The 144179-nt window shown below is 46.9% G+C and overlaps 1 protein-coding gene across 4 annotated transcripts; it reads left to right on the forward strand.

Annotated features, from left to right (window-relative positions):
- The first annotated feature begins 27001 nt into the window (after nucleotides 1–27001).
- LOC142579917 (phagosome assembly factor 1) lies at nucleotides 27002–107690 on the forward strand. 4 transcript variants are annotated; one of them, XM_075690589.1, is made up of 14 exons: nucleotides 27002–27294; nucleotides 33409–33491; nucleotides 38807–38890; nucleotides 39962–40005; nucleotides 42081–42160; nucleotides 46185–46258; nucleotides 51409–51521; nucleotides 55258–55458; nucleotides 61835–61947; nucleotides 62900–62976; nucleotides 75118–75258; nucleotides 76808–77011; nucleotides 87112–87243; nucleotides 98163–107690. In XM_075690589.1, exons 1-14 carry the CDS (start codon nucleotides 27231–27233, stop codon nucleotides 98244–98246), a joined length of 1494 nt encoding a protein of 497 aa, XP_075546704.1. In that variant the 5' UTR covers nucleotides 27002–27230; the 3' UTR covers nucleotides 98247–107690. The 4 variants fall into 4 exon arrangements, with proteins under 4 accessions (XP_075546704.1, XP_075546706.1, XP_075546702.1 ...); XM_075690587.1 differs by lacking the exon at nucleotides 27002–27294 and adding an exon at nucleotides 27963–28612; XM_075690591.1 differs by lacking the exon at nucleotides 55258–55458 and having other exon boundaries at nucleotides 27004–27294.
- The last annotated feature ends 36489 nt before the right edge of the window (nucleotides 107691–144179 follow it).

Here is a 144179-nt window from a genome sequence, read left to right on the forward strand (position 1 = left end):
CCATTATGGCCATTGCAAGAGCGCGGAACAGTAACCGAGACGACAGCGGAGAACCACGAGCGTCATCCTGCAACTGAAGTTCATTGTGATATGCAGATGCACTGACGGAGAAAACGTGATAACGCCAGGTAATTTATTTATCTAACAACCTCCCTTTTTCAAAAGCGAAACTTTTGTCTGCGAGCCTCGTCAGGCTTTCGTGGCCATGAGTGCTGAGACGGGGGTGTTCTCTGGCCGGATAGGCCAACCAATCAGAGCAGAAGACGCGCGCGCCCGACGTCACCGCTGGTAGGTTCCTTGCCCAACCACTGGATGGCGCGAGGCTTCGTGACTCTTTAGAGGGAAAAAAATGAAAATCAGGAAAGAAACAATTTATGATAACTCAGAGGGGAACTCCTTACTTTTCGAAGTGAGATCAGGATGCCTTATAACACGTACTTATAACACAACAATGAAGAAGAAGCATGCGCTTGCTGCGGGAAAGTTAGGTAAACGATGGAACATGTTTTATTAGAATGTGAAGACGTCTGCCCAGTGGTCGATTTAGGCACCACTGGCCTCCTTGGAGCCCTTGGGTTAGGCGAGAGCAGGGGGAAAGTAAACATGTCCGCAATAGTGATTAGTAAGATGCGATTGGAAGATTGGTGGAACAAAACTAGGGAAAAGACAAGCGACGGATGCGCACAAAAAGAAAGTTCACAATAGGGGTTTAGATATTTTGGTTATGGGAATTCATCGTGGTTTTTTTTTCTTTTCTTTTTTTCTTTTTTTGACATACGTAGGACATTAGGCATGTAATAACAAGAGCTTGGTGGCGCAACCCACCACTATTTTCCAAGAGGGACGCTAATTGCATCCATCCATCTATCCATCCATCCACCCTGCATTAGCAAATGCGGTTGTTTGCTTGAAATCAGAGATACAATTAGCATTCAGTGGTACCCAAAAGTCAGTGAGACGCCTCGCATTTGGTGCTCACGGGAAGACTACAAATGAAGCTGTGCAGAGTGATACGGGCGGGACAAGTATTGAAGGGAGGGAAGCTCACAGTAAAACTGTTTATGAATAACAACTGAGGACTATGGAAGAAACTAAATGGCCTGGGAAAGTGTTGAGGTATCTGTACAGGAAAAAACATTGATTCACAGTGGAGAAAAAGAACTAGGAAGCTTACAAACAAGTATGCGGCCCGTAGGGTGGGCAACAAAGCAACAAAGAACGTCAAGCGGAAAGTCAGAGAGGCTGAGCTAATCTCATGGGAGGCGGCAAAAGAAAATAAACCTGCCATGAGTAACTACTTAAGAGGAACAAACGAAAGCAGGAAAGGAACAACCCATGATAGCTCAAAGGGAAGCGCATTACTTTTGCAAGCGAGATCAGGATGCCTTAGAATGCGCACCTATAAGACGAGATATAAGAAGGAAGAAGCATGTGCTTGCCGCGATAAAGCTATAGGGAAACGATGGAGCATGTTTTATTACAAAGTGAAGATATCTGTCCAGCGGCCGATTTAGGCACCTCTGGCCTACTTGGATCCCTTTGGTTCAGCGAGAGCAGGGGAAAGTAAACATGTCCGCAATAAAGACTAGTATGAGGCGATTGGAATATTACTGGAATGAAAGTAGGGTAGTGAAATAATAATATTGTGGGTTTTACGTGCCAAAACCACTTTCTGATTATGAGGCACGCCGTAGTGGAGGACTCCGGAAATTTTGACCACCTGGGGTTCTTTAACGTGCACCTAAATCTAAGCACACGGGTGTTTTCGCATTTCGCCCCCATCGAAATGCGGCCGCCGTGGCCAGGATTCGATCCCGCGACCTCGTGCTCAGCAGCCCAACACCATAGCCACTGAGCAACCACGGCGGGTGGGGTAGTGAAAAACAATGGGGGTGTAGAAAAACAAAGTTCACAATAGGGGTTCAGAAACTTTGGTTATAGAAATTCATCGTAGGTTTTTTTTTTTCGTTTCTTCTTTTTTTATTTTTTAACACAGGTAAGACAGCAGACAATATGAGAAGAGCTTGGTGGCCCAACCAACCGTCCCGGGACGCTCATAGCATTCTGCCATCTAGATGCGTCACTATCTCGAGTGATGCCGATGATTACGAAGGGAACACATGTGCCGACAGGACGTGCTTTCTCAGCGCAGCAGGAGCAGCGCGCCAAGGCGATAAGCTTTTCTTATTTGAGTTTTCGCTCATTTGATTGTTAGAAGTGTTACGTTAAACAATGTACAGATATTATTTTTGGTGCTTTCCAGTTTCCTGGCCTTTTTGGTTAGATATCAGTATGTAACATATAACTGTATTTCTTTGTAAATTTTTCCACACATGGGGTTACTTTTATACTACAAAATGATAGTCAGTACAAGTAGGAATCCAGACATGCGCTGTTCTTAGCGCGTGCGTTACTGCGCGCTGCAGGAAAGGCGGTTTGGGTCACTACACGAAGCAAACGGGGCAGTTTTTACCTGCAGGATCCGTGTGTTATGGTCGCGACTACACCATTTAGAGCTGAAGGATAGGCTAGCTAAGCGGGTTGGGAAGCTAGAACAAGAAATCAAGAGCGAGCAGAAGCAGACGCAGATGGTACAGAATACAAGCTAGCCAATGTAGAAATGAAGTTGAGGGCCACCATTCTGAAAATCAATGGTGAATATTTCGATGCGAGCACCGCGAACGGGGATGACTCCGAAGCGAGACCGGTAAGGAAGCCGAAACCACCACGTTGGAAGGCAGTGGTGAGCCCTAAAGCCCCTCCATACACGTTTCCGGCGACCAGAAAGCGGCGGTGGCGCGTGGATGGAGGGGCTTTAGTGAGCACGACAGTGATTGGCGCGAAGGGGGTCACCTCTGACGTGCCGGCCACGGAAGAAGGCAACAATGCGAAGGGTGACGATAAGACAGAAGGGAAGGCATCGCGCCCTCAGGTGCAGCTTTCAGCGGCGAGAAGGACGATAGGCGTTCAGTTGTCTTTGTTGGGGATTCAAACTTACGTAAAGCAGAACCAATGATAATAAAGAGTGTCGGTAAAGGCGAGCAAGTCCAGATTAACCCGCTTCCGGAAAAGCCGATTAGGAATGTGTTAGCGAAAGCCAAGGAACACATGTGGGACGCAATGGAGGAGGGGCACCTAGTGGTGATAATAGGCGGAGTGATTGACGTACTGCAAGGACGGGGGAACAGGGATCGCGAATCAAATAGCCAAAGGGGCTACCGATTTGCGGTATGTTTCAAGGAAGTGTAAGTCGCAGTGTGCACGGTGCCTGGGGTTGAACGGCAGGGGTATGCAATTGAAAGGGCAGTGCTTGCAATAAACAGGGCAATTTGGGCGCTAGCTAAGGCAATAAATCAACTGAGAAGTGCACCGAGCAGGCCGCGAAAGCGCTTTTGTGCGCGGCGGGATACGTTTTAGCGATAGTGTAGCAACACCAGCTGGGCGTCGATTTGGACGTCGAGCTGGATTCGCGGCACGGGCACTATAGCTTTTTTAGAGGGGCCCCAGGTTCTCGGGAACGAAGATTAATTAGGTACTGAATGCAGCGACCCCACAGCAAGGAGCAGAATTAGATCACAGAGTTAAGCCGCACAAAGGATAAATATAGAGACGGGAAATTTTACGTAAACATGAAGGGTGACCGCGAGCGGGAAAAGCGGCTGGAAATTGAAACACAGCTGAATGACAAAGCTATTACCGTGTACGGCTTGACCACGGTGGAAGTGTGCTTGACTGAAATGCGTCTACGAGATTCTGAGCAGCCGTCTCCTGTTACCAATTGTGTATGGGATGGGTGCAACAGAATGACTACGTCAAGGAAAGGCGTAGGCATGTTAATTAGGCGAGGTATGAAGTGGAAAGGTTACAAGAGATAGGTAAGCAACTTTTATGGATTAGTGGCACGTGGGACGGCAGAACGATATGGCTTGGAGTTGCTTACCTGCGGACGGGTAGTGATAGCAGAGATATAAATATACAAATGATTTGTTGCATTAGAAGCGACGTTCATGTGTTTAAAAATCTGGCCAGGTGGCCTTAGTAGGAAAAATTGGGGCTCTCTAAGGCTGTCCAGGCCGGTAGCCTTAAATGGCCCCAATTACATTTTCTTGTGCAACATGTGCATTGCCATCTTGTCACGTAGAAAAATTCAGGGCGCATCCCCGTGTATCTCATTAATAAATAAGCTACATGCAGTCATGAGCAAATCTTAGTGAAGTTTGCAAGTACCTGTTAAAAAAACTTCGAAGCCCTTTCACAGTGTTTGTTTGCTCTGGATCACTACCGACCAATTTTCTTGGTTAACAATTTCCAAGAACAGCGAGTTTAAAGCCGAAACTTCCCTTCAGTAGTCTGTTGCAGTCGGGTACAGCTTATTAAGACAGGAGAGGCCCCTTCCAAATGACCGAAGTGCGGCAGGAGATTGCCTCTGTGGCTAAAGAAATAGCCCCGCTGACGCATCACGGCCACCGTGGTCTCCGCCCAGTTCAAAGAGCGGGCTGCCATATTCTCCGTCGGCGGGGTCACTGGATGTCCGGCTCATGACGTCAAACTAGAGTGCGCGCCCATTGGTGGAGGATCGTGTGCGTCAGCCTTTGAGGGGCAAATGCCGCCGCCTTCTAAACTTGTGCACGTCTATAGTTTCCATTAGTTAACTTCGTTTTGAGCAGGCGATGAACGACTTCGCTTATCTTCATTTCTCCCGAGGAGTCGGCGCATCAGCTACTGTCACGTGACTCTGGGAGGCACGAGCGCGATGGACAGCTTGTGAAGCGCGTTCTGTCAGCCCTGCGTTACGACGTTTTCGATGCGAAACGAAATCCGCGTCGCCAAAAAGGATAACCAGAACTGGTGCCTCGTACAGCCAGTGAGTCTAATGAGTGTCTCACACTTTCGCCGACGCCGCACCGCAAGCGACGAACGCCTCAAACCCCTAAATTAGAAAGTAAACGACTTCCTGTGAACTTTGCTACTTTCTCTCACGCCTGCCACACATCCGGAGAGTCGACCCTCCTATTGGTCGAAGCGCCGTCCTCATGTGCTAGCGCGTGCTTTTTTTGGTCCGTAGGGCTTTAGTCCATAGCAGACGCCGGCGCCATTCCCGGGTATCGAAATCGCGCTTCGGAGGATTTCTGGCGGCGGAGTTTTTTTTTGTTTTTTTCTTTTCGGGAAGCGTTTCGTTAGCGCTGGCGCTGTTTACGTATTGCGGCGTTGCGTAGCCTATGTTGTGCTTATGGGTGCAGCAACCGAGGAGGCTTTTCGTTATTCCATCCGGAAGAAGCAGCGCGGCTCGTCGAAAGGTTGGGCTGCACAGGATTGGCCGGACAAACTTTGAAAATGCGCGGGAGCCGCGCCTTTGTGTGGAAAGTGGCCGTTCATCGGAAGGTGATCACTCGTATCTTTTCGGACGATTTGGTGAGAAGCGCGATTGTTTGCATCCTTTCTGCGCACTAAATAACGTTCGGCATGGTTGTAGTCGGAAACGTTCACTCACTGCACGAAAGCCGTGTTTCACGTTGTCTGAGCCGCGCCGTCCACGCTTCTGGTTCGGCAGGCTTCATTATTATGTTGCGCACATTGCATATGGCGCACTCGTTTCGTTGTAGTTGAAACCGTTGCTGGACTCAGGCACGAAAGTTGCGCTTCGAGTGTTCGTTCGACCCGCCGTTCAGGGACGCGTATTGCATACTGAAGTGACGCGCATTGCTAAACGTACCTTTTCTTATTGGACTCCGCTGACGAATTCGAGACTAAAACGGCGGTTCTCATTGTTTGAGTCCCCGCTGTTCCTGCTACTCGCGGTGCTGGTCTAGCTTTTATGTAACGCGCCTTGGTGCATGTATTTGTTTTGCGGGGTTGTTACCAAAGTCGGCAGTTACTGTGCCGAGGCACAGCAACGGCAGCTATATCTTGAGAACGCCATATCTGCGCCATAATAAACCAGAATGCAGACATCCACTAAACACAGCCGAAATTATATTAGGTTCAAAGATGTCGTGCAAATCAAAGCTGAATGAAACATTTTTGACGCGAATAGGTCCGGTAAAAGAAACCTCTAACGAAGGGGCGCCCATTGACCAAGACCGTTTTCAACGTTCCACGTTGATAAAGTTGTTATGGCCACATACCACGACGGGCTGACATATCAATAGTTCTTATCTTCAAAATTATTTGTGAAATGTCAGGGTGTATATTTTCTTCCGTGCCTTGTATCATTTCTCAAAAAGTTGTGCCATACCAAATCTTAATTTATTCATGTTGGGATATCACTTCGCCGAAGACCAACTTGAAAGCCAAATCCTTCGAAATCACGGCATCAAGAAATTAAGGTCCGATGCATTACCAAGCCTTTTTGTAGTACGAGCAAACACGCCTTTGACAGAGTATGTTATGGAAGTAGTACACCACCATCGGTCTGTGTTTTCAAAAGTAATTATCCACATACAAAGCGCATGTTGTTCCAATTTCTCTTGGCGGCGTTGAAGTTCAAATGAAGCTTATCAAATGGCGCCGTTCGAGAAAAAACACTCCGTTAGCTCGCTTGAGCATACCACCTCCACCATTGACACCGCAGTCGAGGTGATCTCATTGGAAGGATCTCATTGGAAAGACCCCGGCAGTTATTGCAGTAACTCATTTATGAGTCTCTCCTGCCACAAACGCAACAACCAAATCCTCCAGGCGCGCAGTGCACAGCACGCCAAACAAGCGAATGCTGGGAGCATCTGCTACTGTACCCGGCCTAGATGCCGCCACTGTCGGCGCCCGGGAAGAACCGAGAGAAGTAGAACTGGCATGGGAGGAGGAGAGAAGAGATGTCGTTGCTCTTAGATCATTTAGGGGTTTTATGAACGCCAGCGAACGATGGCGGTCACGGTAGCAAGCGTATGGCTGTTCCAGTAGGAGGGGAGGGGGAGGGAAGGATGCTTTGCAGGTCAGTCCAAAAACCTCTCCCTGCCTCCGTCTGTATGTCTCTATGCTGCTTTCTTTTCTATCTGCTAATTATGTTAATAAATAATGGTAGATACAGAGCATTCCTAAACTAACGAATCAGAATCAGGCGATGTTCTAGTTAACTATTGGTGGCGAGGAGTTACGGAGTCGCCATCTGCCGGAAGCGCCTCCCTTGCGTAGTATGAGGGATCACGCGGCGCGCTCCTCATAGGTTTCGCTTACTGCGCTCAATGCAAATACCACGCGGCAGCCCTCCTGGACATTTATGTAGGTACTCTCAAAATGAGGGAAGTTTTTGACTGTCGATATAATAATCTTGGGCGAACTGAAAGCACAGAATCATTTACAGACGCTATGCTATCTCTTTACCGAATACGTACAGTGAACGCCACTGCGCGCGGTCGCCGTGATGGAGTCACCTGAACCGGCTTCTTGCGCGAAAGGTAGGCAAACGCTGTAAGTAAACTATGTGAAATATGTTCTTATAGTAGGCTGTCTGTATAAATAAATGGGGCATGACAGAATGAAGCCTCAATCGCCCGGATCGCACGGGTCCGCAGCGACCGACTGCGCGTCTGCATACATGTCCGCGCGCAATGTTTTGCTTTCGCTGTGAGCGCGTTTTCGCACACTGCCGTGAGCTTTAGGCCGCAGCATATGAGCATTTGACAGCACACTAGCAACCATTGTTGCGTCAACGCTATCAGATCTCTTTAAAAATAATTTCGTTATAGAGACTTCGACGCCTACGGCGACTGCGATGTGCCGTCGCGACGATTCAATCTTTTTTGTCTTCTAAATTCTTGGAGATCTCAATATTATTTCTCAAGTTGCGTCGCACTGAATGTTTATCGGTCTTCTCAGCGTGCGATTTCCCACTGCTTCTTTTCCTTAATCCAGTGCATTAATTCATAACAAAAATATGACCATATGCAAAGCCTTTCTTTAATGTGCGTCTTACCGCTCCCCTTCCGTTCCAGTGAACTTGCCAGTATCGGCCCTCTCTGCAGAGGGGGTAGCCATCTCCTTCCACTGGCTGCCTTCCCACGTAGGGATCTCTGGAAACGAGGAGGCGGATGTCCTTGCTAAGGCCGCCCACCACCCAACCGTTCCACTCACCAGAGCAGTCGCAGCATCGGACTCCTCCAGGCAGCGACTCAAACAGCTGCTCACTTCCAGCCATCTGTATAGCAGGGTAGCTACCAACCGAGCCCCAAAACTCCTCCCTGAGAACGGTCTCTCGCGACGGGACCGTTCCACACTCCTTCGTCTGTGCACGGGCTCCGTGTGGACGGCAGCTAGGCTTCATGCCAAGGGACGCATCGCCTCGCCGGCCTGCAGAAGGTGCGGTGACGCCGAGACCCTCGAGCACCTACTCTGCACCTGTCCTGCATTAGCCCAGGAGCGCGCTCCAGTCACTGCCACCTACCGACGGTATGGACTCCCGGCTACCTCAGAAACACACCTACTCTTCCCGGCCCGCTACCACCTTCCAGCACTGACAAGCCTGCTTGAATATGTGTACTCAAACGGGCTCCTAGATCGCCAATAGACTTCGGCCTCCCATGGCCTCTGCCTCGCGCGCCGGCCATCGCCCCTGGATGATACTGACTTATGCTGCCTGAAACCTACTCTCCCTTTCCCCTCTATCCCCTCATCTTTCATCCCCCGCCCCCATCCCCAGTACGCTGCGCCGTGCTCCCATATGGGCTGCAGAATTGAGCGTACTTTCCCTCTCCCAAATCACGAAGGAGCAGCAACAAGCTCATAGACTAAACCGTTATGACATTAGCCGAGCAGCGGGCGCGGGAGAGCGTCTCAGTGCGCGTTTTCTGCTAAATCACCGTACATCGCGCAGTCCCGGCGACGTAACAGAAATCTTCCTCGCGTCTGTGCTGCTGCATACACGAGTGGTGGCTTTGGTTGTAGCCGAAGGCTGTCTGCCGGTTCTAAGTTTCGCCAGCCAAGCTTCACGTAGCTCCTTGCCCTGCGGCTACGTGTGAATAAGGCCAAAGCCACCTAGAAGGCTGACACCGGGCTCCGTTGCGTACGTCCGGCACTGCGGCACCGAGCCGTAGCCTACCATGCTGCACGCCTCCAAAGGAGTCACTACCTATTATAGTGCTTTCAAATGCTGTCAAGCCGATACCCTAGGCGGGAAAACCTCATCACTTAATCAGAACCGCGTCGTAGGTGGGACATTAAACTTTCATTTTCAGCTCGCTTCGGCGCTTTCGAAGCAGCCGACGCAGCCGCTGTGTCCACGTGATCCCTCATGCCACGCCAGCTTTGCTAGTGTTGGAGCTCGCCCCCAATACCTTTTGTGTATCGACAGTGCCACAGGTCTCTAACACTCAAAATGGGCACCTACATTATGAAGAAGCCACGGCCATCCGCTGAGGAATCTTCCATACCTCGTAGCACGACAGATGCCTCTGGCGGCACTTGATCTAGCATAGGCGATACGTGCTCTCCGTTGGTGGTCGGCATAATTCCAGGGATGCTGCTCTCTGAACTCCGCATTTGGGAACTGGCGGTGGGGGACTAGCCGTGACGGCCACGGAATCAACGCGCCAACCAAACGCTCATTATCAGAATGAGCAGAACCGGCCGGCACCCGCTAAAAAAAATTAAGAATAAACTTCATTAATTTAATTTAATTTAAAAATAAATTTAAGAATAAATAAAGATCTCGCCCAGAGACCTGGGCAAGGTTTCTTTATGAATTTCAGTTTCACCTACAAATGTAGTCCCTACAATGCCGAGGCCGGTGAAGTGCTACGTGTGTACAATCCGTCAGCGACAACCAGTTGCCCCTCCGACGCATCATCATCATCATCAGCCTAGTTACGCCCACTGCAGGGCAAAGGCCTCTCCCATACTTCTCCAACTACCCCGGTCATGTATTAATTGTGGCCATGTTGTCCCTGCAAACGTCTTAATGTCATCCGCCCACCTAACTTTCCGCCGCCCCCTGCTACGCATCCCTTCCCTTGCAATCCAGTCCGTAACCCTTAGTGACCATCGGTTATCTTCCCTCCTCATTACATGTCCGGCCCATGCCCATTTCTTTTTCTTGATTTCAACTAAGATGTCGTTTACCCGCGTTTGTTGCCTCACCCAATCTGCTCTTTTCTTATCCCTTAATGTCACACCCATCATTCTTCATTCCATAGCTCGTTGCGTCGTCCTCAATTTCAGCAGAACCCTTTTCGTAAGTCTCCAGGTTTCTGCCCCATATGTGAGTACTGGTAACACACAGCTGTTATACACTTTCCTTTTGAGGGATAGTGGCATCCTGCTGTTCATGATTTGAGAATGCCTGCCAAACGCACCCCAGCCCATTCTTATTCTTCTGGTTATTTCAGTCTCATGATCCGGATCCGTGGTCACTACCTGCCCTAAGTAGATGTAGTCCCTTACCACTTCCAGTGCTTCGCTACCTATCGTAAACTGCTGTTCTCTTCCGAGCCTGTTAAACATTACTTTAGTTTTCTGCAGATTAATTTTCAGACCCACCCTTCTGCTTTGCCTCTCCAGGTCAGTGAGCATGCATTGCAATTGGTCTCCTGAGTTACTAAGCAAGGCAATATCATCAGCGAATCGCAAGTTGCTAAGGTATTCTCCATCAACTTTTATCCCCAATTCTTCCCACTCCAGGCCTCTGAATACCTCCTGTAAACATGCTGTGAATAGCATTGGAGATATCGTATCTCCCTGTCTGACGCCTTTCTTTATAGGGATTTTGTTGCTTTCTTTGTGGAGGACTACGGTGGCTGTGGAGCCGCTATAGATATCTTCCAGTATCTTTACATATGGCTCATCTACACCCTGATTCCGTAATGCCTCCATGACTGCTGAGGTTTCGACTGAATCAAACGCTTTCTCGTAATCAATGAAAGCTATATATAACGGTTGGTTATATTCTGCACATTTCTCTATCACTTGATTGATAGTGTGAATATGGTCTATTGTTGAGTAGCCTTTACGGAATCCTGCCTGGTCCTTTGGTTGACAGAAGTCTGAGGTGTTCCTGATTCTATTTGCGATTACCTTAGTAAATACTTTGTAGGCAACGGACAGTAAGCTGATCGGTCTATAATTTTTCAAGTCTTTGGCGTCCCCTTTCTTATGGATTAGGATTATGTTAGCGTTCTTCCAAGATTCCGGTACGCTCGAGGTTATGAGGCATTGCGTATACAGGGTGGCCAGTTTCTCTAGAACAATCTGACCACCATCCTTCAACAAATCTGCTGTTACCTGATCCTCCCCAGCTGCCTTCCCCCTTTGCATAGCTCCTAAGGCTTTCTTTACTTCTTCTGGCGTTACCTGTGGGATTTCGAATTCCTCTAGGCTATTCTCTCTTCCACTATCGTCGTGGGTGCCACTGGTACTATATAAATCTCTATAGAACTCCTCAGCCACTTGAACTATCTCATCCATATTAGTAACGATATTGCCGGCTTTGTCTCTTAACGCACACATCTGATTCTTGCCTATTCCTAGTTTCTTCTTCACTGTTTTTAGGCTTCCTCCGTTCCTGAGAGCCTGTTCAATTCTATCCATATTATAGTTCCTGATGTCCGCTGTCTTACGCTTGTTGATTAACTTAGAAAGTTCTGCCAGTTCTATTCTAGCTGTAGGGTTAGAGGCTTTCATACATTGGCGTTTCTTGATCAGATCTTTCGTCTCCTGCGATAGCTTACTGGTTTCCTGTCTAACGGAGTTACCACCGACTTCTATTGCGCACTCCTTAATGGTTCCCATGAGATAGTCGTTCATTGCTTCAACACTAAGGTCCTCTTCCTGAGTTAAAGCCGAATACCTGTTGTGTAGCTTGATCCGGAATTCCTCTAGTTTCCCTCTTACCGCTAACTCATTGATTGGCTTCTTGTGTACCAGTTTCTTCCGTTCCCTCCTCAAGTCTAGGCTAATTCGAGTTCTTACCATCCTATGGTCACTGCAGCGTACCTTGCCGAGTACGTCTACATCTTGTATGATGCCAGGGTTCGCGCAGAGTATGAAGTCGATTTCATTTCTAGTCTCACCATTCGGGCTCCTCCACGTCCACTTTCGACTAACCCGCTTGCGGAAAAAGGTGTTCATTATCCGCATATTATTCTGTTCTGCAAACTCTACTAATAATTCTCCTCTGCTATTCCTAGAGCCTATGCCATATTCCCCCACTGACTTGTCTCCAGCCTGCTTCTTGCCTACCCTGGCATTGAAGTCGCCCATCAGTATAGTGTATTTTGTTTTGACTTTACCCATCGCCGATTCCACGTCTTCATAAAAGCTTTCGACTTCCTGGTCATCATGACTGCATGTAGGGGCATAGACTTGTACCACCTTCAATTTGTACCTCTTATTAAGTTTCACAACAAGACCTGCCACCCTCTCGTTAATGCTATAGAATTCCTGTATGTTCCCAGCTATTTCCTTATTAATCAGGAATCCGACTCCTAGTTCTCGTCTCTCCGCTAAGCCCCTGTAACACAGTACATGCCCGCTTTTTAGCACTGTATATGCTTCTTTTGTCCTCCTAACCTCACTGAGCCCTATTATATCCCATTTACTACCCTCTAATTCCTCCAATAACACTGCTAGACTCGCCTCACTAGATAGCGTTCTAACGTTAAACGTTGCCAGGTTCAGATTCCAATGGCAGCCTGTCCGGAGCCAGGTATTCTTAGCACCTTCTGCAGCGTTACAGATCTGACCGCCGCCGTGGTCAGTTGCTTCGCGGCTGCTGGGGACTGAGGGCCGGGGTTTGATTGTTGTATTCATATAGGAGGTTGTGGCCAAGTACTGCACCAGGGTGGCCAATCCTGCTCTGGTGAGAGAGTGCGTTACCGGTTCTGGTCACCGGGATCAGGCCGCACTCCAGGCCTGTTTGTGCAATTTTCTCAACACACGGTTTTTTTTTTGTATTTCCCGGTGGAGAATTGCGCGGCACCGGGATTTGAATCACGGTCCTCTTGCACTGGAGACGGATACTCTACCGTCCCCGCAGGAGTTAAATTAAAAATTGAATTATGGTGTTTTGTGTGACAAAACCACTTTCTGATTATGCACGCCGTAGTGGAGGACTCCGAAAATTTAGACCACCTGGGGTTCTTTAACGTGCACCTAATTCTAAGTACACGGGTGTTTTCGCATTTCGCCCCCATCGAAATGCGGCCGCCGTGGCCGGGGTCCGATCCCGCGACCTCGTGCTCAGCAGTCTAACACCATGACCACTGAGCAACCACGGCGGATCCCGCAGGAGTTGTACGCCTCATTTAACCTACAGTGGTGCCCTATTTGATCAATCAAGGTGGACCAATCTGAGCTCGGTTATACCGCATGGATGGCACGCGGCTAGAGAACCTGGTATTTATGACCTGCACATGTGTTGCCACACATAATTGAGAATATATAATTTTTTTTTTAGGAGGGTTTCCGTACAGTGATAAAAGGAAGGAAAATACATTAAAAGAAAAAGAAAAAAAAGGAAGAAAAAAGGAACATAACATGTGATTTGAACTCGTGATCCTTGAATGTTGCCCGGAAAGGTAGCTCAGTCGGTTGGTTCGTCAAGCCAACGGTTACTTTCAAGCGCCAAAGCTCCTGCTCCGAGCCTCATACTTATGTGGAAAGGGACTGATGTTGTCCGCGGCAGCCGATTTTTGCTGATTCTGATTTTTGCTGATTCTGATTCTGAGATTTTTGCTGATTCGACGCACATTGGGACACAAAGACTCGTACTGTGCTTTCACTGAATGTGGCTTCCTACACTGCAAAAACATCAGTACGGAGATTTAGAAGAGATAAATTCAGCAATTTATCGTTACAGCTGCAAGCGCTGGAATGAACGTGGGCTATGTGCCGTAGACTACAAGATCTTCATGAAAATTCTGGCTAAAAGACTCCAAGCCGTGATGCAAGAATTAGTGGGACCACATCAGACCTGTGGTATCAAAGGTCGCACCATATATACCAACATACACACAGCCCGGTCCGTGCTCGAGTGTTGCGACGCTTTGCATGAAAGCATCGCAATGCTCCAGCTCGATCTAGAGAAAGCCTTCGACAGGGTGACGCATGACCTCTTGTTCTCTGTTTTAGAGCACGTTAATGTCGGATCAGTCATCTGCCAAGGCGTAGCCATGGCGTACAGAGGATGCACGACGCGGTTGTTAGTAAATAAGGGGGTGGGAGCGCGCATCCAAGTGCAACGCTCTGTGCGTCAGGGTTGCCCCCTGTCACCATTGCTTTTTTGTTTGTATATTGAACCTTTTTGTTTGAGCGTTATTGAAAGCAACAGCGTTCATGGTTTTCGTTTGCATGCGGCGGAGGTCCGCATTCTCGCGTATGCTGATGACATTGCCGTATTCTGTGCTGACTACGAAAGCGTTCGTGTTGTGGTTCAAATTGTGAAAGACTTTTGTTCTGTGAGCGGGAGTGCTGTGAACTGGGCTAAGTGTTTGGGGTTCTGGCACGGCGACTGGCCCTTAACCCCAACGAATTTCGCAAACATGACTTGGACAGCAACCCCAGTAAAATATTTAGGAGTGCCGCTGGAGAATTATCGCGACAGTGAGCCATATTGGAAATGCCAAGTTGCTGAAATGCGTGAGAAGGCCGACAGGCTCAAAGGCTTCAGCTGGTCTATTTTCGCGCGTGCCACAATTTGTAACCTTTTTTTTGTAACCAAGCTGTGGTATGTCTTGCAAGCAATTCATTGTTCTCGCGTCAATGTGCAGAAGCTGCACCGTGTATTTGCGGTTTTTGTGTGGGGAAGCACTTGGGAGCGGACACGACGCACCAATCTGTTTCACCGCGTCCGCTCTGGAGGACTAGGTTTGGCCCATCTATATCTGCGCCAGTTGGTTAACCGATTTATGTTTTTTCGTGACACGAATGACCCCTTTTTGCGAACTGTGTGTCAGGTTAGGTTGGGCAGGGTTTTGCCAAATTTGGTTGTTAGTTCGGAGAGTATGCAAGGGAGCATTTTTGGCTTCCTTAAAGAGGTGTACATGGCATGTCGCGTCTTGCAAGTGCGATTTTCGTTTGAATATTTGTCAGTGGTGTCGCGAAAGAAACTTTATAAGGACCTGTGTGAGGTCTTTCTTCCGGTACCGTTGTACAGGTCGTTGTACTGTGCAGGTCCATGGCAGTCAGTTCTAAAACGTGTGAAAAGAATGACTGTACCAGGCGGAGTTAAAAGTTTCTTCTTTAAGCTCCATACGAACACTCTTGAAGTCAAGACGTATTTGGAAGCGAAGGGTTTCTTTGTGCCTTGGGGAAATCATTGTTTCATATGCCGGAAGCCGGAAACTATCGAACATGTTTTCTTAGATTGTTGGGAAGCCCTTTTCTTTTGGGACATTCTCCAACGCACGATTAAAAAAGACTTACCGGTGGATGCTTTCGGAATTAGATTTCTGCCCGTCGAGAGTGAAGACGGGGTTCCTTTTGACATGATTATGATATTGGGCCTGTACAGTATTTGGCGATCCAGGATGGCGGTCAGCCACGCAGACATTGATGCCAGGCCGATAAGACAGTATTTTTGTGAATCTGTTAGCAGAGCTATTGAAGGATACAAGATACAAGACCCAGTGCCTGAGTGGCTTCCAAGAATGGAAGCTTTGCTACACATGCGTGAATTTTAATCTCATCACGTAACCCCAAGTGAGGGTGACGTATTTTTAGCATACGTGTTGTGTTCTTCGCGCGGACTGATTTTGTAAACTGACGTGTTGAAGTCGGCAATAAAGAAAAAAAAAAGAAAAAAAAAGAAAGGTAGCTCAGTCGGTTGGTTCGTCAAGCCAACGGTTACTTTCAAGCGCCAAAGCTCCTGCTCCGAGCCTCATACTTATGTGGAAAGGGACTGATGTTGTCCGCGGCAGTCGATTTTTGCTGATTCTGATTCTGATTCTGAGATTTTGGCTGATTCGACGCACATTGGGACACAAAGACTCGTACTGTGCTTTCACTGAATGTGGCTTCCTACACTGCAAAAACATCAGTACGGAGATTTAGAAGAGATAAATTCAGCAATTTATCGTTACAGCTGCAAGCGCTGGAATGAACGTGGGCTATGTGCCGTCAGACTCGAAACTTCAAGGAGTACTGACACAAAAAAATCCACGTGGTTTTTTCTGCTTTAATAAGTAGTTAATGACTCAGTAATCACGGCACGAAACCTCATTTACTTCAGAGCGCGACAGGTAATTATGTGCACTCTTTTTTTGTAGCGACCATTCGAAGTTTCGCTTCCAGAGAGCAATGAGACGGGAGAAACGGGAATGTAAACAAAGTGGTCACGTGTTCGCAAAAAGTCATGACCTATGCTCTGACGCGCAGCCAGCGTGCGCGACCAACTTGCTGAATATTGTCGTGGGACTGCCGCATCGGTCGGACGACCGCAGCCAATGACAGCGCCGGTAGCGTGAACGTGATGGCGACGTGTAGACCCGGCGGGGCGGGGCCGGCGAGCGGGCGCCTCGCCGCTCTGATAATCATGTCTGCTTTCTTTCTCTCTCTGGTCGAAACGCGGGCCTCTTTCGCCGCTGAAGGCGGCACATAAATCGGCTACAATTTGTTTCTGACACGAAATAACTTATAGAATAAAGTGACCTCGAAAGAGTGCGAGTTATAAAGCGTTGCGCGAAATAGTAAACGTTGGCGTGATTTCTACTCGGACGCGGTAAGCGCAGACGCGCCAGCAATCGTCTGTATACGAAGCGGCTCGCCTGACTGGCGTGTTTACTCATCGCTACTAACGGCACCCGGAAAACTAACCGTATTTTCACTTAAGAGAAACATAAATGTTCAGGCATTGCTTGTGCTGATGAATTTAGGCGCTTTGATACGAGCTGCGGACGCATCGCAAGAACCCTCGGCCCCGGATAGACGGCCGGCGAGCTAGGCCTACATCGTCTCCCAGCGATCGCAACCTCGCCTGGCATGCTCGTTCGCTTCTGTCGGCGCCAATGAAATCAAATGTGCTGCAATTTAAGCGTGACATAACTGTGTACACGTTGTGCCGACTAACATAGGCGCTTCGTCATGCGAGCTGCAAGCGATCGTGTCGCAAGCGCAACCGGTGTCGGATTCGATGGCCCAGCGAGCTGTGCCTGCCGGCTCCTGGCCATCGGCGGCTGTCAACCTAGTCGAAAAAAACAATTGAAACCATTTGGAAATATCAATGGGTCCAACTGGAAACGGCAATTTCCAATTGGAACAAGTGTTTTCTCCAACAGGACCATTTGGACAAGTTAGAACGGCCAATTGGTTCATATGGAAACCCTCCCTTCCAATTGGGCCAGATGGAGTCTCCAGCAGGACCATTTGGGTAAATCCGAATTGCCACATGGTCCAATTGGAGTGATCAAAACCATTTGGATAAAATTTAAGTGAGAAAATGTTAATGTCTCTTGTGTACAAAATTTGCAGATTTCTCTTTTCATTTTGAGATTTCTCTTTTGAGATTTGGACGCGAGATTCGAGATTGGATTCGTGAGATTGGAAGACACTATTTGGCATTTGGAGGGCAAGTAAATGGGGAACAACCGTAAAAAAAAGTGGTCGCGATGTATTGATCATATGTTAAACAGTAAAAAAAAAAAACTTGCACTTCTTTATGTATTTCTTAAACACACGACTCAAACAACTTTTAGGCATAATGCAATTTGTAATTTAGCAATATTGTTTAAATTTTATATTTCATATCTCTGAAATAATTCTTCCTTGGAATTAAATTTTGTCTCAGCGTCATTTTTTCCTTGGTGACCGAACGGGACAGCATAATCGACATCAACATTAGCAACATGTGCTCGTGTGTGCAGCAACCATGGCAGCAACAAAAACAGTCGTGCATGCGTGCTGCACTACATTCTGCCCTTTGTCCTGATCGCCTTGCGTGCTCGTGCGGCACGAAATCGACAAACATTTGGCAATTGTGCCAGTGACAGACATAAAGAACTTCAAGCCTGACGACGACTTTTCGGCGGGTTTTTATATGGTGAAGTGGACAAACGCGGCCGGCACGTGTGCCCACTACCTTGCCAGAATTTTGCAGATCGGAGGTAAGTTTCCGCGTTTCCAAAGCTCTTGTAATTAATTTGCATTACTGCACTACACGAGTGCACGGGTCACGCACACTCGTTTGAGTTAAATGATTGCACAGATATATGTATACGCTTTTGTGTAATGTAGCAAATATGCATGATGCACTGAACTAATTTCGACAAAAATGCTTCAAGTGTATTGCATGAGCGTTTCTTTAAAAGCAAGGTTTCCCCGAGAGCGTCGTGACAGCACTGGTGAAACGTATGAATCACTACGTGGGGGAGAACATTGCTGACATTGACAGAACAGCGAAAAATATATACTGATTAGAACAATTTTCTTGCATTTGCTGCTTGAACCTTAGCTACATAAACCGCAAATTGTGACTCTCTTCAACCTGGTTGGATTGCTGGATATTAAAATTGAGGTGCCTTTTTATCTAATATCAGCTTGCCTGTCGTGCCAGCTTTTGAGGGCAACAGGTTTTTCAGGATTCCATACACAATGCTGTCTTTCTTTTTTATCCATTTCTGCAGGTTGTGGCGCGACTAGACCAGAAAAGGACCGTGAACAGTATCCCGAATTGCATTTTTCTCAGTAATAAAGCTTTAAATCCTACTTTTCACTTGTTGCCTCATTGTCACATATAGTTATCATCTTAAGGAAGTAGTGGCTCCTTGTGTGATATGATGTGAAGCAAGAAAAGCATGGGGAAGAGTATTAATGAAGAGATTCTCTTTCTGTGCTGTTCGTATTGTATTGCATCATATTAGATCACAATATATATGAACCAACTAGCCGAGCAACACGTAATAATGTGGTTCCTTATTGCTGTGCTAGTTTGCCAGATTCACACAGCGCAGGCAGGCGGTGCACAGTCGAAACCATTTGACCCGTCGAGCAGCTCCATTTGCACCATTTGGTTCCATGCCAATTGGCCCAATTGGTTCTATGCCAACTGCACCATGTGACCCAATTGGCAACAACCAATTGGTTTTATGCCAACTGCACCATTTGAGCCAAATGGTATACAACCAATTGGTTTTATGCCAACTGCACCATTTGAGCCAGATGGTATACAACCAATTGGCCCAATTGTTCCAAGTGGCCCAATTGGGTACTAATACACAAATGGGACCAATTGGAAACAAGTGGAAATTTTCCAATTGGGTCCAATTGTTTTTTTCAACTGGGAACGGATCCGATACTGCTAACGCGGCCTTGCGAAAGCACGTCTACAGGGCTCGCATAGACGTGTTTATATTGTCATCGTTTGTTTCAAACAAGATAGCTGCGCAAACACGGTTGCGTTGACTTTCTGTTCGAAGTTAACGCAGCATTCCGAACTTCCACGCAGGGGCGCCGGTTCTGGGCGGAGCTACCCGCCGCTCGCTCATTCGTACCATGTGTCGGGAATCGCCGCATGCGGCAAGTCGCACACGACGCGCCGTACGACAGATCGCACGGTAAATCGCGCCATGTGTCCCGCGCTTTAGACGTGGCCAATCACTTAGCGACTCAGATATTGCGGCCGGCGATGGCGAGGACGAACCTCAACAAAACCCTCGCGTCGGCCACGATAAATGGTAAGACACAAAAAATCGGCGTTGAACGTTGTGGCAGCGCAGTCAAGCTGATAGTGTGGGAAATGTCCCGATGGACACGACAAAAACTGCAGTTGCAGCGACACGCAGAGCGTCCCACTAAAACAGCTAGAACAAGCAACAACAGAGAAGAAGAGCACATGTAAGCCGCATGGCAGGCAACGAAAATTCGTGACGTAGCCACATGACGTAGCATTTTCTTGGCTATTTACAATCCCGGTTGATGTCAATGTCGCGAGGGGCTCCGTTTTGCGGTTGGCTGCGCGCACGTACATTAAAATTGATTTTAAATATGTTCTAAGCGATATTCGCCGCTGATATTTTATAGACGATGTGTGTGCGACCGACTAAATCGATCTCACAAGTTATCTCGACTTCAAATTTTTGTGTCAGTACGCCTTTAATCAAATGAAGGAAAGTCGCAGAGAATTGTTGGTGATATTATCCTCCGTTCGCTTTTTGGCGTGCCACGGTCTGGCTCTTCGCAGTCATGATGACGACGGGGGTAATTTGAAACAGCTTTTACTTGAGACAGCTTTTGCTGTTGCGCAAGACCGACATACCCGGGCTAGGGACACAGTTAAACAGAGAAGGCAATGAATGGATATCATCACAGAGGCGGAATGAGATGCTCGAGCTAATGACGCACAGCGTACTTCGCTTCCTTATGAATGAAGTTACCGAGGCGATGTTCTACGCCGCAATGCCGATTAAACTTCAGACATAACTGTGCAAGAACAGTTAGTATTCTGCCTTAGGTACGTAAAAGAAGACCTGAAAGCGGAAGAGATATTTGTTAGATTCTATGTCAGGGCGGACACCATCGCATGTACCCTTTTTCCTATCGTGAAGGATGTGCTTTGCAGGCTCAAACTTAAAATCGAAAACTATCGGGAGCACTGTTGTGACGGCTGTGACAATGTTTCTGGCGAGGCAAAGGGTTTCAAGCTTTAATGAATGACATTAAACCAAGTAAGTGCATTGCCCTGAACATACACTGAACCTTATGTTAGAAGAATTGTGCATGAAAATTGACGAGTGTCGATGTTTCTGTGTTTTTTCAGAGATCCAGTCAATTTTATCAAAACATCACGAAAGCGGTTCGGCTGGTTCCAGCAATTAAAAGGGAACGTGCACCTGATCTAGGGCAGTCTTGCGAAACTAGATCGACGCTAAAGCAGGACACACGGTACGATTCGGCCTCCGATCCGACGTGCAGCGCCGGCCGCATGCTCCGGCATGCGGAATACAACGATTCGGGGCACACGCGGTGCGTGCATCCGAAAGATTGAGCGGCGCGTAAGCTCCGCCCAGATCCAGCCCCCCAGCTTAACTTCATAGCCCCACGTCGAGAAACTCAATATAATCTCAGCACAACACAGCTTCGCTTTACGTGAACAATATAATAAAATTATGCCTCTGCGAGTGACAGACACTTCACCTCGGCGCGTTGTCCACTGACGACTCCGCTAACAGCCAGCGATAGGGCCGGTAGGCCTAGATAGGCAGACGCCGCGGCCGACGGCGCTTACGATCCCACCCGAGCTCGTCGAAGAGCGCTTATGTTTGCCAAAACAATAAACACTGTACGCTTAGGTCACTTGTAATTAAATACAATTGGTTTACTCGACGCAGTCGTTGCGAAGGGCAAACGTGCAAGCGAAGCGAGCAGCCTCGCTCAGACTGTCGGTGTGTGATGTCTGCCCGCGAAATGCCCTCGCGTCGCGGCTCCCGATCTCGCCAGTAGCTTAGTGCTAGTGTACTAGGCGCTGTTTTGCATAACAGGCACACGTTCGAGATAATTTTACTGAACTGGCAACTATATCGTGTCGGAAACAAAATGCAGCAGGCAAAGAAAAAAAAAACACTGCGAGAAACCGGCCAGCCAGCGCCGCCTCCGTGAGAGGACGTCAGAGAGTGTCACATGCCAGCCGCGCTGTCATTGGCTGCAGCCAGACGACGGTGCGGTTGTCGGACGCATCCGACGACGAAAATCTGCCCGGTTTGTCGCACGCCGGACAATAGAGGAGGCTATGGCCGGACGTCCTATCCCGCGCTTCGACACGGCAAAACACCTCGATTCCGGCTGCCAATCCGGCACGTTGGACGCCAGATCGGACATCGAATCGGACCGTGTGTCTCCCGTTTAAAGGTGTCTTCACTGTGTTCCGTGTCCAATAATTACTCTGAGCTGGTGCAATTGTTCTTTGTGCTTTCTTTCAACGACAAGGATGAAGCAGACGCTAAGGCAAGTGACTACAAAAAGACACTCCGAAAGTTTGATGCCTACATATTTCATGCTGAGGCTTATGGTCTTTGTGTTTGAAAGGCTGTAAAGTGTTACTAGAGCACTGTAGTACCACTCTCCAGAAGAAGAGCCTGTAGTTTAGCCACGCAAAACTAATAGTGAAGGCGGTTAGAAAGAGTATCAGTCAACTTCGCAATGGCTTCCCTACTTTATGCGGTGGTGTGACAACTAATGCGGGGGCAGCTGAGGTTGGAGATGCGAGCTTTCGAAAGAGACAGCGGAAAGTATATATATACTAAGGCGTTAGGCGGAGAACAGCATGAGCATGAGTTCAACTCCATACATTTTTACATGAAACGGTTCTACCTCGTCGTCAACATGGCGGATGATTCCCTGAACACGCCCTTCCTGTCAGAAATGTGGGATCGCATGACGCAAGTGGAAAAGTTTCTGACGGGTGAAGTCGACAGCACCTATTTGTGCATGGCTTCAGGGAGTCCGTGATGGCGTCAGGTAGGAGACCGGTGCACGCCACCTCTACAGGCTGGATCGTCTCCTCTACCGTCCCAAATTGCGAACATTCTGTCTCTAAATTAGCCGCGAATCTCGCGCGCCACACCTGCGTCCTGAGGCCACCGCAGCGCGCCTCGGCCAGTAGCCTGCTTCCTAAAGAGTTATCATGTCTTCTTTTTCCATGGACTGCTTCTTCGTAATATATATCTCCAGCGTCGTCTTTTTCTTGGCCGTTAGACCCCACTACGCAGTCTCTGCGAGCCACACCATGTCGCGAACCTTCAGACCTGAGTGCCCGCTGAGCGATCCCTTTGCCGTCAGGTTGACAGTCGGGAGGCCGTACCGGTCACTCGGGCTCCGTGTTCTTTTCTCCCAACGGGTGGAGCAGCTGACATAGATGGCATGCGTCCACACCTAGCGGGCAAGGTGGGCCTCCGGTAACCGAGAGAGCCTCAGTTCAAATAGAAATTTGGCCCAACCTCTCTCGCTACGAAAGTAGACCATCCCAGTTCACCCTGGATGGCTTCCACCGCTACGTGCTTCTGCACACCCAAGGCAAGCCTGCCATCACGTTGACGCCTCTCGAGGAACTCCCTCGTTCCGGAGGAGAATCACAGCGCCGCGTTGACATAAGTGAGTCCCGGAACGGCCACCATCTTCCCAAGGCCTCTCACCACTTCTTACCTATTGAACGACCAGAGAGCCTGTTTACCCAAGACCGCTGTGCAGCGCACCGCCTTCGCCTTTATCTGCTTCTCGTGCTGGAGGAGTTAGGGACCGCACTAAGGTAGACGTCTAGGTATTTCGTCGCGTCCGTCAAGGGCACACTGCTGCCTTACAGAAACCACTCTGCCACGATCGGTTGCTCCAGACCCCATGCCGTCACCCCATGCCATCACCCCACGCTGTGCCTGGTTAAATTTTAGGCCCAGATAATTCATCGCATCGCCGCATACACCAAGTAGCCTCTGCAGATTTTCCGCACTGCCCGCTAGCAGAGCGATGCCATCAGCATACATCGGTATCTGCTGGACCACCTGCTGCCCCTGTATCCTGTGTTGCAGTGTGAAACCGCACTGCGAAACCTCGAGCCTTTGGGTGACACCCACCAGGTAAACCATAAACAGGAGTGGGGACAGTGGACTCCCTTGCGAAGTGCACGTTTAATGGAGAGGGGATCTGTTGTGATACCGCCCCATTCCGCCCTTGCCGTCAAACCAGTGTACATGGCCTCAAGCAGCTGCCTATCTGCTACACTGAGGCCCATTTCCCGCAGTATCTTCCACAGGATGGGCGTGTGCACGCTATCATATGCATTCTTAAGGTCCAGAAATGCCGAACGGGCTTCGGGTGAGCTCAGCGCTTTCAATGCACTGCACTTACAGTCTGCACTTGCATGCACTTACGAACAGATTGTCTTCTATACGCCACCGAGTGCGAAAACCCATCTGGAGCTCTCCCGGGACCCCTTTCCGCTCAGCTCAGCTCTGTAGTCTTTGTCGTACTGCTTGGGCGCACATTCGATAAAGGACTTGTGTGACTGCAATTGGTCTATAGTTAATCAAGTCTCTTCTTTCTCCCGCCGCTTTATACAGTAGTATCACCTGGGTCATTTTTCACAGTTCTGGGATTCGTGCGTCCATCATCACCTGCTCGAGGAGGTCGACCAATCTCTGGCGTACCTGCTTGCCCAAAACTTTGACTTGACGCATCTGAACTCCGTCGCATCCAGATTTCGTTTCAGCGCTCACCCGTGATGACGCCCGTTCCCATCCCCGGGCTGTTGGTGCTCTCCGAATGTCCGCTTCGATGTGTTGATCTCCAGCATCAAGTACGGATTCGTGAGCATCTTCCAACAGGACCCTGCTGGTTTCGATCGCCTGTGGTTTATATAACCCGCTGGCTGCTTATGGTTCATTGGGCTGTGGAGGGCCTTGCAGAGCCCGTAACCATGGCTCCAAAGGAGGTGCGCAGTCTTTCCCTGTAACTGCATCCACCTCAGGGGCCGCCCTCAGTGATCGCTGCAATGACTGCCCGTTCCCAGCCTTGATTCGCCTCTAGAACTTCTATGGTGCCTCTCTACCTATTGTCTTAATCTCTGCCATGAAATACTCATTGAGTTGTCGAATCTTGGACGGCATGAGCGCTGCTGCTTCTTGTTTGCATGCGGTATACCTAGTCCACGCCTGCTCTGTAGCATCCAAGTCTCCCCTTCTACACGTGGCCATGTACACGGCTGGCCTCTCGCCTCTGACGAATTGCTGTGGTTATCTCAGGGCACCACCATGCCTTCAACCAGTGACGACCTTGTGTCCTGGTTGCCTGCGTTTTCAGAACCGCCATCAATGTTGTGATCAAAGATTCATAAGTGCCCATTGTAGCGGAATGTAATTCCAGCTGAGTGGCCAACTCGTCCAACATCTTCTCGCTCAAGAAGCGTACAGTGGTCACCCGCTTCTGGGCAACTAGCTTGGTACCTCTGCCAAACATGCATAGAAAACGGTTGTGATAACTTCCCAGGTTCCCACTGCCATCCTCGTCAATGATCATGGATGTGCACGAGCTCACTGTATAACCATTCTCACATCAAACAGTAATCGATGCACGACTGCTTACTCGAACCAATGACTCGAGCCACCACTGCTGAATACCCGTTGCCTTTCTGGCCATGTCGAGTGACGAACCCTGTCGTTGTTATCCCAGGTCTTGACAAACTCCCCAGGCCTGACATACTCCGCGCACGAGCTCATTCCACCGCTGACAATTCCGCTGTACCATTTGGTCTGATTGGGGAGCTTCCGCTATGCCAAACACCAGGTAAAAGTGCCGTGGGAATTCCTCGACCCACTGTTGCAGCTGCTCTCTGATGTACTGGACCTCAGCCTCCGGTTCCGCCCCATCCAGGAGCTCCACGAGTCCAGCGTGAACCACCAAACTTTATTTTTCCTGCTGTACGTGTATCTCTTGCTGCAGCTTCCCGGCTGCCTCCTCGAACGTCGCACTCTTGTTTGTATGAAAACCGACACGGTTGTCCTCATTCGTTATCTGGCGTACTGTGGGCTTGAGTCGGAAGGAATTCGCATCTCCTGTCACTATCACTGTACGAGAGCATTATGCCCTGCTGTCACCGTCTTCTTTACGTCCCGACCATGTGCTGTTTTTCTGGGAGTGCTGCGCTTCGCCGTCTGAGCCAGCAACGAAAGCTCCGGTCGAGATTGGGCTTGTGTGTACAGACCCGCCGTCATCGGCCGCAGATTCTGTCGAAGTGCATGCTCCACCCAAAGAAACCGCCTGACTTAGTCACCCGCGGTGTTAACCCGTTGCTCCTCAACCAGCGTATGACCAGTATTTCTGGCCGGCGTCCTCTCACATTGTACGTCTAGTGTCATATGTTTAGACAGGCCGTCCTCAGCTCCGTAACCTTTTTCTGGAGGGCCTCTCGGAGGCTGCGTTCCTCTCGTAGCGTCTTTTCAATCGCTTCTCTTGCAGATATCCCTGCGTCCAAAAGGGTGCTCAAATTAGCAACGGCGAGCTGCCACTCCTCCGTCACCGTCTCCTTCTGATGTGCGAGCTCCGACCGAAGGCTGTCAAACCGCCCACACGCTTTCCAAGCAAAGGCCGTCAACGCATCAGCCTGGGTAACCGACTCAAAGGGGGCATCCATTGGGGTATCGCTCAGCATGACCACAGTCCTTCCATGGAAGGACTCTGGCATGACCCATGATTTGCAGGTCGTGTTTATTTGGACAGTGTTGCCACCGCAATAATGGATTCTGGAGTTGCCAAAAGAATTTCGTTTTTGCTACATATGCTTCGAATCCATAATTCCGTCAAGGAGAATCACGTAATATTTAGGTTTAGCATGCTTCAGGATTGCATGAGCTCTTTCTGAGCGTTGGTGGCACTATTCCTTAAAAACGCTTCGTATGGTGTTTCTTTAACCGTACCATCTTTGGCATATATATATGGAGGAAGAAAAAGTATTTTTTCTTTCCTCCATGATCTTTAGCAGATGCGATGTCATTCATGGCTTACACCCGCGTTTTGATTTTTTAACGTCATTATACGGACAGTTATTTGTATACGGAGCAGCATTTTCACTATAAAACGTTGATATGCTTCATTAGCTGATATGCACAAAAACTTGTCGTTCCACTTTGTCAAAAAATATTTCATTTTTAAACTGTGCAAGTGCCTTCTGAGAAATATCTTGAAAAACATTCTTCTAGTTTGCTTGCACATGTGGGTATAGGTTTTGAATGATTTTCGTGCGTGTGTTCCCTGGTGCTCAAACCGCGCTACAGGGCCTTGCCAATGTAAGCATGCTTCAAATTCAGCTGTTTGAATCGCATGTCGATTCGCGCCTCGTTTTGATGCAGATGGAAAGACCGAGACACTCCAGCCTCTGAGATTGCATTTCGAAAAGTCCTTGCCTGCGCTGTCCGTCGGGTTACAAAGTCCAGCAACTGCGTCGAACCGGTAGTCTCAGAGGACACCATATGAAGCAACCCGATGCAGAGACGCAACGCTGTTGCCCCCTGGTGACGCGCTATCAAAGGAGCGGAAATAAACCAGCTATCCAGCGACGACGCTTGCCGCAGCAGCTGAGCGAGCCAGGTCCAGCCAGCTGACAAGCTTTTCCAAAAGACAACAACAAAAGGCGGGCCAACATGGCGACCCATAGCGCGGACAAAGAGTGAACGGCTGCGGAATCGCTGCTTTGTTTTCAGTTCTCTCACCCCTTCACTTCTGAACTCGTCGTCGCGTTACCGCAGCTGATGCGGTACTAGAGGAGTCGTGCGTGCACCTCGCAGCAGCAGCAGCACGCGTGAAAAAGCCTTCAAGGCGCCTTCATCATGCTCGAGCTCGACGTCGTTCCCGAGAAGTCGCTAGGCAATGAAAGCTGGGAGCTGGTTCTCGGTGAGTATGTACCAACTGCGCCCGTCGTGAGATCGACTCCGTGCTTTCGTCTCCATTCCTTTCTTGCTGCGTTTTGGCTCGTCCGTGTGTGCTTGTGTGTGATGTGTACGACAATCGATTCAAAGTGCACCGTTTCCTCCGTCGTCTGCTGTTTCTCCGTGCGATTTTGCATGTGTGTGGAACTGAAACCCCCCTCTTCGCGCAACAGTCTACGGCGTAGTGAGTATGTGGTAAGCGTGGTCACCTTGTCTTTCGATTCCGGTTGACGATGCTGGACGAGTGATCAACGGGAACTATTCGAAAATAGAATCGAGCGGCCTAGATCTGAGCAAATTTCAGTGCGTCGTAGGGCTCAGGCGCTGCGCTCGCGAGTCGTCTTTGCGGTCCTCGTCTGCAAATCCCAGCTGATCGCTGCAAGCTCGCTGGCATCGCGACGTTCACGCCCAGATGAATCGCTCGCGGTCGACCGTGCGAGCGAGAAAACGTGTTGCGTGGTGTGTGCGTGTGTGTGTTTTTTTTTTTTTTTTTCAATGCTTGCCCTTCATCTAGCCGGAGGGGGCCCCCTTTTTTCACCGGAGAAATCGGCCGTCGGTGAGCGAGTGGTCGACCTTGCGTGCTTTTTCGCCTAGCGTTGTGAGCCAGCTGGCTTCTTTCTCCTTTTTAATTTCTTTTTCCCTCGCAAGCAATATGCCTGGGCGCGGCTTTAAAAGAGAGTCAGCTGACTGCGATAACCTCGGCAACTTTTGCTTCGCGAAGCGCGAGAGGTCAGTACGGAGGCGAACGTTTGGGATGTCGCGTCGCTGTCGAGACCTGCCCGAGACGAAACCCTGCGGGCGGTCCACTGTTCGTGGTGGAGTCCGTGGGATGGTGCAGCAACAAGTCCGCGTAGTACGCGGAATTACGTCACGAGGCCGATAGCGAGCTGTTGCTGCTGGTATACAGCTTAGCTGTCGTTCGACATTGGATACGCGCGAGGGAGTCGCGGAAAAACAGCTGTTCGCCGCGGAACACGTCACCTTACGCGCGGAGAGGGGGAAAAAAAGAAGGGGAGGCGAGCGAAACAGCTGCCTGCCGTTGACCCGCGGGCGAGCAGTAACTGTGGAGCCCATCGATGTCTCGGAAGACGACGTCCGCGCAGCAGCGGCAGTATCAGCAGACGACGCCTCTGTTTCCGTCTGCCTATGCCAGCGCACGCAGTCGCCAGCCAGTGCCTGCTTCGCCCCTTTCCGCAGCAGGAGCGTCGTCGAAGCGATGCTGTCGCCCACAGAGCCCGTCCTTGCCAAGGCAGTCGGAGTGCCGAGCGGAACGCTGCATATGGGTGCTGTCGTCATTCTCTAAGTCGTGTTTTTTTTTCTACCCCCCCCCCCCCCCCCCGCTTATCTACGCCGTCACGTGCGTGCCCAGTCCTTATCACTGTTTTGGGTTTCCCGTGTTCACGGCGTGGTGAAAGTCTGTGTGTGCAACTCCCTTGTATCGCGTGTTGACAGTTGTGCATGAATTGTGTTGTCGTTCTTGCCTTTGTCTCTTGACGCTTCATAATTGCGAGAAGATGTTGTTTCAGTGGTGGCTCACTTTGACATAGTGTTTCTGCAGTGTCCTATGCATGAAAAATTGTCCTTGCATTTGCTATGCTAGTGTGTCAAGCTGTTATGTTAAAAAAAAGGACTTGAGTCCATACTTGTTGCAAAATGCCTTAATGAAAAGAGAGCGTGCAGTCATATTGTTTCTGTCTGTTTTCATTTGACATATTGTTGCAACATGCACTAGGAATACAGTGAGAGAATCTTCAAGGCTGCTGATTACAAGTTCAGATGGCTGTACCAAAAGTGGGGCAGAGTCGAAATAATGAAGGCTGAAACATGACAGTTAAAAGTGCCCCTGTCACATTTTGGAACGATCTAGAGAAAAGAAACAAAGAATACAAGCAAGATCGCTTGCTTGCAGTTGCTTTACAGGAGCAAAGTCGTGTCATTTCACCTTCCTTCTGCTCCTTTCTGATAGCACGGTGCTCAAACAATTGGTCTGCTGCTTGGTTCTATCATTTTCTTATTCAGATTCCTTTTGGTCAGGTACTTCTTTATTGATTTGAAATGTCTTTATAAAGATTGCCTGATGATGGAGTAATCTTGCCGTGGGCACCTGCTTTTCTGCTGCGTTTGAATTCTTGTTACAAGGCATGCATCGTAAAAATTTGCACCCCTGACTGTTGCTTAAATGCGTGATAACGGAAGCTAGGCGTGTTATCTTTTTTGCTTTACCAGGGAGCCAAGGGAGGCAAAAGAAACATAACACTAAGCTAAACTGATAAGGCTGTTGAGTGCTAAGAAAAATTTTAATGTAGGAAAGAAATTGTAATTGCATGCAGCAATGCATTTCTTCAATTCAATAAATTGTTTCTAAATAGAGGGGTTGATCCCTTTGATGCTCTATTCTTTGCTGCCTGACTATGGCCTTGGAGATTTTTGGCATGGCCAAAGGCATGGAGCTTCATACAAAGAATATTGGAGGTAAATGTGACTCTAGCATCTACATATGCTGCCAGTATGGCTTTCCCTGGTACATGGATTTGCCTGAACTGCTTGTGGCTTCAGAAGACCAGGTTATTATTAGCATAATATCTTAATGTTTTTTATGTGTACATCTTATCGTAAAAGCTTTTTATGGCAATAACGTCTAGGTCAGCCTCCCTGTTTCACCATTCAAGGGTTTTCAGAACATTAAAAAAACAATTGCTTAGAAGAAAAAGAAGAGTAATTATACTTGGTGAGCACGGCCTTTGGAAACATAATCTAGATTTAGTGGCATGTAAGCTTGAAAATGTTGGGACTAATGGGTTGGAGGTTGTGTAGTGCAGTTTATTTTGAGGGCTAAACATTTGACTGCTAAAATAAGTGGTAGGCAGTACACTACACAGATAAAACACAAAATAACAATGAAGGCAGCTGCATTGTACTGTCTTAATGAATCCATGCCAAATCGTAGAACAATCCACGTGCTACCTGCTGTTCCCATGGGAGTTTAACGAGGGATATGCATAATTCTACAAGTGGGCTTCCCCACACATCTCGTTTGACCAGCACAACAATGCGAACGTCACCGTAGATGTGGAAACAAAGCAGGTTTGCATGACATGGCGCTGCTGTCCTTGCCATCATCTCTTCCTTTGCTACATCCTAACTGTTTGCAAGTCTATCATTGGCTCAAAGGCGCTGTGAGCAGGAGGTTGGCCATCTTGTGTAGGGCAGCCTAATGATGTGAAAAGGCCTGCTTCTGGTGTTTTGCATATCGCCCATTAGTGCCTGCATTCACACTAGTAAATTTAGCATGGGAGTCTATGGCTAAGGGTTCCTGACTGCACCGAATATTTCGCAGGCCATTGCTTTGCTTCGATTTAAAACAGGTCACGCCGACAGCGTCGAGCTAAGCAGCAGTGCCAACAAAGCACTGGAAAACCCAAGGCAAAGCTAATAAATGGCATTCCGGCTTGTGCAGCTGGTGAAACAGTAACTGTGGTTAAGTTCCTCGTAACCGGTATCGTTGCCTTCGACAGTGAAGCCCTGGCCGAGGACCTGGTTTAGTAATTTGAGCTAATTGCAGCGTGAAATTAGCCCCAGGGCTCAGACCATTGGCATTCGCACACAAGCAAGTCATCCATAGGTCATTAGATCTTATCACACTTCCAAAGCCCTTGAATAAGTGACATAAATGAAATTCTTGTCTGCTCAGCTTCTTTGGCCCTTAAGACCGAACCCCGATATGAAAACACGAAGGTAAAAAAAAAATTGTTGGATTATATCAGAAGTAAATCTGAAATCTTTAGCTGATATTGTCATGTAATGATTATATGCTTACAACAAATATTGGATTTAAAAGGTATTTTCATCTCAGATAAGCCTTCATTTTCATGAGGTTTACTGTATAAATCAAAATAATAAATTTGGTCTAATGTCCCGAAACTACCCACCGTGGTTGCTCAGTGGCTATGGTGTTGGGCTACTGAGCACGAGGTCGCGAGATCGAATCCCGGCCACGGAGGCCGCATTTCGATGGGGGCGAAATGCGAAAACACCCGTCTACTTAGATTTAGGTGCACGTTAAAGAACCCCAGGTGGTCACAATTTCCGCGGAGTCCCCCACTACGGCATGCCTCGTAATCAGAAAGTGGTTTTGGCACGTAAAACCCCATAATTATATATATGTCCCGAAACTGCACTTCATCACGAGAAGCACTGTAGTGGAGGGCTCAAGATCAATTCTGATCACCTGGGGTTTGTTAATGTGCGCCTAATTCGGAGCACACTTTTTTTTTCCCATTTTGCCTCCATCGGAATGCAACTGCCCTGGCTGGGAATTGAACCCATGACCTTTAGCTCAGCTGCACAATTTTCCTTCATTCTTGTATACAATGCAGTATAGTTTTCAGGATTAATCCTACTCTTGTCAGTTAATTGTCAAGGGGATATACAGTGGAGCAGTTCGTTATACAGTTAAACCTCGAAACAAAGAAGTCGACAAAATCGGCAATTTACCTCGTTATATCGAAATTTCGTTCTATTGAAATTGGACCGTTTATGCAAATATATACAGTCGCCGATCGATTTTTCTTACACGGAGTAGGGCCGAAGAATTTTCCGAATTATTGGGCAATCGAAAAAAAGCAAATTCGAATTAGCAATTCATTTTGATAAATTTGGGAGTCTGCGACGAATGATACGGTTTAATGCCACGTACGTCGACGATATCTTCTCGGCAGTACGAATTAAGCAGATCCAGCCACGCTTTCGCGCGCACTCCGCCTCCGCGGCAGATAGCGCCGTCCGCACTGGGACGACGCTATCAGAAAAAGCTCCGGCAGCAGAGAGCGAATGCTTCGTCTGCCTCTCGCTCCAACGGGCCACCGAAACTCGAGATAACATGACCTCCAATACTAAACGCGCGTTTAAGCAGCTTACGTGGTGCCACGCCGTCTCGGTACTCGCACTCTTTGCACACACGGCAGATTACCTCTGATGCAGGGAGCGCGGATGCATATGCGCTCAGCCGCGCTTACAGCCATGCGCAGCCAGGGCCGAGACCCGCGCCAACTTACCCCCCCGACTCCGCCCCGTCGCGCACGCGTGATCGCGTTACGGCGAGCTTGCTCCCCTCCCCCTCTTTCCCTTTGCCCACGCGGGAAGGCGGCACTCGTGAAGCCGCCATCTTTCTTGTCTCACCCTCGCACGCTTTCACTCGCAAATAGAGCACGCAGTGCGCGGGGCGTAGGTAGGGTCTTATCGCATTTGGACTTTATACGGTACATGATGCGGCTCCACTTCGGCAGTCGTTCTTGTCGCGCGGCACGCGATTTGAAAGGTGCGTTTACAAACAGCCGCTTGTAATTCACACATTTGTCCATCTGCGTTCGCGGAAGTTTCCGTTTATTGTCTTGGCATTCCTTTGCGGCGGCAGTGAAATTTAGTTATATTGGAATCGCCTATAAACACACTTCGTTATACTGAGGTTCTAAATACATGGTGTTCTATGGACAAGAGGCAATGAAAAGTTAAACACTTCGTTATATCAAGAATTTGGTTATATTGAAGGTTGTTATATCGAGGCTTTATATGGGATGTGGCAGTGATGGAAAAGCTGTTTCAATAGTACCAAATTGCCCAAAACGCACTTAGAAGGGAAAGTTACAGTAATAAACCTTGCTCATGCAGTTTTTAATGGGCTCAAAAACTTCTGACAGGTTAGATAAGTGGGTATGGACGCTGCTGGTATGGACGCTTGTGATAGCAGGAGACTGACGCTGGGCTATCTTGTTTTCATTTAACATGGGGAACAGTGCTCACTATGGTAGAAGAGATATGGCGTGTTTGTCATGTTTGCATACCTTATCTCATCACCTTCACTGGGGCATGGGACGGCCAACAAGTCGCATATTTCTGAAGCTGAACATGTTGTACACTGTCAAGGGCTTCATTATGTGTTAAAGCACGAGTGCCTTCTTCATTTGAATTACATATTTTGTGCCATTTGGTGGGTTTATTAAAAAGCACCAGTTTACCCTACATTAGGGTCTCTTTCAAACTGTGTGACTGATTAAGTGTGTTTGTGGGCTTTCTTTTGCAGGCATGGCATTTAGCCAGGTGGTCCACATATTGCAACAGCAATTCCGCATCATCAAGGGTGTCCAGATTATCTACAATGAACAGGTAGGCTCAGGTTGTTTTTACCATATTTACTCGCGTAATGATCGCACTCCTGAATTTTGTCGTCAAAATTCGATTTTTTTTAATTTCCCTTATAATGATCGCACCCCGAACTTGCTGCAGTGATACGTTGCGTGCCAAGTCTAGCTAATAATGATCGCGCTTGCCATCTGTCGAATGCTACGTGAATGACTCTTCAAGACAAACCAGACGGTCTGCACGCACCAAACATTCTTAAGCAGATGCCCCATTTCATTCCTTTTGTCACTTTCTGCACTTCCATGACAAAAAAAAAAAAACTACAACCAAACTTGTCTTTATTATGTGTAGGCTTTATAATGGTTGTGGTCAGCAACAACAAAAAAGGCGCCTTTCGGTTCTTCTCATCTGCACTCGTGGCCACGCAATAAATCGCGAGCGGAAACGATAGTAGCCACATTTGCACTGATACGTTAGAAGTGTACCCTATTCATACGCCGACGCTTGTAACACAGCTAAGATATTCGCCCACCCTTAGCGGAAACTTGCTGTATTAGGATAGTAGTGAAGACAAATGCCGCAGTTTCCACAGCATGCCCGCCATGTGTTTCTACGTCACTGGCAGCTAAGCGCACCCATCTGTTTCTGTCCCCTCAAAGTGGATATGGGTACGTTATTGCCTCAAACGTGCCGATATTAACGATATTATTCATTACTGATACGGAAGAAACTGTTTCAATGCACGTAATGTACTCACGAGAAGAAAAAAAATTGCGTTCAGTGCGTTCTGCACGGCGTTCGACTTGCTTCGCCGGCCGTCATCTTTGTTTTGGTGTCCCGCACTAATACAATGGCAGCCGCCTATTTGTTGACCTGTTGCCATCCCGCAGCAAATGCACGATGAAAAAAAAATTTTGTTTTTCGGCAAATTTAATCTGCGTAATGACGCACTCCTGAATTTGCGTCAACTTTTTTTGACAAAAAAGTGCAATCATTATGCAAGTAAATATGGTAATATTCATGAGCTTTGTACTCTATAGCCGGCTGCCCAAACATGTGGCTCACAGATTGCATGAGTTTTACCTAACGCCTATTAAAGAAACAGACCACCTCTCCGAACCTAAATCGAGATAAACCTGCTGATGGGAAGATTGCCTTTCGTATTGGTTAAAATGAGCCACGCTTTTCTCATTAAATGTGGACTTATATTTTTATTCTTCACTAAAATTTGTGAAAGATTATTTTTGGTGCACCACGCTGCAAAAGCACGAAGATGCTTAAGAAGCCTATCACGCGACCTTCTGTTAGTGTACGCGGTTCCTGGTTTCTTTATTAGTATTCAAATACAGTACACTTTTTTTCTATGGTAAGTTTTTACCAACTTACAGTATGCAGATAAGCCTTCGTTTGTTGCAAATAGGAAAGTGGCACTGCCTTTCTTACGGTGAGTTGGCGTGGCTCGTCTATCGACAGAATAATGACGGTGTGGGGCCAACCCGCCATGTTGTAGGTGTGTACTTCGGGAAAAATGCAGTACAAGTATAAGAGAGGTCTGTAGAACAATGTAATCTTACAGTGCCATCTTTTTGTTTTCAAAAATAGTTGAAAAAGGTCAAATTGTAGTTGGTTAACCCGAGTTGCACTCACTCCTGGTGGCTTTCACAATTTGCGAGGCGGGCTATCGGCATCACTTTCACTTCTCAGCATTGCTGCAGGAGGGACCCTTCCTTTTTTAGAGGCTGCTCAAATAGAAAAATTCTGCTTACAAAATATCCATGCGCTTTCGGAAGTAACCTCTGCAGATGTAAACACTACCGAGGGTGAGCTTTGTGTTGCACCATAAAAAACTAGGTCCTTAAATATCAGTTGTCAGTCCCTTTAAGCGTGGCTCGGGTTGCTCTCAGAGGTTTTTACCATCATGCCAGCTGCATTCTAAAGAAAGTTTGAACCCTCCGGGGGCTTATCTTGGCCCTAAATAATAATCGTCCCATCTCTTGCATGCCCTCCCCTTTCATAACCCAACGCACTCTCTCTTACACATTCCTAAGCATTTTCTTTCTTCGTATATGTGCTTTAGTTTGGGCTGCTCTGACCTTGATGCAAAACCAACTAGCCCAGTCTTTCGCCTCGCTATGCACCCAGTTCTTTCAGGTCACTAATGACATGCGCCTTATCAGCGTGGCAAAGCATTCTTGGCAGGAAAGTTGCAAGCTGTGAGTTTTCAAAAAAAAAAAAAGGAAGGAAATGTAAAAAAGACAGCTCAAGATTATTGGTTGGGGACATGATACGGACCAAAGGGTATAAGCATTTTTTATTTTACAATGTAGCTTGCCAAAAATTTAGGCTACCGTAAACCCATCCTGCCACATTGACTTGTCACTGTGCAACTTGACGTCTCGCATCACAAGTATGCCTTTTGAGTGCAATTTTGTTTATGATCTTAGTGGGGGCCTGTTGATTGTGCAGTTGGTAGTTGGTATATCACTTTTGAGAGTCGGAAGGTACCAGGTTTGAAAGTAGCTGAGGTGCCTTCATTTATTCAGATTTTCTTTTTGGTCGCAATGAAGATAAAAGGAAGGGGACACCAGAAGGAGTTTCACAGAGAAGGCACATGCAGTTATATTACCCTGGAGTGTCCTAGTTGAAGGACCATACTCATTGTCTAACGTAATTATTTTGCAGCGCTCTCCTTGACTACACAAGTCTGAGTGTAAATTATGTGTTCTTACTTAACCACTTCAGGTTTCATTTAATGTTTGCCACTATCTAGATTCTTGTTTGCCATGGTCTGTAAAATAAGGTACAAGTTTTTGGTGCTGGCTTTATCCAATACTTTAGTTTATCCAATAGTAACCATTTTGTTATTCAGGGAGCCACAATATCCCAAAAAGGCATGCAGACCAGTCAAGGTTTCCCATTGTTTTGCACATGCTACTAGCCTTAATCATTCTACTAGTCTTAAGCCAACAGTTGATAGAAAGGAATTCTTCTTTTTTAAACTGGGTGTTTCACGAAAACTGAACCGCACTTAAAAAAAAAAAAAAGTGGTACATCTCAGGCAATTGTGACCGACAGCATAGTGCTTCTAGGCGCCTCTAGTTGCTCAGGGTATTTTTAAAATGTGATTGGTTGGATAATCAGCTGTTTAATTCAGCAAGTGTTCAAATATTCCTTTGAGGGTATGAGTGCAACTGCAAATATTGTAGAGCGTGCTCTTAGTACCCTATGAAGTTATACGAGGTTCTTTTCTGGCTCCGAAGAAAGCCCGCGAAATATGAAAAAAAAAAAAACAATAAAGTGATGTCACTGGCATGTCTGTGCCTTTCGTTTGCAGTGGTTTCAATCACATTTACAAAAAACAAAGGTTGAATGTTCTTTTGCAAAAAGAGGCAATTGGCCCCAGCAACCAGTCAATCACCTCAGCATAGTCCAAAATGATAACGAGATAGGCCAGTGCTGAAGGAGCACCGAAACGCATGTGTCACCTTCAAAACACGGTTGAAAGCTGAAAGCTGGTGTCAATTTTTTTTACTCATATTTCGCAGGCTTTCTTGACAGCCTGTAAAACAGAAGTGCAAGAAAGACGACACCATGGAAACAACTTCATTGGGTGTTGTTTAGCGTGCTCTGTAGCTTTTGATCCACACTTGCAATCTAAAACGAATGCCTAAAATATTGCATAATTGAACTCGTATAATTAGCTAACTAATTGTACTTCAAAAAGTACTTAGAGTAACTAGGGATGACTATGAACAATATGCAGGTATTCTCAGTTGCATAAAATGTACTACCTTTACTACCTATTAAAAATCTTGGTTCTACTTATGGAAACACTTGGTATACGAGGCTTTAGTGGCTGCTCACCTGTTCCTAAACTCACATACTGTGGGATGCTTGCGCGTTAATTAACATTCTGCATTTGCTGCCATGGCACTGAGTGACGCCAGCTAACAAACAGTCCAACGGCTAAATTATAGATACATATGCTTAAAATACCTAAGAAAGTGGATAGAGGGACAGCCTTCTCTCTATTCTTAAGTATATTGCGTGCACGTATAGTCGAATCCCGATAATTAGAACTTGAAGAGGCCCGAAAATTTGTTCGAATTAAAAGAAGTTCGAATTAAAGGAAGCTAAGGAAGCATGCAGTGGCACATGTGCATTGAGTTAACACATGAGTGGGAAGCTCCAGGATATTTATTCACACGCATTTACAAATTGCAGTGAACGTCCTCTTTTTCGGACTCCATAGGGACTGCGAAAACGTCAGAAAAATTGGGCGGTCCGAAAAAATGAAAAAATGCCTTTTACTACCCCCAAGGGCTGACATCACCACAAGGACGTCCGAAATATCTCTAAAGGCCTGCCAGCACACTTGTTAGGCGTATCGGTGCTTGTACTGTGATAGAAGGCGGGTGCACATGTGTATAGTTAAAGGAAACATACCATGTCCCGTGACAATTGCTCCTTCTAACTTTTGGTATGCTTCAATGCATAAGACTGCTACATTGGGGCAAAGCTGACTTTCAAGAACCAGCATTATGCAACGTGCCATACTTTCCATGCTCTGAAGCTATTGGCAAGGATTACAAAGATGGAGTCAGCGCCATTGCGAAAGCAGCAAATTGTTGCAGTGAAAAGCACGGCACCGAACAGCAAGAAGCTTGGTAACGAACGTCGAAGTAGCTAGGTCTAGCGTTACCGCGGTGTGGCTACAGCTGCTAACGGATCTGCTGGTCGGAGGCACCGCCGTGTGATTCAGCATGCTGCTGAGGGCATTGTCAGAGCGCAGTATGTTCGAATTAACTGTTGCAAATGCTTGCAGGTTCGAATTAGTGGGCGTTTTTGCCCATTGGAGTGCACTTAACTTTGATGGGACCACAGCGTCAGTTCAAGTAAACTGAAAGCTCGAATTAAGCGTGTTCAAATTAATGAGATTCGACTGTATATGTATTAGTAGAACTTACAGGAATTCTAAGAAGGTTGTGGGTGGGGCTCCCGCGGGCCATAGTGTTTTTGTTTTCATGTTTATTATTTAACTGTACTACAATGTTATTGTAGATTGCATCATAATCCTTTAATTAACTTATAATTCAAAAAAATTAACACGCGTAATATACATTATGCTTTACTTAGCTTCATTCTTTTGTTGGAATCCTGTAACTGTTCCTAACAGTCAAGCATCTTGGTTAACCTTATTTTTCTCGCTAGTAGTCACTAGTAATACACATGGGCTAAATTTACTTACATATATAATGTATTTGTACAAACAGCTCTGCAATTCACTGTGAGCATATAGGAAACAGCGTGGCTAGCCCTTAATGCATTGTTTTGTGCAGTGCCCACTGGATAGTGATCTCGTGATCCTCCTGTCAGAGGATGGGATCCGGCTCAGCTTCGACTCAAGCTCGCAGAGGCTAAAGGTGAGACGGCTGTCTGGACAGTCTGAAATTGATTGCTGCACTCATCCATTGCTACTCTTGCTTCTTCAGTTAACGTTGAGGGTTTCAGTGGCACTCTGTGAGCGTGGAGAGACCTGCTTCGAGAAGAAGCCCTCTGCTCATTTCTTGATTCCCTTAACCATCACATGCAGGGGCAAACAAAAGTCAGACACCTGTAAAAAAAAACGAGGCACCTCAGTTTTTATTTGCTATAGCACTGGCCTCATTAAAGACAAGGTCTCTGATTTGTCATTGTAGACTACGCAAGACTGCCCGGTATGTTGCATATGCTGACACTCATTGGCACAAGGCATTGCCTGGGACAGTCCTGAGCAGTTCGGGAAGCAAAATTCAATGGTCATACACTCCCATTTCACTCTCAACAAATGCACACTCGGAAGGCTAGAGAAGAGATTCCTCCTACTGCACGCATTCATGACCAAAACAGTAGTGTGTCATATGTTAAAAAAAAAGATAAGGTTTGTACAAATCAACGGAACACTTGTCTTGTAAAATATGACATCATTTTTAAAGCCTGAATGCATTTACCACCTTATGAAGGGAGTGGCGTGTTTATGAAACCAGTGGCCACAGTGCACTGCGGGCACTTGTGACCAAAATGTAGTATGTCACACACTGGAAGCACGAAGGTGCACAAATAGTGCTCTGTTTGATGTAACGGGACGTCCACAAGTTGTAGCGCTTGAAGTAGTTGTTCTTTAGGAATTGTCGCAGACCGGAGCAACTGGACTGCGAAATAAGCCGAGTGGGACTTCTAGGACCGCATTCCTACTTGCACAGCTTCCACGGCATTTTCTGTCATGTGTGAAAAAAGAGTATAGTTTCCACTACCGTGCCCAACAAAGTAGGGCATGTTTCTTTTTTTTTAACTGTTACACGATTTTGTTTTATGAAAAGCTGAAACTGAAATTTGGTAGATTTAATAACCCAGAAAAGCAGCCTGTAGAACGCTTGGCTCGTGAAAAACTCAATATCAGAAGTGCTGTGTTGTTGTAAGGCTGTATCGTGAACTAGCCTTTTTTTCTTCTGCAGGTGATAGAAGTCACCGACATGTCGAAGGTCAAGTTGGCATATTGGTGAGCTCTCGGTCTGTCACCTCTCCTACATGTTACGATTCAGTAATTGTGCTTAGACATTGTGAACAGTATGGGTAAGTATATACTTTTAGAACACAGTAACCTGAAGATGATATTGTTTTTGTTGGAGTTGTAGGTTGCCATCAAGCTGGCAGTTTATTTCTCAGTTTGGAAATTTACTTCTAAACGAAGTTTTGCTCCAGAAGCCGAATTTTGAGCTAGTTGGGCAACATTAACTTTTTGTGGACTAGTGCTGCCTACAGGCGACAGACCAGCAGAATATTCTTTTTCTTTCCAACTTTTCGTACTGAGTACGGAGTTTCTGGATAAATACCTTCCGGCAACGTTCAATGACAGTCGGCAAACGTCATATATAATGGATTAGAGGAGGAACACAAATTCAGGAAGTACTTTGTCACACAGCTCGCTTTCTTCTGAAAAGCAGTGTCATGTGAGACACAGCGATCCAAGATCTCCGGCTGCAGTGGTATCATACAGATAATGTAAAGCAAATGCAATGTACACCATTTTTTTGCATCTGATGACAACTTTCTGTACAAGGTACAAATGAAACCACAGGTGGCTTGAGGTAAACAGTGCTTCCAGTGTTCCGCCTGGTGTTTCCTCCCGTATTGCTCAAAAACTTCCCGCAGTATAGTTTTTCTTTTCAATGAACATGCTCATTCTCGATGTATCTTGCACATTTGGATGAGAACTAAAGCTTTCCTTGAGGTATCTATGTGTCTTGCCTTAAAAGGGTTAATTTGCTGCAAAAATCCACACATCATCCAAAAGCCCGATGCGACAGGCAAATCACGGGGCTAGGAAATTGAAGAGAGAAACTTCAGCCACATTCATTAGTGCTTGTCCGGTGTGATCCCATCTCTGTCATCGTCGTTCATGCAGCCCTTCGTCATGATTCATCTGCACGTGGCACATTTTTGTGCGCAGACGATGTTGACGTTGGCACCACTCTCGAAGATGTTTTTTAAAGCCTTGCGTGCCGTCACGTTGCTTTTAGCCAAACCCAGAAAAGAAAGCTTGATGAGGATGCGTGAAAACTCGTTTGAAATAGACTGATCTTGCCGCAATCCATCGTGGTAGCTCAGTGGTGATGGCGTTGAGTAGCTGAACACAAGGACATTAGTTCGATCCTGGCCACTGTGGCCGCAATCCGATAGAAGTGGAATGCAAAAATGCTCGTGGGCCGTGCTTTGGGTGCCTGTTAAAGAACCCCAGGTGGCCATAATTAATGCGGAGTGCCCCTGCCATTCTGTGCCTCATGATCAGATTGTGGTTTTGGCACGTACTAGAGCCCCAGGATTTGATCTAATTTTGCCATGTTCAGAGCAAGTCTGTTCCGTCCCTTCTGGCTTAACAATGTTGGCAGTTGCTGTTTCTCTGCTACATTCAAATGCAGAGGCTAATGAAATTCCGACTCTTAAAATTTTTTAATCCAGCTTTATCATTTTTTTGAGGGAGGGGCATTTAGCTAGCACCTCTTCAAAACTACTTTTACTCTCAAGTCTTCTTATTTCGACCTCGCTTTCCCGTCATCTCTGTGGCTTACTTGGTTCAACAACAAGATGGGAAAGAAGTAAAAACTGAAATTTCTGGTTCAAACCATGGTAGCACTTCGATCTGCTAAAGACTGCCACTACGAGAATCCTTTGCAGCAGCAGTGCCATAATGAAAGTCATTGTGAGATTGCTCTGTTAGCTGCATACGTCATATGCAAGCAGGCAAAATTGAGCCTAAATATTTTCTGGGAAGGAGGCTGCAGCCTTGCAGGCCTACTGATGGGACAGGTGCTTGATGCCATTCTATTTATAGCGATCATAATAATAATAACCTTGATAAGCAATGATCCTATGCTGAAATGTTTTATACATAACAAGCGACTTGAACAGTTTGAACACTGGTATTATTTAGGTATTGACAACTTCTTTTTAGTAAACTGCAGCTTTCTTTTATGTATTGAGCAATATCAGGAAACAAGTGAGCCTTGTCCTTGTGTACTAGCTGCGCTACTTGCATAGGGTTGACGTGGTGTTTACAACTGCTTGTTGATGCAGCGGGAGCACTTTCTGCTCACCCGAGGTGTTGCCCACCAGACAGCAAATTGACGACTGCTTTGGCGCCACCCACCCCGGAGGTACAGTAGTTTCCCACCATTCACTTGGCTGCCTGTGTAGCATTTGCAAGTGTCTTCACACATATGTTCACGAGCTGCAAAATGCGGTGTGCACTATGTATAGTTTTGAGTGCTCTCTGGTTAGACACTGCATCACCAGACATTGCTACCGACACTGTTGCTGCCCTACACCTGCCCGTGAACCCACTATTTTGGAAACGTTAGGAAGCATTCAGACAAACTAAAAATCTCTTGTTAAAATGAGAACGCAAGTTATTCAGTTTATGTCACCGAAATATCTTGGTGGCAGTCACTTTCTTCTGTCATGCGTGGTGGCTACATTTGCCATCGGGCATAGAGTTTAGCCTCAATAATAGCCTCTTCAAAGCCATTAACCGTTTTCAAGATACGTGGAGCCTTCAGGAAATTCTGTCAAGTCAAAGACTTGCATGAAAATACACAATGCACTTATGTGCGAACAGAGCCCGAAGAAAAGGTTTATGGCTGAAATTTTGGGACAGGAGAGCTTGAGCTAGCGAGTGCTTACTGTATCTGTGGACTTAAGGATTAAGGAGATGCTGAACAACTCTTTTGCCACCAAGATTTCTAGCCCAAATGAAGGCTTGGATGCTGAAAGTGGTTGCCGCAACCGTGTCTTCAGGCTGAAACTAGCAGAAAATAACGAATTTAATTCATTTTTCACAAAATACCGCGTCTAGCAGCTGCGCCCTGAACCAGATGAGGTGACCTGTCTGTGCCGGATACTGGCATGCCAGCCATCACCCGCGTCTGTCCACCCACATGGACGATGCCGGTTGGCAGCAGTGACAGCGAAGCAATTGCGCAGTTGCTTGCAGCCGCATACTTGTTTCTGCAAGCGTAGCCTGTGCCTAAGTCTTCAATATCGCTGTTTTTGTTGTGTGCGGCTCTGTAATGCAATCAGCGAAGTGCCTGGCACAACGCAGGAGAGTGCCTCTATGCTGCTGCACGCAGATATGAATTCACACTGCGCGCCCGTCAAAGCATGACTTTCCGTGCTCCGAGCACTTCGAGGACAGTGACTATCAGACTATTCCTGCTTTGCTGCAGAGCTGCGGCTTGTCAGCTAAAGGACGCTGTGCCTTCGTAGTAGTAGGTTCCTTCAATACTTTTCATCTGGTCAGATAAGAGTGATCTAACGAAGGAAAAGACCCTTAATTTTGCAGCACCTGAGGGAACACGGCCATCTGGTCATGAAACTTATGCGTAATGCTATGGCAGAGCTTCATATAGTGTCTGCCGTGGACGCACCACCGCACTGGCACAAATAGAAGGTGGACTGGAGCAGACTACAAATGGGCGCCACAGGTGTTCTGTGCTTACGCTTGCTATTGCGCACTGGTCAACTGCCAGTATCGGCGTGTGAATATTGTCGACACATTGTGCAAATCGCCGCTCTTTTTCTGTACAGTGTTCAGAAACTTAAGCGCGAACAATTTCTAAACAGTTTCTGCAGTTGTAGAAGGTATATCTGATCATCTACTTGTCAGTATCGATATATCCATAGTCTCTTCCACCCCATCTGAAAAACCTGTGAAGCGTTCCTTCAAGGACTACTCACGCGCAAATGATGCAGCCATAATAGAACATATGGAAACATGTCTCACCGACTTTAACGACAGTGATGTGACAGCACTCTGGCACCGTTTTAAGAACATGTGTGAGTTCTGTATTCATAAATTTGTGCCTGATAAATACAAACTAGTCCGCAAACAAACACCGTGGATGACACGTGATATTATCCATATGACCCGCAAGATAAAAAGGTTAAAGAAAACACGATTACAACCTGATTGAGTTAAAGAAATGAAAGAAAACCTTGCGCGTGCAGTATGCACCTCGAAGGAACACTATTTCAATATAGTACTACCAAACTTTATTGTTGAACAGCCCGAAAAGTTCTGGAATTACTTGAGCGAAAAAAAGAAGCCAGTAGCACAAATCTGCATCGATGGTTCAATCATTACCGATCACAGGGAAATTGCGAGTCACTTCAATTATTATTTTCATAGTGTATTTTCTAACTCTGGCATTAGTTCATCTACAGACAAAACGTTTCACCCATCCAAAGCTAATTTTATTTCATACCCTGGCTTAGTTTCGATGCTAGTTAACTTAAAAACTAAATCTTCTTGCGGTCCTGACAACCTTCCGAACATTTTTTTGAAACGTTATGCTGAAACTATTGCAAGGTTCCTTCTTATTATATTTCATGCTTCGTTGCTTGCTGGAAAATTACCGGATGACTGGAGGGCAGCCAGAGTTGTACCCGTATTCAAGAAGGGTGACTGTTCATTGTTAGAAAATTACCGGCCAATATCATTGACATCCTCATGTTGCAAACTAATTGAACATATTATTGGCAATCAGATTAACGAATTTCTAGATAAACATTCAATACTGTCTAATTTTCAACACGGATTTAGAAAAGGCTATTCAACAGTTACACAACTTGTCACCGTAATTCATTCACTCGCCTCATGCCTCGATAATAATGGTCAAATTGACGCCGTATTTCTTGATTTTAGCAAAGCCTTTGATACAGTTCCACATGACAAATTAATACTAAAACTTAGACATTTTGAGCTCCCTGAAATATTAATCGCATGGATAACAAACTACCTAACAAATCGCCGCCTGTTCGTGGAAATTAATCAGCAACAGTCTGGCTGTCTTCCGGTCACCTCGGGAGTTCCTCAAGGAAGTGTCCTAGGGCCGCTGCTCTTTTTACTCTATATAAATGATATTACTACTTCAATCCATCCCAGCGTGCAAATTAGGTTGTTTGCTGACGACTGTGTGCTTTTTAGGGAAATCACTTCAACCAATGATCAAACTGATTTAAATGCTTCTCTAGCTGGCATTACTGATTGGTGCAAAACATGGGGAATGCGGCTTAACGCTGAAAAGACGGTCTTTCTTCGCTTCACTCGTCAGAAAGCTCCACTAACCTTTAGTTACACGTTAGGTTCGTTGGCCTTGCAGGAAGTAACAAAATATAAGTATTTGGGCGTCACAATTACTAACAACTTATCGTGGAATTTACACATTGATAATATCTGTTCTTCAGCCTTGCGTAAATTATACTTTTTGCGACATAAACTTAGAAATTCCCCACCTAATGTAAAACTGCTTGCTTATTATTCATTAATTAGACCTAAACTTGAATATGCATGTGTTGTTTGGGACCCGTTTACTAAACAAAATATTAAATGTCTCGAAAGGGTACAGAAAAAAGCCGTACGATTCATATATTCTAAATTCTCTCGCTATGATTCCCCCTCACGAATAATGCATGATAATGGCATCGAAGTCCTTCAGCAGAGAAGGCAACACTTAAGAATTCGATTTCTTACCATGCTTATTAATGGAGACTTATCAATTAATCCTGCATCGTATCTGTTCAGTACAACGTCTAGGCTTACTCGACACCATCATCCGAATTCACTAACACCTTATTTTGCACGGACGGATGTATTCAAGTATTCTTTTTTTCCCCGAACTATAACAGACTGGAATAACTCGTTGTTGCCTGTTTCAATTGTTTGACTCATTGTATTACTGTTGTGTCTTACCACCTTACTTGATTGAATAATGCATTGTAATATTGTTGTGTTTAACCACCCTGCTTGGACCTGTTTTAGGTCTGCAGTATGAAATAAATAAATAAATAAATAAATAAACGAATTGAACGCTTTGTTACAACAATGCCTGCTGCTGCTGCAAGCTGCCACACGTGACGTCACGGTGGGTGACGCGCAGCCTCGCACATGCCGGCATGCTGCTGCCCGGCACTCACAATCCTCCAAAAATTCGGCTACTTGTTGAAAAATATGTGAAATAAGCGCTGTGTATCAGAACAGTAGTGACTTGCGAGTCGAATTTCGATGCTTCCCTCATTTCAGATTTTTGTTCAGTAACACTTTAAGCAGGGACCTTCCTAAAGTGAAATAAGCATATCAGTGCAATCTTTTGACGATGCAGTGCTCCATGTTCTGCATTTCAGAGTATGATGCCAGCCAGCAGATGTTTGTGCTGCACTTCCGGGGTTTGTCCTTCTCGTTCTTGGCTGACCCCAAGGTGAGAACAGCAGTCACATACTCATGAAAGTAATTTGTGGAAAACTTAATTTTTCTTTCTTTATTGTTTCCTTCCTGATAGCTTGCTGCAGAGGTCCAGAAGGCACTGCTTTATTTAGTATTTTGCTGTGACACCACAACTACATGCACAGTGTGCTGCTGGTGGAAAGTACGAAAGTACGGAGTTTTCAGATCTTGAAAGGGCCCTGAAACATTTTTTTAATTGTCCTAACTGACATGCTGAAACAATTGCAATGCCTTTGAAGGGGTCTGTTCCCGATGAATTTTCTGAGATGGATGCAGCATAAGTGGAGATATAATGGCTGAAATGTTAACTTTTACAGTTCCCCCTCACCTGAATGTTTCCTCTCAGCTCGAACTGTGCCAGTAACAACGCCCTGGTTATCGCTCCTCCAGTTCTCTTATACAATCAACTCTCGTTACAAGGGACCCTGATAATCTGACAATATGCGTCCGTTTTACAGTTGAATCTCACAATAACGAAATCGGCGGGGAACGCGAAAAGATTAGCTTTCGCGAGAATTTCGTTGTTGCGAAAAGATACAGCACAGATAGGTTATGCATTGCAGAACAAAACCTTACTGTCAAAATTCCGTTAGCTTAGTTTGCAAGCTTTGCTCGAGGATATAGAACCGCATTGCCAACAGTACAAAGTGCGCCGCTTGCGTCGACCAGCAGTGGCAGTACCGCTGCAATGCAGCATTCTCGGTCAATTGCTTTCGGAGATGTGATCACTCTTGTGAGGTTTTGTGGAACTCGGCACTGGACGCAGAGCAACAGCGCACGCTGTTGCCTGTAGGCGCCGACACGTCTGGTGCCGCGCACAAAAGTGATCGCATCTTGTGTACCCGAAGGCAAACAATCGAGATAACAGCCCTTTAGTGCAAATCTACGTCCGGTGCCGAATCCGCATGCGATGCCTGTCGGGGGGGCACCAAAACTAGCGCTCATGAAGCAGGGGATCTGTATTCCCAGACAATTTCTCAATCATGGCCCGATGCGTGGCACTCCATATGCTGCGACCACCTTCTCAAGCGCCATAAACAATTCCATGTTGGTGGGACGTGTATTCCTTGTTTTTGCTGCGTTTTCCTCACTGAGGTTCACATTATGCAGTGCACTGCCGCGATCAGTAAATGTTGTACGAAATGCGCATTCCGTTTGCGTTTCATTTCGCCTCACATGATTTGCCTAGGCCTCGCCGATTCGTCAGCCGCAGGGAACGCAAACTGAATGCGCATTTTGAACAATCATCTCCAATCTTGCCTAGTAGGCGTGCAAAAGCCATTGTCACATGTCAGTAGCAACATGCATGCTGCTTGAAACGGGCGATCAACAAACAAGATGGCGGCCGTGACGTGTTTCCAGCGCACTGATTGCTTCTGGCGCTTGGTTGTTTTTGTGAATGAAAATGGCGGTGCCCACACAAGTGTAATGTAGTGGTATATTACACAATTTGAGTGCAAAACAATCGCATTTCAGCACATTTTAGAGCGTGCTAGCCTTACACAAGTAGGTAACATGCAGAGATAAGTTCCGACAAATTTCTTGATGCGGGATTGCATTGCAGTGACATTTTGTTGCCGACAGATACGAAATGCATTGAATCCTATAGGCATTTGCCAGAGATATGAAAATGTTTTGTTGTCGCGAGAATTTCGTTGTTGCGGCATTTCGTTATCATGGGTTTCGATTGTACTTGAAGTCCGTAATATCCGAACACCTCACTTCCGAAACTTTAGTCGCGATGTGTAACAACGTTAATGCAAAGAGTGAGTGACAAATGTCTGAAGTAAAAAACAAACAAAAAGAGCCGCAGTTTTGCTCAAAAGCATCTATTGTGTAAGCCAATTAGTACACAGCTATACGAAGTAAGAATAGTAGTATTATTGGCCGCATAAAGTTGTAAACGTTTGCTTGCTAACTAAATTAACAAGCATGGTGTCACGTCCGCACAAGTAAACATAAACACATCTCGCTCCATGACCGTGGTATGCACTTTACTTTCGACATTTAGTTTGCATTGAAGCAAGAGACAGCACAAAGGTCAATTCGCTCGCTGCTGCTACTGCCCTTCCCCGCTGCAATGCTTTTAGATCACTTCTTTCCACGGTCATAGAGGGAGATGTGTTTATGTTTACTTGTGTGCACGTAACACTATGCTTGTTAATTTAGGCAGTAAACAAGGGTTTACAACTTTATATGGCCAATAAAACTACTATCCTTACTTCGTATAGCTGTCTACTAATTTGCTATTATAATTGATGCTTCGTATCTCGAGTGAAACTATGACTTCTTTTGTTTGTTTTTTACTTTGGACGTTCGTCACTCACTCTTTGCAGTAACGTTGTTACAAATCGCAGCCTTTGTTTTGGAAGTGAGGTGTTTCTGATATTACAGATTTCACATAAAACGGCCATTTTCGTTGGATTATCAGGGTTCATTGTAGCGAGAGTCGCCTACTATGTTCCTATTGGCAGCCATCATAGGCGATTGGGCGTGAGATCATGTGAGTCGACTGTACTGATGGTCACAAAAGCAACATTCAGGTCTCCGAGCGACCAGCCTGAAACTTCGAAACTTTTGCTATTCAAATATTGATATTTATGTATTTTGTTCCACTAAACTGATTGGTAATTGGCTAGTAGGTAAAGGGTTAAAGGTACAGTGTGCAAAGCATTGAAGCTTTTTTTTTTTCTCCAGTTCCCATGTTCTGTGAACTTTTGTGAGCAGATGTACTAAGGTTTAGGTACACATCATAGAGCATAACAAGTTATTTGAGCACCACCGTTGTGGCTTCTCTCACAGGCTTTAGTGTGGCGTTGGGGCATTAGGCCCCACTGATTATCATTATAGCCATGTGTGATGACATCAAGCTCTTTAAGTAGTGGTGAGCATAATGCTGCTTAAGGGAGGCTAATTTGATGTGTTGTCACAATTCTGTGTTAGGTATTTCTTTGTGTACCATTTAGTGCTGTGTGTTTTGGCACCAAACAGTAATGATGTTTGCTAAAATTTAATGTCATCAGCAAATAGTATACATTTTGTCTTACTAAGAACAGTAGACAAGTCATTAATAAAGAGCAGAAATAAAAGTGGCCCCGGAATTGATCCTTGGAAGACTCCTACCTTGGTAAGATTGGTTGATGATAGGTGACAGTTAACTTGTATCCTCTGAGGCAGGTTACTCAAGCAGTTTCAAGTAGAGTAGTACCAGATATGCTGATTGATTCAAGTTTGACAAGCAATATGCAATAGTTTATGGTATCAAACGCTTTCGTCAGGTCAGTAAATGCGGATGCCATAATTAGGCTTCTGTCAATAGCCTGCTTAATTTTTTTGGTTATAAGGATAAATGCGAGTTCTGCAGTAAATCCTTGAGGAAATCCAAACTGCTGAGGAGATAAAAGCTTACATTATACTAAGTAATGCATTAAAAAAGTGTGGAATAGCTTTTGAATCACTTTACCAAAGAAGGGAAAATTACAAATTGGCCTATAATTTTCTGTTAAACTATCATCACCTTTCTTAAACATGAGAAAAGTTCTGCCAGTTTTAAAACAGCCCGGAAAAACCCGACAGAGAACAATTTGTTAATGACTAAAGCTAAAATTGACATTTTCAAAATGAACTTTGCTTTAAAAGGGGGATATAGTCTAAACCAGCACTTGTAGTCTTCAAACATATGATGAACTTTGTCTGCCGTATACAGGCAATGTTTCTTAAAAGATTGTTTTGTTTGCTTGTAGGAGTAGGGAGCCATGTTGATTGAAAGTCGGTTTAAGCAAGGAACAGAGGAATATCTAACGCAACAGACCAAGGTCTTTCACACACGTAATGCGAAACATGTGGCTGTCATCAGTCATCTGGCCTTTGGTTGCGCAGTTATCTGTCCAGAGGTGCTTCCACTGGTGTTCTTTTCTAAGTGCAAGCGCAAAGAGACGCTTTCGCTCGGGCATGAGGTGATCGTTCACACAGGCAGGCTTGGGGCTCGTACTCTGGAAAAACCTCCAAGTTTATGGTGGAGAACCATGCCTTTGTAGCGTTTTTTAAAATTTTTTTTGCGATATCAGCCTTGTCCCTCGAACAGAATAGCACAGTATGTGGCTTCCATTCTTTGTGGGTATCCGGCCTGCACCGTCAATATCTGTACTACTGGCAATTGGGCAACTAATCTCGCCAATAGTTTGCATGATTGCCAGGCACTTTTCACCCTTGATCTTGGGGACGCCTTTCAGCTCAATAACATGGAGTTGCGAGTATTGTTCAAAATTGCTCATTCGTTAATCATGAAGTTTCTTAGTTTTGTGTCCCAAGACCGTGCTTTCTTTGGTCAGCGCCTCATTGTTCTTTTTCCCACGTTCATAGAGGCCATTGAATGTGACTAGACTAGTTTTCAGTTCCGTTCAGTTCGGCTACCTCCGCTTGGAGAGCCTGCATCATTTCCTTAGCCAGTTCAGCACAATACCGCACAGTCAAGATTAGCAATGCGACAAAGTAAACGCAAAGTAGAGGCAGCAGTGGAAGGGGCAAGAACGCAATACAGAATTGTGTCAACAGAAATGTAACGAACCAGAACGGAGCGACCGCAATGATGAGTGCTTGCACGCAGCCGCAGTTACTGCTGCCCAAATGACGAGCAGTGACAGTCGGTGGCCTTCTTGTAGGATTTCTTGCCGAGTAGATGGTGAACACAGCATACGAGGTTTGACAGTGTTCTCGAAAGACGTGCACGTGCTGGGTATAGCACCAGGGGGAAGCCAACCAGCAGACAGTGCAGATTACGCCCACCAGCTGAAGGGAGCGAACACAAGGATCTGTGCTTACACACTGCTTCAACCACTGCTGCCCAAAGTCGTGCTGTCTTGTGCTATCATTTCATGAAGGTCACTTACAGCGCCGTAGCTCCGTGAGAAGTTGCCGATGGCGCAGGCAATTATGATGAGAGGGTTCTGCCCATGGTTAGTCATGTATCTGCCTGTTCTTCCTAAACCTTGGAAAAGCTTTGTACACTTTGTTTGGCACGAACTCGAATTCAGGAATGTTGCCTTGCACCGGAGCATCTCCTCTGGCCTCGGCAACTGTTCAACATTTTTAGAAACATTCTCTTGCTTGTTTTGCTGTGGCCAGTGCAAGCTGGACGCGGCCCTTGGCTCCTCCCCAACGGGGCAGCTGCCCAATGGCAGCTCACCACTGGTCTCCCGCATGGCCATCTACTACGGAAACAGCCTCACCGACACCAGGTTAGTTTCAGACATAATTGAAGCTAGTATCGTCCTCAGTTGTGCTCACACTGTGTGCACTGTGCGTATTTACCATGACGATGCCCCATAGTGGTTTTGAAGCTGTCTTAGAGCATTTGAGCACAGTATACTCCCATCTGTAATTGAAGCTAGCATCATCTACATTCTGGCTAATTAACATCAATGTGAAAATGTGGGTTGACTTGTTATGCTCTTAATGAATTTTGAAGGGCTTAAAGGGCACATCGCCTGATTTCGGCATTGTGAACAAACAAGCGCGTTCCTTAGATAATTGGGAGACAATGTATTGCTTCAAAATATTACAGCAATGTGCACCATGAAAACTGCTGAAAAATCGAGCAAAACCCCACACACCCTTCTTTATGCCAGCAAGAATGATGTCGCAGGCATGACGTTTTCATGTGAACAGCGTAGTGCTGCCTACAGCACGCAAATATCCAGTACAGTGAAACCTTGTTAATTCGCATTTCACAAGACTTAAAAGAAATGTCCAAATTAACCGTATGTTAAATTATCGAGGATATCAAGAAAACAATGAGCACATGCTGTTATATACTAAATTTATCGGCAAATCCCGTTTCTGTTTTGCACAAAATCAGTACAAAAAGTTCCATTCTCAACTCCTGACTGATTAGCATTCAGAGCTGCGAAGGCCCTGCAATTTCCTTCACAGCGCGGCCACGATGTGCGTTTCATTTGAGGCACACTTTTCACTTGTGCGCACGTCCCTATTACTTTTTTCTCCAGTGAGCTGTTACGCCAACAGATCACCCACACATCGCGATGTAGCCGGCACTCTTCATCCCCAACAGCTTCCACCGTGTTTGTGACATTGAGCGCACAGCCGGTGGACTGAGTCAAAACAAAACTGCTGTTTGCCATTTCTTACTTTCACATTTCGCATGCACATTTCTTACTTTCTGGTAAGCCGTAGTGCAACTTAGCATGCCATTTCTTCGCGTCCCTGTCGGGTACGGTTTAATGAGCTTCCACTGTATTAGTGGCAAGCATTCCGCGTTGACTTGGGGCCCATCACTCCTCTGACACTTGGAAAGCCGAAAAGCTTCTTTGCAAACAAAAGCGAGTGCACGGGATGGCAAGAAAGTTGTTTGTGGCCATCATTTTTGTGACACACGGAACGGCGGCCTCTCGTTCCCGATGCCATTCATAGACGCACGTCGGTCTCTTTTTTTTGTAGCTTCGAGCACCCTGCCACAAGACTGGCTTTGGATTTACACAGCGGGTGTGAAAGTGTCACGACCCAGTTTCATGCATTTGCGTGGAGGGCGGATGTACAGATGGGGAGGGGCTGGGAGCGTCGCACAAGCTTGCTGTGACCCTCCAGATTTCAGAATCTTCGACGGGGGGCAAATCATACCGAAAGTGACGATGAAATGGCACGGACGGTGCCTGATCTTTACCATCAGTGCCAGCTACGCGCGGAACTGTGATTGTCTCGCATCATGTACGGTCCTTTCGTCTGTCGCACAGATTGGCCTTACGATGCTGCCTGCTATAAAGTTGGGCTAGCCCTTCTATATGTAAAAAAAAAAAGCTGGAAAGCAAAACTTACTTTGCGATAACTAAAAGATTGCCACAAAACACAGGTCCACTATTAAACTGAAGACCTCATCAGTATTCAGTACAACAGAACATCACTAATTAATTATTTTCCAGAGAAAAAAAGAGTACTTAATTCTGTCCAACAGAATTTCTGTTGATAAAAAAAATATCTTCTAGACCTTCATACACTGGAACTGAACTGTATTCAGTGCTGGCACACTAATTTGACATTCTCTTTTGTAAGAGTAGACTGTACTGTATATCATGATTTCTCTTTGCTTAAGTTACTGATAGCTGGCTGCATTCTTGTTATGCAATGCTAGGAGACTCTCAAGCATCTGCAACACCATGTTTTCTTGCCCAAAATTTGTAAACATTCATTTTTGTGAAAAATTTTCAGATATTCGATTTGATATTCGGTTTTCTTTTCTTTTTTCTCAATTCGATTTCAGATATACTATTCGTTACTATTGCCACACCCCTAATATTAAACAGTCCATGCTGTTTGCCCATTTCCTTCAAACTCCAAAGCCTATCTGTTGAAGCAGATAGGATGTGGTCAGCTTGCCCCTGACCACACCCGACTCTAATCTGAAGTTCTGAGGTCAGTTTTTACGCATACAGTCGACTCCTGCTAATTTGACCCTTACGGGACTCACAAAATTGACCAAATTGTCCCGTGCGTTGAGAAAAGATGTCAAAACGCACCACTGATTCATTTGACATTACGTGGTACGCTTGTGTTATGCGGTAAAACATACAGATGCTGCAAAGGCAGGCTTGGTTTTGTATCCGATTGCACTGTGCAAATATCAGGTCAAATTAGGCCACCTGGATGCACAAAACCTAGACAGTCAAATTGCCACCACCAACACAAAGCGTGCACACTTTCATAGGGTGCAGGCATCTTTCATAGGGTGCAGGCACATGCATACTGACTCTTCAAGTTCTAATTATCCACCGAAGGTTAATTTTAGCATTGAAAAAATGAAAGTTTGGGCCCATAGAAATGCATGGGCCCCTGCCATTACCTTCAGTCAGGATTGAATTATCCTTAGTCAAATTAAGGAAGTGTACTGTAATCACTGACACATCCAGGATGCAGGTGAAGCGGTTCCCAAAGAAGCATGCTGCACCTTCTTTTCCATGCCTTCGCACTCCAAGAATATAGTTTCAGTTCACAGGGGCACGAAGAGGCAGCATTCTTTCAGTTTGTCAACAAGCATGCTGTGCTCATGAGACAGCCAATATTGGCAAGGGCACAAATGAATGAGGCAGCTTATAGCACACACACGCACACACACATGCGCGCACACACACACACACACAGTAGTAGAGGGAGCTGCAAAGTGGGAATTGCGAGGGGAGATATCTGACCTTGCCTGTCATCTAAAAACGCACCATGCATACTGATTAAAAGGTGCACCGCAAAAGATGGTCCTTTTACAGGTGGGCCTACTGTTTATAAATTCCATTTTCAGGGTTAAAAATAGGCAGCAGCTGAGAAAGGTGAAGGTAGGGACAGGAATAGCAGAAGAAGCGAGAAGCGGACTACTCAGGTGAGGTGATTTGTTGGTGCAGAAATACACGATCCCTTTGAGCCAGGCAAGACAGAGGTCCACAGGAAGATGGACAGTGACTGAAAAACGGGAGCTTCAGCCTGGAGAGCCAGCATTTTGACAAGAGGAATTCCCTATGTCAAAATGTTGGGTAGTTTTAGAAATAGTGTACCCAAGCGTCATTGCGTGCCCAAAGCCTCACGCCCTGCTTGCTTTCTTTTTGTACACCTTTGTGCATTCTTTTGTATGCCCACCAGTTTGTTTCTCCTAACTTTTGTTGTAAAATACCTAAACCTTGCTATTGATTCCAAACTGAGGCTCACCTCATTCCCTTTGATGGACATTTGATATACTTCATTCCTGACCAGTTTTATGACTACAGTTGACTTGTGCCTGCCTTTTTCTTGCGTCACTGTTGTTTGCAGTTGATTTGTGCATCAAGTGATCTTCCCCTTCCTCCCCATTTCATTCTTTATTTTTTTTTCTTGGCTTTCTTATCACTTCGTTTACCTTTCCCCCAGCAAATATTGGAAACCAGCTGCTTTGTTCTGGTTAACGTTCCTGCTTTTCCCTTTTTGTCTTTCTGCCTGCAGCTGTTTTCACCATCATCGTCATCATCACCACCACCACCACCATCCACGGAATGTTGCGTTGCATGACAAAGGCCTCTGCTGCCCAATGCTCTCCCTGCCCTGCAGAAAGAATGCTTGCTTTGCCACCGCAAATTTCCTAGACTCATCATCACCTCATCTGCTTCATACTTCCAGCTGCCGGCCGTTGTTTCCTTGCCCTCGGTATCTTTCCTATCATTTAATCTGGGCTGACTATAATGTAAGGATTCCTTTCACTCAATTCTGTTCCTCTCTTCAGCCAGACATGACCAGCTCATTCTAGCAATAACACAGATACTGATAAATTGAAAAAAAAAAAAAAGAAGAATTGGAAGGGAATCACTACATCATCATGGCCTTTTGTGTGTCATTACCCGTTCTGTTCAGTTTTTCCTCTTAATAGACCCTTTTCATAAGTGCAAAGCTAGCTTTCCTGCAAGGCTGTTCGACAAACTAATGGTGGTGTACTCATCTTTGCGGTCATGGTGTACAAGTACGTCTTGCTTGTATTACGTCAAGGAAAATGTTGATGGGGCTGTCGTGATGAAACCATGAACAAAAGAGGAAGTTGACATGTGTAGCTAACAATTTGTCATCATTTGAACGATGACCGGTGTTGCCCATATTTGGGTGAATGTTAGAAAATGTGTAGTGCAGAGAAGTACACTTGCAAATTATGAAAAGGGTTTATTTCACCACTAACCCCCGTATTCAGAAATGTGCCTTAATGTGTAGCCAGTGTTTGACTTTGTCAATACAGTGAAACCTCGTTAAACCGTAGCTGGCCAGAGCTTAAAAAAAGTATGTACTAAACAGTAGTACTGTTTAACCGAACTAGCATAGATCGCCCACTTAGCTGTCGAAAACGGAACTCAGAAAGAGTGCGATGAAAGGGAAAAAAAACATGCAGTATTTATTCACTTCATGTGACAAAATTGTTATTTTCGTTTGATGCCGCGGCGGCCTAGCACGACGACAATAGCGGCCTCAAACTTACTGAAGCTGCATGCCAGCTTTTCAGCCAGACCCCTCTTCTTGGCAAACACTCGCATGGCAGATTCCTCGTTGGCGTTACGTATTCACCGTGCACGTGCGCAGTAGTGCTGCTGAAGTCCCGAAGGTGCCTTTTTCATTGTCGGGTGCTGGAGTTTGGAATACTTTTCATTTGGAATAGAGTTACGTTATCACGCCCCTGTTCTCGTCGCGATGATTGCATTCACGAGGCTGACATAACACCCAGCTTATGTCACTGTCGGGCCTGAATCGCCCGTGCTGTCGCTTTCCGTGTCGTCCTCATCACTGTCGCTAGTCGACACTTCAGCAACAACACAGGCAATGATGGCAAAAAGCCGAACCTCGTAGCCGACATGTCTTCGTGGTCGCAGCAGCTCTGCCAAGCAACTTCTTCGCATTCCAAATGCCACACACTATAGTCAACAGCAGATCCCTGTTGCATGCCAGTGCCGACTTCTTTGTGTCACGTTCGATAGCATGGACGATGTCTAATTTTTCTTTTATGCTGAGCACCTGGCATCTTTTTTATCAGAGCTTTGCAACGACGCAAGTCCTCGCTTGGGCGGCGCCATAACGCTCTCTGGCATGGCGTCGAAATGATGTTGATGTTGATGTGGCTTCACGCGCAAACGCACAGGGCACTTGGAGGCCGTTCTTCCGATCTCTGATGCTTATTGTTCTGCCGAGCCACCCGATGGAGATGGCGCACCGCTGTGTTTGCGCGACGAAAAGTTGAAACGCTACGTTTTAATCGATGCGTACGCAATAAGCTGGTACTGTTTAAGCGGATACAAAACACATTATGTTCAATGGCCACTGAGTCGGGGATTTGACTTTACTACTTTTAAAATGAAACTACTGTTCAAGCAGGTATGGTTTAACGAGGTTTTACTGTATAACACCTAATGAAATATGAAATGGGCATGCTTATGCCAGGCATCGTCTAGATCACTCAAGCATGGGCTTCAAGTTAAGGTGCATTACTGAATATGGGGTAAGACCATAAAGTTATGTTTGCCCTACTGCATTCCGAATCAAAATTGTGAAAGCCTGTTTAATGCACTACGATTCTGCTTTGCAAATTGTGATCTGCTTTGTGGCTATGACATGCTGCTGGTGCTGAGCCCAACATGACGCATTTCGTTCCTGGCCACTGGTGCTGCATTTCGACTGGGCCAGCTTCCTGTCCACTGAGATTCTGGCGCATGTTAAATGGCAGATGCCTGAAAGTAACATCAACCAACTCTCGAGTACAGCATGCCTCATAAGCAAACCATTGCTTTGGCTGGTAAAAACCGGACTCACTGTGGTAACACAGTGGCTATAGTAGCATTGTGTTGCTTATCTCGAGGTTGCAGGTTTGCTGCCAGCTGTGGAAGCCAAATCTCGATGGAGCTAAATGCAAAAATGCTTGTGTACTTCGTTTTAGGTGTATGTTAAAGAACCCCAGGGAGTCAAAATCAATCTGGAGTCCCCCCACGATGGTATGCCTCGTAATCAGCTCATGGTTTTGCAATGCAAAAACCCAGAATTTAATTTTAATTTTTTTTGCCTTGCATCTCTCATCAGTTTTTTTTTTCATGCTAATTCTTGCAATGGCTGGCACTGCAGGAGTGTGACGAGTAGTTGGACTCACATTGTTCCAGCTTTTTCTCTACTGCTGCATCAACAGCCACTGTTCCTAGTAGAGTGAACCATTGTGAGTTGACATGGTTATGTTTAAGAAAACAAGCATCAAATAAAGCTAACGACAAGAAAGCATCCACACGTTCATCTTTGATGTCATCGTATTGATTTCATGCTTCTTTTTTTCTTGAAATATGAGCCTGTGTTCCCAATCGCATATACACTCTCTGACTCGCACATTATCGCCTACACGACTTGTTGCTACGTCAAGCACAGCACTGCAGCAGAAATTTCTAGCAAACTCGTACTCGTCAGCTACCATGAAGACTCCCTGTCTGCCACCGCTAGGCCAGAATTGCCAGTATAGTGGATGGAATGTTGAACAGACTTAGCTCAAATTTGAAATTTTCGTATGGCATAACCATTTCAACATCTCAAATTGCCGGGGTCTGTGGTCCTGAGGAAGTAAGAGTCACAAATGATTGTGACAGGCAAACCCGCACTGGCCGGTCTAAGTGGCAGTTGAACAGTGCACCTAGTCTTACTCTTAGCCGCACTCAAGTGTTCTAATGCTGCAGTGTTGCCATAAAGAAACTAAATGCTCCTAGTTGTACAATCGACTTCAAAAGCTTGCGGTGTGCGGATTCTGCAAGAAAGTTGTTATACGGAGCAGTTGGTGACTGTAGCAGGTAAAGCTTTATAACACTGTGTTGTTAGCATATACAGTCGAGCCCACATATAATGGCCCCACATCAGACAAACTTTCGCTTAAAACAAATGAGGGCTGTGTGACCGTCAAAATAGACATTATTTCAATGGCATAAAATCGCACGTATAACGAACGTCTTTGAGCCATGCCAATCGGTTACAGCGAACAGACGGCGTAAACCCACTGCCGCGATGTGAAATAATGACGGCCTCCAACCCCTTTACGTGCGCTCTCTGTTTTCCCTAGCCTCCTCGGAGGCAAACTATCCATTTTGTGCCCCTCTCCCCACCATCACGCGCTGCCCACGAGTGTCAGTGTGTGTCGCCCAAGATTGCCCTCCCGCCCGTCCTCGCAACTCCACTCCCCTCTCCTCGCTCTTTCTTGCAACTCCGTCTACCCTCGCTGTCTTGGTGCACGCTACGGCGCCGGCTAAAGTTCAGAAGTTTTGTTTTCTGGTCATTACCAGGAAAGCAAGCATCTGCACACTAGTCATCTCGCTTCCGCGCTTCGTTCTAGTCGGGCCCGAGTAATAATTCAGGATGGTGGACGGGAATGCTTTGCCTGCAACATTCACGAAACAAAAAGCGCTGAACATGGCAAAGAAGCAAGCAGTTTTGAAGGAAGTGTCTTAAGGTGTTAAAAACTGTGAGTTGGTGAAGAAGTACAACATGTCCGAATCAACTATCTCGACAATTCTAAAGAACAAGGAAAAGATCGCCAGCTGTGCTGTCGACTCGATGAACAGAAAGCGCCTGCGGGAAGCCACCTATGCGGACGTAGAGGACGCCCTGCTTAAGTTGTTCGGCGACGCACGGGCTCGCATCGTTCCGATAAGTGGGCCGATGATGCTGGACAAAACCAAAAACATTGCGTTCCTGCTAGATTTTCCCGACTTCTGTCCAGGCAATGGCTGGCTACATCAATTGAAAGTGTGGCATGGGATTGTTTTTAAATCGATTGTCGGCGAGGTGGCTTCGGTAAGTGACCAAGACGTTGCCACTTGGCTTGTAAGAAACCGAGCCATCGCTGCAAGCTACAAGGAGCAGGATGTGTATAACACAGGCGAACCTGCATTATTTTATCAGATGTTGCCAGGCAAGACGCATGCCATGCAAGGCGACCCATGGGTTGGCGGCAAGCACAGTAAGGTGCGCGTTACAGTACTTCGGTGCGATCGGCACGTGCCCTTTGTAATTGGAAAATCAAAGAAGCTGCATTGCTTTCGGAGCTGCGTACCAAGGCGTGGATGACGCAAAATTTATTCGCAGAGTGGCTGGGGAAGTTTGACCGCGATATACAGAAGGAAGTTGCGTACTGCAAGTGCTCGACAACTGCTTGGAGCTTAACGTGCGAACTTCTCTGACAGCAGTTGCTCTACTTTTTCCTGCCCCCCAATACCACTGCGAAAGTGCAGCCGCTTGATTTGGACGTAATGCGCGCATTTAAGGCATCGTATAGGCGCCGCATTGTGGAGTGCTTGCCTATCGCTGTTGACTGCCCGGCCACCAGCTTGTCGGGATGTGCACACGGTGGTGAAAAGCCTGTCTACTCAGATGAAGGCGCATGGCGTGGCCAAATATAGGCTGCACTGTGAAGGAAGTCGCAAGGCCCTTGCCGCTGTGATTGCTAATCAGTCACGAGATGAGAATTGCAGCCTCTGCACTGTTGTTGTGCGAAATAGATGCAAGTGTTGAGGATTTATCCAGTAAATAAAGGCGGATCGGCGTAGCAAGCGTTTATTTGTTCTTTTATTGATACCTTCGAGAATTTGGCACTCTGTTTATTATGACTTTTCTTTTTCAGTCCCATGAAATCCAAATTAATGAAGTTTTACCATAGTGAAATTTGATCTGAAGTCAATACTGAATAGCATAAGGATCTGAACATTCAAAGATTACATTGTGTTCTTTAAACACATGTAAGAGGGCCTGTTGGAGGAAGAACATTGTTAGTTGTCGTCTAAAATATAAAACTGCTACGTGGCTGGACTGCCAAAAAACACAAAGTGACCGACTGCAAACAAAATGACAGGTTGTTTTGTAGGCTTCCACTTCGACGCTGCTGAAAGAAAAGTTTTCATTTTTTGTTATTTTCTTTCATTGCCTCGAAAACAGTTGTCACTGTTTCCTTCTAATAAGTTGTGATACTTTATTTAGCAGACAGAAAAACTGGAAACTGACTTTATCATTTGGTTGTTGCGAAACATTTGGTTAGTTTTGAGTGTTTGAATGTACTGAATAAGTTCCTTTCTAAAAGTAAATATGCTTAAGGACTAATTATTTGAACGCCAGATTTTTCGGACATGTCCGATGATTCAGATGCCTTCGCGGCACTGGCACATACCCCATAAAATCAATGCATAAGAACGTCTGAAATTTCAGCTGCTGAAACCCTTCGCTGTTCGATTTTGCGGACTTTTTGCCGTGATCGCAGGCCCAAAACAGCATTAATTGAAGCCACCACTGCCGTTATTTTGATTGTCCCGCAGTCTTGGAGCAATGCTCTCGCACGCTGATTTAGTGGCAGCTTTATCCACCACTGCGGCAACAAATGCTAGGCCTAGCTGCTTTGATGCTTGCTATGAAGGTATGCATTCGGTGCGGTGTTTTTTAATGAAAGTATTCATCGTTGTTAGCAATGACGCTGACATAGCCTTTGTCATCCTCACCGATGCTATCAAAGTGCGGAAAGCTCGACAAGAGTGAAACGTTGCGTAACGCCTGTTTGCAAAAGTCAGTTTCGCCACTTCACAGCATTGTTAAGTGGTGAAGCATATCAAGGATGAAAAGGCGCCACTGTTACGGGACCTGACATGTGTACCTCAATTACACATGCGTGCACCCGCCGTCTCTTGTCGCAGTATGAACACCGATGTGCTTAATAAGTGTGCTGCCAGGCCTTCAGACCTATTTCAGTCAGACGTGCCTGTGGCAACTTGAGCCCTTGGGATCAGTAAAAAGCATGAATTCATTTTTTCGGACGTTCTTGCGGTTCCTGGGAGTCTGAAAAATCGGACATTGATTGTGGTTAGTCTGTGGTATTCAATTTGTATTTGAATCTTTAAATGTTCACACACCCCTAGTTTTATGTTGTTTTTGGGTGGTGTTTGCAAGTGTAGTTTCCTGGGTGACTGTAAACACAAGCAACTTGTCATATTGCCTGTGGCGTCGGTAAAAGAGTTTCCCAAGCAAACATTGTGTTGTCCTGCAGGCCTCCTCCCTTGCCTCTGTGCTGTTTCGGCAACCAGAGCTTCCTCGAGGCACTGGAGGTGCTTCGGGAAGGGGACACGACCCTGGGTGTCCGGCTCACCCTGCTCACCGAAGGTAATTGAAGCATCGTACATTGCCTCTTAGCCAATGTCAGACACTTAGCCGTCACAGACTCCTTCGCTCACTAACCGATTAACTTAGGAAACCTCTCAGTATTACCTACTTTCTCTTCCCCCTCCTCATTATTATCACCATCATGGCAAAGCTTTTACTGTCAATATACAGCCACTCCTGTGACAGCTCTCTGTGTCGTCTGTGTGCAGCTTGCCTAATCCGTATGATTGTTTGCCATCCTCGGCTGCATTTTCTTTCCTCTATGTGGCCTAAATATATTGCAAAAGAAAGGATGTTTGGTTTATAGAGATACCTGTAGTCACCAGGGTATTGTAGCCGTAGAACAGAGGAAGTACAATGTACGAGTAACTTAAGACGTGTTTGCAACTGCCATAATTTTCACGAGAGGGATAAACAGCAAGAAAGGGTGTCCCGCATGGGAGCTATTCACTGAAAGCTTGGAAGAAGTACCAGAACTGTTCGACTGAAAATTATCAGTGTGAAAGTCAACAGGGAAAATCTTGCCAAGATGCAGTTTGCAGATGACATTGTCCTGCTCAGCAATACTGGAGGTACTGTGTTTACTCATGTAAATTCTGCATTTTTTTTTGTCTGTTTTACAGGGCGCTACTGGGTGTTATTGGGTGTTTGTCGTTACAGGGCGTTTAATCGATAGTCCCCCATCATTAAATCGGGCAAAATTCTGTTGCGATACAATGTAAAACATTTTGCCCAGCACCACCGAAGCAGATGCCCCACATGTGATATAACTTTCCATGGCACTCGGTCACTGACGATAGACGGTGCCACAGTATATCCTCGCACCCAGTATGACCACTTGTATTGAAGAGTGTTTTGTCACGTTTAAGAACATCTTTGTGTGCAAGCGGAATGGCAAATTAGGCATGGTTGTCGCTGCTAAACAGCTGATACTCCCTACACTCTCGCGCAGCGTACGAGACATCTCGGCTCTCTGGGCCTATCCAGAAGAAGTTGACACGGTGTGTGTACTTCGGTGACTCCGTTCAGGTAAGGTGTAGCATGCCTCGATTTAAAGTCTGGGCGGTTTCAAGTTAATACTGCAGTCATTAGTTCACTCAGAGCACCTGCTTCAACAAATGCAAAGGTTTCGGCAAAAGTTAGACGCCAACCTGCAAGCGCACTTAACTATTTAGACTCACTTATGGCGCTGCTGGTACTGTATAGAGCCAGAGTACACTGACGACCGAATTTTGTGACGTTTTGGCGCTGAATTTATGCTGATAGTACCTGTTAATTACCGTGAACATGAGTTAAAAGTTAGCAAATGTGCTGATAATTTTGATTCATCCTGATCAGCAGAGGAGGTTAAGTATACAGCTGCCATTTCAAAACCTAAGACATTTGTGAAGCTTGCGTAATCGCTTCATCTCACCTATGTAGCTTTTGTACTGCAACTTCACTGCACCACATGATATGCAGTGAAGGAGCAAAGTAAAGCAAGGCAAGGCCTCAGATTTAATTTTATGGCGAACAGTAGGTGTGCACCAAGAAATCGGATACATGTTTGCAACGATTAGCACATGGGCTGCCGAGTTCAGGCTCATGGCATAAGAGGCAAGGCACTCAGACTCGGGCTACACAAAGTGATTTGAAGAACCCGAACGAGGGAAAGGGCTGTGGCATGGACGGTGCGAAGTGGCGAGGAGTAGCCAGGGAATGAGAGAGGAAATGCATCACCATTTGCTAAAATGGGAGGCAGAAGATTGTGCATGGTAGATTAGGTGCAAAAGATGCACACAAGCTGTGGACAATAGAACAAAACAAATGCCACTACCAAATCCTGTCTGTGTGTTTGTTGCTTGTGTACCGTCCTTGCACCTGATTTACGTCATCAGAGCACCAACTCGGCCAACAAGTTTTGCTAAGGTAGTGCAGTCGCATAAGCTGGACAGGAAGCTTCATAAGATAGGAAAGTAAGAAATCGACTGAATGGGTCTATGTGGAAGAGTACATAAAGATTGCGGGAGCTTTTTGCAGCTTGAGGAAGGGGGCTTGTAACTGCGATGTGTGTCTACGCTCACATTGTCTGCATACTTATCCTGAATTCGCACTGCTGTTTGCAGTGAATGAATGAAGAAAATCAAAGAGCGACTGCAGTGTGGTATCTTTTTCTGTATGCCTACTTAGATTGAAGTTAACAGCAAGTAAATATTTCAGGGATTCTAAATTCTCCTTGTCTATTGACGCATAAGTTTAACGGCAAAGAAACATTGCCCATATTATCAACCAACCTCAAACTCTCGTGCACCTGGTGGGAAATACAGTGGAACCCTCCTGTTGATGCGCTCTTCAAACGACTGTGGAAAAAAAATTCACTGACAGTTACGATACTCCCTTATGCAAAATTTGAGCACAGCCCTATACGTGTTTTTATTTCATGATATACCGTATTTACTCGCATAATGATCGCACTTTTCTGTCAGAAAAATTGACGCAAATTCAGGGGTGCGATCATTACGCGGGTTAAATTTCCCGCGAAAAAAAATTTTTTTTCGTCCTGCGCTTGCTGCGGGATGCGGATGCGGGACACCAAAACAAAAATGGCGGCCGGCGGAGCAAGCCGAAGACGCCAAACGCGATTTTTTTCTTCTCGTGAGTACACTACGGGAATTGAAACACTTCTTTTTGTATCAGTAATGAATAATATCGTTAATATCGGCAACTTTGCGGCAATAACGTAGCCATGTCCACTTTGAGGGGACAGAAACAGATGGGCGCGCTTAGCTGCCAGTGACATAGAAACGCATGGTCGGTGTGCACCGGAAACTGCGGCATCTGTCTTCACTACTATCCTAATACGGCACGTTTCCGCTAAGGGTGGGCGAATATCTTAGCTGTGTTACAAGCGTTGGCGTATGAATAGGGTACACTTTTAACGTATCAGTGTAAACGTGGCTACTATCATTGCCGCGCGCGATTGTTGCGGGCTCATGAGCGCAGTGAAAAGAATGGAAAAGGCGCCTTTTTTGTTTTTGTTGACCACAACCATAATAAAGGCAAGTTTGGTTGTACCTCTTTTTGTCATGGAAGTGCGGAAAGTGATGAAAGTAATGAAATGAGGCATCTACTTAAGAATCTTTGGTGCATGCAGGCCGCTTGGCTTGTCTTGAAGAGTCGTTCGCGTAGCATTCGAGAAATGGTAAGTGCAATGATTATTAGCTAGACTTGGCGCATGACATATCACTGCGGCAAGTTCGGTGTGCGATCGTTACACGGGAAATTTAAAAAATAGAATTTTGACGACAAAATTCAGGGGTGCGATCATTACGCGAGTGCGATCATTATGCGAGTAAATACGGTACCGTATTTACTGGAATCTAACGCGCACTTCTTGTCCGATAAAAACAGGTCCGAAAATTGCGTGTGCATTAGAATCGAGTACGACCCTGAATATGCTTTAGCATATCGCCATCCGCATTTCAAAATGGCTGCCTTGTATCCGCTTCGAGCCTAGCTTCCGTAGCTTCCTTCATGTGCTGTAGTACGTGTGCTTAGGTTAGTCCACCGTTCGTCTTCCCGTTTTGTGTGTTTGCTCTATCAGCATGGAAGTGCCGACTGCGAAGACACGCCAAGTTCATCACGATGCCACTGTTAAAAAGAATGTGACAACCTGTGTGAAGATAGACGGAAATCAGGCCGTATCACCGGTGTTCAGAGTTCCGAAACTTGCGTGTGGGACTGGCGCAAACAGGAGAGGCATTGTACTCCTGTAGCTGCTGCGTACGCTGTGGCCACGCAGCCCCCCATCTTGAAAGCGATCTGCGATGGAGAAAGAGTCTACGCATCTAGGCGTGCCACACTGTTTTCTCGTTGCTTAGTTCGCATTGAAATGAAAGGCCGCACAAAGATGAATTCGCTCGCTCCTGCTACCGCACTTCATCACTCCAGCGTTTTGATAAAACAGTTGTGTTCATTGAGTGAGACGTGTTTATGTTTGCTCATGCGCCCGTGCCACCATGATTTTTAATTTAGTTAGTAAGTGAATGTTCAAAAGTTTACAGGCCCATAAAACTACTATCCTTACTTTTCGTACAGCTGTCTACTAATTTGCTATCGAAATTGATGATTCGCCTTTCAGGCGAAACTGCAACTTCCTTTATTTATCGGAACTTGTTGTATTTCTGTGTGAAAGATAGAGGTGCATGGTAGTGTAAAAGACTTTTCTTTTCTTTGGTCACGGCAAATGGGTGCACATTACATTCGAGGGCAGTTTTTTTCCATTTCTTTTGGTCATGTAAAATGGGCACGTTACGATCGAGGGCACCTTGGAATCGAGTAAATATGGTATTAGCTGATGCGGACAATCGGTCTTATGCGGCAAATTCCAAATGGAGTGAAGTGTGGTGCGACTGCCTCGCTAATTGGGAGATCATGAGAGGCAGCGCGTGGGCACGATTTACAGCAGGCGTCACGGACGGACCTCTGTTCATGCACTGCCTTGGTAAACGGACTACACTTGGAGTGCCACACGCAGCCCCGCGAATAGAGCGGAGGCGAGCGAGCACATTGAGGCACCCTAAGATCGCGCACTACTCTGGCGCCATCTTGTAGCGATCGTCGCCATCATCCATCTTATGCAGCACTGCTCTTTTCCTCTTAGGCTTTCGCCATGCCCTCCTCCTCCGCTTTCCTCCTCACGCTACCTTCGCTCTCGTAGTCTTTCATTGCCCCGCTGCCACTTCATTTTCGCTCTCATCTTTAGCTGTGGTCATTCGCTCGGTTACGAGGTACGATGCCAATGCTTGCCGAAGAAACAGGCACAAAAAACGTAACAGTCAGGAAAATAACAATGAGGAAGGCCCCAAATCACCACAGTATCAGAAACAACTCTGAATGGCAGCCAGTACCCTTATAAGTTGTCTTGGCGCTCGTACTGCAACCGGATACGACATGTGCGTGCATGTATAATTAAGGGACACTTACTGCATTCTGTGACAGTGGCCCCTTTTTAATCAATTTATTAATACAATAGCATTATACGTTTCTTGAGGTGTGATCAAGTGATGGTACCAAAAATGGCCGACGGTGCAAAGAGTAAAAACGCGTCGAAAAATGTTCGGATTGATGTCACATTTCTCAGGGAGGTTCCTGTAAACAAACTAAATTAATTCCTTTGAAAATAAAATTTGACAAGTTTCGTCCTCTGTGGGACCCAAACCCGGACCTCCAGGGTGCGAGACGAGCACGCTGCCCCTACGCCACAGTGGCTCCACAGTTCTGAGTAAACGTGTGGCCTAATGCGTGCGTCATTGGGCACGTGACAGCGCAGCCAGTGGGGAGGAGGTGGCATCATCAGAGTATTGTATGATCTCAGTAGCAATACAAAAGATGGTAAATGGTATAGCGTTAATTATTTGTAATTATAGATAATCAATGTGAATTAAGATGAATTACAGTGAAGTAAAGTGAATTAAAGTTTGAACAAGTTAGCGTAAGATTACTTAAGGCAGATTAGGGTGGATTAATGTTGGTCAAATTAGAGCAAGGTGCATTAATATGACTTAAAGTGGAGTAAATTGAATTAAGGGGAAGTAATGTTAATGAAGGTGAATTGAAGTGGAATAAGGTGGATTTGAGTGCTTTTGCATTCAAGTTAGGACACTTAAGTGACTGTCAATTTTTTGCTTCACCGCTTAGACTATATTGCGGCGAAGCACATATGCTTCGCCTCATAGCAACCCTGTCCTGCAGCAAAGCTGATTTGAGGGAACCTGTAATAACCACAATCACGTCAAGACGTGCTTATCCAGACTGACCATTGCATGCTTCCTGCATTTCAGGCCTTGGCAGGCTTAATCATGTGTGTACATTTATTGTCTCTACAGTAACGCACATGAGTGAATTTACCTCTCCATAGATTTACATGACAGCAGAATTCATATGTAACATATGTGGGACCATTACAGAATAGTGACTCATCAAATGAACCACCATTCACCATTGAGTCGTGAATTCACAAATGAGTCACCACCAATGAGTGCGCAGTTATGTACGAAGCCTCGAGCTGCTCTGTCGACGTGCAGGTTAACCGTGATGCCAACGTGGCCCGGTATCTGGATGATGGTTTGGATGGTGAGGTTCTCATTGTCCTCCTTGGGTATTTGGGCTAGGACTTGCACCACATGTCTTGCGATTCATCCTTGTTGGAAGTTGCGGCAGGCCTGCTGGGAATCCATCGGGATCGCCAGTGGTTTGTTTGCCAACATGCAAACAAACTACTAGGAGTGAGGGAATCAAATATCGGTGAATTGAATCTAATAGTGGACATTTAAATAATTTGAGTCACGAATTGAATATCCGCTATTTGATTTTTTGAATATTTGCTGCACAGTGGCACAGGTCGCATGCGCAGTGAATTAAGTCCTTCGTGCTTGATGCCACGCAAGCCTCACTTCATTGTTTTCGGCACAAAGGAGCTCTGCCACGCAACAGTGCCACGGATAGGCCACCCCACTCTGACTGATGCATCCCCGAATTTCGGCTCGGTCAGCGCTTCTGCCTTAGGTGCTCCCCAACAACAGCCCGATGCGGGGATCGCACACATAATGCCCGAACACTGCAATCCGCAGAACAACGCCACTGTCGGCCGAGGTTGTCTCTGTCGGTCCAAGATTCATCCAGGTCAATGGGATTGATCGACACAATAGCCCTGTGCAGATAGAGCGAATGACAACAGAAGCAGCCCATATTCCAGAGAGTGCGAAAGCATGTCTGAAGATCGGGCTGATTAGCCACCGGATGGCAATGAAATCGTGTGGCATTCACGGTGACAGAATTAATGCCGCTTCAACAGCTGTCAGTCTAACCCATACATGCGATGTTGGGACTAATCACGGATAAGCCACTAGTACGAACATATTAGCGGCAAGCAGTCTGCAACGATTTGTGGCCGGTTACCACATTGGCCAGCGGCAAACTCTTGTCACAGCCACAATGCGTAGGCCATTAGGCCTACTCGGCGCTGCTTCATCGGATGTTGGCGACTTCTATGGTTAGATGCTAAATAGATGCAGGTCTATTTGCAGTAGCTGCACAGCACTTCAAAAGCCGACAAACAGCTTTGCAAGTGAAAGCTAGGGTGCGGGATGGCAACAAAGTTGTTCACGGATGGATGCTATCTTCGCGACACAGTGTACGGCAGCCTCATTCCTGATGCCATTGGTAGACACACGTTGGTCTCTTTCTGTAGCTTCGCGCAACCCCTCCCAAGACTAGCTTTTGGTTTGCATTGCAGGCATGAATGTGTCATGTGGCTAGTGTGCTTACCACCGGGCTGCATACATTTGCGCAGATGGCAGATAAATGTGAAAGAGTCGGGAGCGTCACAGAAACTTGCCCTGACCCTCCCAGTTTAAGAACATTTGACAGGTAGCAAATCATGCAGAACCTGACAATGAAAAAGTGGCCGCTCTTTACCATCAGCGCCGACCACGGTCAACCCACACAGCCCCTACGATAATTACACATGGAGTGTTGATAAATTCACGTGATCGACGGTCTGCACTTTCGTCTGTTGTGCAGATTGAGCTTACAATAACCCATCTGCCATAAAGGTGGGAAAGCCCTTATGCATTTTAGAGGAAAACTGGAGAGTAAAACTTTCTATGCAGTAACAGATTGCCATAAAACACAGGTCCTCTATTAAACCGAGAACCTCATTGGTAGTATTCGGTACAAGATACTGGCAGTAATTCTTTAGCTTTAGAGGGATAAAAAGCACTTGATTCTATTCAATAGACCTTCTACTGATTAAAATATATATTCCACACCTTCATATGCTAGAACTGAGCTGTAATCATTGCTGGCATACTAATTTGGAATTCTCTTTATTAGGAGTCGATCATACTCATAGGCGATCATACTCATAGTCGATCATACATCATAGGAGTCGATCATACGCCCTCGCACCTGTGAAAGCTTTTCCTAGACGCTAGAGCTATACTATTCCTGCGCAACCTTGAGCGATCGGAAAGCGCGTTTTCCACGCCTGGCCGGCGGAGAGGGAAGGCTTCGTTCCGGCCGCGAAGCTCTCCACATCCCCGTAAGGAGCCTGGTGGTGGTCTCGTGCTGACGATGCCCTCTCGGTGAGCGCATATTTCCCCCCTCATCTTTTAAGAGATTCAATACATACAAGCATTTGTCTCGCAAACCAGATTTATTTCAAGGGAATTTTCCACGTCTTAATAATTTCTCTCGTCGTATTCGAGTGCTGATTGCCGTGTTATAGTTTGTTAACGAAGCTTCCCCTCAAGTCTAAATATTGTAAGGCAGTTTTCCTAGTCTCTAAAGCCGCTCGAGTTCACGCTGCTCCTCTGGCGGCCATTTTTCCAAGAAATTATGCCTTCCAACCACTGTCGCGGACAACACCAGCCCCTTTCCACATAAGTATGAGGCTCGGAGCAGGAGCTATGGCGCTTGAAAGTAACCGCTGGCTTGACGAACCAACCAACTGAGCTACCTTTCCGGGCAACATTGAAGGATCACGAGTTCAAATCACAAGTTATGTTCCTTTTTTTTTCCCCTTTTTTTCTTTCTTTTTAATGTCCTTTCCTTCATTTTATCACTGTACGGAAACCCTCCTAAAAAAAAAAAAATTATATATCCTCAATTATGTGTGGCCACACATGTGCAGGTCATAAATACCAGGTTCTCTAGCCGAGTGCCATCCATGCGGTATAACCGAGCTCAGATTGGCCCACCTTGACTGATCAAATTGGGCACCACTGTAGGTTAAATGAGGCGTACAACTCCTGCGGGACCCGCCGTGGTTGCTCAGTGGTCATGGTGTTAGACTGCTGAGCACGAGGTCGCGGGATCGGACCCCGGCCACGGCGGCCGCATTTCGATGGGGGGAAATGCGAAAACACCCGTGTACTTCGAATTTGGTGCACGTTAAAGAACCCCAGGTGGTCGAAATTTTCGGAGTCCTCCACTAAGGCGTGCATAATCAGAAAGTGGTTTTGTCACGCAAAACCCCATTCTCCAATTTTTAATTTAACTCCTGCGGGGACGGTAGAGTATCCGTCTCCAGTGCAAAAGGACCGTGATTCAAATCCCGGTGCAGCGCAATTCTCCACCGGAAAATAAAAAAAAAAAAGAACGTGTGTTGAGAAAATTGCACAAACAGGCCTGGAGTGCGGGCTGATCCCGGTGACCAGAACCGGTAACGCACTCTCTCACCAGAGCAGGATTGGCCACCCTGGTGCAGTACTGGGCCACAACCTCCTATATGAATACAACAATCAAACCCCGGCCCTCAGTCCCCAGCAGCCGCGAAGCAACTGACCACGGCGGCGGTCAGATCTGTGACGCTGCAGAGGGTGCTAAGAATACCTGGCTCCGGACAGGCCGCCATTGGAATCTGAACCTGGCAACGTTTAACGTTAGAACGCTATCTAGCGAGGCGAGTCTAGCAGTGTTATTGGAGGAATTAGAGGGTAGTAAATGGGATATAATAGGGCTCAGTGAGGTTAGGAGGACAAAAGAAGCATATACAGTGCTAAAAAGCGGGCATGTACTGTGTTACCGGGGCTTAGCAGAGAGACGAGAACTAGGAGTCGGATTCCTGATTAATAAGGAAATAGCTGGTAACATACAGGAATTCTATAGCATTAACGAGAGGGTGGCAGGTCTTGTTGTGAAGCTTAATAAGAGGTACAAATTGAAGGTGGTACAAGTCTGTGCCCCTACATGCAGTCATGATGACCAGGAAGTCGAAAGCTTTTATGAAGACGTGGAATCGGCGATGGATAAAGTCAAAACAAAATACACTATACTGATGGGCGACTTCAATGCCAGGGTAGGCAAGAAGCAGGCTGGAGACAAGTCAGTGGGGGAATATGACATAGGCTCTAGGAATAGCAGAGGAGAATTATTAGTAGAGTTTGCAGAACAGAATAATATGCGGATAATGAACACCTTTTTCCGCAAGCGGGTTAGTCGAAAGTGGACGTGGAGGAGCCCGAATGGTGAGACTAGAAATGAAATCGACTTCATACTCTGCGCGAACCCTGGCATCATACAAGATGTAGACGTGCTCGGCAAGGTACGCTGCAGTGACCATAGAATGGTAAGAACTCGAATTAGCCTAGACTTGAGGAGGGAACGGAAGAAATTGGTACACAAGAAGCCAATCAATGAGTTAGCGGTAAGAGGGAAACTAGAGGAATTCCGGATCAAGCTACAGAACAGGTACTCGGCTTTAACTCAGGAAGAGGACCTTAGTGTTGCAGCAATGAACGACAATCTCATGGGCATCATTAAGGAGTGCGCAATAGAAGTCGGTGGTAACGCCGTTATACAGGAAACCAGTAAGCTATCGCAGGAGACGAAAGATCTGATCAAGAAATGCCAATGTATGAAAGCCTCTAACCCTACAGCTAGAATAGAACTGGCAGAACTTTCTAAGTTAATCAACAAGCGTAAGACAGCGGACATCAGAAACTATAATATGGATAGAATTGAACAGGCTCTCAGGAACGGAGGAAGCCTAAAAACAGTGAAGAAGAAACTAGGAATAGGCAAGAATCAGACGTGTGCGTTAAGAGACAAAGCCGGAAATATCGTTACTAATATGGATGAGATAGTTCAAGTGGCTGAGGTGTTCTATAGAGATTCATACAGTACCAGTGGTACCCACGACGATAGTGGAAGAGAGAATAGCCTAGAGGAATTCGAAATCCCACAGGTAACGCCAGAAGAAGTAAAGAAAGCCTTAGGAGCTATGCAAAGGGGGAAGGCAGCTGGGGAGGATCAGGTAACAGCAGATTTGTTGAAGGATGGTGGTCAGATTGTTCTAGAGAAACTGGCCACCCTGTATACGCAATGCCTCATAACCTCGAGCGTACCGGAATCTTGGAAGAACGCTAACATAATCCTAATCCATAAGAAAGGGGACGCCAAAGACTTGAAAAATTATAGACCGATCAGCTTACTGTCCGTTGCCTACAAAGTATTTACTAAGGTAATCGCAAATAGAATCAGGAACACCTTAGACTTCTGTCAACCAAAGGACCAGGCAGGATTCCATAAAGGCTACTCAACAATAGACCATATTCACACTGTCAATCAAGTGATAGAGAAATGTGCAGAATATAACCAACCCTTATATATAGCTTTCATTGATTACGAGAAAGCGTTTGATTCAGTCGAAACCTCAGCAGTCATGGAGGCATTACGGAATCAGGGTGTAGATGAGCCATATGTAAAAATACTGGAAGATATCTATAGCGGCTCCACAGCCACCGTAGTCCTCCACAAAGAAAGTAACAAAATCCCAATAAAGAAAGGCGTCAGACAGGGAGATACGATATCTCCAATGCTATTCACAGCATGTTTACAGGAGGTATTCAGAGGCCTGGAGTGGGAAGAATTGGGGATAAAAGTTGATGGAGAATACCTTAGCAACTTGCGATTCGCTGATGATATTGCCTTGCTTAGTAACTCAGGAGACCAATTGCAATGCATGCTCACTGACCTGGAGAGGCAAAGCAGAAGGGTGGGTCTGAAAATTAATTTGCAGAAAACTAAAGTATTGTTTAACAGTCTCGGAAGAGAACAGCAGTTTATGATAGGTAGCGAAGCACTGGAAGTGGTAAGGGAATACATCTACTTAGGGCAGGTAGTGACCACGGATCCGGATCATGAGACTGAAATAACCAGAAGAATAAGAATGGGCTGGAGTGCGTTTGGCAGGCATTCTCAAATCATGAACAGCAGGTTACCACTATCCCTCAAAAGGAAAGTATATAACAGCTGTGTGTTACCAGTACTCACATATGGGGCAGAAACCTGGAGGCTTACGAAAAGGGTTCTGCTGAAATTGAGGACGACGCAACGAGCTATGGAAAGAAGAATGATGGGTGTAACGTTAAGGGATAAGAAAAGAGCAGATTGGGTGAGGCAACAAACGCGGGTAAACGACATCTTAGTTGAAATCAAGAAAAAGAAATGGGCATGGGCAGGACATGTCATGAGGAGGGAAGATAACCGATGGTCATTAAGGGTTACGGACTGGATTCCAAGGGAAGGGAAGCGTAGCAGGGGGCGGCAGAAAGTTAGGTGGGCGGATGAAATTAAGACGTTTGCAGGGACAACATGGCCACAATTAGTACATGACCGGGGTAGTTGGAGAAGTATGGGAGAGGCCTTTGCCCTGCAGTGGGCGTAACTAGGCTGATGATGATGATGATGATGATACTGTATATCTTAATTTCTACGTACCTAAGTTATGCAATGCAATGAGAGTCCTGTGCACATGCAGCATCATGTTTACTTGAACTTTATTTGTAAGCATAAAATTTGTGATAAGTTTTCCGATAGTCTATTTGATATTGAATTCCATATTTAGTATCGGTATTTGCACACTCCTAAATTCAAGACCCTTTGTTAATTATTCTTTTTGACAATATAGACTACTGCAGCAATAGCTATGCAGAAGAAAGAGTGTAAAATGCACCATTAAAGCTATATGAAATGCAGAAAAGTAGAAATAGATTATGAAAGACGGGTCATTCAGTTAAATCAGAAAATTTTCAGTTTCACCCAAAGGCTGAAGCATTTATAGCGATAGGGAAGTACTATACAACTACACAAAGCAAGGCTCGTAGTTTTTATTGGCCATATAAATTGCAGTAAACATTCGCTTAAATTAACAAGCATGGTGTCACGCATGCATGGGTAAACATGAACAGATCTCACTCGATGACCACAAAGACTCGCTGCCACAATGCTGACGGGATGAAGAGCGGCGGTAGCAGCAGCGAGCGAATTTCGCTTCGTACTGCCTCTCACTTCAAAGCTAAGTAGGCTCACAAGAACAGCACACATGAAGCCATCAGCCATCTCGGCTCACACATGCTTTGTAGCCATTGCAGATTACCTCCTAGATGGAGTGCACTTGGCCCCAGCAGGCACATGCATGCGCAGCAGTGGTTGGACTAAAAGAGAGAGAAAGCTAGCCCCCCCCACCTTCCTCCTCCCCCCCACCCCCGACCTTATCGCACTTCATGCGGAACCTCACGCCGCCGACGACCGTGGAAGTCTGCTTGGAGTGTCCTTATAATTGCTATTGCAGTAAAAATGAGAAGGCAAACAAGCATTGTGCATGCATACCCTTTTCCCTCCCAGGACGTGGTGTGGGCCCTCGGCTCCCCAAACAAGGTGTTCTACAAGGAGGAGGACAAGATGAAGATCCATGCCCAGGACTCCCACAGGCTGCTGGCCGCCAGGGCCTCTGACTACTTCTACAACTACTTCACCCTCGGCATGGTGGGTGGGCCAAGTGTATGTGTGTGTGTGTGTATCTATGCGTGTTTCTTTTTGTTTTCAAGTTCTGTGCAGAAGCTGTTCTTGGTAGCGATTATTTCTTCCACGTTTGGCTTGCTCACACGCAATGTGGCACAGTGATCTCTTGTTTCGTTGAAGTGCTCAGATTCGAGCAAACATAAACTGCCTAAGTATTAACTGCTAGAGATATAGAAATACACTGGGATTGGCATGAATGTTTCAAGCTGCTCGTAAGAACGCTATTGGAATCCAGCCTTTCCCATTGTGCTTACAAATGAACAAATTTATTAATACTTCTCTGCTTAAAAGCAAACTGCTTGTTTCATAAAGTTGATATTTTGGCATGTTAGTGCAGTTAAACTACGTACTTAGTAGGCATCATTAACCACGCAGGACAAATGATGCCCAGTGGGATCCCATGTTGTGCAGAGCTATTCCTTAATCGTTCTTGACATTCTGTGTCATTTAATTAGGCATGCCTGTCGAAGCATTTTCCCAGCAAACTCCAAACTAATGGGACACACTGTCCCGATGCACTGAAAGTGGGAACTGCAGGAGGAGCATCCCTATTTCTTCAATTACGATAACTGATGCATTCTCAACGGGCAAGCTCAGCCTTCATCATTCCTTGATCCCACTTCTATGTGACCTCAACGCCATTGACTTTGTCATTGTCAGATTGGGTCAGGACTTGTAGGTGCCGAGGTAATGTGGTGATTCTATTCCAATACTACAGTTGAACCTCGTTCGTACATTTTGAAAAAAAAAAAATAAGGGTTAAGAATAATGTATTAGCTGGGATAACGTACGATCCGAAGTCACTAAAAAATTTGGTAGACTCAACCGTAGTTGACATCTATGGCAAATGAATTCTGCAGACTTCCACAAGGTTTCTTTTACAAAGGAAACCCCCATGAGTTTCTCAGAATGAAATCTTCATTGATCGAGAAAAATTTGACGCATACCGAGATGATGGCGCCGGCATTTTCACGTGACACGGGCGGCAAGTGCTGCAGGGAAGCTGCTGCGATGAGAGGCTGCTGTTCTCGGTCGCGTGTGCCTCGCACTTTTTTTTGTTTACACAGGATCTAGTGACCAGAAAATGTATCATAGGATTGCAGCTTGCCGATGTAGTGAACGTTGGGGCCAAAAGATAGTGTTTTCCTGTAACGTTTCAACCGGCAAAAAAGGACGTGTAGCCGTATTGAGTCAGTTGTTGTGCTCTCAATCACAAGCGTTGGCGCTGGGAAGTCATATGAAACAGGATCATTTCTTTTTCTGCTTTATCACTCACCTGAGAGATGCTCGGCCTACTGCCTACATTATCATTAGGATCGACTGGTGATAACAAGTGGGTGGTAAAAAAATACGAGAATTGAGTAAAAGGACTCATTGCATCATACCATTTACTCACCAAGGACTCGGTAACATTCTCCCAGTCCTTTGAGGTTCGGATCAAGCAGGCATACAACTGCTGCAGCTGTCTAGTGGCTGAGGCCTTTTACATCTCGTTGTCTCCCCCTGTGTGCAGGACGTGCTGTTTGATGCCCAGCGGCACGTGGTGAAAAAGATAGTCTTGCAGAGCAACTACCCAGGCCACTTCAACTTTCAGCAATACTATCGATGCCCATTTCGGCTGAGGTTGCGCCTCCCTCCTACACCCGAGCAGCGCCGGGCCACCCTGGTTGATGTGGCTGACGAGGACGAGGGACACGCGGTCACTGCCTTCACCAAGGTGAGGGAGGAGCCTGAACGTTGTGCACTCGTCATCTCCTCTTTATGCTACCATTTTGTCACGCATCAGCAGTCGTCCTCTATCTTGTGTGTTCATTCCCTTGAGTACTCGGGCTTTGTTTTTCATGTGGGTATATTTTTGGAAAGATGCGTTTGTTACGGTGTGGTGTCACTTATGGTGTGTGCATTTTGCACCACCAGCAGCTTACATTGCACCCACACCACATAGTATGTGCATATAAGGAGCGGTCAATTGAACTTTGAATTGTAGTTGTGCAGCTTCACCGACTGATGTAGCGAGGACTGTGTGGTATGGGTGAACTGCTGAAATATGCAAAGCTTGAAAGCGCACTGTGAAATGTTGCGCTATTGTTCGCACAGTACCTTCACACCTTGACTGGTCATCACTAAAGACCGGCCAATACCGGTCATCTTTACTGATTTCTAGAGTGAAAAAAATCACTTAATAGAAGTGACTGGTGGGCTACCTGGTACTACATAACTTGAGTTATAGCAGGAAGGGCACAAAGGACGAAGGATGCGACTGTCCTGTGCCATCCTGTGTGACCTTCTGTGCTATACCTCAAGTTAAGAATAATTTAATTTGTTTGTTAAAAGATGTTCCTAGTACAGGTAAAAATAAACGTAAGGCCAGTTTTGGCTGTTGAACACAAAGCAATGCTCTAACCTCTATTTATAGTTTGTTGTTACAATACGTAATTGTTGTCGTTGATGATCGTTCGGGAAGGCACTGCCGTTTGATGTATATACTGTTGTTTACTCTTCAAGTTGCAGTTATACAAATAAAAGCACTTCCTTTAAAACATATTAACATCTCGTCAGAGCGGCCATCACAAGGTGCTTGCGCGCCAACTCCTCCGAGTCATTCTGCCTCCGTCCGCTCTCCCAGCTTCCCACAGCCCCGCCTCCCCGCCGAGATGTCCCCCCATGGCAAGCCCAACCAAAGTTGTGAATTTGAGGAGAGTCTCGGGGTATGGGGAGGCTGTTGGTGGAAGGAAGCACCATTCCGTTCTTACGGCAGAGCAACTGGAGTGTCTCAATCCGCGATACAAACTGAATGAGCGAGCTCATTCTGTGGTTCACAAATCTCGAGGGGGTATAATTGCTGAACTGGACGCCTCACAAGATTGCCCTGCAGCATCCTGACAACACATGAGCGGACATTCCCGTCTTGCCCAGGGAAATAAAGCAAATGACCCCGTGTTTCCATAGAAGGTGGGGAATTTTTTCCTGCACCAAGACTGCATCCCTGATTTTCGGCCCCCCATTTCTAGTTTGTTTAGACGCATAGGCAGAGCACAGCTGTCACAGATACTCATGTTGTCAGGCCTGCCAGAATGCGTGAAGCATCTGCTTTCGCTTCTTCCAAAACATTCGAAGAGAACACGTTCGAACCCAGCACTCGCGTTTCAGTTCCTTGCAGGGCCGTGAGACATCTGCCAATAACGAAGCTGACCGGTGTGAACAGGGCGCCGGCGTTTGGGTCGTCTGGTACGTGGGTCAGGGGTCTGGAATTTATGACTGCTTCCACCTCGGCCAGTACTGTCGACAGCTCAACAAAATCAAGACACTGGCAGCTGACCACCTTCTTCAGAGCAGCTTTTACGCTGCGTACTAGCTGCCCGTAGAAACCTCCCCACCACGATGCATGCTCTACGATAAATTTCCACTCTATGCTGGCATTGGCAAAATAACTCAGTGCCTCACGGTGCCGCAGGATTTTCCAAAAAAGAGCAAGCTGCCTTGAAGCGTGCTTAAACGGGAGTGCGTTGTCTCAGTAGATGCTTTTACGCAGCCTCCTACGTGACACAAAACGACAGAAGCCCTGCAAGAAGCTCTGAGTAGTCATGTCGTTTACGAGTTCGAGATGCGCTGCCCTAGTCACCGCTGCACGTAAAATGTGCAATGTATGATTTCACTTTGCACTTTTTTTTCCTTCACAAAAAGGGGGCCAGTGAAGTCAATACCGACCGCCTCAAAAGGGTCCGCCTTGGTGGTCCTGTCAGGTGGGAGCAGTCCTGTCGCAGCTTCAATACTCGTGGCACTGAAACGCTTACACACCACACACAGCCGTACAACACTTTTCATCAACAGGTGTCCACGCACAATCCAGTAGTTCTTGCGCAATTGCATGAGTGTATGTCTGGAGCCGGCGTTGAGAAGTCGGTGAGCCCGCTGCACAAGTAGCATGGTGTACCAATGTTGCTTGAGTAGTACAACAGAGTGTCATTCGTCGTGTGTCATAGTCGGTGAACAGAAACGCCCTCATATGCAAAGCAGGCTGTTGTTGTCAGTCCAAGGCATGAAATCCTTAAGTGTGGAGTTTCCTGGTAGCTTGTTTCCATTTGCGGTGCGTTGGAGCTCCAGAGAGAAGGATGAGCCTTGCGCTTTCTTTAGCCAAAGGACATGGGCGTGACTGATCTCTGCTGTAGTTAACGGACCAGACCTTCAGGCATCTCCGCGGAGGTTGTTTACGAATCGCAGAACCCCTGCAGTAACCCAACCCAGCTTGGAAGCAGTATTAAATCTGGCAAGGTTGAGCAGTTCACCTTTGTCGTCCACAGTAATGTGCAGGACCTCTATCTCCCTTTTCTGTTCTAGTTGTTCCGTTGTGACGTCCCCATGTTGCTGCTCGATGGGCCATTTTTCTTCTGCCTGCGTCATCCACACTGGCCCGTTCCAGCACAACTGGCTCGATTTCATATAGCTTGCGCCCCCCCCCCCCCCTTCCCCCGAGTTATGAGGTCTGCTGGGTTCATTTTTCCAAAGCAGTGTCGCCATGCCACAGTGCCGGTGTTTTGTGACGCGGTTTCGGACAGATTCCTTCCATCTTGATGCATTTCCTTGGATTCAGCTTGGTGCAATCATAGAATCAGTCCACAGGTAGAAATTATCTATTTCCAAATCAAGATTCGACTGCACAAATTTGTAGAGTCGGGATGCTAGCAACGCTGCCATCAGCTCCAGTCTAGCAAGTGTGATTGTTTTCAGTGGCACTACACGACATTTAGCCAGGACAAGCGTCGAGCGGTGTGCGCAAATTTCAGTCTCTGTGCATAGATAAACTGCAGCGCTGTAAGCTTTGGTGCTCATGTCGGCAAAAATATGTAGCGTTCTACGCACCGATTTTCCCTTGGCGCCAGCGTCATACGTTCTAGGGACCTTGATTTCACGAAGACAAGTGAGCTCTTCACACCATTTGATCCAGACGTTTTGGGGGGGGTCTCGCAGCGGCTGGTCCCACAACAGATTTTCTTTCCCTATTTCTTGGAAAAGGGCCTTGGCTCTCATCGTATATGGGGAAAGGAGTCCCAGAGGGCCATACAGATGCACAGTCGTCTGTAGAACAAAATGTTTTGTGTTCTCATGCACCGTAGCGTAGTCGATTAGAGTGTTGGAAAAGATCATTAAAGAATCTACTCTCGGGTTCCACGTCAGACCAAGCACCTTCAGCAGTTTGGCACTTGACCTTATGAACCCCCATCAGAGTTTTCATGAGCAAACAGCTCCCTCATCTTCGCACTATTCGACCCCCATTTATGAAGGCACATCAACGCTGCTTCACAGATGCGATTGGCCTCTTCATGGATTTTCATCTCCTCTTTGTCGTTAGCGGTGCCACAAAGCAAGTCGTTTACATAGATGCACTGCTGCAAAATGGCCGTTGTTACTGGATAGCTTTGTCTCAACACTCAAAAATGATGTTGAAGCGTCGCTACCAGAAAAAGAGGGCTTGATGTGGTTTGCGAATGGGACTCTTGCCATCCTGAAGACTGCGAGCTCAGGAACTGGCCTGCCACTTTCAGGTTTTTCCATGAACCACAGAAACCTCAGTGCATGTTGTTTCTCGTGCCAAACGCCAATCTGAAGAAATGCCTTCTCCATATCGGCAACGAGTGCCACTTTGCGACGTCGAAAATTAAGTTGCACACGGATGAGGTCAGGATTTAGGCTATGCCCGCTGTCCAGATTTTCGTTAAGGGGCTTGACACTTGCGCCATGCGATGACGTGTCAAAAACGATGCGCAGCTTGGTCGTTTTACTGCTCTCGCAGAGTAATAGCTGAGGAGGCATGTAATAAATGTGCTAGCAGTCATTATGGGTACTGTCTAGTGCCCTTTCGGCTGCACCTTCAGACAATATTCGCCTCATTTTGTTGTCATGCTTGTGCAGTAGGCTCAATGCTATCAATAGGTGCTTGGTCAGTTAGTGGAACTGCTTCTCCGCAACAATGTGGTTGTCTGCAAGTTGGACTTGCTTTTCCACGGCAGTCTGACCTCATAGCAACCGTTCACACTTTTGATGCTGTCGGAAAATTCCTTGACTGCACGCTCATCTGAGTTGGTTTCCAATGAGTGGGATACTCCAATAGTACTTTCAAGCTCCCAGAACGACTTCAAAATCAGGCACCTTCAGGCACCTGCTAAAGGCCTTTGCTTGAATTGCCCACCCAAACACTGTCTCGAATGCTGTCAAAGCACCGTTTAGCCTCTTTACTTTCCCCGAGAGGAAATTCCAAAAATGGTCCGATCCAACTAGCACCACGATAATGGGATTTTCACCCTGCGGAGAATCATTGCCTAGAGGTAGTGAAAGCTCGAGAAGTCTTGCCTTGATTTCTTCAGGACAAGGAATCACCTGCTCGCATATCAAAGGAGTTTCTAACACCTCGATCTTGTATACTCTATCGTTGTCCGCAGTGACGAGGCGCACTTCAACCCTGCGGGACGTGCATTTGCTGTACGTTCTGCCAAGAACTCTGACTGACAGTGCTTCAGTGCCGAGTAATTTGCATCCGAGCGTTCTGGAGCATGCTTCAGTTATGAATGTCCGTTGTCTACTGCTGTCAAAGAGTATCCTTCAAACTTTCCTTTTATTCATTCCCTTGGTCACTGCAGTGACGGTTGACATCAGGACTGTTCTAATCGGGGGATTTTCTCCAGTTTTCAAGGCATGAAAAGTGACCTGTTCTGCGTTCTTTTCAATAGTTACTTGTGCCTTTGTGGCACTGTTGAAAGGAGGATTGCACATCGTAGTTGCATGTCTCCGTTTACATTTCTTGCAAGTCTTTGAAAGACTTGCACACTCTGCAAGTCTTTGAAAGATGCCCACGCTTAGTACAGCGAAGGCAACATCCCTTTACTGTAAGAATGGCTTTCTTCTCTTTTTAAATCTAATTTGGCATCGCACTCCTGGCTTGTGTGGGCCTTTGAGTCACAGAATTTGCACTCCATGCCTGATGTGGCACCATGCAACGCAGCTGCAGACGACGTGCGGGCAATAGTACCTTGTTTCGGCATTTTTGTGTTATATTTGGGAGGTGGCTTACTGCTGGTATCGTCAGGCCAGTCCTCCAGAGTTCATTCTCGGCTCTCCAGTTCCAGCTCGAAAAACCAGAGTAGATGACGAAGTGCCATTCAGCGGCATGACTCTGACAAAGATGAAGTCGTTGACGAAGCGTCATCATCCTCAGCAGAGGTCTCGCACTGTTCCTGTTTTTTCTCTGCCCGCGACCGATTGTAGTTCAACACCAGCTCCCATGGGAGTGCGTGGAGTAGCACAGGGTAGAGCATCGCTTCGTAGGATTCCTATCCAACGCACAGGGCTTGCAGAACTCTGATGTGTACTTGAATGCAATTGAACATACGCTGGAGATCGCGCAGTTTTGTTGCAGAAGTGACTGGTGTTATGTCGATCAGGCATTGCATGTGGCCCTGTATCAAAGGGTAAGGGTCCCCGAAACTTTTCTGCAGGAGGTCGATGGCATTTGCATAGCACTCTGTAGTCCCACCTGCAGTCCGGTAATCAATGCAACAGCTTCTCCAGTGAGCAGAGATTTTAAGAGGTCGTTGAATCAGTCGACGTGACTCAGATCTGGATTCTTATGAATAGCGACCGCAAACTGCTCCAAGAAAGGTTGCCAGTTCCTTCTTCTTCTGTCAACTTTAGTAGCTCCAACTTCGAGAGTTTCGTTCTTTGAATTCGCGTGGCTGAAGCCTCCTGGATCATTGGTTTGTTTTGGCTGGCACTTTTCGTTTCCGTCTGTAGGGAGCACAACTTCATTCTATATTATAGTTTGCCCACATAAGCTGTGATTTTCTCACTACATTCCAAAATCGTTTCTAATTCACTTTCTGCATCCTCTTCTCTGAGATGAGGCTCTATCGCAGCGTCTACATCCTTTACCGTATTTACTCGCACAATGATCACACTTTTTTGTAAAAAAAAATTGACGCAAATGCAGGGGTGCGATCATTACGCAGGTTAAATTTCCTGCGAAAAGAAAAAAGAATTTGTTTTCATTCCGCGTTTGCTGCGTCAGGACAACAGGTCAACAAATAGGCGGCTGCCGCTGTATGTAGCGCGGGACACCAAAACAATAATGGCGGCTGGCGGAGCAAGCCGAATGCGCCAAACGCGATTTTTCTTCTTCTCGTGAGTACACTATGTGAATTGAAACACTTTTTTTTGTATCAGTAATGAATAATATCGTTAATATCGGCAAGTTTGCGGCACTAACGTAGCCATGTCCACTTTGAGGGGACAGAAACAGATGGGCGCACTTAGCTGCCAGTGACATAGAAACACTTGGCCGGCATGCTGTGGAAACTGCGGCATCTGTGTTCACTACTATCCTAATACAGCACGTTTCCGCTAAGGGTGGGTGAATATCTTAGCTGTGTTACAAGCATCAGCGTATGAATAGGGTACACTTCTAATGTATCAGTGTAAACGTTTCTACTGTTGTTGCCACTCGCGATTTGTTGCGTGCCCACGAGTGCAGACGAGAAGAATTGAAAGGCGCCTTTTTTTGTTGTTGTTGTTGACCACAACCATTATAAAGCCTACGCATAATAAAGGCAAGTTTGGTTGCAGCTTTTTTTTGTCATGGAAGTGCGGAAAGTGATGAAAGGAATGAAATTGGGGCATCTGCTTAAGAATATGTGGTGCATGCAGTCCGCCTGGTTTGTCTTGAAGAGTCATTCACGTAGCATTCGACAGATGGTAAGCGCGATCGTTACGTATTAGCTAGACTTGGCACACGACATACCGCTGCGGCAAGTTCGGGGTGCGATCATTACACAGGAAATTAAAAAAAATCGAATTTTGACGGCAAAATTCAGGGGTGCGATCATTACACAAGTGCGATCATTATGCGAGTAAATACGGTAGTCGCTGCTCTGAAATCTGTAGAAGTTTTATAAGAGCACTCGCCTCTTCCAGGCTGACAGCAGAAGTGGCGCCAGAAGTTTGTCCGCTTCTTTCACGAAATGCATCACTTGAGCTTGAGTGACTATACAATTTTTCTGTATATATCCATCCTCGTTCAGTGAATCGTTGTCGGGTCCGGTCAATGGTTCTCTATGGCCTTGTTTGATTCATTCCCAGGTTTCGGCACCAAATATTTTGTTGTTATAATACTTCATTGTTGTTGTCGTTGATGATTGTTCAGGAAGACACTGCCGGTTGATGTGTTTACTGTTGTTTATTCTTCAGTGTACAGTTGTGCAAATTTGAGCACTTCCTTGAAGATCTTAGGATCTCATCAGTGTGGCCGTTACAAGGTACCTGTGCACCAGCTCCTCCAAGTCATTCTGCCCCCGTCTGCTCTCCCAGCTTCCCACAGCCCCGCCTCCCTTGCCGAGACATCCCCCCACGGCAAGCCCAACCAAAGTCGTAAATTTGAGGAGAGTCTTGGGGTACGGGGAGGCTGTCGGCAGAGGGAAGCGCCGTTCTACTCTTACGGCAGAGCATCTGGAGTATCTCATTTCACTATACAAACAATAGAACCATACAAACACAACAAATAAGACCAGTGAGACAAATGTCTCAACAGTGAACATGGTTATAACATATTAGAAGGTACACGCACTAAATATAATATGGTTCTCTCTGAAATAAGCATAAAGCATTTATATGCTTATCACAAGTATTGGATGTAACGAAAGTACAGTTAAAGCTCGATATAACGAAGTAGGTCAAATCAGCAATTTGCTTCGTTATATCAAAATTTTGTTTTATAGGAATTCGACCTTTTATGCAAATAAGTACAGTCACCAATGCATTTTTCTTACACGGAAAGGGCCCGCAGAATTTCCCGAATTATCGGGCAATTGAAAAAAGCAAGTTTGAATGAGAAAACAATTGATTTTGATGAATTTGGGAGTCGGTGACGAATGGTACTGTTTCATGCCACGTCGACAATATATTCACATAGGCGGTATGAATTAAGTGAAGCCAGCCATGCTTTTGCTTGCACTCCACCCTGATAGCCTCGCCCGCACTGGGACGACGCTATCGTGAAAAATGCTTGCAGCAGGGAGCGAAGGCTTCCTCTGCCTCTCGCGTAATGGGTCACCGAAACTTGAGGTTACGCAAATACTAAACGCATGAGAAGACAGTTACATGGTGCCACGCCCTCTTGATATGCCTACTCTTTGCACACGCAGCAGATTACCTCTAAAGCAGAGTGTGTGGCTGTGTATGCGCTCAGCTAGACGTACAGCCATGTGCACCCACGGCCGAGACGCGCGGCAGAAATTGGGATGGGCACCAACTTACCCTGCCCCTCACGCCCCATGCCCTACACCCTGCCCCTCACGCACGCTTCATCGTGTTACTGTGAGCTTGCTCTCCTCCCCCACCTTCCCATTGCTTGCGCAGGGAGGCAGCACTCGTGCATAGAACCACCATCTTTCTTTCTCACCCTTGCACACTTTCACTCAACCTAAAGCAGAAAGTGTGTGGTGCGATAGGATCTTATCACACTTGGACTTTCTATGGAACATGATGCGGCTTCACTTCGGTGGTCTCTCTTGTTGCGCGCATGCCATTTGAGAGGTGCGTTTGCAAGCAGCTGCTTTTAATCCAATCGTTTGACCGTCTGCATCCGCAGAAGTTTCCATTTATTGTCTTGGCATTCCTTTGCTGCGGAAGCAAAATTTTGTTATACAGTCTACGCTTGTTACAACGGACTTTCATATATAATCGACCATATTTCAGCCTTAGTTTGCTCTACTATTTTATTAATGCAATGAAGTTCACTTTTAATGGACCACGCTAAAACAGACTATCGGCTACAGCAAACGAAATTAGCGGAAATTTTTGTCAAAATCGGGCGTATAAAGGGAGGTTCTACTCCAGTGGCTGCTGTTACCGGCACAGCCGTGCGGGTGCCATATCTTGAAACCGATCTGCAATGTGGACAATGTGCGCCCAGTGCCGGTAGCTTTGTATGTGCTGTGCCGTCGACGTTTACTTCGCGTTGAAGCGACAAACAGCACGAAGGTCGATTAGCTCGCTGCTGCAGCCACGTTTATTTTGCTTAATTTGCTATCGCAATCGATGCTTCGCCTTTTGGGTGAAATTGCAACTTCTTTTGTTTGTTTTTTGCTTTGAACATTTGTCACTCACACTTTGCAATAAAGTTGTTAGACATCACGACGAAAGTTTCGGAGGTGAGGCGTCTCGGATATTACGGACTTCGGATAAAACAGACTCTTTTGTCAGATTATCAGGGTCTGTTGTAATGAGAGTCGACTGTATTGAAATCACTTACAAACACACTTCGTCATATTGACGTTCTAATTACACGTTGTTCTATGGACAAGAGGTTATAAAAAGTTCAATACTTCGTTAGATCAAGAATTTCATTATATTGAAGTTTGTCATATCACGGTTTAACTGTATTTTTGTGTTAGATGCGGCTTCATTATAATGAGGTTTGACTGTATGTGTTCCTCAGCATACACATTATGCCAGCCCTGTTCATTTCGCATTACGAAGGGAATAAAAACAGCATGTAGGACAGGACCAAAGCTGAGACGACGTCCTTCGCCCTGTCTTCATTCATTTCATCGTGAACCAACCAGCCCAATTCAGCACACTCCAGCACTTCACATTGCATCATTATGATGACTGCTGCTGCAAATTCACAGGCCGTCTTGTCATACTCAGTACCTACATCATACTCGCTGTAAATACGCATGCAACAAATGGACATTTCCAGCAGGTTTAAGGCATGTTGCCTTTTAGCCCGAACTTGTGAGCTGTGCTCACCTGCATCGTCTGTCCTTGCAGTGGGACGAGCTCCAAGAGCGCCTGGTCAAAGCATCCGAGCGCCCAGTTGTCCTGAACAGAACCTCCTCGACAAACACCACCAATCCATTTGGATCTACCTACTGCTATGGATACCAGGACATCATCTTCGAGGTGAGAGGAGTCCGCCTTCAGCATACTTTATGACCACTTGTATGGTAGATGTCCATGCTTCAGCATTTGACTGTGTGTTATTAAGGTAATGCGGTTGGGCCTTGTTTATGTGTCACTGTGTTCAGTAAAGTCAATGCTCATTACAACAGACACTTATTAGGGTCTGATATATAGTGCAGTCCACTTGTAATGATATATCAGTTATAACGATGAGTCAACTTAAGAGTATCAACTATGCAAAAAAAAACTATGCAGTCATTGTCAGATTTTCCAGACGTCCGATTAGACATGCCCAATAATTCTGACTCCTTTTTGGCACCATCGGTGCCCCTTAGAGCCAGTGTACAAAAAGTCTGACATTTCGGACTCTCAAACCCTTTGCCGTCCGGACTTTGTACCCCTAACCACAGGTCCAAAGTGGCACCCATCACCGCCATTTTGATTATCTTGCAGCCTCGAACTCCCACTCTCGCATACCAATCTGTTAGCTGTAACCAGCCACAGCACCGTGGCCACCTATTGTATTCAAACCTCAAACCAACGCTCTCGCACGCCCGTCCGTTGGCAGCAGTAGCCAGCCGTAGCTATGGCCATAGCTTTTTGTATTTATTCGCACATTTTTTTTATTAGCTTTGTGATAGGTCGTGTGATCGTGTTGTGCTGCTGTGCGCTCTTTTTGACGTTCAATTTGAAGCTTCGCGCTGTTTCGTGCTGTGCTTTTCATCGAGCGTATTAGCTGCTGAAAGCGATGGCTCTTACTATGCTTTCGTCATCTTCGCCCGTGGCTTTGAAGCGCACAACCCCTACTGTAGGTTGACGGTGGAAAAGAAAGCCGCCATCATCAAGCAAGTTGAAAGCGGCCGGTCAAAAGACGGCGGGGGCAAGGATTTCAGAATTTCGAAGCAAATGGTTTCAGATTTCATAAAAAACAAGTTGAAGATCTTGGAAGCAGCGAGAAAGTCAACCGGGGCTCAAGAACAGAATGCATGTCAGGGTGTTTACCCAAAGCTTGAGGGAGCGCTCCTTATGTGGCTAAATACCGTGACCACAAGGCGAATCCCTGTGTCGGGTTACGTCTTCAAGCAAAAGGCGGAGGCTTTTGCGCTTCAAATGAACGTCGAGGATTTCAAGTTCTGCGATGGGTGACTCAGAAATTTCAAGAATCACAGTGACCTGAAGTTCCAAGAAGATGTATAGGAACAGCGGTGCTATTGGCAGTTCAGTTGTCGCCTAGTATTGGAATAGAAATTTGCAGCCTTTGTTGCAGAAGTTTATGCCTGAGAACATTTTCAGCTGCGATGGAACTTGATTGTTCTGTAAAATGTTCCCAGGGAAAACGCTTGCATTTGCTGGTGACCCCTGCCATGGCAGCAAGCACAGCAAAGAGTGGCCGACCGCCCTCGTCAGCAGTAACATATCAGGCAGCGAAAAACTTCCGATGCTCGTCATAGGGAAATCGAAGAATCCAAGGTGTTTTAAGGAAGCAACTCTACCTGTTCAGCACGATGCCCACAAGAAGGCCTGGATAACACAGCAGTTATTCGAAGTGTACATTCCCAAGTTGGACTGAAGGTTCTAACAGCAGAATCGAAAACCTCTGCTATTTGTAGACAGCTGTGCTGCGCATGGCCACATCAAAGACCTAAAGGCTATACAGGTGGAATTTCTGCCGCCGAATGCCACATCAGTCCTGCAGCCAATGGACCAAACCGTGGTCCACAACCTGAAGCTTCTGTATGAGTCGCGCCTGCTCAACCACATGGTGCTGTGCTGAGACAGCGGCAAAAGTTACACTGTTGACCCTAGGTCTGCTGTTGGCATGTTTGCAGACTCGTGGAAGACGGTTACATGAGAGACGCTTTGCAACTGCTTTCGCCAGGCTGGCCTCACACTTCGCACCGAGATGGCCGACTCCCCCGGAGAGAAAGACGGCGTGTGTGATCAGTCTCCTTCCATGGACTTTGTTTTCGACGACCTGCGAGTCACTGGTGTTTCGATTACAACCAGGATCATGTTTGAAGGATTCGCCGACAATCTCAAACGCTGTGCGGAGTTAACCGATGATGAAATCATCTGTTGAGTGACAGTGGATTGGGCGACTCTGACACCGAGAATGAAAAGCCAGCATCTACATAGCCGACGAGCTCCGAGTTGATGCGAGCACTTATGATGTTGTCATCAATGTGCAGCAATGATATGACCCCAGCTGAAATTGAAGCAAACATAATTGCGTGCAAGCAGAGCACCATGCAAAAGAGGATCAACAATATTTTCGCAACGCTAAGGCAGTAACAGGCAACGTTGACCCAGCTCAAGATAGCGCCGACTACATTGACAGCACCAACTGTCGTATTTTAATTTTTTTTGTTTTTATAAATGGCTTTTTTCAGAGCCACCTCAATGATGCATTGGCAAAGTTGTGCAAGTCCGATGCTGTGTCCGTGACTCTATGCGAGTTTGTATCTGCTGCCGTTACCGCACAGCGTGTCCCGCCCACATGCCTATTGCGAATGCCACAGAAAGCATTGTGAGTTGGCGGAACGTCCCACATGATGGCACGAGCTGCTTCCTGTCCGCACCTCGCTTCGCCCACGATCGTGCTCCATAAGCATCCAGAGAAGAGAGAAAAAGAGAAGCAATAAGTTAGAAGCGAGGTGTTACTGTAGTCTTTTCCACTTATTCCCAATCTCTCGGCAAGCACAGAAATGCCCACCACTCTGAAGCAGTGGTCTGCCCAGTTTGTAAGACATGGTACCAACAAGGCGCAAAGCTTTGTTGCTCGCAAGGCTCTAAGAAGTACGAGCTCGTGCAGTCAACAATATTGACGATGTCGGTGATTGTGAAACCAGGATCGCCGCAATCACGAAGCCTGGAACATGTGGCAAGGCCGATCGATGCAAAAAGGGTCAGGGACGCTTTTGCACCATAAACAACTGTTTCAGATAGACGGGCTTTGTGCGCCAGGGCGAAACCCCCCATGATAGTGAAACCAACACAGTGGAAGCTGCTTTCATTAACGAGCTCTGGGAGTGCATCAATACTAACGATGAAACAGATGGTGCTCCAATGGAAGCGTTTCTGGTTGAGATAGTGCTGTCTCATTCTGTAAAGGGATCTCCTAAAAGGCAATCATGGTGACGGATGGCAGCGTTGTGGCATAGAGAGAGTAGCAGCAGCAGCAGCAGTTATGACGAGATTGATAGCTTACCCTGATGTTCACGCAAAGTGCACTGTCGTCAGTCGAGCCGCTCACTGATTTCATGCCCGCTAAAGGATTGCTGCAAGTGTCCGCGCAGCAGCTGGACGCAGTGCATGCCGCGGTTGTAAACCTAAAACTGCCGCGAAAGCAAGTGCAGATTTCTGACTAATTCAGCATGTCTAACGCTTGATACACTTTTGAGAAGTATAAATAGACATCTTAGTTTTCACAGCGCACTTTCTACGTCTATTCTTTAACACAAGTGGCAAATTTGGGTTTGGAGCTACAGAGATATGTTCGGCAGTTGTTATTTTACGGCAGTCTACATATAGCCATGATCGGTTATAACAGTCGGATTCCTTGTTCCTTTTGATATCGTTATAAGTCAACTGCACTATTTGTGAAGTCTGTTCTATCCAAAATTAGGGCCACAGTGTGTTCTGAAGTTATAGAACAGTCGGCTTCCATTATTTAGACTTTGATGGGGCCAATGGAATCAGTTGAATTATCCCTCAGGTAATATTATAAGAACAGCAGAAAAAACTGTTCAAACAGTTAGCTGCTTCATTTGGCAGCATTTAGTCAATTCTAACATACCTTTGGTTACCTGCTCCAAAATCTAACGTTCACCTGGTTCTACAGTGCAGAAAAAAAAACATAGATTGTCTCCGATCCTGGCAAATAGAAATAACATGGAATAATATGCAACTGGCCTCGCAACTGCGCTTTAATCTTTGAGGGTTTTTGCCATGGTACACGAACAGCGTCGCTGATCAGTTCTGTATACATCTTTACATACTTGAGCAGCACCGATCTTATGTTTGATATTTCGTGTGTATTTGACACCACTGGTTGTTGAGAGGTTGAGATTGCATTTGCGCTCACGGGGGTGCATGCACGTCATCCGCTACCCCCAAGGCGTGTGTGGAGGAGATGCTGTTTTCTTGTACAGTAAAACCCCGTTAATTCGGATTTCATGGGACCGGAGAAAATGTCCGAATTAGCCGAATATCGAATTAACGAGGTTTCAACAGTAATAACTAAAAAAATGCCTAAAACATCAACATACCTTTACTTCATGAAATAACTGGTTATTGTTGCTCGTTACGCGCAAGAAATTTTCGCGGAAAGCACAATTTTTCGGAGTTCTTGTAGGTGGTGCAGTCCGCGCGGACTGTCCGGAAAAACGACACAGATGTCCTGCAAAACTTTAAGGGTGTCATCAGCCTCTTTAGCAGTGCGGCGCGGCACTTCACACGCATCCATGACGGGCGCATTTTCGCTATCAGAGTCGGGCTCTTCGTCGCTTAGTACATCCAGTAGTTCGTCGTCGTTGAGGCAACCGGCAATGGCAACGTCCCTATCGATGTGGATGTCTTCGTCCAACAGGACGTCCGGAGGCAGAAGTCCGTCTAAACGACTGTCATCTTGCTCGGTGTTTTGCTTAAGATCCACATCCCCGGCTTCCGAAGAATCACCGTCACGGACAAAGCCGCTGTTTCAGAAGCAGTTCGCAATTACTGCAGGCGGCGTGTTGCTCCGCACATGCGCCACCATGTGCACTGCACTGAGCAGAGTTACATCATATTTTTTCTTTGCCTCCATACAGAGCAACTTGCGCTCAAGCACTTGTCTTCTGTATCGGCCTTTCACATACCAAATAATTCCCTGATCCAGAGGTTACAGGGAAGCCTTTGTGTTAGGCGGCCAAAAAGGCAGCTCTATGTTTGTCAGCCCTGACTCCTTATTGTGCGCACTACAGTTATCTAGAACAATTAGCGCTTTGCGCGATTTTGTACAAAAGTGGTGGTCCAGTTCACGCAGCCAGGCCTCAAATATCGCTGAGGTCACCCACGCCTTTCGATTCGAGCGATAATCTACAGAAAGTTTTTTATGCTTTTCAAGCATCTCGGCTTTTCTGCTTTGTCGATTATCAATAGTGGTAGCCGCTTCGTGCCAGTCATGTTGGCAGCCAGCAAAACCCTTATTCTGTCCTTGCTTCGTTTACCGCCAACGCAAGGGTCCCCCTTGAAATTTATTGGTTTTATCCGGCAGGGCTTTGTAGAAGAGGGCCATCTCGTCTGCGTTAAAGATGTCGCAGGTATCATAATGTGCTAGGTGGGCGGTTAATCTGGCCCTCCAATCTTCGACAACGCCCTCATTCACAGCCCCTTTCTCGCCGCACACGCTTCAGAAGACGAGGCCGTGTCTTTTCTTGAATGGGTCAATCCAGCCTTCTGATGCCTTGAAGTCTTCGATGCTGAGCTTCAGCGCATACTTTTCGGCCTGCGCACAGATAAGGGGGCCACTCAAAGGCAGCTGTGCGTTGGCAAATCGGCAATCACTCTTAACAATGCTTCTTCATGTTTCGGGTGTGCTGCCATTCGCAGTGTCTTCCTGTTGTCAGCGAACTTGTCGCTGTCGTATGCCTGAAGAATCTACGCTTCATTTTTCACGTATGAGCTGAGCCTGCTTCTCTTCACGTTGAATTTATTCATTATGACCTGCCCAGGCACCCCTGCCTTCAAGGCTTTCAATATTTGTACTTTCACTGCCAAATCCTTCGCCTCATACTTCGCCCGCTTCGGTAGGGCATGAGAGCACATGGTGACGCGGCTTTGCGCAGCAACGAAGCGACAGGTACACGCACAATGTCAAGAAAAAACAAAGTATAAACGGAAAAAAGAAAAGTGCAAACAAAATTTAACACACACACACAAAAAAAGTTCCACCATCCTTGTACACGCACCTGATGCAAACCGGTAAACATGATAAAAATGACAACATAAAAAAACTGCACAACTCCACAACCACACAACTGCACAAGCAAATGACAACGTCGGAAATGATGGACAGCAATATGTGTGTACAAAGAAAAAAAACGTATGTATAAATTAGGGTTGCTAGCATTGACCGATAACTACCGTGCCGATAACCATAGCGATGCAGAGGTAATGCCAAGCGCCAAAAGCGACTGCAAAGCCAGAAGTACGTCATTGTCGCCATGTTTTTTGAGACGTAAGTTTGTATGTTATGTTGCAATAAAATAAACACAGCGGCCTTTACGTATTACCGGCCTTTCGGCACTCCCAGCACATGCAAGCATGGCCTTTCAGATTGGCGCACGCTAATCGGAGACGCCATCACTGGCGGTCCGATTTGAACACCCCCTAGTGCCACCTGATCCTATATGCCTCATGTGCCTCCGAGCTCCGCGAACTGTCCGAATGAACCTGAGTACGACCAAATGTGTCCAAATTAACGGGAGATTCGTGCCATAGGGTTATGTACATGTTTGACGGCACCAGACGGCACGTTTGAATTGACCGAATTTCCGAATTAACGGGGGCCAAATGAACGAGGTTTTACTGTACTTGCCGCTCTGTGTTAGTAGCATAGAAACAGCCATGCATGGCAAGAGTTCAGAGATAGTACTACAGTAGAACCCCGCTGTTACGTTCCTCACTGCTGCGTTTTCCCGGCTGCTACGTCGTTTTCATCTGGTCCCGGCATAGCTTCCATGGGATCCAATGTATAAGGAACCCCGCTGTTACGTAGTAGCTGTGAAAACGTTCCCGCATGATGCGTCGCAACCTGTACCCGCCTGGGCTAAAGTAGGCAACGCGCTCCAACCGCCATTTTGGTTTTTGACGAGTTTTGACCGGGCTTGGCCGGGCTTGGCTATGGAACTGGCTGCAAGAAGCCGCACGCCAATTCGAGAGGCCGCCAATAGATGGCCATACGTGAAAAATGCTCTCACTATCACTGTGATTACGGTCACCGCATGGTTTGTTGGACGGGTCGACTCACGGAGGAATGAAACTCAGGAGAGGCCTTGGTGTCACTCTTTGTGAAGCTATAGCTAAAGGGAAGCCGGAAGTTGGCGTTGCTCATGGCGTTGCTCCGCCTATCGGGCCAGCTCTCCTCTCTTGTTTACATTTCTCACGAAATCACGCCGCGCTTCGCGCAACCGGCCTGCTCGGACGCGCGCGCTCCGCAGCAATACTAAACAATCGTTAGCACATTAGCATGATTACGCCAAAGCGGGCAAAATTTCCCGCGGATATTCCTTCGTCCATTGCCATTGCGGTGGCGCGGTGACGATGAGGAGCACGAGCCGCATGATCCCGGGGAGTTGCCAAATCCTAGCTTTGGAGAAGCCGTCGCGGCTCTGGACCTCCTCCGCAGGTACGTCGCACCTCACAGCGACGCTGACAGCAATGCGGCCTTCCAGGCTATTGAGAAACGTGCGGCGATTTCTACCGAGCGAAAGAAACGGCAAGCCACCATTCTGGACTTCTTTAAGGTCTAAGTGCACTCTGTGGAAATAAATTGTCTATAGTTGAAGCTGCACTTCTTTCATTGATTTTCGGAACTTTCCTCACTGTTGCGTTTTCCCGGCTGTTACGTTTTTTTTCCTCGGTCCGGTGAAAAACGTATGAACGGGGTTCCACTGTAATAAGTTTTCCGTTTCCTTGCCTTAAGTTGCAGTTGGCATATTCCCGTACACTAGGGTGCGAGCAGCGTGATTTCAGTACTGCCGCACACAGGGCCTCTTCTCGTGGCGACTGCTGAAGCATTTCTTCCGACTTTCCTTTGGCACGTTTCTTATTCTGATGAAACTTGTGTTTAGGACAACAAATTGATAGACAAATTTGCTAGGCATTTTTCTTAATCCCTTACGGCGTCTCTTACTGCATCTGATCTCTTACTCATACAGTTAGTGCAAGCAAAGAGTTCTTGATACAGAATATCGTTTGCGGTAAACTTGTGCATTCGTGGGTATTCGATCATTTTCTACTATACACTGGAAAGGGCAATAAAGATTGACCACAGAGGCACGGTTATTACAGAAATAATTCTACCCTCAAAGGGTTAACCACAATGCAGATGGGGCCGCTGCGGCTGGAAGGCTGTAAATTTTGAATACAGCCAAACCTTCTTATAATAAACGGAAGAGTTGTGCGAAAAGTGGCTGCTGTATCGGTAGCTTGTTACAGTCGACGACCAATAATTTGGATACCACGGGAAATGTAAATAAGTCCAAACTAACGAATGTCCGAAAGAAACAAATGTATAAAGAAAATACAATTTTATGTCTTAAGGCCTCTGTGCAAGGAAAAAGTGGTCGATTCGTTGCTGCATGCACTTCTACTTATGTGCAACCAAGTACGCTTGTATTTCTGCCAGTTTTGTGCTGTCGCTGTATGCCAATGTAAGGACTGGAAAGGCTCGCATCAGATCCGCATATGAACGCTCTGGAGCACACGTCACATCATCATCAGAGTCACTGTTTGACCGTGGGAGAACTTGCTCAATTATTTCGCCATTGGTCAGTTCAGCACACGACAACACCGCGCTGTCTACGTCTGCAAAGTCTTCAATTGTAACGGCGGCAGAAATTGGCACGCCGCAGCCAAGCAAGTCATCAGTGATATCCGCATTTGAGCTCGTTGGGTTAGGCAGCAGTTCAGGCTCTTCAGTTGCGGAGTCAGGCTCATTTGGACTGTTAATGCCATTTGACATGGCTTGCCAATAAGTTCACGAGAAAGATTTCTTGGAACCAGCAGAGCACTGTCAGGAATGCAAACTGAACAAAGACGCACAGAATGGTGGGATGCTGTCCGAAAGGCGAACTTGACAAATAGAATGGCGTGAGCAGGCCATGCGCAGGGTTGCCGTAGTACGCTGGAATAGGATGCGATATTCGCGATGTTGATGCGACCTACGATTCAGGCAAAGCCTCCAAGACTGGCATTTGCAGTTAAATCTCTGAGGCGTAGTGCTGCTACCAAGGCAAGGCCTCAGAGATTACCATATGGCGTGTAATCTCTGAGGCTATACTTTATGCCTCGCATCTCGCATCTCTGAGGCCATACTTTATGTCTTGTCGAGGTTGCCAGAGCAGATAATGGTGACAGAGTTGGCGCACGCTACAGCCACGGACGGAGTCCAGATAGTTGAATGTAGAGCTGGTGGCTGTCCGAAATATCAGTCGTCATTACACATTAAGTCTGTGGGGCCATTGACGAGGCCGTGAAGATGTCCGACTTAACGAGCATGTCCAGATTATCGGTCTCCGATTTATCGGTCGGCGACTGTATATGCGGACTCGCCTTTCAATATGTAAAAAAAATGAACAGCACTCTAGCTGGCATTGGCACTTACGATCGGACACCATTTTTGGTATGAAATTAGGATTTTTTAGTGCATTCATCTTTGCTCTTGGCACTCTTCCAAATCTAACTGCAAGTTTGCATTGAAAGTGTAATCTAAACGACAAAAATGTGGCATTGTAGCCCCTCAGAAAGTGCGTCCGGCCGGTTCTGATTGCCTGTCATTTCGAAACTACGACTGCCCCATAATCATCATCGCCGCCATTTTTTTCTTCTAGAGCATGTGGTATATCTTACTGTCAGCGGGACATGAGTGTATTCTGCATACAATAGCAAAGCGTTGTAGTGGCCTGGAAGCGGAAAGTAGTGCGTCGTGCAAAGACCTTGCCATTGCGGGTGCGGCATCTGCCACATGCACACTGAGAGTTTATCTTGCTTCGGCCGAAAAAGTGCGAAGTTCGAAAGGTGCAACGGCATCGTGGACCCTTGCCAGCAACAATGTAAATGAAGCCACGTGTCCAGTTAGATCACACTTCCAAACTTCGCGTGCGGCCTTCATTTGCACATAGTGGATATGAAGCGTTAGTTGTAACAGTACGGGTACTTTTGAAAATGTTTGTTACATCTGGAAGCAGTTTCTTAGGCATGGTAGGAAAATCGTAAATGCCGTGAAATATGGTCATTATAACTGATGGATCGCTGTATCTGGAATCGTTATAAGTAGTTTCGGCTTATTCTCTATTTCATGCACTTTTCCAGGAAGCAACTTTGGGGTTTGTGTGAAGGGCTTCAAGCAACCCTGTAACAAATCTTGCGTAGACTGCAGGCTGACAGGTCTATATGCGTGCAGTACTTAGGCAGGCAGCCCCTGCTAAATTTCAGTGTTCGTTTGGCTCCATTTGCACACTGTGCATGTTTGACTATCAAGTGTGTGGTTTCTGGTGGTTTGCCAAAATTGTTGCATGGCGATAAGGGAAGGGGAGGAAAACAACGAGGGTAATGATGTGCTTTGAAAGGTCCCAACATCGGCTGAGATAAGGCACTTGCTAGTATTGCTGCGAAATTGAGTAGGAGCAATGATGGGCACAACTGGCATTTAGTATGTGGGAAACAGCTTGAGAATGCTTTTCTTGGCTAAAGTGCTGGCATGAGGCATAGCCTCACAGAGCCTTTTTGTAATAAGTATTGCCTATAGTATTAACAACTACCTTGATGCTTAAAGAAATTGCGACTTGCTGGTGTGGTTGGCAAGGTTAGAGAAAAAAGCTTCATTTCCTTCCTACTTAAAATGACTTTTCTCTTTTGCCCAGTTTTCTAAGGCTGCTTTTGCAGTGTATATGACTGCTTCTATCAATAAATTGGGGTAGCTCTTGAAAGCTTGAGTAAAGACGGCAACTAAGCTCTACGGTGAGCATAATTAGGGTCCAGAAGAGGTAACAAAGCCCACTGATACCGTTGTTCGAAGCACTGTCATAGCACTGTGAAACGAACAGTTGTGCAAGCCATAACAGTTAAGCGTGACTAGTCCTTCGTTACGTGACAGTCCGCCACCGTGGGATTCCTGTTTACCAAGGCAACCGCCCCCTTTTCTTGTATGGTCGCAGGTGATGCGGAACAAGCACATAGCATCGGTGACGCTCTACCAGCGCAACGGCCGACTACACAGGGCCAAGGGCACGGCCTCATGACACCACCTCCCTCGTACATCGTCTTTGGCGCACATCTCCACTAGTCACCACAATGCCGCTCCTTCTCCGCCGCCCAGCCCGCCTCCCTTTTTCCGCCTCTTGCCACAGCAGCAGCAGCCACCGCCGTTGTCGTCGTTGCGTGAACCCCCACCCCGTCGCTCACCTCCGGGACTCTGAGCTCCCGTAGGGTCGTTGTGTGTGTGGCATGTTTGTGTGGATGACAGTGCCATTCGGTTAAGGGTAGATGGAAGCTCGCCGAAACCCAGGCCAGCGTTTCATGAAAAGTGAAAGAGAGCAAGGACCATGATGGTGCACAGATGTGTGGTGTGTGGTATTCTTATTTTCGTTTTAATATTGTAATTGCCTTTCTTTCTTTATCCGCGCGTTGTGAGCATTGCAGTTTGGCAGCTGTAGATAGCACAAGGTGATGAATGAAGGCTGCTCGTCGTCTTGGAGGAGCTGCTCGGATTCTCAAATACACTTGCGGATTTCATTGGCATTTTTGCCAAATTTTACGAGCCCAAATCTGCCAGTGGAAAATTTTTCGCTCCTCACTGAATCGCAGCGGAAGTTGCCATGCGCAGTCAACAGAATGTGGTAGGTGGAACATTTGGTTCAATCCCCTTCCCGACAGTCTTGCGTGAAATGTAACCATTTGCTGTGCAGCGAGCCAGTTAGAAACGACCACTGAGATACGCTGGAATTGGCTTTCGCTCTCTCTACTTTTGTGAAGCAATTTCTTTTTTTGCCAAGTCTTTTGCCTCAAGGTTCAAAGACAGATGTGCGATGCTTCTTTGTTGCATAATGTTTCTCTGTGGAGAACAGGTGCTAAAGGTGTGAGAAGATTTAAAAAGAAGAAAAAGAAAAACTTCAGGGTTTCGGGAAGTGCATACTTGCATGTGACGCCGTCAATGAAGCTCTTAAATGTTCCCAGCAGGACCTAAAGACAGCTTAGTGAGAGGAAAAGGCAAACTGTAAGGTTTTATGTCTGCAGTGCTGACACTATGTGAAAAAGCGCCCATATTGCGGCGATTGTTTTGAAATTCTGTGAGAGTCGCGAGCTGTGCCCATGTGTGTGTCGCTGCTCATAGCGAGTCCTGAATGCTGGAAACATGGCACTCTAGTGTTCAGACGTGACTTCGGAACTGAGACAAACACTATGTGTACTGAGCTCAGTCAAGTTTGGTAATGATAATACCTAACCTTTGTTGTCATATTATTTTACATGCAAGGTAATGTGCCTTGCCTAAGCAAAGATGTGCTTGGGGTGTGCGTGCAAAGTGGTTGACCAGTGCCTGTACCAAAAAATAGGGCAATTAAAATTCTCGAAATTAAAAGAGAAAAAGGAAATGCAAGGAAACAGATTTCAATCCAACCTCCAGAAAGAAAACGACAATGAAGCAAAACAGGTCGTCCCGGAATTGCAGCTTAAGAGGCTGTGAAAAAGACGCCGCAATTAGTAATGGAAAACCATTCTTGTTGACAAATACCTTACATAGCATCTGTCATACTATGCGATGCCTCGAGAAGATAGGCACACGTTACTTCCCATCTTTTTAAAATTCTTGCATTTCCACAGTGGGCTGAACAACTGGCTGAACCAGCACGAGACAGGATACAGAAACAATTGCAGTGCCCCCTGGATAGCACTGGTTTCCCTATACAGAACAGTGTTGGTTTGATTGAGAGGGCTTGGGACAGTGTATCGTGGGCTCCGGCCTGTGCAATTTTGTAACAAAGGCTCCCCGGTAAACATTATCACAACCTCTGTGCATTTGTAAGTGCATGCGAGCCGTTGTTTGAAAGCCCTAGGGAGTGCTGAGGCACATGCGTTTTTCCCTAGCATGCAGCATTGTCTGTATACAATCTACTCTCGGGCCTCGTAAGGAAGAAGGTGGGCAAGCAAGCTGTGAGTGGTTGCAATGGAAATGGTGGGGCATAGCAAGCAGTCTCTGTGCGAGCCAAACAGGTCCCAGTTAAGATATGTAAGGAAGAAATTAGCTTGCAGGCACGATTAGTGCGCGAACGTCTTGTGCTGGTTGGTATAGGACAGGCAGTATAAGAATAGCAAGAAGGGTCAAGCTCAAACTACTGACGGGTGTATCCTAGCTCTCTGTGTCACCGTATCACAGCTGGGGTCATGTGATACACACAAAAAGAAATTTTAATTGCATGGCCAGTTAATAAAGCCTTGGCATACATCACAGATGCATGCATATCTGAGCAACTCGTACATTGAAGACAGTGAAGCTGTAAAAGGGAGTTCTGCTGCCTCGTGAAAGTCCTAGAAGTCTCGTTTGCCACCGCCTGAAATCTGCCCGAGACTTTCCAAACACTTTACTACATTTGAACTTAGCACTCCTATGCTTTCCGCAACATCCGGTGCATGTTCCTGTACGCTGTGTACCCACACTGGCATCAAGCTGCATGTACCAACAGCATAGTAGGGCTCCACTGCTGGCTGCCTTTAGTGATAGCCCATCACTGAAGCTGGCATTTGGTGTGCACTCTCAGTGACATTATTGTAACGGGGCCATTTCGGGGCTTCGACCGAGGCTACATTGATAGCTGTTCACCGACTGACATTCGATGCTCACCATGCTGTCATGCACCGTCGCCCGCCGCCGCGGCCCCCTAACAGAAACGGTTGTGGAACACCCCTTAACAGCTTCGTTGTAAAAAGAAACATGCAATTTTAATTTTTTTCTGTGCCAAGCAGTTGTGAAAAACCAAACCTGATTGATGTTTTGGTGAATCTGTTATACATTGATGTGTTCGTTTGCATGTGTTGGCAGTATTGTCGACGTAATGTGTAAGCCAGGTGGCAGGGAAAGCTATCGCGCAGTATTGACGTCAACGCTGAATGGTGCATCATCAGCTCGTAGAAACCACACACATCTGTCGGTGTAGTGCAGCAGTGATACCTCTGACTAAAGTGTGGAAGTTGTTAGGGCCTGATAAAGCTAAGACAGGTCGTCGGCATTAGCACACCCATGCCAAAAATGGCCATGCCGCTTTGAAAGAAAGGACAAGAGCGCATTGAAACCGTTGCATAGAACTGGCACATTGTCAGGGGTTGTCCAAGGGGCACGTTGAATGAAAGTTTAGGGTTAACCGAGTGTGGTCACGATATGAAGAGGTAGTCGTAGGGGAGGGGGGCTTGCTGAGGAATTATGTGGGTATTGTGTTTGAGCTGCGAAATAAAAAAAAAAGTTGCTTGGCGCACTGCTCGACTCGGGGTTGCCGCAAGGCTGCCTCATTGTGGCTGTGTCATACGACCCTAGCTTTGGTGCACTGGTACAGAGAGCTAGGATCCTTCACCTGCTGATATTCTGGGCCTAACTGTCTTGCTCTTATCGTACTGTCTGTCTTATGTGCCACGCAGCCCATTGTGTTTGTGTTCAGTAGCCAACTAGACCAAACATCTGCGCAGAATTGGCACAGTTATGACGAACTTGCATCCTGAACTAATCGTAGCAATAGCCGTACTGAGAGGCAAAGCAAATGCCTGTATGCAAGGTTGGAAAACATTTATTTTATGAATACTACATAAAGAAAGGCGAGTCACATGCGTAGGACCTTTTCAAATGCAGAACCTCCTTTGCCAACCTTGAAGCAAACCTTAATGTTTCAGTCTGTCTTTCACAATGAGGCAGCTTTAAATTGGTTGGGGAAATCTTCCATGGAGAGAATCGTTAAACTTATACTGCTTCATTTGAACCACAGCTTCATATGGGCACACTGAGTCATACCATTAGGTTGCACACCAGTTTAGGTAGCAGGACAATGTTCCGATATATGTCGTTGCGTTCTGACCGGGCTTACCTGACATTTCTTCCTAAACAGATTCATAACCAAATGTGAGCTGTGGCGTGTGTGTTTTCTAGAAGTGTTGTGGTTATTTTATGGGATTGTCCTAAAATGTAATTTTTTATCTTGCAGAGATGGAAAATGCCTGGCAGAAGCATGCGCTCTTATTACTTTACTATGAGAGCATTATGTTGGCTTAATTTGCAAGAGTGATTACGTTGCTTTGCTTGGCCTTAAGGAGTCATTAAAAAGGGACACACAATTTTTTTTTTTTTTTGAAATAATAGACCACATTCTTTCTAAAGCATTTGCATTTCTGTGGTGGAGAGATCTTGATTGCTAGTAGACAAAGTGGAGAGCCAAACTTTCGTAATTCCATGTCCACGCTGAAGGGCTCATTAGTGACATCACAGATATTGATGTAGTAGCACACATGCTACTGGATTCGGGCCATTATGTGCAGGAGATGTTTCCAAGGTTGCCAAGTTGAATCTTTGTTTATTTTTGAGCACAGTGCACATAATCTCTTTTAGTTCATAGAACCGGCCACTCCCAAGTAGATCCTGTCGAGGTCGACGGCGTTAGGAGAGCTGTCTTAGTAACTGCAAGGGGGGGCATCACCTTTGATCATTCATCATTTCTGGCTTATCAAACCTACGGATCTGAATTTATCTCTCCCTCTCTCAATTCTCTTGAGGCTAATATAGAAGTGAATCATTCTGTTAAAACATGGCGGTAAAAAATGCAGTGGCATCAATTGTACAGCCTGTGATATTGGTGCGCAAAGGTCGGTGGCAAGGAGGAGGCGTCTTGTTTTCAACATTCATGTCACCTTGTCTGCGGTGCGATCATACTGAAACGTTTGAAAGGCTGCTTTGTGTTGGTCCATTTTATGAGTGCAGTTGCACGCTAGATGAAAAAAATAGCATGAATGGCTCAAAGCATCACCGAAGATGCCAGCTTAGAGCACACCATTTGTCCCTAGGCTTGTTTCATAAACTGAGTGGTTTTGAGCACCCTATTGAGAGATTAATATGGAAGCAATGAGCTGCATTTTCATTCAATCACTTCATTGCCCCTGCACAGCGACAGATATTCATTCACGTCAAGGTGTTGGTTTCCTTTCTGTCGATGCATTTGACACCGATGTGTCAATTAATGTTGCAAAAGTTGGGCTGGCTTGTTGGTTGTCACAGACAGAAAGAGCACAGAAATTGGATGAGTAGAAAATCACAAAACACTTGTTGCATACTTTCACTGTACTCTCAAACTTATTGGAATTGCAGCGCTTCGGGTGCGTCTTGTTTGTGCCAGAACTTCTGTCCTCGTCTGTTGCTGCATTTACGAAAAACATATTGCCCAACCGAATCCCATGATTGGTCGCCACGACCGTTGTCTTGCTATCCTGCCAATCGCTATCACAATGAGGGTGATCGAACACGGGCCACTGAGGAAACGCTCCTGCATGAAAGAGCGTTTTGTGCGTACGGATCACGATTTCAGCGTGGTTTCTTTTTACCCACTCCACATCTTGTATCACACATTTTTCACGCACCTGTCGCCTCTCTGCAAGAAGTGTCAGGAGAAAGCGTGCACTGCAGGGTAATTTGTTTGCACCTCTAGTTCTTCATTGATCGGAGGCATCTTTCTATTCCTTGTGCCTGTAGGGAGGTGACTTAAGACCATGGTGAAGCCAAGATGCAGCATTAAAGCTTAACGAGCAAATCTTGTTTTATCGGCATATCAAGAACAGTGGATGCAAGGACGTGGAGTTGTTGCACGACTGCTCCCGTCATCAGTTTTATGCTCCTAATATCCATTTTCCGTTTTACGACGCTGGTTCAACGTGTCGAGCCAACTAGCGCACCAATTCGTGCTGAGCAAGTCCTGGGTACAGCGAGGCTGATGTTGCCATTTTTTGTGGGTTTCACATTGCTGGACATCTTCTTGGCCACCCAACCTTTCACTTGTGAAGGCAACGGTAACGTGGGGGCCAATTTGCAAAGCTGCAGGCAGACTGGTGTGGAATCCCTGCCAACTTCTTCATTCCCTATAGAAGGACCGACATTTGGGCAAGTTGGTACTGGTTGAACATCTTGAAGGGGCAGCGCAAAACGACGAAGACAGTAGGTGAGAACACACAGGACAGCGCTGAACTCATAACTTTCTTGGAAGGCATACACAAACTTGTGTACTACAACCCATAGCCACGTGCTCTCCCATCGATGGCTTCATTACCAGTGCGTAGGCAAAAACGCAAAATCCTGCAATCTAATGCTACACTATGAGGCAGCTCAAAAACTGAAATTCACTGTCATACAAATTTAGTGATGTGTAAGCATACCATCGTTAAATTTGTATGACAGTGAATTTGAATCTTTAAGCTGCCTCACAGTGAAGCATTACATTACAGGGTTTTGCGTTTTTGCCTGCGCACTGATATGACGCCATCGATGGGAGAGCACGTGGCTATGGGTTGTAGTACACAAGTTTGTGTATGGGCCTTCGAAAAAAGTTAGTTGTGAGTTCAGCGCTGTCCTGTGTGTTCCCGCCTACTGTCTTCGTCGTTTTGCGCTGCCCCTTCAAGATGTTCTTAATTCCTGGACAGGAATATTTTTTGTGATCGTTAATGAAGTGGTAATGCTGAAAGCATGTGTTGCCCATGTTGATGTAATACCACATTTACTCAATCATAATGTACCTGGTAATGCGCGCATCCAATTTACATGGTCAGGAAAAAGGAAAATGTAACTTCTTTAATAGTTCTGTGCAATATTTTATTTCCCATTCTTTCCAGCTGCCTGGGTTATGTGCAAAGGCACCATGTACTTGTGCGTGAATAATACCGGTCAGTTGATCGAAGTTTCGCAGTAAACACTCCTCAGCGAGCACTTACGGAAATTAACCAATGGCCGTTATTTGCAGTCATGTCGCGAAAAAAAGAAAAAAATTATACACCCTGATTGGCAACCAACTTCCCACTGAGCCTACTGTGCACGGCATCACAAGTCCGCCCCCTCTACGCTCTGTTTGGTCACTGCCTTCCTCCTCTACACCTGTGCTGCCAGCAGTGACAGTGCCTCCAAAGGCTCAGCGATTACCACTAGAGCATTTCGACTGTATCAACTTCTTCATTGAAACCTGCTTACAGCAAGCGTACACACTATTAGCACATCCAGCAAAGCATGTCTGGGTCCTTCAGGTGCTTCAGGTACTATATACACATTCTTCGCTGCATGGTTTTTGGCTCAGCAGTCATTGTTGGCGATCCTCTTTGCAGTGATATCTGTTTGCTGTCTTAGGTGTCAGTCAAATAAGCGTCGACGAGAAGTGCCTGATTATTTTCAAGCAGGCCTGCATGTCTTCCCTCTGGCTGAAACTCCTAGCCGAGGTATCGACAAGAAAAAAGAATTCGGCGTGCCACGCAGTAACTTTCTGCAGTTGCTCATCGCAGACAGCAAACAGGTGCCAGCAGTGCTTTCTTTCAGCACATTGCTGGTATGCAATTGCCCTGTTCACCGTGATCGGGGCTGCAGGCAGAGGGCTTCACCTACAGCTCGCACCACGCTACACCACAGAGAGTGGGCAGGTTTGTCATCAAGGTTGCGGAAGACATCCATTCACTGTAAAAATGCTATGCGCACATGTCGAAGCTCCCACACGCATCATCGTGCTTGCGACAATGCCAGTGCATATGCGACGACACTATTTTGCATGCGGCAACAGCAACTACTCCAGGAGATAGGTCTGACCATGACACAGCTAGTGTAGGGGAGCCTCATCCTCGCACCCTAATATATATGCACGTATGCTTAAGTTTTTTTTCCCCATTTTTCAGGGATGCAGGTGAGCACTACAATTGAGTAAATTTGGCAATGCAAGCTTCCTCGTATTTGTCTTGTATACGTGTGTACACTAGTTTTCAGCACCTCTGCCATCCGAGTGTGCAGATCTCGCATGTATTGATTTGGCTTGAAGAAAAGCACATTGTTATTATTGTTTAAAAATTGAGCGCAGTGTAGTTCTCATGCTTTTTATTGTAATTGTATTACTCTCACCTGTGCACCAGTGTTTACCAACAGTGCTGAACAGGCTTTTACTTGTAGTTTTGTATCGTCCGACATGCATATGTGTGTGTGGCGGGGAGAATTTTCACTTTTGTGCAACATGGTGTTCTTTTATTATTGTGCTGATAGGGTGTGTTGTCAGAAAGGAGTGATGAATGTGTTTTTATGGCTTGACCATATTGTCTGCCCGGACATGTGGAACTAGCTGGATTCTTGCACTGTCACTCTCGTGTAACCTTTCACATTTAATGCCATACAGCTCCTTGAAGTGTGTCATTGCGGATGTTGCATTTTAGGTTTCCCACAGCTTTTCATTGCTTCCAAAATCTGCTGTGCAGTTTACTGTTGAAGCTCTCTTTAATACCATTCTAGTGGTATGGGGTGATTTACATAAGATGCTATGTATCTTCATGGTGCTTGGGTCATATTGATAATGGCATGCTACGCTTAAAATGACATGTGCCAACATTGCGTTTTGTGATAAAGGACATCCGATACTGCACTCAGCAAAATGAAGCTTTGCTTCTTGTCACACGAGAAAAGAAAAAAAGCATGATGATAACTTGTTTAGTGTGCGAGGTCTATGTACACCTGTGTGTAGTATTTAAGAGTGCTTGTTTTTTAACCAAAAACACAACTTTCTGGTGTCTGAACGTTTTAACAGTTGTGAGGCATATATTTGTGCAAGTGCTTTTTGTTTGGTCGAGCTTTAATACGGCCGGCTGCTGTCTAGTGACAGCTTTTTGTGTTTTTATTCTTTGGTTTGATGTATCGTTTTAGAACATTGCATGGATGTATGCGTCGACAAAGCCGCCGTGTGCCCTGTGCGAATGAGAAGGCACATTGCCGTGATAGAACACAGATTACAATAGTTGCGTTCGCAGCTGGTGTCGTGAACGCGACATGTCTTTTCTGAGCCCTTCACCACACCACCTTTTATTCTCTGCTTGTTCGTGTGGAGCCCTATTACTTATGTGCAAGTGTGTCAATGTGACTGGCTTGTAATTTTTCCTCTTTTGCCAGGCGCATTGATGTGTGGCTTCTTTCTTCTGCGTGTTGAGTGCACAGAGTGAGCCCCTCACTGTCTACGGCTGCTTGGTGCAGTACCTAACTTTCCGTCAGTAGGGTAGCTCTCTCTGAGCGTCGAGTGAATTGTACCATTTGGGGATGTGTGTGTACTTTTCTGTAACTTTATTTGTGACTTTAGTGGTGCCTGGCAAGAAACATGTCGATACTTTTCCTTTGTTTAGACATTAAAGATGATATTTTTTGCGTCTTTTAATGTCCTTCTGTTGAGGCTACCGAGCTGTTAATGCCTCGAGTTACATGTTCAGTCTGTGCATCATCTGAACGTGAGGAACAAATTCACATGTGCGTGTCAAGAGACTAAGTGGCGACATTTCCCGGAAGTGTGCCGGTGTTTCTGATATGTTTCCTGGTCGTGCGCTGTGTATTTGTACGTATCATGTACTCTACTGCATAGCCTGTGACCAGTTGCACTGGAAAGTAAAAAGAAAAAAAAAAGAAGAAAAGAAAATTGTCTGTAATAAACACCAATTGGATAATAGGGGTCGTTTACTGCGTTTCTTATACAGCAAACACACATTCTTATTTATAAAGTTGATCAGAAATACCATATCTTATGTGAAATCAAATAAGGCCTTTGCTAATCAAAGGTTACTTCCAGCTTACCTACGAGTATCCTGTACAGCTTGCAGGAATTTAACCCAAGTAGGCCTGTGCGACAGGTCCCGTACGTACATTCCATACTTGCTGCTATGGCACGGTGTCAAGTATCAGCCACACGCAAACGGGAGTACATATTATACATAGAAAGTGTTGGTACAGGGTGGTCCTTTATGAAAGGGAACATGCGAGTGCAAGGCCTGTGCTTTGCGGGGGCTGCTTAGAGTGCCAGCAGCAGGCAGCAAGGGGAAGCATGTGCGCTTATAGCGCCATCTATCGCCGGCCAGAATAAGCAGACACGCCTGATAAGCAAGCAGCTGCTGGACTACCTCCGGCACCAGATGGATGCGCAATAGGCAAGGCCTGCCCACTCATTACGCTAGTGCACTGGAAAGGACCAACATATGCCCACTAGTTAATACACACTCCCAGCGCATATTAATGCAAAAGCATTCTTTGATGAGTACCGCAGCAAGATCAGTCCACCATGAGAAAAGTGAGTCTTGTATCGGCACAAATATGCGTAATGTGCAAAGTTCTGACATTTAATCATTAAAATAGTGTGAAGATGATTGATAGCTTTATAAGGGATGAACAATTGAAAAGTTTGATTAGAGACAATAACCATAGAGATACATAGGGTCCAGAGAAAATGAATGGGGAAGTTTATAATAAGAGTGGGCCAACTTAAATTTAGAGTTGGGCCAGCATAACTTTGTGGGTGGGCCAATTTAAATTTTGGGGTGGTTAAACTTGAAATTTGAGGGTGGGCCAATTTAAAAAGGGGGTATGATTATGCACACTTTGACAACTCCAGTAGTGTTTCTGCATACTTTTTACAGTACGAAGCCTTAGCTACCCACTCCCCCTGTAGCATGAATAAACCTAACCTGATTTGGAGCGGTTTAGGAGCTATAACTATATAGTATATGCTTTTAACGTGAGGAGTGGAAATGGAGCATTGCTCGTGCGCAGGATCTGCTAACATGGGCGCCTCTACATTTTATGACAATCGCAGGTAGTGGTTACGTGGTATCCCTCGTCAGTCAGCCTGGCCGAACGGTTACAAGTCGCACAATGAACGCGTAAACGAAAGCTGAACGCATGCATCATAGGCCAATATTTCCTTCTTGGCTGCGCGCTTCTCCGCATTCGACAATCGGCAGTCACTTCTCTCAGCGCCCTTATCATCTTTTCTTTGATATTGCTACGGAACAGTATTTGCGATGACAAAGAGGCGAGCAGGGTGAAGACGACGACGATTAGAGGCTAGCGCGGGCTGTTGCCTCTTGGCCAAATGCGGCGTATATTGCCTTGTAAGTATACTTGTATATAGCTTTTCGCTGGCATCTTCCTACATAACATATCTAATGGAGGTGGACATTCCCTGTACCTCGTCACGGAGCTTCGCAGCGGACGGTACGTCGAGCCTTCTTTCGTGGCTCCCGGTGACGACAACTCGACTCCGCTGGCTTCGACAATTGCTTCCACTTCGATGACCTACATCACACTCCCCGCTCCCCGTGATCCTGGCGTATTCTCGGGTAAAGATGGGGAAGACGTCGAGGACTGGATCAGCTTGTATGAACACGTCAGCCGCTATAACCAGTGGGACCCTACTGTCATCCTTGCCAACGTAGTCTTTTGCCTCGCTGGCGCACCTTGAGTTTGGTTTCGGACGCACGAAGATAGCTCACCAGTTGGGATTCGCTTAAGCAAAAGCTCCGAGACTTGTTCAGCAATCCCTACGGTCACCAACTTGCCGCGCAGAAGGCACTTTCAGGCCGTGTGCAGACGTCAACAGAGCCCTACGTCACGTACATTCAGGACGTCTTGGCTCTGTGCCGCAAACTTGACACACACATGACTGAGTCAGATAAGGTTTCCCACATCCTCAAAGGTATTGCCGATGACGCCTTCAACTTGCTCGTTTTCAACAACGTGGCGATGGTGGACGCAGTTATAGAAGAGTGTCGCCGCCTGGTACTCGCTAAAAGCTGACTTATCGACCAGCAGTTTGCCCATCTGCCCAACACCCCAGCGACATCTTCCTGTGCCGACGCTCCTCGTCCCAACAACACTGGCGATGTTACCAGAATTGTCCGGCGTGAGATCGAGACCGCCTATCCAGCTGCCTTCGACTCCAGCCCCTCCAACGCACCTGCAGTCACGGTTTCCCTGATCCAGGCAGTTGTCCACCAGGAGTTCGCAAACATGGGTCTTCACACCATCTGCTCAGCCCATTGCCCTGATACCCACCCAGCTTCTTCGATTCCGCCCCGTCCCGCATCTTCTTACCCACCATGCTTCCGCAACCCGTCTGAATGGCGCACTGCTGACGACAAGCCCATTTCTTTTCACTGCCATCAAATTGGGCACATTTCTCGGCAATGTCGCAGTCGCTGGAGTTCGCCGAACCGGTCTACTCTTATACTGCCTACTCTCGCCCCCCAGGTTGCCGTTCTCGTCCCTATGCTGCCCGCTCTGATAATGCCACCACAGATTCTCTTGCGCTTAACCGCTCCTATTCTCGTTCGCCTTCGCCACAACAACGACACTCTCGCTCCCACCAGCCAAGTCTCTCCTATTCGCAGACTACCTTCGGACGCCGCTCCCAGCCGGAAAACTGGACGATGCAGCGCCTCGAGGTGTGACGCTGCCCATTGCTCCCTACGTTGCCAAATCCTCCACTGGTGTTGCCCACTCATCTGAACCTGCTTAACGTGCAAGTCGACGGTATTTCTGTATCTTCTCTGATAGACACTGGGGCACATTTGTCGGTAATGAGCGCTGACCTACGTAGCCAGCTGAGGAAAATAATCACGCCCACCACGACTCCTGTTGTCCGTGTCGCCGATGGCAGAACAGCCCCTGTAATTGGTATGTGTGCCGCTCGCGTCTCCTTCGCCGATTGCTCCACTATCGTACTATTCGGTCATTGCCCACTGTCCCCACGACATGATCCTCGGCTTAGACTACCCCTCCGCACATTCTGCGCTCATCGATTGTTCCACCAGAGAGAGAGAAACAACTTTATTTGTCACTGAAGGGTGGGAATTAGGGCAGGTAGGCCTAGCGTGGCTCCCAGTTGGGGGCGACGTCTTGGGCCCACGAGACGAGTGCGAGTTGCGTTTTCTTGTCTGCTCTTGTCAGCAGCTGGTTCCAACCCTCCTCGGAGGGAGCTGGCAGCAATGATTTTGGGGGAGGGTTACCCTCGCATCCCCAGAGAATGTGTGCTCGAGTGGCGAACACTCCATGGTGACACTTAGTACACACGGGGTGGTAATCCCCTCCAGTGATTAAATAAAGCCTAGAATGACTGAGAATTGAATCGGTCTGCAGTCTGCGAAGCATGGTGGCTTGCGCTCGGTCGAGGTCGGGGTGGGGAGGCGGGTACATGCGTCTCGTCTCCTTGTAGAAGTTGGTGATGTCAGCATAGGACTTTGGGGCCTCTGCGAGATCTGGGTTCGAGGGGCCGGCCTCCCGGTTAGTTAGGCCTCGGGCTAAACGGTCGACCCTTCGTTCCCAGAGTTCCCCGCGTGAGCAGGTACCCACACTAGGCTTACAGTTCCGTCGAGAGCGCAACCGCGGAGGATGTGTACGGCGGGGCGACAGAGTGAGTTTTTTGAGAAATTTTGGATGGCTTGTTTAGTGTCACTGAGAACCGTGCTCGTGCGGGGATCCGCGATGGCTAGCGCGATCGCGACCTCTTCGGCAACGGTGGAGGAGTGTGTGCGCAGTGTAGCGGCACTGATGAGAGTGGTGGCTGGCGTCGCTACGCAGGCTACGTCGCCGCGTTCACGTACATACATGGCATGTTCGTCGGCGGAGTAGGTGACGTCTAAGGTTTGTGCCATCAGTTGGCGGCGCCTATCGTGGCGGCCAGGTAGCATATGGGTCATGGGTTTGATGACCAGCCGACTGAAGACTCCAGTCGGGAGGGAAGCAGTGGGGTGGATGTCACTTGTAGGGTTGATGTTAAGACGATTAAGAATGTAACGACCGTGTTCGGTGCGAGAAAGACGGTGTGTCTGTGCAGTCTTGTGTGCCTCTATGAGGGTGTTGTATACTCCAAGCTGGAGGAGACGCTGTGTGCTGGCGGACTGGGGCAGTTCCATTGCTGCCTTGTGGTAATAATGGTATGGGAGGCGGAGGTGGTAATAAGGCTATGTGTAGACAATCCTACTAATGAGGTAGGCTTGTGTGAGGCGGCAGAAGTCGGTCTCCCGCATTCCCCCTGCGGCGAGTGGCAATGCGGCGGATTAGGCCGTTGATTTGGTGGGCTGTGGTTCGGAGGCGTTGGATGGCTTCCGAGTTCTGCATGTTGTTCTGCACCAGCATGCCTAATACGCGGATGGTCTGTACGGGGGCTATGGGGTGGGTGGCAATGTGGAGCGTGATCGGCTCTTGTGGGTCGGGGACGGGTCGGCGAACACGTCTGTCTCGTATAACTAACAGTTCAGACTTGGTGGGCGAACAAACGAAACCGTTTGCCTGCACGTAAGTGTGGACGGTGTCGATTGCCTGTTGAAGTGAATCTTGTATATCCTCTCCAAACCAGAGTTTGTCCAGAAGGTAATATCGTCGGCGTTTAATGAGTGCTTAAAGGGAAGCTGAAAGCTTTTCCAGAAAAAATGAGTGGGGAGCAGTACGTCCTGGTTTTCAACCCTCTGAATTCGAATATATATCGCATCGAAATTGACCGACAGAAAGCGCAAACAGATTTTATTTCGACGAAAAGTGCAGCAGCAGACTCGGGGCAGCTCGCGCGCCTCGTTTCCGCCTGTGATTGGTCGGGCGCCTCGTGACGTCAATAATGGTATTCTTCCGGACCAACTGCTGCCGCTACACACGAAGCACGGTGCAAGGTAGTTTGGCGCTATTTTGCTGAGACGGTCATGAAAACTTTCGAGAGCTTCCGTTTCTCTGAGGAGTTAGGCGTTAAGTCCAAACCCCACGAGAGCGATTTTGCGCGTGACGGCGACGGGCAACGGCTTCGAGCGACAAAACAGGCCGTCACTTGAACAGATCTCTCGGCGTTGTCGCTCGATCGCTCTTTTCTAGAAATCTAGAACTCGTCGCCCGGAAGTGCCATGAGCGACTAGCCAATAGTGCGAAGCCGGAATTGGATGTACATAACTCAAATATTACTAGCTGTTTGTCGCACGGAACGAGCAAACTATTGAATTTTATACGTGCAAGAATAAGAACCTAGTGCATGACCTTCAGAAATATTAGAGAGTTTTAGAATAGGGGCCCCAAACGTTTTGGGGCCCCAAAGAAATAGCGTCGAAGCCACTGCGCATGCGCAAGACGCAAACTCCGTTTGGGTTTTGCGTTGGGAACGCTATTTCACCGATTTAGCGAGAGCCCAAATAGCGGCCCCAAAAGCCCCAAAAGCTTTGCGTCGGCAAACATGGCGGCACCCATCGAAGCGACGGCTCTAACCTAGCACAAAACTGGGTTCGATTCGCGGTAACGCGTGAAGTTCGCAAGCTAGGAGAAGTGAGTGCGGTTATCGCTTTCTCTCAACTAGCGTGTGTTATGAAGATTGACTCATTAGACGCCGCTGATTTTGAATTCGATTGTGGATTTTATGGCTAGTAAGGCTGGTTTGGTCAAAACTAAGCGCAACTAATTGTTTGCTGCTTACAGAGAATAACCTCTAAATTGTACTTAAACGCGAATACACGCAATTAAAAATTATTATTCCTATCATAAAATGGTATATTTTATTTAATTATATCTAATAGTTTTTCTTTGACGCCGTAGTGGCGCTGCAAGCGCAAGACGCTATCCGCAAACGTCACACCCTATTCTAAAACTCTTCACTCCTACGTGCCCCAACGCTAACACCCGCAAAGCTCTTTGGGGCCCCAAACTATTGGGGCCCCTATTCTAAAACTCCCTATTTTATGCTCCTTTTTACAGTAAAATACATCAACTTAAATTGATAAAGCACGCGTCACGCTAGTTTCGGCGCGTGTATTGCTTCCCTCATACCGGGAAGTCGTCGCTCAAAGCCGTCGTTCGCGTGGAGTTCGGCTTGTAGGCGACGAGCGAACGCGACAGCCATGCCTCGCTTGTCGCTGTCGCGTGCAAGATCACTTGTATGGGGTTTATACTTTACTCCCTACATGTACGAGCCGATTGCGAAGAGCCGGCCTCTCCGAGAAGCATAATATGCTGGTGCAAGCAGTGCTTTCCACGCGAACGAGGGCGAAGTGTTAGCATCTCCTTATGTTGCAAATGTTCTTTTGCGAGTATGTTTCTTGCTAAGCTGCACTCAGCGATCCAGTGAGCACGTTTACGGGCAAAGAACTGTAGTGATATGTTCCTGCATGCCTCCTCGTAGAACGTAAGCGGCATTTGTGCGCTGCCCCAAAGCTGTCGGTAATCTACACAGACGGTTTAAACGCGGTAAAAGTTTACCGGCTGTTGTAGCACGTGTAGTATAGAACCTTCATCAGCGCGCCATCCGCACTCTACTCGTAACCGGCGAATTCCGTCGGCTATGTGAGATGGTCGGTTTCTCTATGTGCGCGAGAGAAGGGGAAGCGCAGCGTCCTGGCGTGAGCCGGCTTTCAAACACATGCAGACTTTACACTTGCACTGCGTTATGGTAGCTGCACGCAGGCTGTTTCACAACACACGTGCGAATAGAAAATTTGCGGCGCTTGGCGATGAAACGTGCGTCAAGGGTGGGACACATGCACCTTCCGTTCAGCGTGCTAACAGGAAGGAGAACCAAAAGCACGCATTATTGATAAACTCTGGTAGTAATCGTCGTCACGGAAGTGGTTAGAGTACAGCACTGTTGTTCTTGAGCGCTTGAAGTTCTTTCGCTTCACAGCTGCCTCCCGCTTAGCTGAAAGCTTCTTGTTCTGCGGGAACTAAAACATCGTCGTGGCCGCTGGTGTTCGTGCAACCGTAGGCTGCACAGAACGCCGGCATGATCGGCCTACAAATTCACTTGATGCTGCGCACGTCAACTACCACTCTACATACGCACAAACAAAGGAATGTAGGGTGGAGCGAAGCAGATTAGGACGGCACGCACGTAGAAATAAGCACGGGCAGGCACGGTCACGGAGACTGCGAAGCAACGGAACACCAGTGCTGACGTCACTACGCCGCGGTTTCGGGTCTCAGCTCGCATCGTCAGCGTCAGCAGCAGCGCGCAGCGCTGGACGTGGGGCGGAGCTGCAGGGCAATTTTAACCGACGATTACGTCGCTCCTAAGCGAAAAAACCCCCAAAATTTTACCTGCATGGTTTATAAGGTTCCCGCATCTGTATATGAACGTCTTATTGAATTCCACAGACTATTCAGCTTAGGGTATGCTCTCGAGAAGTGTGGGAAGGCCTCGCATAGTAATGTTGAATAGGAACGGGGACAAAACAGCTCCCTGTGGTGTTCCGCGGGTGCCCATGGTGACTTTGTCACTGCAGAGGTCTCCAATGTGGAGTTCAGCAGTGCGGTTGTGAAGAAAGTTGGCAATATAGTTGTAGGTGCGAGTGCCTACATTCATCTGCGAGAGGGTCAGTATAGACGCGTGCGACACATTATCGAACGCTTTACTGACGTCTAGGCCGAGAATGGTGCGTGTCGCCCGGATGGGACCCGGGTCGAGTATGTCGTGTTGTATCTGCCACATGATGTCTTGGGTAGAGAGTCCAGCCCGGAACCCAAACATGGTGGGTGGGAGGAGATCCTCCTTGTCTCTGTGAGTGTGGAGTCTGTTCAGAACTACGTGCTCCATAACCTTCCCCAGGCAAGATGTGAGTGAGATGGGTCGGAGGTTGCCCAGATCCACGGAGTAAGACATTTAGGAGGTGAAACTCCCCTCAGCACGAGCGAGCGCGGGCGGCCAGATAAGGTCACAATTGTTGTATGCGCCGACGGGGCCGCATACAGTGGCGGCGCCATGCGGCGTGTCGTAGAAGCCGCAGCAAAAAAATAAATGCATCGCCCGGGCAGGCGGCTCCGGCGTACTCTCAACGGCAGTAATTTCTTTCCAGGCCGCCAGGCGCCGCCAGCACGATAACGGCTCCGCGGGCTTGTGACCTTTTGTGGTCGCCGCAAACAGCGGAGTTTCCACTCCTAAATGTTTCTTGCTCCGTGCCCAGATCGAGTCGTTTGCCTGGTTTGGGTATGAAGATAACCTTGGCATGCTTCCAGGAGTCTGGTAGGCGACCTTTATGCCAGTAGTGGTTGAAAAGGTCCGCAATTATGTGCTGCGAACGACTGGTCGTCGAGGTTTCGGAGCATCTTGTTGGTGATATGGTCATCGCCGGCGGCCGCGGTAGTCTTGATGCGGTTGAGAGCGGCGCGGACTTCCGACGCCATGATTTCTCTGTCCATGTCTGGGTTCTGGGAGCCTTTGTAATTTAAGGGGGTGGGAATGTCGGTGGAGGTGTTTATGTATTTGTCTTTCAAGGTAGCAAGGAGTTTTTGGTTCGTGCCTGGAAACGCGTGTATGGTGTGGTTGAGATTCTTGTGTGATGCAGATTTGGTGTGGGTCGGATCAAGCAAGTCCTTGAGCAGAAACCGTGTGTTCTTGCATCCCAACTGCCTGTCGAGTCGGTCGCAAGCCTGATGCCATTGTTCCTGACTAAGTTTGGTGGAGTAGGCATCGATCTCTCGTTCGAGGCGAGCGAGGCGAAGCTTAAGTTGAGGGGGCGGTTGTGTTTGCGTCGGAGCCAGCGAGCGTGGAGGCTGCGCTGGGCCTTCCACATATGCATGAGTTTAGCATCTGGGGTGGGGCCACCCTCCTTCTGGGTGACTGTGGAGGTGGCGTTGACTGTGTCCCGGAGCAGAGTATCTGTCCCTGTGTCGAGGTCGTCTATGGGGCTTTGCGGACGCTGAGCTCGTACGTACCGGAAAGCGTCCCAGTTGGTGTGTTTGAATGTGCGGCCGGGGCCCTTGCTGTGTGTGGCTGTGAAGGTAGTGCTGAGAACTTTGTGATCACTACCTATGTTCATACCGAGATTTTCCCAGCGCGCATCTAGGATGTTGCGGGCGAAAGTGAGGTCGGGACAGCTGTCTTTCGTGATGCTGTTACCGAAACGGGTGGGCCGTTCGGGGTCGAGGAGGAGCGTCCGAGCCAGTGTTTGGGCAGTGTCCCAAGCCTTGGCTCTTTTACGACCGCAGGCTTTGCAGGAGTAGCCCCACTCGGCGTGTGGTGCGTTAAAGTTACCCACTATAAGTAGCGTCTCGTTCCGCGCGGTCGCACACGCCTTGCGGAGGAGAGTGGCTACATTAGTGCTCTTGTCACTTGAGGGGCTGTACACGTTTAGGATGTTGAGTGGGGATTCGGTTCGGCTGTTTGGAAGGACCTGCACGAAAGTGTATGGGACTTCGGAGTACTCAAGATCGAGTTGATTGGCGGTGAGGTTGCGGTGTACAAGGATAGCGGTGCTCGGGCGGAGATCCGGCGTCACCGATTGTTTGTAAGCGGTATAGCTCGCGAGTTTGGTGTCGATGTATGTTTCCTGGAGCTCTATAATCTGGGGTGTAAATGGCTGGGCCTGCAGGGTATACTCGAAGGCTCTCCGCTCTGCCTTGAAGCCCCTGCAGTTCCACTGCCATACTGTGATGGGCGCGCTAGCCATCGCGTTTCCTGTAGGGTTCGGGACGCTGCGGAAACGCTACGTCGGTTTTGATAATACCGCCAGGAGACGCGCGCGCGGCTGCACTCTCGGTAGAGGGAGGCACCCTAGTCGACTGAGTTGGCTGTGGTGTAGTGAGGGCATCAGATTGCGGAGAAGCCGTGAGGCGGTCGAGGCGTGTGGTTATGGTGTGAATATTGGCTGCCATTTTGGTGCAGCCTTCAATGAGCTGGTCGATAGTGGGGGTCAGCAGTTTCAGGACGTCCTCTAGTACTCTCCGCCTTGACCTGCCTGTTCTGGATCCCGCTGAACCACACCCCAGTCGCCTCAGTTCCGTCGACTTCGTTCGCTTGCCACCTTCGGCACTGACTTACGTTGACTTCGTGTCATCCCCACAAGTCCCCGACGGTCACTACATCGCGGCTCCGATGCGATACGTCCTCTTTACACACGGGATCACAGTACCTCATACAGTTTTATCTATTACGGTGAATTGCGTCTGCCTGCCAGTGGTCAATTTTGGCTTGACGACACAAGTTGGGCCAAGCGGGATGTCTCTGGCCCAGCTTTGCTCCTCCGAGGATCACTCAGTAGCGTCTATTGCAGTAGACGAAAATTCATCCGATCCTCCTCTACCGTCGCAGTCGGCAACTTGTACCATCGCCGACTTACAGAAAATGATTGCGCCCGACATGCCGTCCGAGCACGCTCGTGAGCTCTACCGCGTTCTGTTTTCCTACCACGATATTTTTGACTTTAAAGATCGTCCTTTGGCCCAAACTACAGCTGTTAAACATCGTATTAATACCGGCGATGCCCCTCCTATTCATCGCCGTTCGTATCGAGTATCACCAGCTGAGCGTCAAGTTATTCACGCCGAAGTTTGCAAAATGCTTGCCTAGAACATTACTGAACCGTCATGTAGTCCATGGGCGTCATCTGTTGTACTGGTAAAAAGAAAGATGGATCATGGCGCTTTTGCGTCGATTATCGGCACCTTAACAGGGTTACCAAAAAGGACGTGTCTCCCCTACCTCGGATTGATGATGCCCTTGACTGCCTCCACGGTGCTCGCTATTTCTCCTCTATTGACCTTCGCTCCGGCTAATGGCAGATTGCCGTGGACGATCTCGACTGCCAGAAAACTGCCTTTGTAACACCCGACGGTCTTTATCAATTCTAAGTGATGCCGCTCGGTCTACGTAACGCTCCTGCCACTTTTGAACGCATGATGGACTCCCTTCTTCACAGTTTCAAATGGTCCACGTGCCTGTGCTACTTGGACGACGTTATAGTATTCTCCCCAACGTTCGCTACACACCTCGAGCGCCTCTCAGCAGTCCTGGACGTTTTTCGTCGAGCCGGTCTACAGCTCAACGCATCGAAGTGCCAATTCGGCCGTCGCCAGATTACCGTCCTTGGACATCTCGTTGACGCGAACGGAGTGCAACCGGACCCAGGCAAGATCCATGCTGTTACGCACTTCCCTGTACCAAAATGTGTCAAGGATGTGCGCAGCTTCATCGGCCTTTGCTCGTACTTCCGCCGTTTCGTGAAAAATTTCGCGGCCATAGCACCACCACTAACCGAGCTTTTGAAAAAAGACGCCCCTTTCCAGTGGGGCGATAACGAGGCCTCTGCATTCTCGCTTCTAATCGACCTCCTCACAACGCCTCCCGTTCTGGCCCATTTCGATCCTTCAGCGCCTACCGAAGTCCGTACTGATGCCAGCGGTCATGGAATTGGCGCAGTGCTGGCACAACGCCAGCGTGGCCACGACCGTGTTATCACTTACGGCAGCAGGCTCCTCTCGCCCGCGGAGCGCAACTATTCCATCACTGAGCGTGAGTGTCTGGCCCTAGTTTGGGCGTTTGCGAAGTTCCGCCCATACTTATATGGCCGCCCCTTTTCCGTTGTCACAGACCATCACGCGCTTTGCTGGCTATGCTCACTGAAAGATCCTACAGGAAGACTTTGTCGCTGGGCCTTACGCCTCCAAGAATATTCATACTCTGTCACCTACAAATCTGGCTGACTACACAAGGACGCTGACTGCCTGTCTCGCTATCCGGCAGACGAGCCTGACGACGCCGACAGTAGTACCGCCAACGGCATTTTCTCTGTGTGTGCCTTCGCTAACATCGCCGATGAGCAGTACCGAGACCTATCGCTGCGAGTACTCATCGAGCGTCCGCTCTACACCTACCGACGCATCGGTTCGCCGATATGTCCTCCAGGGCGGCATTCTGTACCGAAGGAACTTCGTCCCTGACGGCTCTGATCTTCTTGTGCCAAAACATCTACGACCGACTGTGCTCTGTGAGATGCATGACGCACCCACTGCAGGACATCTTGGGTTAACCCGCACGTACGACCGCGTCCGCCGCCGCTTCTATTGGCCTGGTCTCGCTCGCTCCGTCCGACGCTATGTTTCTGCCTGTGATCCCTGCCAGCGTCGGAAAACACTTCAGGTGCTACCTGCCGGTCATCTCCAGCCGATCACCGTCCCTGGGGAACCGTTCTTTCGTGTTGGATTAGACCTCCTCGGTCCCTTTCCCACGTTATCCTCTGGGAACAAATGGGTAGCCGTCGCAACTGATTACGCCACCCGATACGCTATCACGCGGGCTCTCCCTACCAGTTGCGCCACTGACGTCGCGGACTTTCTCTTGCGTGACATTATCTTACTTCATGGCGCCCCGCGACAGCTGCTTACTGACCGTGGTCGTAACTTCCTGTCGAAAGTTATCGCCGACATTGTGCGTTCCTGCTCCATTCAACACAAGCTGACTACCTCATACCATCCTCAAACCAATGGCCTGACAGAGCGGTTAAACCGTCCTCTTACCGATATGCTGTCCAAGTACGTTTCCAAGGACCACCACGACTGAGACATTGCCCTTCCTTACGACACATTTGCGTACAATTCTTCCCGGCACGACACCACCGGATTTTCTCCGTTTTATCTATTGTACGGTCGCGAACCGACCTTGCCCCTAGACACGGCACTTGTTCCTGCCTGCTGCGATCTCAACAAGCGAGTATGCGCGCGACGCCATCGCCCGCCCTCGCCGACCATGCACGCCAGCTTGCCCGTACTCGACTGACGGCCTCGCAAACCACTCAGCAGCGTCAGTACAACGCCCGCCATCGTGACGTACAGTTTTCGCCTGGTGCGCTCGTGCTCCTATGGTCGCCCTCTCGTCACGTCGGACTTTCAGAGAAGCTCCTTTCGCGATACACAGGGCCCTACCGCTTGCTGCGCCAGGTGACGCCTGTGACGTACGAAATTGCTCCTGTGCGTTCAACCTCATCCTCTACTCTGGCATCTAGTGGTGTTGTGCACGTCAGTAGGCTCCAGGCCTAGTATACAGTGCTTCCGAGTCCGGCGTTTAGTAGCTCCAGGACGGCGCTTTTGCCGCCGGGGGTAGTGCTACGTAACAGTATTTGAGATGACAAAGAGGCGAGCAGGGTGAAGACGACGATTAGAGGCCAGCGCGGGCTGTTGCCTCTTGACCAAGTGCGGCGTATTGCCTTGTAAATATACTTGTATATAGCTTTTCGTTGGCGTCTTCCTACTTAAGAATATTATCTTTGTCGTCTAAAGCTTTAGGCAAGGCGGTCATAATCTGGAACTGACAACAGGAACAACTTGTGTATCACTGATACCACGTGGCAACCACGCTCCGGTTTTTATAACGTCAAGAGAAGCCTTTGCAAACAAACAAAATGCAAAGAAGCAGCGCTTCATTTGGCGGCGTTTCGAAATTTGTATTATTAAACGATAGTTTAATTCTTCGTAAGCCTTCCGAGGAATTTGAGCTTCACAATTGCACCATGGTTGCGGCGTCGGCAAGTACCTAAGGAAGCAGAAGAAAGGTCGCACTTTCGCCAGAGAGCTGAATCATTGATTGCGATAGCAAATCAGTAGAAGTACGAAGTAAGGATAGCAGTGTTATCGGCCGTGTAAACTCGTAAACATTCGCTTACTAACTAAATTAACAAGCATGGTGCCACGCGCGCATATTTCATTCATTCACAAAACTATATTAGAGTCCTGAAGCCCGGTCTTTTCAGACCGAGGAAGGCCGCGTAAAGAAACATTTCACTCGGTCAGCGCGGACACTTGCTGTGAAAACGCTGGCTTCAGGAAGAGCGGCAGCGATGGTGGCTCAATCTTACGCGCGCAGGCAAGGAAAGTGAGAAGGAAGCGCGTCGTCTTCCGTCGCGCACAACACATATGAGGGGGGGGGGGTGAGTGAGGGGTAGGGGGCGTTCTACTCCGGCGGCTGCTGCGTATGGCGCGGCGGCGAGGGCCCTATCTTGAAAGCGACCTGCGATCAGTACAGCAGCAGCGAGCGAATTGAGCTTCGTGCTTCCTCGCGCTTCAACGTGAACTAAGTGGAGAGGACGTAGCGCACACGAAGCTAAGAGCCGCGGGCGCACCTATAGACTCTGTACTGATGGCAGGTCACTTTCCAAATAGGGCGCGCGCCCCCGCGCCATACGCACCGGTCGCCGCAGTATAACGCCCCCTACCGCACCCTCCCCTTACCCCACCCTGGTGCCATGGGCGCGACGGAAGACGGCGTGCTTTCTTCTCACTTTGCTCGCTTACGCGCGTAAGATTGAGTCGCCATCGCCGGTTTACCCTCGCACGCTTTCGCTCGCACATACAGCGTACGGCGCGGCGACGATGTTATCGCCCTTTTACTCAACTTTTTACTCAACATCATGGCGACGCAGATGGTGAAGGCGGAAATGCGCTCGGAGGCTATATATATAGTTCCTATCGCAACATATAGAGCCGGCAGGACTTACTTGCCATTCGTCCTTATAGGAATCGATGAAGAAGATTTCGTGGAGGGAGGTGGTGCAGTCACGCATCTGATAGTCGCACAGGACGCCACGAAGCTCACCACCAGTCATGTCTATACACTAGGGAATGAAGCTTCAGTCTTAATTTCTTTTCTGTTTATTGCCTATGCACAAAAAAATAAATGTCTTCTGTAGTTCTACAAAGTACTGAAGTGCATTTGTATGTTTCTTCAGTAGCACCGCGTGGCACACGTTTTCCCGGAAATCAATGTCCCACGAATTTCCTTTCTTTTTCAGCCCGTTTGAACCCGAGTGAACGGGTTCAGAAAGCACAAACTGGTTGGAACCGTTTCAATTTTATCTTCGTAGCTGAACCTGAACCGACCCAAAAAGTGTTGACCTGAAAGAAACCAGAAAACATTTCGTTTCGACACCCCACATCGTGTCGCATACAGACATACGAGTTCACACAGTGCACAGGGCAATGGCAAATGCCTCTTTTATTCTGGTATAAACATGTCATCAATGGTGACTGGAGCTTTAGGTACAAGAACTACCAGGGCCCTTCCGTGAAATATTGTCACATGCCGAGTCGACTGTGTTCTTGCCCTCTGGTGTTGCATGTGGGACGACAAGTAATGACGGCAGCCTAAAGCCAGTTTGCGCTTTTAATTATTGCCTCTCGAAAACACTGCGCAGTAGCGGTCTTTGAGAGCTGTAGAACACAGAGAGTGTGCATGAATATTAATGAACAATATTGGAATACGTAACCTCCTTCTGCCCCATTTTAAATGAGAGAGAGTGAGATATATAAATGCTGCCAAGGAAAATAGTTGTAGCCCTAATGTAGTTCCCTTGTCGCAAAGTCGGCTCCAGTGATATTCCTTGTTCGACCACTGTTGATGAAATCTCAATTTTCATCTAATCTTTAGTATAGACACGTGTTCAGTAAAATAAGCTCGTCAGGTGGTGTTGGCAGTCCGTAGTACATAACCAAAAATACAATACGCGGCAAAGCCCTGAGGCTGCCACTGAAGTCTATTCTATGTCAATGATGTTGTTATGTATGACCGTAACGCCGTGCGTAGACGTCATTTGCAGTGAAGCATGAAGACACGTGTCAATTTTACTGAAGGGACACAAAAAGTGCCGACCCACTGCAAGCTGTCTACCGAGCTACAACAAAGTGTTCTATAAGAGACAAGGAATGCGTCGCCATAATTGATGCCACCTGGTGTAGAATTGTCGTCATCAGCCGAATTTATGTGCACTTCAGGACGAAGGTCCAATTAATCCTGTCTTGCACCAGCTGACGCCATCCTGCAAGTTTCCTAATATCATCAGAGCACCTAGTTGTTTGCCGTCCTGGACTAAATTGCCCTTTGCTTGGCGTTGAATGCGCAACGCTAACCTAGACGCACCATTTGGTGTATATGAGAGGCGAGAACTGTGACGTCACAGTTATAGACGTGTTCGGAACACATTCGCCTGCAGCACTGATGCAGGTGCGGCGCGGACGATGCCCCAACGACAACGACGTACGAGAAACTGGGAGATGGCTAAATAATTCTTGGAATTAAAGGCCGATATACTCGGCCGATAACAAAAATAAGCGATAAAGCAAAATATAATAAAATTGAACAAGAAAGGTATTTAAATAACAAACAGAAATGAATTCGTAAGTCTGATAGTAAAGTCCGACAGTCCGTTACAGCGCATATACGCTAAGTCTGGCTGCATGACGTGCCCTTGTGGAGTTGAGACCACGTGCGGCGTGACTGAGGTTGAATCGTTATGTCCATCCACTGTGGCCAGCACAATTTCTACAGCCAAGCATAAGTTTTCACGGTAGACGTTTCTGTAGGTCAGATATGTTGAATTGTATTGTAGCGCAAACAAAATATGGGCAAAAGAAAGGGTCATGAGGAAGCAGCCACATAGACTCCATAGCTTCGAGAACGTGTTCATGCCCCCCCAATCGTGTTAACATTTTGTTTTCGCAAGGGTATTCATACTCTAGTTCCTCGACTCCACAGGCCCTTTGTACAGGGTCCAAAGAAGTATGCAGTGTGATAAATAATGGTGAGCTAGAATATCCATCTCCTGGTTCCCATATAAGTAGAATGTGTGGTCGACAAAGCCAAGCGTGCTCTAGCGCTGATGCACCACGTAGGTAGTGAAGAAAGATTTTGCAGGTTTTATTTTATTCTGTAAAATGCTGATTTTGTGCTTTGGACACACCTTCAACCTCGTTATAAAGAGACCGGATATAGTGAAATAATAAATATACTGAAATGAATGGAATTGCCCTTGAAATCCCCATTGAGATCCACGTATTTAAAACCTCATTTTAGCGAAGCATAATTGTTCTGCCAATGGATACAACAGACTAGATTCGTCTCTTAAACTAACAACGTCGCACTTTGACGCGAAAGGCGAAGTAGTGATTGCGATGGCAAATTAGTTAACAGCGCTATATGCAGTAAGGATAGTAGTTTTATCGGCCGTATAATCTTGTAAACATTCGCTTACTAATTAAATTAACAAGTATGGGGCCAGCGCGCACTGGCAAAAATGAGCACATCAAATTCGATGACCGCGGACACTCGCTGTCAAAACGCTGGCGTGAGGAAGCTCAGCAGCAGCAGCGAGCGAAGTGACCTTCGTGCTGTCTTTCGCTTCAACGCAAACTGAGCGGCGAGAACGCAGCACGCTCAAAGGTATGAGCCACTGGCGCTCATAGGCTGCCTAGGCTGCCCCCAACGCAGATTGCTTTCAAGATAGGGCGCGCGCGGCGGTACAATACGTAGGTGCTGGCGGAGTACAACGCCAGCCGCCTTGGTGAGGCTTTACCACCTTGGGTGTCTGCTTGACAACATTTGAAAGTACTATAGTAGGTAGTGGCTGCCTTTGGAGGCGTGCAGCATGGTAGGCTACTGCTTGGTGCCGCAGTGCCAGACGTACGCAGCGGAGCCCGGTGTCAGCCTTATTCACACGTGGCCGCCGGGCAAGGAGCTACGTGAAGCTTGGCTCGCGAAACTTAGAACCGGCAGACAGCCATCGGCTACAACTTGGGTATGCAGCAAGCACAGACGCGAGGAAGATTTCTGTTACGGCGTCGGGCTGCGCGATGTTCGGTGAGTAGCAGAAAACGCGCACTGAGGCGCTCGCCCGCGCCAGCTGCCCGGCTAGTGTCATGACGGTTTGATCTAGGCACTTGTTGATGCTAGATACTGGCAAGTTCACTGGAACGAAAAGGGAGCGGTAAAACGCACATTAAAGAAAGACATAGCATATGGTCATGTTTGTGTTATAAATAATGCACTGGTTTACGAGAAAGAAGGACAGGGAAATCGCACGCTGAGAAGACCGATAAACATACAGTGCGACGCAATTTGAGAAATAATATATATTGTCCAAGAATTTAGAAGACACAAGAAGATTGAATTGTCGTGACGGCGTATCACAGCCGCCGTAGGCGCCGAAGTCTTTATAACGAAATTATTTTTCAACAGTTCTGATAGCGTCCATGCAACGATAGTTGCTGGTGTGCTGTCAAATGCTCATATGCTGCGGCCTAAAGCTCACGGCACGGTGCGAAAACGCGCTCACAGCGAAAGCAAGACATTGTGCGTGGATATGCATGCAGACGCGCAGTCGGTCGCTGCGAACCCGTGTGATCACTGCATTGAGGCTTCACTCTGTTATGCCCCGTTTGGTTATACAGACAGCCCGCTATAAGAACATATTTCACATAGCTTACTCTCAGCGTTTGCTTACCTTTCACGCAAGAAGCCGGTTCGGGAGACTCCATCGCGGCGACCGCGCGCAGTGGCGTTCCCTGTACGTATTCGGTAAACAGTTAGCGTCTGTAAACGATTCTGTGCTTTCAGTTTGCCCAATATTATGTCGACAGTAAAAACTTCCCTAGTTTTGAGAGTACTTACATAAATGTCCAGGAAGGCTGCCGCGCGGTGTTTATTCATTTTTATTTAGCGCCGTAAGCGAAACCTATGAGGAGCGCGCCGCATGATCACTCATACTACGCAAGGGAGGCGCTTCCTGCAGATGGCGACTCCGTAACTCTTCGCCCCAAATACCTGCACGGATTGGGACAATGTTTCCAATGGTCCCCTTCGCAATCTTGCGGACTCAGATTATGATTTCCTACTCACTGTTATGAATAACGCCCGCAGTACCGGGGACCTTCCTTCTGCATGGAAGCATGCCGAAATCATTTTCATATCCAAACTAGAGAGACGACTCGCCCTTCTATCCCTTCGATACACCTCTCTCACTTCCTGCATCGATAAGTTCATGGAACGTTTAGTACTACGCCATCTTCAGCGTTTATTAGAGGATTCATCCCACTTACCTCCTACTCTCATTGGCTATTGTGAACACATCTCCATGCGAGCTGCGTTTTTAGAAATAGAACATGACGTTCTTTCTGGACCCAGCACCTCACAACTGCGCGCTATAGTAGCTCTTGATCTTTCAAAATCCTTCGACAACGTGACCAACGATGCAATGTTGCAGGAACTTGCTCGCACAGGCGCTCGAGTGTACAGTTATGTTCGCTCGTTCCGACGTAGGACGCTCCTACTCCCTGCAATTCATCGATGCCCCGACATCATCCGTATATTTGTACCCTCAACGCCGCGTACCGCAAGGCTCAGTTCTCTCTCCTGTCCTCTTCAACCTAGCTATGCGCGTCCTTCACAGCGCCTTCGTACCATTAACCTCCATTCGCTATACTATCTATGCAGATGAGATAACTATCTGGTCTTACCTATAATTTCACCGGAATATGTACAAGACTGCCTACAGGACGCCCAAGCCACCGCTCCGGCTGCCGCCAAAACAATAGGGCTTTTTTGCTCACCTGCTAAATCTGTTCTCCTTCGTTTCCACCATCCTCAATGGCACCTCCCTCCCCAACCCCCTAGCACTACTGCTGGATGGTTATGCCATTGCACTATAACATCCAGAAAAATTCTCGGCTTCCGCACTGTTTCTGCACTTAGCATTCGCAACAAAATTCACGTTGCCCCAATTCCCCGGAATATGCACCCTGACCGTCATAATGTCCGAAGAAAGGCAAGAGCACAAGTCCTGGCTCGGCTCTTTGGCCATCACCCATCGGACACACCGTTCCAATAAACCGACGTGGCCCGGTACCCACAGAGACGTGCCCTATGACTAGTCGTACTAGATAATAGAGACATTCTGAGGGCTTCGGCCACGCTCAACACTGTGGAAGGTGGCACGGCGGGAGAGGCTGCTATCACCTTAGCCATAGAAGACGCTCAATGGTCACTGATTCACAGACCGCATGCAGAACTTTGGCACAAGGGATGGTGACACCCTACACACACCGCATCCTTACATCATTACACCCCACAGCGTTACAAAAGATGCGTATCGTCTGGTCACCTGGACACGCCTCAATCCATGCTAATGAACGCGCTAATGCGGTAGCCCGAGAGCTCGCCAACCGGGCGCCATTGGAAGAGCTGTCCAACCCAGATGTCGCACCGACAGAACCACTGAACTACACTGAAACTCTACAACATTACAGAGATAGCAAGAGACACTTCCCTCCCCCACATAACTCCCTTAATCAAGAAGATGCCGTCGCGTGGCGACAGCTTCAATCTAATTAATTTCCCTCCCTCTTTTACCTTCACCTATTCCACCCCATACAATATCCCTCAACTGTCCCTACTGTGGAGCAAAGACCACGGTAGATCATTGTACCTGGGAGTGCCCGCACCCTCCGGGTTACGCGCCTATTGCTTCACCTTCACCTTCCTCCTGGGGGACTGCGCTGACCAGCTTAGACCCGCAAGAGAAGCCACGGCTGATACGGCGGGCACGCGGAGTGGCGCGAGACAATGAGGCCCTGAACTAAGGGCTCCACCCTACGAGGAAGTCACCCCACCTCATTAGAAATAAATGTTTTCTCTCTCTCTCTCTCCACATCCAAGCAGAGGGCGGAGCCTCTTCAGCGGCCCGGTAGATTCTCCAGCCAGGAGAACAAATTTTGAATGTAATGCGTCGCGTCACGCACCGAGTTAGGGGCCTACTTGAATCTGAACTTCGTCTTCTAGACGCACACCTTCTATATCGCTATCGCTAACGGCTCCCTTATTTATCTCTTCGCCAACAGGAGCTTAATTATCTTGACACACTCATACTAAAAGCAACAAAAATCACCACCTCTTCCACTACGTGAAGATGGTCGAACAGCGAAGCTGTGTTAGTTACACCGAGTGTTACACCATGCAAGTCGCAAGCAATCTATATTGTAAATGTTTTGTTTTCCCATTCTTTCACTTTATCTTCACTTTTGCGTGCTTCGCGTGGTGAGCATGCTTTAGGAGTTCTTTTTTTTGCGCGTGTTGGTTTCTACATGTGTTTTGCAGTGTTTTTCTTTTGCTTGCGAGTTGCTTGTCTTGTCTTGTCTTGTGTCCCAGACAGTGGCGCATACCCACTATGGGGGATTGGCCAAGAAGCAGGCTGTTTTTCGTATGCTTAGCAGTAAAGCCAAACTAGATTTAAATTGTGGAGCGTGAGACTAGAACTGTAATTTAGACGTGTGATGAAAATATTGTGAAGAATTTTGATAAAATAAGTTAACGTAAATAAATGAAATAATAGAAAATATTGATAATTTGAGAAAGTCAGCAAGGTACTCTGCGCTCCTTTTCTGCGGTGATGCTCGCGGTGTACCCTCAGGTGTACCCTCTACTCGTGGTCTTCCCGTAGTTGTAGCTGGGATGGAACGTGCAGAACCACTAATCCAAAACTTCTTATATTGGTCGCAAGGCCCACCACTGGAGATGCTGGCGTTGCAACCATTTTGACGATTGCATGCATTGGTCTGGCAATTGACGTGGCTGTCGGCTCTTCTTGGCATTCTCACAGAGGGAAAAAGGGGTCACTCCAACGCCTTTCCCCTTTCCTTCTGTTGAGTTCTTCTTTTCCTCTCCCGCTAGGTCATGTGGCTCCTATTTAGCGAAGTCCGACACTCGGCTCTGACATAGTGGTTCTTTCGAGCAGCTGTGCTATCCTTCATAGAGAAGTCCTCTCGGTTACGGATCCCATACTTGCTGAACTACATGACATAGTAATTGCTTTCCGCTATCTTCCCTCCGTCACCCCTCGCCTGCGTATCATTTTCACAGACTCCATGGCCGCTTGTCGGCTTCTCTTACGCGGGAAACTTCCTACCCCTCTGACACACATTCTCCAAGGTGTCTTCTTACACCTGTTGAGATCGAGTGAGTACCTGGCCACGGGGGACTGCCGGGCACCGAACGGTCTAATTGGCTCGCCTGTGACACTCTTCGCTAGGTTCCCGACTTCCCCGGCCCAAGCTCACGTGACTCCCTACATTTTACCATTTCTGTATTGTAGCATGCAATAAATATATTTACATTTTTCTTGAAAATGCAGCATATATCTTACCAGTCTGTGTTGCATGTTATACGGATCTGGAAATCATGATAACCGTTGGTGTTGATATTGTTACAGAAAGATAAAAGAAGACAGAGGAAGAAGAAGATCGCGAGCTCGCTGGCAGCTGCGTGCTGTTGGTGGTCAGCCATCTTATCTACACTGACTCGTCCTGTATATATATTGTAAATACAGTCTTTATATACTCCCGGCATCCCCGAAACGATATACATGCTCAAAAGTGTCAAATTTGCTAGGTTGTATTTGTGCAGAGAAGACAGGTTTTGCAATATACACCGTGAATTACTAATATGTAATGTGAGCCACACGTATAGGTGTTGTGTATGGCCATCAAAGTTTCAAGGCCGGCTGTTGTAGGGTGCGTTTGGTAGCCGAACTTGAACCGTCTCGCACACACGCATCCGGTGTTAAACCACCGGATACACACCTGAAATAAAAGGGCGCACACCCTTCCAACACCCACATAGTTGGGTTTTAATGTGGACTAGCACCCTTACACCCTAAATTTATTTTGCTGGACACCCTTCCTCTAGGGTACTATAATTGCACCCCAACTGTAGGGTGTAGACGACAGCAACCGTAGGGTGTCCGCCTGGCGACAAACTGATTTACACCCGTAAGGGTGCTAAAATGTTTAGTTTTCAGCCCTATTGATTTGCCTGACGCACGTTTCAGCCTTTACAATTCGATCTATCTCACGCACGCGGTGTCCTTATCCGATAAGGCCAGGCGGGCTCTTTTTTGTTCCCACACGTCTGCATCTCCTTCGCGCATTCGCGGAATAACCGCCTCCGAGATGTCACAGGCGTGGCGGGAAACACAATGGTTCTCACATAATGTGGTCTTGTCATGCTCTCCGCCCCCCCCCCCCCCACGGCTGCTTAGTTGATCACGCAACATCATTGCTAGCTCAGCAGTACCTGGCAACCTTCATCGCTGAAGCGATGAAACGCGTGCATGCCGTGGTTGCTTAGCGGCTATGGTGTAGGGCTACTCGAGGTCGCGGTATCGAATCCCGGCCACGGCGGCCGCATTTAGATGCGGGCAAAATGCAAAAACACCCATGTACTTAGATTTAGGTGCTCGTTAACGAGCCCCAGGTGGTCCAAATTTCCGGAGTCCCCACTACGGCGTGCATCATAATCGGATCGTGGTTCTGTCATGTAAAACCCCATAATTATTATTTTTAATGAATGGTGTGCCCGGCGGGGCCCACGACTGAGGTACCCTCTCCACAACCGCTACTCTTTTCATTGATAATGTGTATCATCATTCTCTACGAGCTTGCGAAATTACGCGAAAGTGAAACAATTTGCGAAAGTCTTGGAGGCCGCCAGACAATACAGCCCCTGCTAGGTATACGTAGTCGGCGCACCGTGCTGTGTGTCACGTGCTGCTCGATCACGATAGATTTCGTTCGCATCACAGCGTGCGCTAGCTGTTTCCATCGAATGCGCGCTGTTTCGCCGGGTTCACGACAATATGAGCGAGACAAGTGGAAACAAGAAGTGAAATACCATCAAATTGAAACTAACGACGCTGTCGTGACGACGTTCAAAAGTCGCATGTTGCACACGCTGGATAGTCTTTTGCTATTGTTTTAATAAATTTTCATCACATACCAGGAAAAGTAGCAGTTAGGTGGGCCGCGGAGCCGTAGTCTTCTCTGCGTGTTCAAAGTTGCGCATACCATTGGCCATATAATGCAGTAAAGGGCAATATAGTCGGTATAACGAAGTAATTTCAGCTTCCCCTTTAGCTTCGTTATAACGCGGTTCCAGTGCATTTTAGAACTACTTCCGTTACGCTCTGAATATAAATAAATTTTCATTTCAGGATCTTGCTTAGGGGTATCATTGAATATTTATTAGCTTAAAATATGGTTAGGGTATACAGTGCATATTTAGCATATACACAGAAAGTCGTCTCAGAGTGAAGCACTGTAGCGGGACCTCTTGTCATAGCGACTTTTACGAACATGTTCGGAACATCATCAACAGTGCCTATGAAGGACGCGCCTGGTTTCGCCGGCACAAATTCTTTCTTTTATGGCGATAGAAATTATATGGACACTCCAGGCGTATTTCTGCCGCTGACGTTTTCCGTGAGGTTTCATATATAAAGTCCAGGGGCGATCAAAATCGTCGCCGCGTGCCGTGTGCTGTAGGTTCGAGTGAAATCGTGCCAGTGTGAGTCGGCCATCGCGGCCTGTGCATGTGCCACGTCATGCTTCATAACTTAGTTACTAGGCGATTGATTACAAGATTATACCGCAGATAAAACTACTATCCTTTCTACGTATAGCTGTCTACCTACGTATAGCTGGGTGAGTCGGCCATCGGCGGCCTGTGCGTGTGCCACATCATGCTTGATAATTTTGTTACTAAGCGTTTGATTACAAGATTATGCGGCAGATAAAACTACCATCCTTTCTACGTATAACTGTCTACCAATTTGCTATCGCAGTCGCTGCTTCGCCTTTCAGGTGAAACTGCGACTTTATGGGCGGGCAGGGGAGGGGGGGGGTGATCTGCTGCTTACGTTAGTAGTCTGCACACTGCACACGAAACACAGTTAGACTGGATGTCTTGCTTGGACGCTCGCACGTGCGTGCCTGACTTTTGAATGTGCTTTTCGTCACCTTAAATTTTTGTAGTACTAGGTTTGTCCTAATGTTTCGCTCCCATGTAATAAAGCAAAGAAACAACGGTTGCGGTCTATTGGTCAGAGCTTCCGGTTGCTGCTCTGGGAGACCCAGGTTGGAACCCTTTCGCCGGACATGGTTCGTTTCTTTAAGCGAATATGAATCCACCCGACGAGAACCCGACCAGGGACCGACCGACCGACAGAGGCGGAACCATAAAGTGGCAAGTAAAGAAAGCTTCTCTTTAAAGGCAATATACTAAAAACGGCAGTTGTGTCGAGGAGCTCGCCGTCATGAGTGCATTACTTTCGCGCGATGCCACGAAAAACAAACTTAGAGCGAATATTTTAAGGAGCGTTTATCCAATGTCGCGTAGTGCGCACAGTAGCTCGGATATGAACAGATGGAGCAAAGCACCTCACCCTCCTTAGTATTTCGTTAAAGGCAACAAAGGCCCGTACATTTCTCTCACCCAACTCACGCATGCGAACAAGAGTCGGGCGAACGAACGCGAGAAAATCCTCGTTGGCTGCATGGTTCACAGTGCATTCGAACACAACGGCTAACAGTGGCCATATTTTCTTATGTAAGCAATTGCAGCTGCTCAGGTATATCAGTATTCAAACGCGGAAATATGAATACAAGGGGTTCTTGCTGCAACCGTGCGAAATAACATTCTTCTGAGTGGGTCAAGCAGGTAAAGAATTAGAACGGAAAACACCTACGATGTTTTTCAATGTAGGCGACTAGCTGAATGCTCCAAGAAAACGACCCTCTTTATTGAAGAAACGGCAAGCTTCAAGACGCATATTCTTTGTAGTGAGGACCGATAGTAGTGTTTGTTCCATTGCGTAGTACAGAGCCTATGCGTAGGCTCCTTTGTTTCAACCACCGGTTTGTCAGTACCTGTCGGAAAACACTGACATCAAACCACCGGTCACGAAAAGGGCAAAAGAGCAAAAGAAATGTATTCGCTTTAAAAAAGAAAAACAGCAGAACGTGTAGAAATTAACCTTAGGTATGCCGCGGCATTCGCTTAGGTGGAGGTTGTGAGGCTGCAGTGTGACCCCAATATCGTCTGAGAGTCTGCCAATGACTCCGCTGGAACGAATGCGTTGCCGACAAAAGCATCGTAGGGCCTCCTGAAGATATTTTGCTTCGGCGCTGTGTGTCCGGGCGCCCACACTTTGGGGTCAGCTGTCGGGAGACGTAGGCAAGCGAAAACGGCGTGTCGGCCTACAGTGTCTGCAACTTTAACATGAATGTGGAGGCCATGTGTCGTTCAGCTTGACCGACAGCATCTGTTGCCGTACACTGCCAGAAGTAAAATACGTATTATGGAGTAAAATGAACAGATTTAATTTCTTGCTGAAGCTTTTGGGTTCCTTCTGCTCCATTTTGTTTTCTTCGAGGTAATTGAGTGTGCGCTTGATGATAACATGGCACCCTCATTATGTGCTTCACATTGCAGTATGCATGTCCACAATTTGGCGCACATAAAGTAAGGTGTCGGCATTCGTGTTCGAAATTTTCTTACGGCCCCATTTCGTCACCACCTCATAAAGAATCCTCACGTCACCATCTCATACAGAGCACAATTGTGACTCTGCTCTTTATGAGGTGTAATACAGTCATTTAATTTGCGTATACACTTACGGTGCCGTTTATTAATTTGAATGTTATATCGCTTAATTGAAATGTGCCCTTTAGGAAGAAATAAAAAAGGTTGAAAGAGTTCTGTTGTGGCAATAGTATTTTACGTTTACAAATGCAGATATCCACCCGCCTACATGTCTGAATATTTTCTTTTGGGAATTTTCGTGTACTTATTATAAATGACACCAGAAAACACACGATGCGCAAGGGGTGAGCACACGACGCGGTATGACACTGCATGTCGTGCACTCTAGGGGCCCCAATGCCTCAAGGTTGCTGTCTTTGCGTGAATGAATGCTCTAGCTGTGCAACAATAAACTTCATTAGTTTATGTTCACTTGTAAACGTAGCTTCTACTTCCTACATGCTGTTGACGCTATCTTCAGCAGCCCTAATTTCAATGCGGCATAACACCAAGGAGGAAGTGGAAGAGGTAGGAGAAAGCGAGTGAATCAATCTAGGAAGGAGATTCAGTGAAAAATTGAAGCAAGCTGGTCGGAAAGGCTTCCTAATTTGCCGAGGACTATGCTGTGTGAATAATCTCTTGAACGCCGTCCATTAGAAGAGGTACTTGGACGTTTCAAAGAGGAACATTATAGTTTATTTCCACTGCGCTGCATTCTTTTGAAAATAATCAGGTACCTATACTCTAGGACAGCCTGTCTGTCAGTGTGGAGGTGAGTGGATGAACTCCTCTGAAGAAGGAAGAGGAAAAGTTACAACATGAGTGACGCACTAACTACTCCAGAGCGCGTGTGTATGTCAGGAGAGCGGCAGAGAGTAAAGGTGACGCGAGAAACTTGTTTGGACCTTTGCAGCGCTTCGAATGTGTACAGTGTCCTCTGGAGCTTCCTGGGCGTCACCTCATTAGCCTCTTGACAGCTGAAATTATCAGTGACCTCCGCAAAATCATTGCCGAAATTGCAGCGCTTACCTTTTAATAACCTGCAGGTCCAGAGGGAAGCTATGATGGGTAAAAGGAGGGGGAGAGGAGGTACAAAATGGGTAGAACCGAAGCATTCGCGGAACAAGTGAATAACAGCCTTGCCATTCTTCACTCGCAGTTCCCATACTAGGGGAGGGGAAGGAGGGGAGAGAGGGGAGATTGGAAGAAGGTGACGTGAGAAGGCAAGGAAACGCTACAACTACATACACGACAGTGGTTGCGGGCAACCGTATAATTTAAGTTCAAGATACAGTACGTAACGTTTATTCTATTTCTGAAAAATAAACATCGTGCAAATTTGTCAAGCAGACAATTTACACAGGCCGTGCAGAAGCAGACCCGCATGAAAGCGCACCGTAGGGTCTAGGCGGCACTACGGAACCGGTCACAAGTGAAATCAACACTTCTGTGCCCGCCGCGGTAGCTTTGCGTCTGTGGCATTGTTCGATGTGGCGGGTTCGATCCCGACAGCGGCAGCCGCATTTTGACGTGGACGAAATAAATAAAAAAAAACGATCGTGCCCTTAAATTTAGGGCCAAGTTAGACAACACCATGGTGTCAATATTAATCTAGAGTCCTCAACAACGGCGTTCTTCGTAATGCGATTGTGGATTTGGCACGTACAGCCCCATAATTCAAGTAAAGTTGCATACTTCTGCCCCGCTGCGATGTGCCATGTGAGGCAAAGACAATGCTCAACCCTCTCAGAGTTTATGAAGCTCGGCGCACAACAACTACTCAAGCAAACTCCTCCCCCTGTGTATTCTGTGTACTGCGCAGACAAACAGTGGTGGTGCACGGAAGGTAACGTTAACATCAATTCACCACTATCGTGTTGGACTTAAAGTTTAAGAAATTAAACATGCGCCATCAACATCACCACTATAATTATCGTAAATCATCCCGAACCGCACAGAAACTTTCGCTTACATTGATTCCCACATTGCGTGGGATCTGCCCATATCGTCATTTATTTTTATTTTATACATACTTTCAGTATAAATAGGGATTAAAACAGGAGGGCGAAAAGAGACAGGTATTTAATACAAGGCAAAAAATATACACTATACAGCCATACGTGGCCCAATTTATGGCTGTAAACGTACGAGAAACTAAAAGTAAACTGCACAGACAAAATGACATTGACACTTGACTCATATGAGCACAAAGGCACAATCCTTTAAAATTTCGAGAGTAGGAAATCGTTTAGAGTTGTTTAGAGAAACGGGCTAAAGACGTGCAACAGGTAATGGAGGGTGTCAGCTTATTCCCGTCTCTGATCGCTAGGAAAAAAAAAGGTTCTTTGAAGGCGTCTGTGTGGAAGTTGTAAGCAGCAATGTTATAGCAGTGTTTCTGACGAGCAGTTCTTGCTGCGTATTGTTTATTATATGGGACCTGTCTATATTTAGGTGGTTGTCTGATAGTGTGTACGCTACCTTTAAGCGTGGAAAGTTCGCCCGGTTTCTTTGGTCAGTAATCCAGCCTTCTTAAGCAGTTCTGAGGGCGAATCTGTTCGGTTAAATTTGTTAAAAATGACCCTAAGGGCTTTTTTCAACTCCTTCGAGCTTGTTGGTTAGTTAGTTTGTGTACGGAAACCAAGCAGTGTTTGCGTATTCCAAGATGGGTCTGATAAGTGCATTATAGACCGGTAACTTTGTGTCTGGTGGTGATAGCTGTAATTGTCTCTTTAGAAAAAGCAGTCTTTTTAGTACAGATGATGCGATGTATCGTATATGAGAATCCCATCGTAGGCCTTGTCATATTATGACATTTAGGTATTTATGCTCCATAACTTTAGACAGGGTAGTTGAATTATTGGTATAATTAAAGCCGGATGAATGCTTTTTTTCTAGTTACGTATCATAACTAGAAAAACGTAGCTAACGCAGAGGACTTTTTCTCATTGATGTGCATTTAGCAATCGCTGCACCACACCGAAACTGCCTCTAAGGCGGTGCGGTATTTAAGGTGATGTGGTCACCATGAGAATTGATTTCTTTGTTTGGAATGCAGTCGTCTGCAAACAACCTGCATCTGACATTAACAGATGAACGCAGATCGTTCACAAAAAATAAGAATAATACCGGTCACCGCTGACCTCTGGTCAGAGGTGACCGGTACGACTAAGGATTTCACATGATTGAGTTGTAGGAATCGCGGTCTGTTTGTGAGGAAGTTAAGGGTCGAGTCAAAAATGTGTCCTTTGCCCAGGGAAAATTGAAGTTTCAGAATAAGTTTGTTATGCGACACCCGATCAAAAGCTTCAGAAAAATCCAGCAGAACGAGATCAATTGCTTTTATGATCAATGCTTGAGGAGACGTCATGGCCCAATTCGATAAGTTGGGCTGCCGCGGACATGCCCCGGCGGAAACAGCGTTTAAAAGGAGATAGAATTTTGTATTCTTCAAGGCGATTCGTTATGTGTATTAGGATTATGTGTTCGAGCAGTTTACCAATTGTACAAGTTAATGATATTGGTCTATTATTAGAAACTTCCCTTTTACTTCCGGAGTCATATACAGGAATTACTTTTGCTATTTTTCATTGTTTTCGGGTGGTGCGCTGCAACAGTGATCGGGTAAAGCGCAAGCATAGGTATGTTGATGTCCGCTCGGCTTATTTCAAAAAAGAAACGCATTAGGTATGCTATCCGGTCAGGAGCTTTTTTTCCGTCCAAGTTGAAAAGTAGATTAAGGACTCCCACTTCTGAAATAACAAATGTTTAATGCAGTTTTCCTCCCCGTATTCAACTTTCTGTTAGGCTACTTTTCGTAATCAATGGTGAAAATAGCTTTAATGTAACTATTTAATCTGTTTGCAGAATAAGCACTTTCTTCACGTGTTTCTTGAGTTGCTTTTTGGACCTTGTGATTAATTGAATTCCTTCATACATCAAGCACGCCTCGACCAGCAACTGCTCTCCATTGAGAACTGTTTAGTCCAACTCATGTCTTCCGCGGAGAATCGCATCTCCGACCTAATCATAAGTGTTTCCAGCCTCGTGTCGTCTGCTTCCACTGCTCAAGCTCCACCGGTCTTGGCACTTCAATTTTCCTTTCCCAAATCCGTCACGCAGCAATGTCGGGGATTCTTCCCAAGTCCATCTAACTTCAACGGTACCACGTCGTTTTGCTTTTCGTATGCAGTTTGAGTCTGTCTCTGCCCTCCACTACTGGTCACCTCACCGTAAAGCTCAAATCCTCGCTGCTCAGCTCCGTTTTGCTGCCGCTGAATTTCTGTCGTTCCTGCCGGCATCCAACCGTCGCACTTATGCAAATGTCGTCTCGGAACTTCCTGCTATGCTGGTGCCCATATTCAGCACTTACATCTTACAGAACTACAGCACGTGCAACAGGGCCACTACAGCCTGTAAGACACCACTGCTCATGTCGAGCGCCTGTCGTGGAAGGCCATGGCAGGTTGTCCGAACTCCACCGCCGACTTCATTGCTGCCAAAGCGTTCATCAACGCCATCAATGACCTCAATATCCAACGCTTCGGCCACCTCGTCCGCCAGTCACAGTTCGCGCTGCCTTACTCCTTGCCTTGGAGGCTCACATAGTTGAACGCCCAACTGCAGTGCCCCTCACCCACCATTCTCCAAGTCAACAAGCGTCAGCAGGCCAAGCCAGTCTCTCCAACACATACCGTCAGCAGTCTCCAGCCAGGCGCTGCTCTCAAATTAACGAGATCAGCCATTCCAGTCGGGACATTGTGCGTCGCACCCCTTCGTCGGAAACATTCACTGCTGGGCACCGAAGGCAGGGCCCCGCGTAAGTCGTCAAGTCCCTCTTCTGTCACTGGGCCCTTTTACAGGTATGCCCAAGTTGCAAGTCCAGCTAGGTGAGCCACCGTAAAAAGTTGAAGCTCTAGTGCACACCAGTACAGCTTTTAATTTCGTGACACCGAATTTGCTCCCCTTTCAGTACCAGCTGAAGATTGCTACGGTCGCAGTAGATGGCCTCCTCCTTGCTGACGGAACTTGTCTACCATCCCTCGCAGAAATCTCAATGACTGTGACGGCTTTCGGAGAAAGTGTAAGTGTCCCATTAATTGTGGTGCAAAACCTCTGCGCACCCTTAATTTCGGGCTGCAACTTGTGCTCAACACTGGGTGTATGCATGGAATTTACCCACGCGGATTGCATAGCAGGATTGCTCCTTCACGAACCGTCACCTGACCTGGCTGCCAACACAGTAACAAATAACATGCTGTCCTCACGTGTGCGCTCTATCTTTAACTGGGCCAGCCACGCGGCCGCAGGAGCTCGCTCCTTTCTGGGAAATGGCACTTGGTCGTTGCGTAAGCATTTATCTTGCTTTTATAGGAGAGTATACGCGCCGTCTCAAGATGGATATGAGCACTAAAGACCGTGCTTCTACCATAACCCTCAAAAATGAACATGTTCGCCCTCCACTACCGCTTCTTTTTCCTCTTATGGCAACATCTACGGTAATCCTACCCTTGTATTCTGCTGCGTGGGTACCCATTCGCTGTGACATGGACGCATGCTTAGATGCGGATGTCTTTGTTTCTGCACTACCCGCTCGCGTCCGGGCAATTCATTTGCCGTCTCCTCTTCTTCTTCATTGGCTGTCCTGATGTTCAATTTATTAGTCAGCCCGCTGCACCTACACTCTGGAACTATGTTGGGGCCCGGGTAGTCTTTCAGCCCTGCTCCGTCCTCGCAACAGTGCAACACTGCACTTCTCCTGACAGTGGCGGTGACTCGGTCGACTTGAATGTGTTCCATTTCGCCCGAAACCTAGCGACATCCGAGAAGTCCGATAACCATGCACTGCGGGTGAAAGTTTGAAGGTGCTTGGCGTTATTACCGAGCGAACTTGTCTGTACTACTCTCGTTCATCGCAAAATCAACACTGGCTCGCGTGCACCCGTTCGACACAACCCTCGTCATGTTTCTGCTTCTGAACGCGCTGAAATTACAACTGAAGTGGAAGATATGTAAGAGCGTGGCATCATGTAGGCTTTGTCCGAAAAGTAATGTCAGTGATTATACTGTGAGGTGAATATGCGCCGTAGCACGCTAGGACCAGTTGGGATTAGTGGAGGGGAAGTTACCTTACGCACGCACGGTAGCTCAGTCGTCCGCAACCACCGGGAGAATAAGGACAGGCTTTTCCGTGAGACTCGTTTTCATTTCCCGTGCAAGCCGTCATGCAGCGCTCGTCGGAACAAAGGATTGCAATCAAGTTTTGCGTGAAACTCGGCATGTCCACAGTAGCATGTCCACAGTGAAACTCGGCATGTCCTTGGCAGCAGCGAGGGCAGCGAAAGTTCGTTCCTCACACGCCTGTTTTCGTTTATTGCAGTTGACGGCGCGCTGGCAAAATCGACGCATCTACACGTGGTCTACTGACTGTACCGCCACGATACACACGTATCGTACACACGTATCGAGAGGCAAATCGGCGCATCGACACGTGCCGAGGCACGAACACTGCCTGACGAAGTAGGGACACTACCGACGCAAGGCACCGCCAGGGGAACCTTCCTATAAAACCTGCTGCATTGGAGCCCTGCACCTCACTTGGCAGCAGCGAGGGCAGCGAAAGTTCGTTCCTCACACGCCTGTTTTCGTTTATTGCAGGTTAGCAATCATTTTCTTACTACACAAGTATCATTCAATTGCTGCCTCTCTGCTGCCAAAGTGATAATTTGGTGTTTTGAATATGAGCGAATTAGCAAAGTTTCGAGAAGAGATGAGAAAAGAAATGCTTGAATTCAAATCTGCAATTGAGAGAAAACTACGGAAGGAAATAAGAGACCTAAAAAACAGTGTGAGCTTTTTGAATGAGGAACTCGAAAAATTAAAGGGAGGAAACGTTGATCTTGAGAGGGACAACAAGTCTCTAAGGATCATCAATGAAAAGCTAACAACTGAGTGCGAAGCTTTGAGGAAACAAATGTCTCAACAGGATCAGAGGATCACTGCCTCAGAACAATATTCTCGCAAATGTAACCTTGAAATTAAGGGAATACCCAAACTTGCTGATGAGGACCTTCCTAGTACCCTTCATGAGATTGGCGCACTGTTAAATGTTCCCATCTCGAAAGATGATGTTGAAAAGTGTCACCGTGTACCTGCAAAAAATTCCACTTCAAACCCGAACATAGTAGTCCAATTCAAAAGCCGCTCCAAACGCGATTCGGTCCTTCAAAAAGCAAAGAAAACGCGCATTTCGACAAAGGATCTTGTCCACTCCTCTAACACGCCTGTGTTCATCAATGAACACTTATGCCCAGTTTTAAAGCAACTTCTTGGCATGGCAATAGCTAAAAAGAAAACAGCAAACTGGAAGTTTGTGTGGACGAATGATGGGCGTATTCTTGCGCGGAAAGATGAAAACTCGCGTGTTCTGCACATTCGTGAAGCATGTGACATTGAAAAGATTGCTTAGAATCGCTGTGCGCTGCTGTGGTGCATCTTTTCTTTCGCCATGGCGATATCATCTCGTGACGTCAATAATCTTGTAGCGAGTCGCTTTCGCGACAAACTGTGCTGCTTTCATCTAAACATTCGTTCAGCACGACACAAGGAAGATGAACTATCTGCTTTTCTTAACACCTTTTCTTTTACTTTTGACATCATAATGATTACGGAAACTTGGTATACTCTAGAAGACCAGATTTACAGGCACGATAGGTATAACACTTACTTCCTCAACCGTACGAATAAAAAAGGGGGTGGACTTGCTGTTTTAGTAAAGAACGACATAGACTCTCGAATAGTATCAGAATTTTCTTTTATTAATTCCGACATTGAATACTTAACTCCAACGTCACGAAATTACGTTTACTCTGTCATACACAGACCACCTGATTTATCTGTAAATAATTTCACCAGTGTTCTTGAACAATTATTCAGTTACGTAAACGACAACAATTTAAGACTAATTCTTGGTGGCGACATCAACATCAACGTACTAGAGTCTTCTCCCCTCGTAACTGAGTTTGTGGCTATGGTTGTGTCAAATGGTTACGAGATAGTAACAGAGACCCCCACACGTATCACACCAAATTCAGCAACTTTAATTGATGTTTTTATTACCAACATAAACAAAGATAACGTGGAGTCAGGTGTATTGTATTGCGATATAAGCGACCACCTAGCACTTTATTTTATTACAGACAGTACTACCAAAAAGCCGACGGAGTTACCGACTAGAACAGTTCAAGACGTCACGCCTCTTACCTTGGCTGCTTTTAGCACAAGTCTTTCCCAAACAGATTGGAGTACAGTCTACCTTTCATTAACTGCAGATTCAGCCTACGAGACATTCATAGCTATCCTTAAACAAATTTATTTGAAGCATTTCAAAGAAAAGGTTGTCAAAGAATGCCGTAAAAATCGAAAACCATGGATAAATTATGAATGTTTAAAAATGATCAAAAAGAAAACGAAACTCTTTAGTAGGTTTTTAAGAACTAGAGACATATCGGACCTTAAAACATTTAAAGAATTCCGAAATAAAGTAAATGCGTTTATTAAGAAAGAAAAAAGAAGTTATTTAAGCCAACAATTCGATAAAGACTTCTGCATGGGAGTGCAAACATCTGGAGGAAACTTAATATGTTACTTCACAGGACCCCTATTTGCCCAGAAATTACGGAAATAGAAATAGATGGCCGCATTGTTAAAGATCTAGAGCTAGCTGAAAAATTTAACCACTTTCTCATAAACGTTGTACAGCCAACGCAACAATTACAGCCAACGTAAACTCGTGCACAGACTACAGAAACGAACAGCATCTTTTTCGCACCAACCGACGATCAAGAAATAGTGTTAACGTTCTCTACGCTAAAGAACACCAGCGCACGTGACATAGATGGTTTTCAGATATCTCCGATTAAGCATGTAATTCATATTATAGCTCCTGTGCTCACTCACATTTATAACCTGTCTTTATCGACAGGCTGTTTTACAAAACAAATGCAAACGTCTGTTGTCACTGTGCTACCTGAAAAAGAAGACAAAAATGACCTTGGGAACTACCGACCCATCTCTATATTACCGATATTTTCAAAAGGCTTTGAAAAAATTATTTTTAAAAGAGTTATAAACTTTTGCACCAAATTTCACATAATAACAAAATCGCAATACGGTTTCATGAAGGGCAGGTCGACTGAGACTGCTTTACTAGCCCAAAAAGAAATAATTCTAAAATCTTTTGAAGATAGGAAACTCTGCATTGGAATCTTCATAGATTTTTCTAGGGCCTTTGATCGTCTCTGTCACTAAACTTTAATTGAAAAACTAGAAATGTATGGTATTCGTGGCATCCCACTTTCACTCTTGAAATCATACCTTAAGTGCCGATCGCAATGTGTAAAAATTAACAATTACTGCTCTTCTCTTCAGCCTATAATAACTGGGGTACCACAAGGTAGCATTTTAGGGCCGCTGCTTTTTAACTTATACATCAACGACATTGTAAAAATTAATGATAAACTTAAAGATATAATCTATGCCGATGACACTAGCATTTTCTTCACTGGTAACGATATGGGTGCATTGACTACACTTATCAATGCTACATTAGAGAACCTATATGCATGGAGTGAGCGAAATTCATTAGTCATTAACGCATCAAAAACAAAAGCTGTTATTTTTCACTCGCCGATGCAGCTTACTTCTCCACGCGATGCCTTACGCTTAGGTAGCGCGACGGTTGAAATTGTAGAGACGGTTAAAACTTTAAGAGTGTTTTTTAATTGTATGATGTCATGGGAACCACAAATTAATAAGCTAATAACTAATATTTCCAAATGTGTAGGTATACTTGCACGACTCCGTTCCTTGCTTCCAGTTTCCGTTAAGATAACACTTTATAACAGCTTGTTTTTACCGCATGTCAGTCATTGTTTTTTGGTATGGGGAAGTACAACAGCAACGAACATTAATAGACTATACAAACTAAGAAAAAAGCGATTAGGCACATTGCTAATGTTGACTACTATGCTCATACGGTTGAATTATTTAAGCGGTTTAACATTATCCCAATTCATCAGCTTTACGAGTATTACCTAGCAATAAGATATAAAAAATCCGTGCTCAATAGCAATCGAGCTTTTTTGGATATTTTTCAACTTGAACCATACACTATCCCATACTCTACTCGTCACCAATAACACTGGATCATTCCATTGTGCAGAACACACTTTGGCCGACAAATGCTTCGCTTCATTG

This window comes from Dermacentor variabilis, chromosome 4, assembly GCF_050947875.1.
Source record: "Dermacentor variabilis isolate Ectoservices chromosome 4, ASM5094787v1, whole genome shotgun sequence".
Classification (NCBI taxonomy): Eukaryota; Metazoa; Arthropoda; class Arachnida; order Ixodida; family Ixodidae; genus Dermacentor; species Dermacentor variabilis.

Bases quoted from the DNA above. Each gene is read 5' to 3' on its own strand.
- LOC142579917 (XM_075690587.1), top strand. From the start codon at position 28,546: ATGCTGTCGCCCACAGAGCCCGTCCTTGCCAAGGCAGTCGGAGTGCCG. The intron at 51,522-55,257 runs GTTAGTTTCAGA...TTCTGCCTGCAG, and splicing joins AACAGCCTCACCGACACCAG to CTGTTTTCACCATCATCGTC. The intron at 75,259-76,807 runs GTGGGTGGGCCA...CCCTGTGTGCAG, and splicing joins ACTACTTCACCCTCGGCATG to GACGTGCTGTTTGATGCCCA.